The 110402-nt window shown below is 36.8% G+C and overlaps 1 protein-coding gene across 2 annotated transcripts; it reads right to left on the bottom strand.

Annotated features, from left to right (window-relative positions):
* Window positions 1-10523: 10523 nt before the first annotated feature.
* On the bottom strand, window positions 10524-109516 carry ZDHHC14 (zDHHC palmitoyltransferase 14; the record flags this gene model as incomplete). 2 transcript variants are annotated; one of them, XM_080615200.1, is made up of 9 exons in its annotated part: window positions 109065-109516; window positions 53039-53199; window positions 44238-44396; window positions 32271-32408; window positions 28339-28398; window positions 23741-23832; window positions 21936-22045; window positions 19781-19883; window positions 10524-10925 (listed from the first exon to the last, which is right to left on the bottom strand). In XM_080615200.1, the coding sequence occupies exons 1-9, from the start codon at window positions 109313-109315 to the stop codon at window positions 10524-10526; spliced, it is 1476 nt and encodes a 491-aa protein (XP_080471326.1). In that variant the 5' UTR covers window positions 109316-109516. The 2 variants fall into 2 exon arrangements, with proteins under 2 accessions (XP_080471326.1, XP_080471327.1); XM_080615201.1 differs by having other exon boundaries at window positions 10524-10880.
* Window positions 109517-110402: the final 886 nt, after the last annotated feature.

Below are 110402 nucleotides of genomic sequence, written 5' to 3'. Positions count from 1 at the left end.
CAGCTCCTTGCCTGGGGGAGAACTGCAGCTGATTGCATTGTCCATTAGAAAAAGATTTACCATTGAACATAATGAAATAAAACACTGCCTAAATCTGTGAGGACAGAAAAAACACCTCCGACCTATACCACTGTCTTGGGACAGCACCTGGCTCAGCAGAGCACCTTGGTGAGACATCAAACCTGGGTATTTGTTTTATTGTTGATCTGGGTTATACATTACCTGATATAACAGACACAGAGTGTTAAAAAGCTATGTTTAAAAAATACCAGACTTTCTACATACAAGAACAGTACCCTGTTCCTTTTATCTCTTACCTTGTTCAGAAATATACAGCTCATTTAACTACAAAAGTGTACATATACCAAGAATAATGTTACACCAACACAGTATTTGCCATTTATGTACCCCTGAGAAGATAAAAATTAAATAAATACAAATCTTTTAGAGTAAGGCTTTTAAGATTTTGTCCTCTGAGCTGTATTTTTCGATTGGAAGTTCCATGTCTTATCTAAACTTACCAGCATTTAAACACAAATACTCCAAATTCTGATTTCATACACAGACACACATATGCTTATTTCTAAATTACTTGCAAATTGTAAAATTAATCTTAATAACTAATAATATTACACTGCATGTTCCTTACTGCATGTTAGTACTCAAACATTTTAGTTACATAAAACTGCCTAATTATAACCCTGAAGAACGATGTGAAAAGCCCTTTTTTTCTGAGTGCTACTATTCTGTAAACCGTAACAGGTCAGCAAGCAAGAACTAGCACCTGGCTCCTACTTACCAGTCCACTTCAGAGCAATGGTCAGACCCAGCTACCAGTTAGCATGGGCTGTGCAGATGAGCAGCACACAAGACTGCAGCTGGGAACAGATAATTTTCTGGTGCCTCTTCAAGTCCTGCAGGTTACCACCAAACCACAGAGCAGGAATACAAAAGTCATTAGTCTTGGGTATGGTTGAGTTCCTGGGTGGGGAAAGGGAGAAAATTGCTTTTTGTATCAGAGATAAGCCCTCCTTTTTGTCTTTTTTCTTTTTCTTTTTTTTTTTTCTTTCTATGAGAAATAAATAAAAGCCAGCTTCAGAAAAAGCACAAGAGAAATTTTTTTGTTGTGAGACTGATTACTTACAGTGTGTTCCAGTACAGAATTCTTGGTATGAGCAATATCAAGAATACAAAATATTTATAATGCAGGTGTTCAAGCACTGATAATATGAATAGCATGCTGGGTCAACAGCTAATGTCTAGAGTGAGGCAAAATGCTAACAAGTTGTAATTTTCAGGCCTGTACACATGCTTAGATTGCAGACAAATATCATGAATCATATAGTAGGCTTCATGCAGCATCCCCACTTTCATTTTCCTCATAACATATATGCAATGCTTCTGTCACTGTACGGATGCTATTAACAACTTGTTCCTTTGTATCTTGGCGGAAAGACACTGAAGACTTTGAGGCTATGTCTTTAAGCTTCTATTGCTTTATATTCTCACTAATACTAGTAACCACAGACAAGTATCAGTTTGTATGAATGTGATATTGCTCATATGAGACTACGTAACATCTAATACATACTTCTATTTTATCTAACGCAATCTGATGTTCTTTCCTTACAGTCAGTGAGAGAAAAGCATATCTTTAAGACATTTTATGTATGTATTCTAATCAGTGCTGTGCTCTTAAATTACTCTTGGAAAAATATGTTAATAAAATCCTGCAGGATACTATTGTTGTTACAGCCAGTGGAAACGTGTAGGAAAAAGAAATGCAACCATCAGTCTCAAACCATTAATTCATTCCTCAGGCATCAGAATCACTAATTATTACATGTTAAGAATGTAGGATCAGAGCAACTGACTATTGAGCAGATAGGAGAGGAACAAAATCTGCTGTAATTCAGGAACAACAGAAATAATACATTCTTTAAACTCATCAAATAGATCTGCATAAATTAAAACAAAGCCTTACCAGCAGAAACCATCTCTTTATAATAATTCATGTTAAGGCTCATGAACTAATGGGACTGATATGTACAAGAACTCAAGCCCTAAGACTTCCAGAAAGCAGGCTGTCAGAGTGGGCAGTTTACAGATGGACTGGGCACATTGTTAATGCCTTCCTCATGTAAGAGTTATTATTTTTTTGGTTGTAATATAAGAAAACGTCCTGTAAATTCACAAAAGCTGAGTTTGACAGACACTGCGTATTTTGATACTTTTTTTTTTTTTAAGGAAGAGCACACCTTCAGTGTTATGAACCAGAGGACAATACAAGTTTGTTAGGATAGATTTCCCTATGGCTACATCTATTTTCACAGGTAGTGAGCTTGATATGCATAGATTTCTGTAGCAAGATATTTGGTGCTGACAAATCAAAACTTGATGTCCACACTCTGTCTTTTAAGGACAGAAGCTTTGGAGTAGCTCTAGTTGGGCCCTGTTAGCATTTGGATTGCATATGTATTCGGCTGGAACCTATCTTCTGGTTTATTTTGTATTTAAAAGAAGTCTAGTTTGTATTACAAGACTGCTCCATAATACAAGCTGAAATGCTAAGCAGAGGTAACAGGAAAATTAATTTCAGAGTGTTTTAAAATACTAATGTGGATATATATGGAACCAAAGGCCAGAAGACATTCAGACCCAGGCATGTAGTCAGAGTTCTGGATATAAGCCTTGTTCATGTATGCCTTTCCCATAACATATTTTATTCTGTCAACACTAATTTTTAATAATATCTTCTTTTCAGCCTGGTTTCCTATGCAAGTGCATGGTCAGCATGTGTTTCTGCCTCCACACCCCTAAATAAGAATGTATTTCAATCAAATTACGTAGAAAGGTCTTGAAAGTAAAAAAATCTTGTGCTTTTCACGAAAAGGAGCAACTGAGACACTCCTGTTCCTGTGTGCCTCCCATGCCCTCCAGGAAAACTCCCTGGTGGCTCAATGACAGCCTTAGTTTCAAGAGCATCCCACATGAAAGAGCAGTAGGAAGCTGGGCTTGTTTTGTTGCAGGCTGGAGGTTTCTCAGGAGCCGCAGAGGGAAGGGAAGTGGCACACCAGGGTGCTGGTAATCACAGAAGAGTGGGGTGACCAAGGGGGTAAAGTCTGAGTCGGATGCATCTGCCTGCCAGACTGGAGGATCCTGAACTCATTTGCCCCAGCATTTTCTGAGGAGATGAGGAAACAGGAGGATGGAATAGAAAGGTTGCCCTAAAATGGAAAACAGGAAGTTTCTCTGCTTCTCTTTGATATCAGAATCTGTAATCTAGAGCAAGTCATCTCATACCAACTGCACCAGTTCTATTACTATTGTGCAGTAAAGTCTTGTGACACAAGTACTAAAAAATAGTGTGGGTTTGGTTTTTTTTTTCCCCCCAATTTGTGTAAACTGCTTTTAGCATTCCTGACTCATTCTATCAGAGGTTTGACTATTAAATAATTAAAAAAAAAAAAAAAAAGGTATGATGTATTACAGAATATTGGTTTAGGGATGGAAGAGGATTTTAATATTTGGTATAGGAGAAAAAAATATGCCAGAGTAAAACAATATTAGAAACAGCTTCTACTCATGTAATTATGGAATAAATCATTTAGCCTTGTTTTCTTCTGCAAATGTAACTATAATAAAAAATAGACATTGTGAATATGAAAACTGTCAGTCTGCACTGTGTATTCTTTAAGTATTTCAATAGAGATGAAAAGCCATATAGCTAATAAAATAATACTAAGTAGATAAAGCTGCCATTGATTTAAAGATTAAACACCATTTGTGTTCCAAAAGGGTTTTCAATTGAAGTTTTCATAATCTGTGGAAACTCTTCAGAACCTTGTTTTTCACTTCAATTCAGGATGGAAACTAAATACATAAAAATGCATGCTAGAAACTTAGCCAGTTGGTCAGCACTGCTGAGCATGCTTTTAATTTTCTGTGACCTACCTAGAAGGAAGCCTCACACTTTGTGAAAAGATAGAAAAAAGAAAAAAAACCAAGCCCACTCTGCTGTGGTTTTGGCCAGGAACTCCACCCTTCCTATTCCAGCCAACAGCCACAATCAGCTGCCACACTACAAGAAGGCATTTAGCCCGGCCGATGAATTAAAAAGCCAGTAACAAATTTTATTTTTACTGCAACAAAAGCGTGGTTCACCTGTAAACTACATGTGCTGGTTTGGGCTGGGGCAGAGTTAATTTTTTCCGCTGGTATGGGGCTGCTTTGGATTTGTGCCAAGAACAGTGTCGATAACACAGGGATGTTTTAGTTATTGCTGAACAGTGCTTGCACACAGTCAAGGCCTTTTCTGCTTGCCACCCCTAGTGACAAACTGTGGGAACCCTTTGTGCCCTACTGCTTACTCTTCTGACAGTGTAGGAGGCTCAGGAAATGAGTCTTAGAACTTTAACACTTTGCTACCAAAAACCTCATGCTTAGGGAACATTTATGCAACAGGAGTCAGCTACCTGTACCCTTCACACAAACACTGCTTTAACTACAGTGCCACCACCTCGCCTGAACTTTCCATCATTCTGTGAAGTGCATTCCCTAACAAGTACAACACCCAAATTGTTCACTTTATCTTCCCCCTCCCAACTGGCGGTCCCCAGTGCAGCCAGATCCCCATAGCTTGCTATGGGCAGACTATACAGCATGACACCAAAGTGTCACACAATTCTTTTGAGCCTCCTAAATTCATAGCCTTTTCTCAATTGTACATGCTTTCAAGAAGAGCTCAAGAAAGGCTCCAAGCATTCTCACACCACAGACCACTCAGCCAATTTGACTAAGGCAGTCCCTCTGCATCCTTTCTGTAACTACACCTTAATGCGTGCAGGTTAAGTCCCAGCAGCTGTTACCAGCTTCAGGTTTGGGAAGATTTAAATTACAGAGGGGTTAAAATTAGCCTTGTTTTTCCAAGTTTTCAGAAGAGGCAATGTAGCTGAAGTTGAGAAAGACATAAAATACATCAAGGTAACACCAACATTAATGTCTTATTGTCAGTGGAACTGACTTCAGTACATACTGCAAAGTAAATGTATCTCTGTGGGATAGATCTTTTTGCTTTGTAAATTACAAAGTTTATGTAGCCTGTAGTCTTAGTACCTATTTGCACACTAGTCACAGAAGCTCCGGCTGAATTGCACGCTTCATGACCAACTGGTGAGAATACACCTTAGGAAAACACTCTTAGTTAAAGATGAGCAAATTTAATGAAGGTATCACCAAGAAACACAGAACCATACTACACCATTAACTTTCTCAGTGCAATAGCATTGAGGTATGGAAATACAGAATGCTAAAACAATGATCAGTATAGAAATGCAAAATGCTAAAGCAATTACCATTCTTAGCATGGTCATTATCTTAAGCTTCCCATCAAGTTCAAACGGACCAAAATTTCACATTTTTTAATATTTACAGATGTATTTTCAAAACAGAAGTAGGAAAAGATATTAGAGGAGAGGAGCTTGAGGGCAGATCAACTCCTCCCACTTTTCTTATCATCTTCTTACAGTTGCTTTCTCTCAAAGCTTGACCTTATTTTAGTTTTTTCCAGAATGATTTTTAAGAAATTTCTCACAAATACCAGTTTGTTTCTTCTTTTAATCTTGCTTGACTAACAGCTGTCCTCTTTCCTCTCTTCCCATGTGGCTTTTTTGCTTATACCCCCTCCCTCTCCTTCCACAGCTTACAGGTAATTCCTCTTTTCCTCCATGTCACCTGCTAATCTTCTCTCTCCTGGTTTCACTCAGTCTTCTCCCTTTCATCTTATTATTCTTGTCCTCTTTGATCTACCTCAGAAACAAACTCCTATTTAATCTTTTGATAACATGGGAAAGTTGTTCTCCTCCTCACCCTGCACTGTCTGTGGTGACCTTTCAAATTCTTCAGTTGAATGTTAGAAGATAGCTGCCTTCTGATGATAGAACCATATTACTCCATCAGCTCAGAATTAATCTAGATTTGCGCAGGTTTAAACAGCTCACTTAATCCCACGTGTCCTTTGTAAGTTCAGGCAGTGCACTCAGCCAGATGTCTTCACAGGCAGATGATCAAACCCAGGAAGCCCTGACCCAGATGGATCCCAAAAACTAGGACAGTTCTAGTTTAAGTGAGCTATAAGCAATTGTCTAAAACACATTCCATTCATATTTTGGGCCTAAGAGTATCTGAAAGTGTGCTGAAATATACTACCTTGTTTCACTTCAGCCATTAAAATCACTTGGCAGCAACTGATTTTAAAACAAAGTCAGGCTGGCCCATGGCCCGGCACACCATGTTCATCTTCAGGGTACCACTGCTGGTAAGAGGAAAGGAAAACCAACCAACCAACCAACCAACAAAAAAATCCCCAAACAACAAAACCCTGTGATGACAGTTCCCACATATAATTTAAAACAGAAGAGAATCAAAGTAAAGCCTAGATCCTTCAATAACATTGCTGAGTTGTTCCTCAAGCTGTACTGAATTTGGAAATTAAAAGAAGCTCCATTTGGTTAGTTCTGCAGAGATGTTTCTTTGTTTAGTATTTTGAACATTGGCAATAATTTACTTACTGTGAAGCACTATACTCACTGCATAGATTTAAACAAATACAAAATCTGCAGTATCACAAGTTGGTCACCTCCCTTGTAACACATACTCGTAACTCACAGGTCTTTGGGTTTATGAGGCTGGTTTGCTTCCTCTAGGATCATTCACTGGGATCAACTGCAAAACAGCTAATCTTCCATCCAGAGATTATTTTTAATGAATGCATTAACTATTTTATGCAGAAATACATCTACCTATATCATCAGTTAACATGAACAGATTAAAAGTTGATAGAGGATGCACTGTAATACAAAAATAGAGTAATATTGACATTTATTACATTACTGTTTAACTGATATGAATATAACCCCCCCTTTTAAAACAGAAAAGTCTTTGAGAAGTCACAAGAATAAAGAGCCCTTAAAAACATTTTATGAAGCACTGTATTTCATTCTACATAGAACACTATATGGAAACCTAGAAGAGAAAAATGTTATTTAAAAAACCACAGCAGAATATTTTTTTTTTCCAGTAAACTAACCAGTTTTCACACATTCAAAGATTTTAGATTTTTAAGAGAATACCTCTTTTCTGAAAGTATCAACTTTCACTTCAATTCTGTATTTATAAATCAGACAAACATAGAAAGAGCTATTTAGTATTAATATTCTAATTGTCAAAAGGAAAAAACCAGAAAAACCCCTGTGCAGCATTCACTAGGATTATAATTTTGGATCCCTAGTGTGCATACTCTGTAATCAAAGTTCAAACAAAGTAAAATAAAATAATCAAACCTGTAGAGCAGGTGATGAAGAGTTACTTTGCTGACTCATTCCAGATGCACATACAATTTCCAATGAAGGGAGCACCCACTATGGAAGGCAGCAGTGAGAGAGGTGAGGGGAATGGACCAAAAACCTTGTTAGAGGCACCTCTTCGATCAACCTTCTGCTAAATTACTGCCTGCTGTCAATCAAAGACTGGAATTACCACACCAGATGGCTTAATAAGTTCTGAAATCTTCCAGCAGATGTCCTCACAAGGCAGTCACCATTTAAAAACCAGACAGATGGGCGGGGAAACAGACTTAAAATAAGGGTGATATAAATATACAAACAAATTCACAGTATTTAATTTCTTCTCAAATGGAAAACTTAAAAACATAGGCAGCATGTTAAAAAACATAAGGCTCACATTTGAAAAACTAAAGGAAGAAAAAAGTCACCTGAACAAGTACACAACTATCACATCTGTTTGAAGCAGCACATCTGTTTCCAATTTGTTAAGTAATTCTCACATCTTACTAATAAACAAAATAGAAGGTTCAAGAAATGATGGTGAAAAGCATATAGGCACAAGGAAAGTATCATAAAGACTCTAATCCTGTCCTTCTCCCTTCTGTTTCATGTTAAAACTGACACTAATTCTACTGAACGCACAGAGCTGAAGTGCAGCTTTCCGCACTACTCCCCAGTGGAAATGACATACAAATGTTGTCACGAAGTTGATATTCTTGGAAGCACAAAATCTCTTGGGTATTTCCGGAAGACTTAAAATGAACAACTTGTTGAAATAGTGATCCTCATCATTACTGCTACAACTGGAAAGGTTTGATACTACAGTTGACTTGCCATTCTATGTAGTGAGTAATGCATCCACAGTTAACTACCTATAAACACCTGTGAGATAATGATTCCATCAAGTACTGGTCTACAAACTTAAAGCACTTTACTTCAGCCTATGAGACCAGTATCTCCAGCCCTCAACTGTCATTTGCTTTAATGCAGATGTAAATGGCCTCACAAATGAGAAGACACATCAGGGAAATATGAATTCAAGAAGATAAGCATCACCGACTCTTCAAGAGCAGAGAATTAAGTGCTGATACTTGGGGCTTACTGGGAAACCAGCCAATTGGGACACGTCAGTCACTACAGTTTTACTATTGGAAAGAATTCGATACTGCCCTAGCTTCAGGAAAATGCTGGCTGGGTGGCTCCAACAGCTGGGCCAGACTCGCCTGCCAGAGCTTCTTTGGTGGACCCATTACTGCACTTACAGACAGAAAGCGTTGCTATGTTAACCACGCTGAATTAGGTCAATGCTAGCATCATCAATTATAGAAATAGATTGCTTATGAAATCTTAGAGGAGCAGGGGTTTTGTCAGTATCTTTTCTGAAGCTTCAATAGCATGGGTGACTGATTTTCTGCAGGCTGATTGCCCTCAATTTCAACAATGAAAGTAAAACCAAGAGACTTTTTAGCTTGGTGTCAGCGAATGACCATGGTGAATAACACAGAACTGTTACATTGCTTAAATGGTGAATGCTTTCACGTAGTAAAAGCATCAGATAAAGCACATTCTGCATATAGTTTGTCCTGAGAAAAGAGAATCTAGTTTCCAGATCCCAAAAACCATGGTAAATAATACAGTATTAAAGCTATTAAACTTTCTCAGTTTAAGTAAGGTTCTCTTCAGCTGTCACAAAAAGTAATTACAAAAATATCGTTAATCTTTCTGTTGTGCTTTAATTGAAAACAAAACAAAACAAACAAAAAGCACAGGAATTCTATGAAACCAAGATTTCTATTTAAAATATTAAAGGAAAAATATTTTTCAATTAATTAAATACTGTGCTTTAACAAAATATTGTGCTTTAATTAAACAAAACAGCACAGAAAAGCACAGAATAATTCTATGAAATCAAGATTTCAATTTAAAATAAAGGACAAATACAAATGAAGGATGATGGCTGGGGGCGTCTACAGTCTATTGTTAGCCATTTAAGATTACTTCACTGTCCAGACAGCTGTCTGTCTGTATCTTGAATCTTAAGCCCCTCACTTTAACCATACGATAAGGAACATAAAATTACAGTCCAAGCAGTGGCTACCTCTACTGCTTCTAAATAAAGACTTATGGGAACAAATACACATCTCAAACAAAACCATAAGCGATGCTGAAACAATCCTAATCGTAACCAGCTCTTCCTTCATAGCTCTGGTTTCATTATGTAAACATATTCCAGACAAATTTTACAAATTATGTCAACAAGTCATTACATTCCCCTCTTTTCCCAGGAAAACTGTGCAAGGATAACTGTACACATGTCCAAGAAATAGAGGATGTCATTTTATTGGAGGTCCACAGGTAATTGTATCACATTAGAGAGTGGAAGAATCCCGTGGTATGGCACAACACAATACCTCACTCTAAACACTTAAACAGAAGGTTAAATGATATGCAACATGATCAAATCAGTAATTCTCCATCTTCTAGGCACCACTGATTAATTTAAAATAAACTTTAATAAACTGAAAAAAAAAAAAATCATGTAGTCCATTAATTCCTTTGTTGCACTGTCTTTAAGTGAAACAGCACTTAAAAGTCACAAATAAAAAAAGCAGCACTTTCTCTTAATACCAACACCACTGTAACACATACTGTAGCGTGGCATGCATATCCATATCTGCAGTCTTTTTTTTTTTTCTTTTATTAACAAATGGAATGGTAATTTTCTATCTCAAATATTAGTAGCATAACATGTAAGTGCAGATCATTCTGGCCACAAGTGTGGTAAGCCTTAACAAGTGTGTATTACAAGAGCATAGAACACAGAGCATGACACTTACATCCAAGAATCTCTCTCTTTTATACTGTATATGGTTTTTGTTACAGGCTGACTTCCAACTTGCTGTACCCAAGCTTCAGGAAACAAGATTATTGACCACTTCTGGTTTTGTTTAAAAATAAAACGCAGCCACCATCATAGCACAACCATTAACCACCTGATCAAAAAAAAAAATGCCATAGCTCCACTGAAAAAATAACTTGTCTTTTTAGTACACTCCATTAGGCAATAAAGTTTCCATTGTAGGCATGTTATGAAGTCTTACAGTGGTACTGCAGAGTCATTCCTGTTAAGTAGATATTTATATACCCACCAAGAAACGGTGCAATATTCAGAAAAGCTGTTCAAACTGAGCTAAGCTTCACGAGACCACGTACTGAGTCTTCATGCAATGAATCCTGGCTGGCTAGACTCAGGACGTGCATTGTATGGCTGTGTGCAATAGGACTTCCACTTGGCAGCATCCCAGGGGGTGATGGAGCTTCTTCAGGAGTGAGAAACTGATGACCTTCATGTTCCTCTTTTAATGGTATCATGTCTGTCAAACCTGTATCTGATGTGAGATTTGGCATAGAAGATGGTGGTGTTGGTTGCCCTAGAGTTAGAGTTGCACAAGGCCCACTGATAGAAGTCTTCCCTGGTAAAGGTAGCTCCTCACTAGTTATGCTTGGCTCACTCTGTAGGAGGGGGGTGGCAGCAGCCTGCAAAACGAATTTAGTGCTCTGAATGCACTGATCTTGGTCACACTGTAGAATGGAAGAGTGTCAAAATCATATAAGGCAAACACAAAAGAGAAAAAGGGAGAATACGGACAAAAAGGTATGGAAAAGAATGGGATATGAAGAGAAGAAAAAAAGAAAGCCATTAGTATCATTCCATGGTTAGCCACCCAAAAATCCCATTGCATGCTGCCCAGGAAAAAAATAAAATAAAATAAAAGCATGCATAACTGAGCCAGTGCTTTGGGTTACTATCACAGTAAATGATGATAAACATTTACGTGTTCACTTAAGGGTTTTGGTAATCCTGAAAATAGCATTCTGTGAGTACTGTAATTCAAATGCTTTGCATATTCTTGTTCTAAGCCATTTGGAAAATCTAGTTGCATAGACCATGTGTAACTAACTGCATCGGGCACCTCAAAACCTCTCCAATTCCAAGTGAGCTGAATCACTTCCACACTACTCATTTTATCCTAAAGTAGACAGCAGTCCAGAGGGGTACCTAAAGGCATAATCAAAGCATCTTTCCAAGTTCATAAACAGTAGGCAAGTTATCTTTTCATAACTGGTCTTCACATGTAGGAAGTAAGGTGCTATGGAAGTTTTTCAGGAGAATCCCTTTGATGCAGGCAGTTTTATATAGATATAGCTAACAATACAGCCTCTATGAGCAAAAATTCCGCCCCTTCCAATTTAATGCATTATATATACACTCTAGAGAATATACCATACTATACTCAATACTCAGGAGGATGTGTAAGAAATTTGGCAGCACTGCAGATGCATTAATTTGATATCAACTTTAATGATTTTTAAGCTGTTTCTTGACAATGTGAAGAATCAAGGTACAAGCCACAAGTTTTCTGGCAAGCACTTTCACAATAACAAGCCAAATTCAGCATTATATAAAACTGATTAGGCTCAATGAGTATTACCAGGAACACTTTTGGCTCTACATCATTCCTAAGAACTGTTTATACAAAATCATAATTAATTCATTGAGATGACACGACAGGCAGGTGTTTCAATGATGTCCAGCTAGCTAAGTAGTACACCTACCACCAGATTCAGTTTCTTTAACACAAACTAGCATGATTTTTGAAAACTTTCAAGGACAATATATATTTAATTCATAGCCTGATCAGCTATAACATCTGCAGATTTTCAAAATCCTGTTAGATTCACTTGCCATACTGTTCTGCTGTGCAAGAGAAACACTACAGTTAATGAACACACCTATAAATTCAGTGCAGCAAAGAAAATTTGGAAGCAAACAAGCAGAACAAAAAAATACATCCAGAGGTAAGATATGCCTATTCACGGTTGTTATTTCAAGGATTCGGTTAAGCAGCATGTTCTGCTTTTCAACTTATTTAGTCTATATCAAATTACTGAAAGATGTTACAAATCCAACACCTGTTCAATATATTCTGAATCATTACCATTGCTACTAACATTACAGCAATTCCCCCAAAAGCCCATTTGAGTTTAACAAGCCACTGTGATATACTCTATTCAAACTCACGGAAAGACTTTTGCTTACTTTACTGCATGATGAAAACCATCACTCTGACATTTTTAGGTTCTCCCATTCCACCACTGAATAGCTTAATGATGGATTCACACACATTACATGTAGAAAGCATGCAAGCAGACTACTTGGTCACAGTAGACAGACAGCATTTTAAACATGTCTCAGCATTTTAGGACTCCTGGACCAAAGACTTTGACAGGCAGAAGTCCGATCCTTACTCAATTACATATTTTCCAACACTTATGTTTTCAGTAAGATAAATGTACTGATATCCTGTTACATAAATTGAATTCATATATGTTGCAAGCCATTTTCCCCCCACAAAAAAACGTATAGCCCCAGACAAAAAATTTGGCAAGTGGTCTCATATCATTTCAGAGGGATTACTCACAGGCTTAAAGTCAAAACCTTGCATAAGTACCTTACTAAGAAGAAAACTGTCAGCATTTTTTAAAGTCAAGCTTTCAATTAGTAATTCAGTGTGAATAACCCTTTCTTGATTAATATGCTGTTATTCACGCCTGCTTATTTCAATTAAATTACAACCCTTCAACCAGCCTTACTATGCAGACCTAAAAAAATCTTTTAACTGAGTTTTCAAAATTCAAAAAGACCAACAAAACTCATCTTCTCTGAAATGCAGGAGCCAAAGAGAATGTTACATAACAAAGAAACGCCTAAACCCACCAGGGTACATTGAAAACAAATAGCGTTAACATCTGACTTGTTGCTTTAGTGAAGCTTCAACACTGATCTTCCATGAGGAAATCATTAATGTGATCCAAGCGATACAAGTACATAGCTTTAAATTACCGGAAGGTAATCTATTTGAACTCATTCTATAGCCTGAATTAATTTTCTTCTTACCAGACTCAAGTATATTTCAACTGAATCAACATTAAAAAGACAAAGTAGCCTCATAAAGCTCCATTGAATAGAGTGTTATAAAACTGTTTCAGGCACTGCATATCTCCTCTTCATTTTCCATGCACTTGTCACTTCCTTAAAGCCTCTCCTCTTATTTGGATATATTTCAGGTTTTCTCTTTTTTTGTTCTATTTAACAGTGATCAACATGAAGTATCTTAGGAAAATACAGGCTGTAAACAGCTTTTGAAAGTGAAATAGACTGGGGTTTGTACTAGAAAAGGCAGATGTGTTCAATGAAGCTCTCAAAACAATCTGACAAAACGACACATACTATACAGCTAAACTACTCTTCAGTCTAACAGCCAACACAAAATTAAACAAGAAAAATAAAATTCGTTTATAGGGTTGGCATGGTGGTTTTCCCTTGATTCTATATTCCGCTGTTAACTAAATGAAATTTATTAATCACGTGAATTATTCCATGCCAGCATTTCAAATTAAGTAAAAAAGCCAACGACTGTAACAAAAAGGAAGCCAAGCACTGAAATCTAAATAGCTAAAAATCTAGAATAGAAATTATTCCAACAGTACATTCTTACTTCAGATCTATTGATTTTATTTTCCACTTAAAATTTCCACTGTTTCAGAGGAACAGCAGATTCTGAAGGTAAAACAGGTTTAATAAGTTCTGCAAGTAAAGAAATTCAATTATTTATTTGCATAGAAATTTAAGCCATCTCTGCATTTATTTTCACATCAAACGCACAAATCAGAACAAATCAGACAAAACCTAAAATTCTGTGTTTATTTCACAAATAATAAATACAAACAACTAAGGAAACAATATTTTTCAATTTTTTTCTGAAGAAAATCTGTTTGTTTTTTTTTCCTAAGCTACACAAAACATACATGTTAACATAGCTGTTGTACATGGCAATATATTTTTCACATTTCTAATGCCAGAGATTATTTACTTTGAATTTTAAATTAACTTTGTTAAATTTTTTCTCAACTCTAGTAACATTTAAAGAATCATCCTCAGAAGACAGAGAAAAGCAGTTGAACCATCTCAGCAGCTCTGAACAAAGTACAAAACAAGAAGTTTGAAGGAGACTGTCAGCCCTGAATGACAGTGCTACAAAGTAACAGAAAGGATGCTCGAAAACCACACTAGATGCATACAAGAGACAGCTAAAGAGTGGAGGGATGGAGCTGTATAACTTTCCCAACAGCTGTAGGATTTCACATTCGAAATCACGGCATTGAAAATACTGTGCAACAACTGAGCCACAAAACCCACCAAGTCAATGGCTCCACTACCAAGTGGTACAGCACACCAGGAGTAGATCTATGAGGTGAAACATTTCTGAAGCCAAACGGGAAATTATACCTGTTCCAAGGATTCTACTTTTACTAGACTAGCTCCTGTGTGTTCTTATGTTTGTGAATGCTTAGAGCATGTTGGGTGCATTCCAGGAGCCCATCTTCTGACAGAAATCTAGTTCATGTGCTCCAATACCGCTCTGCAATGTGAGCAAATAAGCAGCAAATATACACAGTCGAAAGAACTGCTTCTAAAACATACCTCAATCCAAAGCAAAACTCTGAAGTTTGTTTACTGCATTTTATTTGTGTCCATTTTAACTGTGAAGCAAAATGTTTTAATGAAAAACCTCTACCAATGTTGACTGTAGTAATGTTGAGCTGGTAAGAGCACTAAGTTTTGTTTCAGGCAATGATAAACTGCATTTGTGAAGTACGGCAGCAAATACACAAGGAAACACACTCAGAAAACCCCCAGCAAAGTGGGGCTCCTATGGTTGTTGACCCTTTTACTGTAATGATAGAAATATTTACTCCTAATAATGAGAATAGGAAAAGCAAAGGAAAAAGTATACTAGGACGGTCAGAGTTTATGTTCTCTGGATCAACTGGATTCCTGTTTCCAGATCAGTGCTAGAAATACTGGTATGAACATTGGGAAGAGGGCTTCTTTGCACCCCTTGCTGGTAATGAATGTTGTGCATGCTATTACAGTTCCTACAATTTTCAGTGATACTTATAAGTAAGAAACACACACTCTAACTAAAGAATTTACATCCAGGGAATTTGTCACACAAGGAACTACTTAAGCATTGGGGAAGAGATGCCTAGAAATGCAGGAGCACAAGCAAATTTCTTAAAATATCAAAGAAATAAACCTGTCCTGACACAGAGAAAGATAGAAGCAAAATCTGCTATTTTATAAGGCATTAGAGAATTCCATAGTCCATCATAGTAAAAATAAACCAAACAAATTCCTCCAAAAAAAGTGCATGGAGTGAGATTCTGCGTTTCTTCATAATGGATTACTAAAGAATAAAATACCCTTTACCAAAACCCAAGAATCAATGCAGGCTTTTAAGAGAAAGCTAAGTACTACGAAGTGTAGATCCAGGTAATGGCAGCTGATGAGTTTATAGTGAAATAAAGAACTTTTTTTCTGAATGCAAAGAATATAAGACTCAAAATGAAAGAAAAAAAAAAGAAAAAAAAAGAGAAAATTATGATTTCATAATGGGCAAAAAACTGTGTTTCATGTGAAAAAAATTCTTAAGAATGAGAACAGAGATACACAGGCAATCAAACTAACGAAGAGCTTATAAAAATAATAAAATGCAATAGGGAAATACTTTAGAAATATCGGGTCTACAGATCATATGCTCCAAGTGACCATGCTTAACATGTGCACGTGGATATTAAGAAACTGGCTAATGAATTTACCGTATTAATTTCAAACGTATTGGAAAAGAGATTAAAACCACAGGGGATAAAGAAAGTTGTATGTGCTTCTAGCCTTCAAAAAAGTAAATAACAACTTCAGCTTTTCATAAAATCAGGGAGATACTAAGGAAAGAACAGGCGAAAAAGCTCTGTTATAACGATTTAGAAAAAAAAAAAAATCATAGTATGGGTCTATGAAACACTGGTTACAGCAACAACCCTGACTTTCTGAGACTGTGAAAGAATGAGTCACTAGCATGAGTAAAGTAGCTCCTCTATGAAATAGTCAAAGTCTTAAAGGCAAAATTACCACATAACATGCTAAATACAAAAGCAGTGTCCCGTAAATGGTATTCTGAATAATAGATAATGTATTGCACTGAAAAAAGTATCTGGAAAGTTTAAAGTTGGCCTGATATTTACTTTGACCTTAAATGCAAAAATGATACTATGCTATATGATGTATTAAAATAAATGAAAGCAGAATATAATACTAAGCAACCCAGAGAGATTTTAAGAATGATGAGAGGCTAGTTGGGTGAGACACAAGAACTCTCCTTAGAACACCAGTCACTAAGTAAAAGATTTGAGGGAAGGGAAAGGACAAAGGGAGATGAAGGAACAGGAATAGGAGAAGACAAGTGTGAGAGAAGATGCTCATTAAAATCTTCCTTTAATATTAATGGGCAGGAGAGATTTTAGTATGCTATATGCAATAAGCAGTATAGCATCTAGACATTAAAATTCAATGTAGACATAAAATGATGTAATGCATTCTGGAATAAAATTCAAGAGACACAACATCCTGGAACACACTTCAGATTTCTAGTAATTTATTTCCTGTACTCAAAGCATAAAACTTGCTAAAACAGTGTAATTATCTCTGATGACATGCAAATAGCTAAACCTCTGCCATTTAAAAAATATTTATCAACTAAGACCACTATCTGCACATGCTTTTAAGTCAAGGAATTTCACTTTGGCTATCTTATCTGAAATCATAATAACACAACCTGCAGCAGCAGATACATCCCCTTCAAACTTGGCAGTTCTTTGTTGTCTACCTGCCTCAGCTGCAAATACGTGTTTTTAACTTTATGCCTCTGCCTTTTTCTCAAGAGGTATGCAACCTTCCAGGAGGAAAGACTGAATCATATTCCATTTTTTGCCTAATCTTTATCAATGAGGACACAAGATAGAAAGGAAACCTTTTCTTCCACAAAGACTTTCCCTCTACTTTTTTGCTTCCACTGGAGTCTTGGGCTTGAGATGACCTATTATTTAAACTGTCAATCACCAAAGGAAATTTTCATGTTTGCATCTGAAGTTCTTGCAGGATTCTCTTGAATCCCTTTTGCTGAGATTCATCCTCTAAAAAAACCACCACCAATCAAAAATCAAACAGTGGAATGCTGCGTGCCTTGTTTTACTTCTGCCATAAAGTGTACTTTACTGCCTTTCACTTAAGAACTTTCTGTGGTCCTTTGTATGGGAGAGCAAGCGAATGGCTGGTGTTCCCAGCACTCCAGTTCCCAAACTTCTTCAGAAAATTCTAAGATTGTGGACTGGGAAGAAAGCTGAGAGAAACAGATACTGCAAAGCCTGGAAGAAGTACTAGGGCACACTTCATGTGAAAAAGGTTTAAATAGAATTATGAGATTGTACTTAATTATTTCTGCCTAACTCAGAACAGAAAATCTGGTAACTGAACAGAATGGTGGAAAACATCTAAGCTAGCAGTAAGATGAATTAATTTTGGTAGGAAAAAAGAAAGTCTGTTATGGATGAGATTGAGGCCTTAACTGTGAAATAGAGATATCAGTTTTGTTTGCTGCTTTATGTGATAGGAGACAGAGTAACCTGAAAAGCAGAGAATCTACTAAGAAGAACAAAAACACTGACCTTAAAGCACAGAAAAAGGGAAACATGAAACAAGAGCAAATCAGAGGCAAAGTTATGTCCCACTGCATTGTTGCCAGCAGGAAATGAATTTATTTCTTATGCTTCAAACAACTCAGGAAAAACTGCAAGACTTTGAACAGCAAAGACTGGGAAACTAAGCTGGTCTTTAACAGTTTGCAACAAAACACAAGGGAGAAATTCTGATGCTGATAGCCAGCTGCTACTAGAAGCCAATTGGTCTTGGATACAGACCAGGATTAATACCCTGAGAAAAACAGCATCACAGTCTTAAAGATATTCCTATATATTGAACATGATGTATTACATTTTTCAAGCTTTTCCTGAGAGATCATTTTCAGGAATTAAGTAAAGTAATACTGTAACAGATTTCTCCATTTCTAGAGACAAATTTGGAGAATTTTGTATTAAACTGGCACAAGATTTTCTCATTAATAGCTAGTAATAATGATAGTGTCTTCTTACAATGCAAGTGTAATTCATAAAATGCTACAGTAATTTAACGCCAGGGACTTACTGTGGTTAACAATCTGCACAAATAAGAAGCCTTGACTGAATCAGAAACTTTGGCTAATACCTGCATGTCCTCAAGCTATTTCTAAGGTTCACTTCCTTTCCCCTCCTTCCCTCCCCTTTCCTCTTTTCCAAGTTGTATCTTTTGGGTTTTTTGTGTTAAGTTTCAATGGAGCATTACTTTTCTGCTCAACTACACCTTTCAGAAGATTCAGAGTCAATACTGTGTCTCTAACACATTTTCTCACTAAGACTAACAAATCTTCTATTTAGTTCTCAAAATAAAAACTAAAACCAGCTTAGAAACTACAGCAAAATTTTTATACCAGTTTATCAGTGACACTAAATCTAATCTGTCTGGGAAGAGTGTTTTCTTCTTTTGTTCAAAAGAAAGGCTAAATTATCTCATAAGGCCTTGTGGCTGCCTGTTTTTTGGCAGAGCGACGGCATCCATAACTCATGGTTTCTTTGACAAAGTCTTAGAACCCACATAATATGAAAATATGTGACAACAATTGAAAAATAGGCGCATATGTAAGATGCTTTCCTTTGGAAAAAGATCTCTTTCCAGTTACTCTCTTCTCCTTGGCACTGGGAATGCTATTTTCCATTATGATAGCCAATGGTACCAGCAAAAAAAAAACCAAACAAAAAAACCAGAAAAAAATCCCCCCAAAACCCAAACCAACTGGAAAAAAAAAAAAAAAAAGACTATTGGCACAGTTTCAAAGATGTTTAAAAACTTCTATTGTTATAATCCAGTTTCCGTTTTTTGTTCATTGGAAGTTCAGTGTCCTCCTGCTCTTTCTTCAAGATACTTCTCCCTAGAAACTCCTTTGTTCACCTTTGCTTTTTAAAATGCAGTAGTCTATGCAAAACCACAGTGTACAAGCAAAGAGGAAATAGGGTTTAAAGAAAGTGCCATATAAAACAAGAAGTAGCTGAAAAATGATGAACCAGAGCAAGTCCATGACACTTGAATATTCCAGTTAAAAACACAGCAGGTGTCAACAGTACAAGTCAAATGCCAGTACCGTCAATAAATCAACAGTGTAGAAAAGCCTCTCTTTTTTAAGAATCCATGAGCCATAACTATTACACTGCATGAAACATATATTAAAAAGAACCTTGATTTTTTTTCTTTACTGTTAATAAACAAGTCATTCCACCCAGACAGTCAGCTGTATCCAGTTAGTTATTACTTGATTAGTTCACATGAAAGTGGAGAAGGAAAACATTCACAGGAATCTTGATGAACAACACTATGGGATGATTCCTACCATGTTGCTCTGAGATTGTGTGGCCCCATACATAGTAATGCCATTTGATGGTCCTGCTAATTGTGGTGTATCTGGCTGTATAAATCCTCTTCTGTCAATTAAGCTACGGAATAATCATAAAAAGTGTTAGAGATACTTCTGATCAATAACTACCTTGTCTTGATAAAAAGGCAGGAAAACTTTCTATCATAAAACAGACATTAATATCCCACCAATACCTTCAAATGCACCCTTTTACTCAACTGAAGTACAAGCCTTCATTTCTACTCACCAGCAAGGTAATTGTTTCCTTGTAATACTACTACCACATAGTCATACCCACTGCTACTTTTCTGGATTTTTATCACAGACAAAAGATTTAGAAGCTTAGCAGCAGATACCACAAAACCCAAAAATTCTAAACCATGAGTGTGAAAACAAATTAAAAAACTCATTGGTGCACTTTGAGTCAGTATCTGTTTCCAAGGTTCTTTTGTTATCAGTTTCCACATCTCTAAATTAAAGCTACATAATTACAAAATTCAGAAAGAAAGGAAAAGGGGAAAGGGAAAAAGGAACAGGAAAAGGGGAAAGGGAAAAAGGAACAGGAAAAGGGGAAAGGGAAAAAGGAACAGGAAAAGGGGAAAGGGAAAAAGGAACAGGAAAAGGGGAAAGGGAAAAAGGAAAAGGAAAAGAGGAAAAGGAAAAAGGAAAAGAGGAAAGAGGAAAAGGAAAAGAGGAAAGAGGAAAAGGAAAAGGGGAAAGGGAAAAAGGAAAAGGGGAAAGGGAAAAAGGAAAAGGGGAGGGAAAAAGGAAAAGGGGAAAGGGAAAAAGGAAAAAGGGAAAGGGAAAAAGGAAAAAAAAAAAAGGAAAAGGGAGAGAGGAACTTTTATTTGAACAGCTTACTTGCCAGATGTTTCATGACAGCTACTTAACACTGTTTATAGTGCTCCACTATTTTTACTAAAGTGATGCACTCATAGAATTTCTTATTTCCAACTAAGAAAATGTTTGTGGAGAAATTAATAAGTAAAAATCTACATCAGATTATTAAAAAAACATAAACAGAATGGAATAATCTGACCTAACTAAATTTTTTTCTAAAATGACACATATAATTGTACTTTCAATTTGAGAACTCTAAACCTCATTCAGGTTCTGCTTCCTCATAAAAAACTGAATGTGCAGACCTAAGTACTATACTCTACATGTGTATTAGCTCATATCATTTCCAAAACCTTGTTTATGCTTCAATTCATTCCAAGTTTCAGGTGTTTTTTTGTTGGGTTTAATTTTATTTTTTTTTTTAGTTGCATCTAGCTTTCAATTATAGTTCCATACTTTCAATCATAGGCCAGAATGTTTTTTTCCTGTGACCTGAGCAATGTTACTTCCCATCTAGAAAACTATAAATTTCACAGGATATAAATTGTAACTGGAGGGTTTATAGTTCCAGTTACTAACACATAACGATAGGAATGCCTTAAAATGCCTGAGAGCTAAAGTCAGAACAGAACTGGTTTTATTTGCTGATTTATGTATCAAAATTCACTAAGGGTCAAGATGGCTTCAATTCTGAAAGATAAGAACAGGATGCATAGAAATACCTAAAGCATTTCCCCTCTCAAAAACCAATGAGGTTTTCACCACTTGGAGACTGGTTTAAGCTTTCCTCATGAACATCTGCTAAACAGGTTTTTATTTACATTCAAAGCACTTAGGAATCCACCTGAGATTACAGTCTGCCATGTGGACAGCACTCCTTCAAAAATCAGATGCTCTCATATCAGAAAACTGCTGTCCATGCTGACAAGTATGGATCAAATTAAGATTTAAAATTACTTGTTGAGGACATGTGAAATGCATCTGAATTTGCTAGCATACATTTAAAAATGAGGAACAATGTTTAACGAAAGTGAGAAAAGCCTGGATTATTTATAGATCCTTTCTTAATCTTAAATATATTTTACAGGGTCTGATCACTAGCTTAGTTTAACCACAATTCATCACCTTATCTCTTTACTACTGAAGAAAAACTTACTTAAAGCTTCTAATGGACAGTGAAACAAAACTTCTTTTTTTTTTTTTTAATAAACTCAAGCAATCAGAAAGATTTTTTTTTTCATCAATAATCACATGGCTTCATTTATACTAACAATACTTGTGATGTTCTTACCTTGGAGAGAGGGGCCCACAGAGTGCAGCACAGCAATTTGTAAAGATGTTGCCATAACTATATGGATTATAGTTTTCTTTACCTCTTTTATTTGACCATGATCCTTTAATCTGAAGAGATATGAACAAGATGGATCACATATAATACAATAAAGAAAATAGCTGAGACAAATTTAGGGCTACCAAAGCAGCAATATGCTACTTACATCAGAGTCAGACCAGATAAAACCCATGATCACACTTTACAAACAGCTTAGAGCTTTGGGCTGTAACAAAAAGCTGGACCCTAAAATCTTACAAGCAAGCACATGCTTTATGTCCATAGATTTAGACAACCCAAAATCTCAAAGGATCAATAAATTCAGGAATTTCAGTATCTAAACATAATGGTCTAAGCTCAATTTAACAAACATTACGGCATATTCCACAGAAGAGGCTCAACTGCAACATACTATTAAAGCCAGCAATAGAGCACTTCTTTCCCATACTGTCGGGTAAGTTCTCAAGCTATGCAATATCACAAAACATTATCTTCCCTAAAGTTCACAAATGGCTTTAAAATATTATGAAGCAACTGCAGTCATTACTACCTTTTAGCGCATATTACATTTCATTTTAGCCATCTTGCTTTTCTATTTGTGAGATACTTGAAAGGATTGAGTAAAATGTCTTACTTTAATCAACTGGAAATGTATGCTTTAAATGAAATTACTGAACAGTTTCCTTGAAATTCAGACAGCTTAGATTGCTGCAGTTCCCTCCTATCTGACCTTCAACAGTCCAAAAGACTCATCTACCTGAGGGGAAGAGAGACAGTGGAAGTACACTAGGTCCACCTAGGGAGATAATGTTGGCCTAAACCTAACAACTGAGGAATACCAGAGTATCTCATCTGTCTTACTAACAAGGCACTTCTTCAAAGACAGGCTACTTGCTCAGATACTCGATGCTGAGGCACAATTCATTCTGAGCATGCTTGGTAGTTGACTGGTATTTACTGTAAAATAATTTTAGCCATGACCTTAAATAAAACCAAAACATGTTTGATGGTACAATGGAAAATTACAGGAAAATAGTGTTAAGCCTGCAGTAATTTGTTAGATTACTTCCTAAATTCCAACAAGCTTTCTATACCATCAGCCACCTAACTTTTTATTTTCTCCTTTCATTCGTTTTGCATTTCTCCTTTCAGCAAGGGAAGGACACATGAAGCCTCCACACAATTACTCCACACCAAAACAATGGAAACCTATGTGCAAAAATTGAATGACTGTAGAAATGAGAAAGTTGACCTTTAAATTAATGACATACTCCCTGCCAGAAGTTTTAGACCTCAGACTGGCAGAGAAATTTCAAATGAAAAATGAAGAATGAAAATTTTGTTTTGAGAATTCAACTCACGTTGCCATTTTTATAGTAAGCAATTTTTGAGGCAAAGACTATTTAGGACTCCCAGTGAAAAAGAGATACTGAAAATTATTTAGTAATTTCCTACTGTACAGAATATACTTGGGTTTTTTGTCTCCTCTCTTCTATTTTCTTATTCCTTCTCTATATTTTCCTATTTCAAGACACAGGTCCTGTGGATATAAATCACAGTAGATATGCTATGTAACCAGCACATCTTCAAGAAATATAGTCCAAAAGATGTCTTCTGCTATTTTGAATCAAGCATGACCAGGTTTCTTCTTTCTTTCCTACTGAGAGATTCACAGTATTATGCATGCAAATGTGACTTCTCTAAGAATAACACAGAAAATCCTCCTCATTACTATTTAGAAACATGTATGTAGAAACGTATCTTACATCTTCATTTGTTGTTTGATTGGAGCTGATCAAATACGTATGAAAACCTGAGAGGCCAACAATGGACCATACTGAGAAAAAACACACCACAGCTTCCAGCACAGTAATTGAAAGTCAAGGAAATACATACAAATGAAAAAAAAAAAAAGAATAAAAAAATCAAGTAACAAGTAGTTACAATCACATAATTCAGGATTGTCAACTTACAGCACACAAGTCCCTTTAGGGTACTTCAGTGGGGTCAGCAAAAATTATTTGCAGTAGGCTTTAGTGTACAGGCTACTGATAGGCATCTACCCAATCAAATATTTAAGAATCTGCATATGGAAAAAGCCTAGAAACTACTGATGAGTGGTTCTGATCTTTACTGCTGAAAATCAAGTTTTCATGTTCACCCTGTAAAAGTCATCACACTTAATATTAAGAGGTAAATTGATATGTTACAGTAATTAACAGTTCTGATGGGGTGAGGGGAAGATCAAACACTAGACAGGTAACCCAAGGCTAGCTGAATAGCAAAGACTGAAGCCACGACTGCAAGTTCTAGATCTGTGCTCATACTACATACAGAAACAACAACAACTGAGCAAACTGCATCTCTGTCATAACTGCTAGCCTCTTCTTGTCTCTCTTCTGTTACTGAAGTTAAGATGCTGATAGTGATCCTAACTCTAGCATCAAATTGCACTAGTCCAAGTAAAATATAAAGTCCACCTGCTCTCTGGGTGTGGGGTTGAATCCTCAAAACTCAGCAGCATTTGCCCCAAACTTATGCTAAAAAGGAAGACTATCAACTCCCAAGTCACTGTGCTGCTATTAAACAGTATCTAAGGAATTACAAGAAATCTTTCTGAAGGAGGCATCAGCCCAAATTGTAAGAAAATAACAAAAAAATGACAGAAGAACACTTGAAGGGGAACAGCAGCAGTCAAAACTTGGTTTGGCACAGCCACAAGTCACTCTGCTGGCATCTACCTAACTCAGACATAGCACCCTCCCTCTCAAATGCCGTTTGCAGACAGACAGCAAACTGCCAGTATGGGGTGCAACTTATGGGGACCCACACCTGAGACACGTATATGTGTCCTCATGGGGTGCCTTCTCCTCATGGGGTGCCTTCTCAGCTGCAAGTTGTAGGGAGCAGGAAGGTACACATACAGCAAGAGGGTAAACATACGCCTCCAAGAAAGTAGCGAAGGCATGCGCATGCACATGCACATATGTGAGCATGACTAGAACTGTGTTCTCACTCCTATAAACTGCATTACCCAAATGCCACAAAGTAACTAGGCTTTAAAAGTGAGATTGGTATACTAAGAAAGTCAGTGTTGCATTGTTATTACAATTTACAGCATTCCTTTAACTCTAAAGGAGTCATCATCTCAGCAATAACACAAGTTGCTTCTAAACTTCAAATAATCAAGCATAAAGAGCGACTTTCTATAGAAGGCTCCCTGCCATAGCTTTTTATTTGCAAGTATTTTTATTTCCACCCAAATAGCCATGGACTGAAGACTACATCAGCTTTCAGAATGTTATTTTCTACAACAGTTCAACAGTAATTTTTTTTAAGGGAACATGAGTCAACAGCAGAAAAGGTTTTGGTTCCTAGAAAAATAGATACAATAAATCAGTAGGAACAAGACAATGGGAAAAGAATAGGATAAAAATAATCCACATATTAACCATGTATCAACACTTAGTGAAGTCAGTTTCCAAGACAACATCAACTCAAAATATTCCAGAACAAGGACACAGCCTTAAAACATATAAAACCAGTCTAATCACTAAGCCTAACAACAGAAGAGAAATATGACAGCTTCTCACCACTACAGAGACACAGACTGGTCGGATAAAAATTTTTGAGATAAATAATCCCAGTATCAATTAACAGTGAAGTTTTATATTGCAGGTATTCTCACCTACTGAATTAAGAAACACCTGAGCTGTCTGTATAACTTCCCTTAGCACCTACTTCACTCAAAATGGTTTAAAAGCGAGAAAATAGCCATGTGCATTCTAAGCAAATCTGCTCCAAAAGCAACAGGCAGATCAACGTGAATTGCTGAGCAGCATGTTCACTAGTCTCTCCCTTTTATATCCTCCTCAAACTATGGAGAGTCATAGTCAAACTAACACAAGACAGAAACTCAGTCTCAGTTGACTGTGCAACGGCCACAGCTAAAGCAAAGAGAGTAAGAGAAAATGAATAAAGCAATAGACTGTTGTTAGCAGAGGGTTCAGAAAGGTGTAAAAGAAGGCAATAGCCCAAACCATTATGCACAATAGAAACAGGGCTTTGATAGGGTACAGGTATTAAAGATGGCTGTAGATAAGCACAGTTGGGTAGAGTCTGTACACCAAGACTAAGAGGAAGAATCACGGGCCGGAAAAGGGGAACCTGAGGGAGAAGAGCTCCCTACAACCTCATCAGATGACTGAGCACTAACAGGCTATTCCTTACCATGATTACACTCAAGAGGGTCCTGAGAAGCAAGTTTCTCCTTCCACACTGTAATCCCTACTGACAAAAAAGGGGAACTCCTTTCAGTTAAAGACCTCTTTCATTTCCCCATTGAAAAGGACTTCTTTTAGACATTTCTTTTAGTTCTCCACAAAAAGATCTCTAGAACAGCATGGGTGGTTTATGCTAGATTACCATACATTTCATTAATTAAAAACCAAACACAAAAAAGCAATATACTCTCAACATAAAGTATAACTTACTAGCATAATACGGAATAATGCTCCCTTGGTATCCCACACAGTGTTGTTAGCAAGATAGAAATGGCAATGTTCTCTGGGCCTGAATTGACTGGCTTGCTCCAAAGCAGCATTCCTAATACTACTTGACATTTTATCTTTTTACTGTTATGAATTGTAACCAAGCTATTAAATTGTCCAACATATCACTATCAAACCCGGCTGTTTCAACAAGATGCACTACTCAGCCTTTCAAAGCAGCACATCACTGAATACAAATTACAAATAAGCAGCCCATTGTTCCTGTACAAGAATCCTCAATTACCTTTTGATTTAAGGAAAATTGAAAGCTATTCTCACTTTGAAAGTAGTTTGAAAGAATTATCTTTTATAGGAATTGGCTACAATTGTTTTAATTGGAAGTTACTATGCTATTTAGAGCAGTTTGGTTTTGCTTTGTAAAATTCCTTCTATGAAAAAGACCCTAAACAACAGCTTTGTTTAACAAGGGAATTTACAGCTCAGTGACTCAACCTGACGAACACATATACACACAAAACTGTATTTTCAGAATTTGGAGAATATGATACTTGGAAAAACTAGCTGGAAAGTGAGGTCTGCCTTTATGCACAACTACAAGTGACAGAGTAAGAGATGTTGTTACTCTTCTGTGGAAAACAGCAGACTTTGAGGCACATGGAAAATAATTCTTTTAATGTATCTTTGTGAAAGGTGCAAACTGTTTACTCAGACACAAACTATTCAAAACATAGAAGGAGTGGGAAGGTTATAGTCTGTACAAAAATGTAAGGAAGACACTAAACAGTTCTATCAGCTTCCAGTTTAGCCATTATACTAGCTGCTTTTGGACAAAAGGAGCCTTTTCCATCCTCACTGAGTAGAAAATGTACAGAAAGCTCCTGTAAAGTGATAAAAAGAACATGGAATATTTACAGAATAGAACCACAGAATGATTTGGGTTGGAAGGGACCTCTAAAAGTCATCTAGTTCCAACCACCCTGCCATGGGCAGGGACACCTTCCACTAGACCAGGTTGCTCAAAGCCCCATCCAGCCTGGCCTTCAACACTTCCAAGGATGAGGCAGCCATAACTTCTCTGGGCAGCCTGTGCCAGTGCCTCACTATCCTCAATGTAAAAAACTTTCTTTGTTATAGCCAACATAAATCTACTTTTTCAGTTTAAAATCATTGCCCCTTGTCCTGTCACTACAGGCCCTGATAAAAGGTCTCTCTCCACCTTTTCTTATGAGCCTCATTTATATATTGAAAGACCACAATAAGACTCCCCAGAGTCTTCTCTTTCCCAGGCTGAAAAACAAGAGTAGTCCCTGCGTATATGCATGTGCATACCATTATGTAACTTAACAGAAGCTGATACTTGAAAATGACTTCTGTAAAAAACAGTAAACTGACATAAGAATACTTCCAGAAATTGATCTCTTCAGGGACAGTTTATGGTTTCAGTCGTTCTACAATCTACTTTTTCCATCCTGAAAAGAATCAGCCATTTTGGACAGTTTCTGCTGCAAAAGCAGAGTATTTATTGACTATTCTAAATGAAACCACAGCATGATATATATACTGTGAGATATATTTACAAAGTCCATCACAAACATATGGAGCGTATTTCCATCACAAATGGCAACTACAGACCTTTGTCAAAAGTACCACTCTACAAAAGATAAAGAATAGAGAACACCCCAGGCTATAGTCTCTTTCCTACCTCCAACATGTGGCAAGAAATCTTGCTTTGCAAGAAGTGATGAAATCACTAACTGATAAAAGTCCCAAATGCCCATACCCAACAAAGCAAGAAAACAAGCAAAAACACATCTCAGGTGTTATTTTGCAATAAGATCTAAAATTTGTTCCACTGAAAGGATATCTTGCAGGACTGTCCTTCAAGGCATTGAGGAACCCTGTTTGTTGAGAACCTGTAGAAACAGAATCCAAAATTACCAGCTGAGTAAGAAATTGGACTACAGGCTGTTTTTGACATAGATAACACAAGTTATATATGAAGATAACCAAATAATCATAGAATAGATTTACTAATATGAATCTGAGAATATGCTGCTCAGCAGTAACAACATCAGACAAAAACTTGGGTAAGTTATCAGGGTAACATCTGCAGGGTATTTTCTCAGTCATACCACAAATTGATAAATGCATGCGTTCCCATGAAAAAGATTTCTGATTATCCCTGTTCTTTTCAGACCTAATATGGAAACAAAAGATTATAAGCTACTTTTTTATTTTGAAATACTATTTTTCAAAGTGCTTTTTAGACTTGTAAAATTTATTCTATAAACCCAGATTGTCAACTTTCCCTCCCCTGTTCTGGGAGCAGACAAATTTTGTAAACTATAATCCTGCTCCTACTCCACCTGCACAGGTTTTTCTAGTAAGTGCTTGCTGCCTCTGGGCAAGTAAGAGAAAAGAGTAGCTGAAAAAAGCTCAAGAGCAGCATGATCTGAACTAGAGATGCAGAAGCATTCACTTGGATTCCAGAACCATGAGATATTAATCAAAAAGGATAATTTGACAATTTGTCAATTGCAACAAGTTACTTTGTAGAAACTGACTCCATGTCATACAGCTATAGCCACATAGTTTGCATTTTACTGTATAACTTAGATGATTAAAATGCATCAGGCCAAAAGTCTTTCCCTCAACAAAAAGCTTCCCCTTAGCAAAATTAACCTGAAGATTTGTATGAGGAGAGAAGAATTTTGTCTTTAAAACAAAAAAAGAAAAACATGTATGTGTGTGTGCACACACATATATATTCCCTAGGCCTGCGTGGCCAATTTTACTGTTTGCCATTACAAAGGGAAAGTTACTTACCTTGTATTTCTGAGCCTTTTCAGACTCTCATAACTGATTCTTAGCCTCAAGGCACAAGACTAATGGAACTTCCTCTACCTTCTTACAATTTTTTACAATCCTTAATGGCAATGGCAGCAGGTAGGTTTGATTTCTATTCCCTACTGCTGGTCACACCCCTCCAAGCAGTTCCCAATACATCAGAAGGGGATGGCTCCTCACTGCAACGAACAGTTGAAATACTGATGCCTCAAACAGAGCTGAGTGACTGTGAAGACAGACACCACTACTGTAAATGTCTTCAGCTTGCAGAGATGGAATAAAATCTTGCAAGACAATACCTTTAAAGTATCTGATTTATATATTCATTTTATTATCTTCAATGATAATATGTACACATATTTTTAATCCTGGAAAGTGAAGATGTTCAATGAATGCCTCAGGCAGCCACACAAAACAAAAAGATCTATCTCCCATCTAGTCACCACTTAGGCCCAACAAAAATTATAAAAAAGCCAGGTTGCAAGATGTATTAAAACCAGATTTCCTATGTAATCAAGAAGGTCACAGAAGGAGCTTCCCTATTAGGGAATGAACCAAACAGATTTATTTTTAATTTTTTGTATTTTAACATCAATACCTACAAGCTGCTATAAATATCCCTCAGTCCTTTCCTAAACAACTATTGTCAGAAGACAAGTGTTACTAAGGGTCTTTGAAAAACCTAAAACCAAGATTTTATTAAGCCTTCAGGATTTCCTCTAGAACCAAGAATTTTGCCAGGACTTCTGCATATATGCATGGATGACTTTGAAACAGCAGTAAGATCATAGTCCCAGGATTTAAAACTGAGATTTTATTCAGACATGCTAACAGAAAGCAATCTATGCCAAGGGCAAAGGTTCAGGCTAAAGACCTGAGAATCCTGCTTACTGGTTAGCATCAGCTGAAGAACTGCTCGGCTGCAAAACAGAACAAAAATGCTTGAGTGGTAATTACTAGAAAGGTAGATAGGAGGACTTCTAGAAGCATGGTAGGTGCAGAGAGACTGGAGTGACCAATATGATAAGAAAACCTTACATGTAAAGAATTCTTTTTTGGATATAGTCAAGATTATAGTAGATAAATTTGAAAGCCGGGCTTGAAGCTCAAATGTAGTAAATAAACATTGAGGAACTAATCACAATTCATACCTGCTCCCATGCCTTTGAGGACCAACCAATCTATAGAACTAAAGAGGTTTCTCCTGTCTCATCCAAGGTAGATTAACCTCCACAGCAAGAATATTTTACAGCTGACAGACAATTCAGCATTTAACATTTACCATACGTTATCTGTAACACAGACATAATGCTGAAGTGCTTCTCAGCCACACAGAAGCACAATTAATTTCTCTGATCTTTGTCTAATTCATATTTAGAACTAGGTATGGACACTGTAAAGTTAAAATCCACTGGATAAATGCACTTGACATGCAGAACACAAAATCCTGGCATAATATTGGTAATTCATATGCTGAAAGCTACAGAAAAAAGCACTGTAGTCTTTATGAAATAGAGGTAGGTTAGCTTCAAAAGTAGCTTTACACTGTCAGACTGATAATGTTTCCAACTACTGAATTCTAGCAAAGTAAGATGCCAGAAAAAACCCCCATTCTTCCTTCTTCAATGTTAAAGGTATGTATATATATATTCAAGTATGCCCAAATAAATGTCGAGAATTTCAGTATTAATGGAAAGTGTTCTCTTTCCAAAAATTACTTTTCCCTTTTTAAACAATATGTACATCTTATCTCTGCTCTTTCAACTGGTATTAGAAATGCTGTACCTGACAGTGAGAACAACTTGTTCCAGACTCCCTCAGAATTAGGCACCCATACTTCTAGCCTATGTGCTGTGTCTCTGAGCTACAGGAGAGCCACCCAGTGCTTTGTATCCTCCTTTTGTGAAGCACAAATAAAAGCAGGAGTTCTGCTTTTCAAAATACAAATTTCCTCTGCACAGTCTAAGCAGTGTAGGAAATTGAGCACTATCCAGCTTATTTTTCAGTAAAACATTTTCTAAATATTGCTGTTATCAAGTTTGCTTTATAAACGTGTTATAAACTGAAATTATTACTTCTATCAGGTTTCCATTATAATACAGAATACAAAGAAATAAAAAGATCACATTTCCAAAATGATTCAAGAAATACTCTTCAAAGCAATATCCTATGTAATTAATGAAAAGATAGAACACTTAAGCTTAGTAGAGACTCCCGCAATATACAAAAGGTCTTCAAAGACAAGTTTTATAATCTCCACCATAAATTAGATCATAGTCATCATATAGGAGCTAACAAAATTGTTAGACCTGTGGAAAAAATTAGACAGTACCCACAAGAGTCTTGACCTCAAATCCAAAACAGAATACAAATAAAAAACAATCTTAAACTTATGAATATTTATCTTCCTATAGCTTATTCATTTCTTTATGAATTTGTTGTTCTCAGAATGTCTATGCAAATGAAAGCAACTTGTGTTGAAAATAGGGTAGAGAAAGATGTAAAACTAAACAGCAAACAACAAAATGTGTAAAATAGCTCCAATCTATTTCTTAGTAATTTTCATGTTTGTTCTGATGGCAAGTGACCCGTGCTTACATTTTAAAAAGCACACAAAAATTCTTTGAGAAAATACTACTATCTGTATCCTTAGACATACAGTATGTGTGCTGCTTTTCCATTCAGTCACCCATAAATGGACAAACAAAATTAAGAAAATTAACACTATATTAAGATACAGCCAGCACCAGATCAATGACTTCTATGACCAGGGTCTGCTACAGACTGGAAATGGGACTTACTGGGGATTGTGAAGCTTCAGAGAAAAGGCAAATAAATAAATAAAGAAATAAACCCTGAATGATCAAAAGATTAACTTAAAAATAAAAAACTCAAGCAAATGGCTACATACGTAATCTGATTTCACCAGCATACTTACGAAGGATGACGTGGGTGATAACGAATGCAAATATAAAGACTGTCAGAAAGGACAGAGATAAAATAAACATATAAAAAAATCTGTAGTTTCTTTTCCCCACACAGTTGCCTACCCAGGGACAGTGGTGATCAAACCGTTCTGAAATGAGAGGCAGAAGAAAAAAAAAACGGAAAACGATTAATAAAATGCTGTTTATTTGGAAAAAGCTTTCTGAATACTATATTAAAACTCATGACTTAAATGGCATTTGCAAATTAGCCACAGAGAAATTCTTATTTAGAAAGTAAAAAACAGAAAAAGAATAAAAAAAGGAGTATTTTAAGGAAAACCTTACAGCTTTCAAAGAAATCAAAGCATGGCTGAGGTGAGCTCCTCTTAAACTAACAACATTATTGTGATAAATAGTGCAGACGAATAAGCATGTATTTATCCACTGTCATATTCAGCAGTACAACTACACTGTATTTTATTTTTTCAAAATAGGTCTGGTTTTTCTTCTTCCAGTGACTCTTCTACTCAAACCTGGAGGTTTTAATGTTGATTTATTTATATCTGTCACGATCACACTTCTGACTTATGTCTACTATCATCTCATCCATCCATTATAGTATATGAAATATTTATACCCTCCCACTTCATTTTATTGCTTCACTCAAAATATTGTCCATTCCAGACCACCTATTTTTCCTCTTAAGATGTGACACTGCCACACAGAACTATTATAAATAGCAAAATAATTCACATAAACTATTTATTTATCAAATGTTAAAATTCAGGCAGTCTTGTACAATTTGCTTATGCTTCTTTTGGTTTTGGGGTTGGTTATTTCCTTAAATAATCTATTCAGTCTTGCAGGAATTTTCTGTAAACCATATGGTATAAGAAATGGTAGACATCATCTCAATGCTCTGTTACCCTTTGTGCTAAAGCCTCCCACTTTTTAGTAAATCAAACCCTTTCCTTTTATTTGCCTGAGAGATTAACTCATTCATGAGACAGGAAAAGGTCAGGGTGGGTCAGAAATGAGTGTTCCCAACACAGGGGAAATGCCCAAGCACTGGAAAGCAGCAGAGGGAACAGATCACTCTGCTCCCCCGGCAGCCTGGACTCCTCCTCCCCATCCATTCCTGTATGCCGGGAAATGGAAACAAACAGGTATTTCCTAACTTTTAATTGGAGAGATTACACTGACAGAACAACAGAATTTTGAATTTTTCAATCAAATACAGGATCATCAGACAGATAGATGCTCTCATGCTGACTCTGATCCTTGTCTAAATCCTGTTTTGTTTTCTGTGACTTTTATGCCTCCGCTGACGTATGATATCGAACTATACATAAATCCACAGTAAAGGTGAAGTCCTTAAGCCCTATGTTTAAAAGGCACATCTGTCCAAGCACAGAAGTTTATTTTAGCTGTAGTTTTAGGTTAAAGACCTACATTACAGCTTTTCCTTGAAGGATGTATTTAGTATTATCTTCATTTAAAAAAGTCAAAACAACATGCACAACAGATTTCTGAGTTCACCAGACTTTCAGGGATTTTTAAAGTGGCTTTGCATGACAGCTGTTTGCACCACATGTTTCTGCCCTAAATCTGTTTCAAATTCCAGTGGGGGTATACAAGGTGAAGTTACTGAACTTTCTTAGGATAAGGCTTCAGAAATATATTGATTCAATGAGCACTGCTAAGAATACCAAGAACCAAACACTCTGCTATTTAAAACACCAGGCAATACTACCTGTATTCAGTGCAATACAGTTGTATTCCAAAATTAAGTTGACATCACATTTGAACAATGCTTATTTTTAGATTTATGCTTCTGAATGAGTTCTTACGTTCTGATAAACACTACACTTTATTTAATGGACACCTAATACAACATATGAGCGAATAATGACACCAAGAAAAATACTGTTACAGAGCCTTTTAAAGAGCACAATCCTAAATTACTGCTTCAGAAAAAAAAAATATGACATGGCTTTGGATAATGAACTCTGTATATACACATTCATTATATTCTATGCTGACATTGTGAGAATCAACAAGTTATACTGACATAAAGCTCAGTCTCCAGCCATGAAACTAGATACCTTAGACATCTATTTGATGGATTCAGATAAATGCAAATAGAAACACACATACACACAAACCCCTGTCTATAAACATACATACTTTGATATATGCATATACATTCCTTACTAAAGGCTGACTTTATATTCGTAACCTACTTGCCACTCCTCTCCAATTTCTGCCTTCTAAATTCCATGTTGAATTGAAAGGCTCTCCTTTCTCAATATATACCTTGCCAATCATTGTGAAGCTAAGTAGCTACCTAAGATGTTTGTAAAGCAGAAATGGACAGAAAAGGGTGATATGAAATACACTGCTGCAGTGTTAAATCTGAATCAACTCTAATGAAAAAGAAGTACTAAAGGGTTTGCATGGTTGTAGTGAATTAATAAACTTGGACTCATTTTTCTCAGTCATAAAATAGAAAGGGATGTGACATTTATGTTATATGCCTCAAAAGCATATTAAAGAGCAAGAGATTAATCTACTCAAAAGAGCATAAATATGTAAATGCAAGTTAAAGATAATAGCCTTACAGCTTGTGACCTGCTGTGCTTGTTAATGCAAGAGAAAACAGCCAATTCTGACAAAATGAACAGACAACTAAGCAGAAACTTCTAATGCTGTTAAGAAATACAAACTCTCTTAAATCTAGAGCTGTTTCTTCTTTCTTACAATAGACATGGTTTAATAAGTATTAATGAACAAATAATATATTAACTTAGAGTTCACCTCCAGCACTCCAGATGCCTGCAAATTGAACCACCAATGGTTTGAAAAAGGAAGCTCTGCCTGACATCTCTACTTGGCTTGGACAATGCTGGCAGCAAAATTAAGATTTACCTTCACTGACAAATGAAAAACCTCTGATGTGGAGAAAACCTGGCAATTACAGCCCTCCAAAATTTAAAATGCAGAGCAAATACAAATGCAGCTGATTGTTGTGAAGACTGTTACGAGGTGATGACTGCAGTTCTTGTTCAAATTCATAGGGTATAGTTAATGTATTGCTGAAATTAATCATACATTCATGACAAAGTTAATGTAAAAATATCAGAGGCAAATGAAGAGAATTAAAACATTGGTAATACAAACTATTGATAATAAAAAATGGATTAGAACTCTCATTCAGGGAGGAAGCAAGCTGCAAGGGCTGAAATGTTTGCCTATGGAAGCATCCCATGGATAGAAAAGTAGCAATAGATCATCTCCTGCACTCAATTTTAAGCAAAAGCAGCAAGGTATTTGTATTGCTAATGTATTTGCCTTCAGGATGTGGTATGACATGACAGCTATACCTATGTAATCAAGAACTACAGCTAAAATAATGGCCCTGCTTCTCCCCTTTTAGCAGTCCTGTGAACCAATCTCTTGCCTCTGTGTTTATGGCTCTCCATCCTTACACCAAGCCTGCTGTTCATTTTACCCTATGGGTAGCTGGTTGACAGAGCCAGATGGACTTAAAACTATGGTTAATTTTCTGTTGCCTAGCTCCCCGACCACCTCATCACAGTATCAAACACCAAAGCTGGCCCAAACACTGCCAGAAAAGAGATTAAATGATCCTTTCAGACACAGTTAAGTGTTAATTAGCTAAACTGTAACACCAACTTTACTACAAGTTAACACTTATCAGGACTGCAGGAAAAATCCAGTTTTGATTACTTTTTCAGGGTCTGAGAACAAAAGCTGAAGCATACAAAAAGAATCAGAAAATGTACAACCAGTTTTAAAGCAAAGTATCATGAAAACAGGAGGTGGGTAAATGGAGATTTAAAATGCTGTTTGTAATGACCACAGAAAACCAAAGAGGTAAGAAACCTCAAGAGCTGTTAGTAAACCTGCACCAGTGACTTTATTTTACTAGTCTTTCCCAAGTGATCAGCAACTTCAAATTTGGGTAATAGCTCCTGAGGATAGCCAGCAACCCCATAACCAAATCCAAAGGGTGAGGCTTCAGCAGATAACTGAGCCAATCTAAGAACTTAGTATCAGTGAAAGAGATGATGACATGCTGCCTTCCCTGCCACTTCATCCCATTTCCTTCTTTAACTGTCTAAGCTGCTGATGAATCAGTCAGGTCAGTTCCCTGAACTAGCAGAAAAGAAAAGAACATTTTTGTTCCTTGCTTAGTGAGAAAACCTGACATAGCAATGGCTGTGTGTTACTAAGGGCTGTGTGAATAGGAACAAAGGAGAGAATCACACAGGTGGGGAAAAAAAAGAGGATAAAGTTCAAGCAGCAAACTGTCAGCATGACTCACTGGTCTCATTAACACTTACCTAATAATATATGCCAAGTGGATGACAGAACAGCATACCAGTTACATCATACCTGAGACATTTCTCAGTTTTTACCTTCCCAAAAATATCTACATTTGAAAAATTAAGAAACATTAACTGCTGGATAGCTCAGATTGAAAAAGAACATTTCCCATTTTAATAAGCCAAGTTCTTCTATATGGAGCGTTTACAGTATTTGCGTCAGAAGCCAAACCAAAGCATGTTCCTTTCTGCCCAGAACGAAAGAGTCAAATCTTCACTTTTCCACAGCACAGCATGTAGACTCTTAAATCCTTAAATGTTCAGCTTCCATTTTTTCAATCACTACTCTCCAGGAAACCACAGACAAAATGACCCCAATGCTTCCTTTATTCTTTCAAAAATTTTAGTAAAAGCTTTATAATTCACAGGGAACAAAAAAGCATTTTTACATGGAATATTTTAGGCCAGCCTGGCCCTTCAGCTTACAGCTTCTCTCACCTGTTCACACTGTGATCTCAGAAACATTTGTTATTATTTATGAACTGCTTCCTTCTTCCTTTGCTCCACTGGATCACTGCACACCAACGTACATTTTTCTAAAGCATAATGTCAATGCAGGTCTCAAAGACAAACAGTGTATTGGTGCAAAAATATCTAGGTCAAACTACTTGCAGACTCCAATGAGCACAGGTTAGAATTCACTTGCTAATTTTTCCATCCCACTGAAGTAAAGCATTGTAGGGTAAAGAAAGACACAAACCTAAGGCATTCAATGACTGTTACCACCTTTACTGAACACATGCAAACATGCATCCCAGGACTGGAAAGACTGAAGAGCCCGCTATTCAAATCTTGTGTCAGTCAAAAGAAAAATCACATTACAGCTCAACCAACTGGCCCAACATTACTCAAAATTACTTTTGTTAGTAGCAGTACAACATAGGACTACAGAGTCCATTGTCATGGATGCACACTGAACAATTATGTAGAGATACCAACACATCTGCACGGATTTGTAATGATGACAATTACAGCTTTTTGTAGGACTATGATGTCATGATATGATGACATCTATTCAGGCTTCTTGATTTGACATTTTGTATGACAAATAGTACTTTCAGAATCTGGATGCTCTTAAAATGTTTAGGCAAACAAATGAGATTTTTAAAGTCCATATAAGGAACACGTTTTATTACAAAAAATACTTCTTTTCGTCTAAGATACAACAGTCCAATCCAACAGCCTGCTGAGTCATGCACGCATGCACAAAAGCCATTACAACTATAGCATCAAGTCCCTTACAGTCACTTCAGAATGTCTAATAATTTAACTTAATTAGCAAAAAATCTGATATTCATGGCAAACTTCACAAACCCTCTCCTCAGCTCAGTTGTTCAGCTCCAATTCATGGCAAACTCCACAAAACCTATCCTTAGCTCAGATGTTCAGCTCCAATTCACAGCAAATTTCACAAAACCTATCCTTAGCTCAGATGTACAGCTCCACTGACTAAAGTCATCACTACTCAGAAAATTATTTATTTAATCATATTTAAAAAAGCCACTGATAGGACTTGCCACCAATTGCCAACAGCAGTCAAATGCATGGATCAGTTTAACTTAGACATTCACCTGTGTGACAGTCATTCCCCTGAAAATGCCTTTGCTGCTACTTTTGCAAAATGAAATTGGAGTAGAAACTTATATGAAAAAGAGACTGAGTAACAAAAGACTGATTGCAAGTTACATTTATATTCATGCTGATGTTATTTTAGAACATCTGCTATAGACAATGAACAATGGACCCTTTAAATCGCCACACTTCAGTACTTGCGTACTCTGATCCCAAATCAAAACACCCAAAGAAAATCAAATCGTACAGAAAGAGCCTTCTAGCCTCAAATTTACTTTTGGGAAATACTCACCAAAGGTTTACTCCAGGTTACATTCTGGTCACTACGCTAATTTACAAGGTGATGTAAACTGAAATAGAGATGTAACAGTGGGAAAGATGGGCCTATATTAATGAAATGGATTAATAATGTGTATGGAGATCTACAACAAAAGGTCAATCAGAAACACAAACACAAGGGCTACTCAACAAATATTTCACTCTTAAAATCATTTCAATACTGTCCCAGACAGCTAAGATATTTGGGTGGGGCTTATTCAAGCAAATCAGTTGCAATGTCAGCTTTTTCCATGCTCATCAGCTTAAATAGTAGCAGGCTAACGTTAATCACAAAAAGAAAATAAACATGCTTAATGTTTGAAATAAAAATAGCAATTGATTTATCAGGAGAACATCCATCCATTGCCCTAGGATAGCTCACAGTAATTAAACTGTATTGTCACATAGCCTACTTCACTGCTATCTCCAATAATAAATGTCGACTAATTAGCAACAAATCCCTTTGCATGCACATTAATGGTGACATTTTCAAAGGCAACAGCAGCAGTTTAGAATGACTGTTCTTTGAAAGGTACAAAGAGTGCACAGCAAAGGACCTCACTGCTTAACAATCTCTAGTTAAATACCTATTCTTGTCAATACTTTCACACATTGGGAACCAAATAAGTGCCAGACACACAGCCAACCATGGAAGAAGAGAGTTAGAAATCCCAACTTGTCTCTAGGAAACGCATAGTATCCTTACCAGGTATCAGCATCCACAAAGTTTATGGAGTTGTTCCTCTTTTCTACATGAAAGCACACAGTTTTATTCACACTTCTGTATCTGTCTTTGAATTCCTAACTATCTATCTGTCAAATTGGTATTGCACCAAATGTAAGTATTTTTTGTCGTAGGTTCCTAATTCTTCTTGGTAACTACTGTCTGACATCTGTGGCTTACAACATCATTTACGTAGTTGGGTATTATGATCATCTCTGCTTTTTTTTCATATGCAGACCACTATATAAAAGCTGCAATCTCTCTATGAAGTAACCTATTATACTATTGTATTTTTTAAAGAGACTTTCTACCATATTTACCACTGCTTTGGCTTAGACTTAAAAACTCTCTGACAAACATGGCATGCTCCCTGAATTTCTAACATACATCTAGTATACAGATGGCACAATCATAAACAAATATCAGTTCTGTAAGTGCTGCTGCATACTCCTTTCAGCAGCTTCTTGGGTGCCCAAAAAGGTAGCACAAATAGAAAGAGCCAAAGCCATTTCTCACATGTAAAAACTTGGGAAAAAATATACAAAAGAAGAAGAAAAAAAGGACATAGCAGCCAACTTTGTGGTTTTAACTCTTCAGCTAAAGAGTTACTTCTGCACATCCCGAACCAACGTTTAACAGGTTCATAAATCAGGCCCCAAAATGAAGTGAAAATTGTACTCTCCTCATTCCAGGAAATGTAAGGAAAGAAGTAGGCAAAGGTCATGAAAAAGAACTGAAAGCAAGAGGGGAGATAATAAGGTAATGAAAGAAGAGTGCTAGCATATTGTATTTTCAAAACAATAAATTAATGTAGTCCAGTCAATACAAAACCCAAAAGACAATACCTACAGTTGCCTGGTAGAAGTGCTTTACAGAAGCAATGATTTAACCAGAAAAGGGGTGTCTATTGGCTTCCAATATAGACTATTTTCTGTCAAAATTTCTGCCAAAAACTTGACACTTAGTCTCATGTTTTGGATCTACAGAAAAGCAACCAGACTTACAAGTGAAAGGAATCCTATCTCCTACAGAAACCAAAAACGTTGATATAAAATGCCAGTATGGTATGTGTGCCTCAGCACTACTGGCATTATGGTTCCCCATCTAAAGAAGTTTGTATTAAGTACAAAAGAAGGCCAACTAGGATCTATCAAGGGCTATTAAAAAACAAAACAAAAAAAAAAAGGGATGTCCCCTCAGGGTTCAAGAAGGCATATGCTGTAAATAAGAATATTCAATAGAAAGCATCCTTGAGTGCTTGCCCTCTTCTCCCATTCTTCACCAGGGATCCTCTCTGGCCATGGTGGGAAACGGGCTACTACACAAACTGAAACTTTGGTCTAACTTAGTATGCCATTCTTGTGTTCATTGGTGATCCAGAAAATTCAAACTAAACGTTTAAAGGTTGTGATATCCAACTTCAAAAATCTGAGCTTTGAATCCTCTGGAAAAAAGTCATGTGTTGAAAGAAACATAGTGGAACTGGAGAAGAGAAGCTACTTTCATCCATCAGTCACATATAAATTTACGACATACAGATATTGAAAGAAATAAAATGGCCATATTCTTTTAGATTATTATAAATGGATCTCTTCTTCCATCATATTGGACTTTTGCCTTAGTCTGTATCAGTTACTTCACTTGATAAGCAAAACTGTGGCATGTGAATACCAGGAATGCTTTAGATAGATTATTGGACTAAGCTGGTTTACTGCTTGTTAAGTATTATTCACTGTTTCTCGTTAGTCATTTGGTACTATATTTAAACAGATTGCTTGGAAATAGTCAGATGCTTTTATTATAGAAATTAAACTAAAAAAGACAAAAGTTATTTATTAAAACCAGACCAAAAAAAAAAAAAAAAAAGAAGAAGAAAATTACAGCCTTAGTGTTGAAATGACCATAAATAGATAAATAAATAAATTTAAAAGGAATTTGGTCATTTCAGAACCAAAGCCAACAAATGGCTTCTTACTAGCATCACACAGTGCAATCAAAACCTCTTTATAAAACCCCGCAATAACTAGCCTGAGCTCAGAATTTGCCTGCTGTTGTTATTCTTTCCTTTATCTCTTGTGTTTATGTGTACATTATTTTAAATTCAGTTATAATTTTTAAGCAACATAATGGTACACTGAAAACCCTTGAAGGGCTAATTTCCAACTGCCAATCACTAAGGCAGTTAAAAGCAAGCATGTCAGGAATACACCCAAAGTATCTGTCTCAGGGAACACTTACTTGATCAAACATGCAACAAATGCAAAAAAATGCAACAAACTATATTTGTACAAAAATATATATTTTTCTGGATACTATTATGAACATATTGTAAAGCTAAAGGAGTTTGAAGTATTATTATGGGTAGAATTCAAATTAGTTCAGTGCGGTTTGTTTGTTTCTTTAAACAAAAAGATGTTTCTTCATGTTTTTATCTAAATATACATGACATTTATTAAAAAATAATGAGGAAATGAAAATTAGAAACAAGATAAGTAACAGATATGCCTACCGGACAACTAGAACGTTAGGATTAATTCACGAAGGAATATACCAACAATGAATAATTTTTGTACTCACATATTTAAAATGTTGCTAAGGATTCCTTACAGAATGAAAAGCATCAATAGAAAATATGGAACAAAAGAACCTCTCTTTAACACTGCATTCATTTGCCCAGTACCATAAAACACCTTTAGGAAAAGATAGCATACTGTTTTTGATAAATAGTGAGTGCTAGTTTGAAGAAAGATTCCATTCCTGTATCATACATGTCTCTGTACATAGTTTACAACTCTAGCAAAAGCTTCCAGAACTATGTGGTAGAAAGGAACGCAGTCATATTGGTAGTGAGTTGCAATATTAAGTTACTTATGTATCTGTATGTGTGTGAAGTAGGAATATTTTTGCGTTGGTTTAGTTACACCAGTAAGGAACCAGCAAATGACAGTGGCACAAGAACACCCACTGCTATTATAAGATTTATTCTCAAACTAAAATTAAATAAAAGCATCATCATATAGACAATCCTAACTTAAGAGTGGTGGTAAACTATGTAACACATTTTAATTAAGTGTATGCTCTGTTACTTTTCCACAAGTATGTGAGCAAAATTATTGTCTTGACATCTATTTTCCACAGAAAATTAGCTGCAGGTACTTGTAGCTTTCACTTCTTTCCTTCAAAAGACCAGAATAGTTACATGACAAATATCTGTACTGAATCAGGAAACAGAAATACTATCCAATGCACCCCGACCATAATTTCCATTGCAGAATGAGGTGAGGAGAAAAACCACAGCAAATTCATTCCAATAAATGAATGGAATTTTTTTTTAACACAAATAACTTCAAATTACAAAATGTGCAAGAGGATATTACAATGATCATAGCTATTTTTTGAGCAGAAAAGCCTAATCTTGGATACAATTATCACTCTTATGAGTCATTTGCTCAGACCTTTTTGATCTACATTCATAATAATTCACATCTGTTGCTTCAGGCACAGACATAATCAGAAAGCAAGGATCGAGTTGTTTTCCTGCCATCATTAATTTTATGTTTCATGGAGTATGTTTTCCAAATTTAGTATGACAAGGACATCATCAGATTACAGAATAACCTGTAACAAAATTCTTCATACCAATTTATTAAAAAACAATTTATTAAATAAGCTTCAGGATGTGTGTGTGTGAGTTGCTCTTATTTATGCACTCTCGGTAAAGACAACAGCCTTCAATTTTTATTTTACTGCACTGGTCAACAACTTCATTTTCATATTATCAGGTTTGCTGAGCAATACAACACTTTTATGTCCAGGCTACATATCTGATAAAATATTTTTCTGAAAATGTGTCAACTGCAATTCATAAACATCCCTATTTGCCAAGCTCAACAGCTTTTACAACACTTACTCAGTTTTAACACATCAGAAAAAATTATTTACTGAAGGAACCATCTAAAGATACCAATCAACTGTATAGGGCCAAAAGGCTAAGCTTCTCACTCTGCTGTAAGTGTACTCCCTAAATGAATATCATCTAAACATGAAACTGTAATTCTCCCAATGACTGCTTTATATCTAAAAATAAAGCTGCTGAATGCTGCAATTACATTTCTCAGCTGGAGACATCTTTCTACATTATTTTCTTGAATGTATAAGATCCAGGCTCAACAGTGTGCTAATCAGCTGCACTGAACTCTAAATGTGATCTAATTAACTAGAAGCTACTCAGATTTGATTGGTGGGGTTTTTTTGGTTTGCTTTTAAATCCAAGCATATCTTAATCACCTTGTCTGCCCTCCGAAGAAGAGAGTAATGAAAAAAGACAAGATGTTCAGAGGAAAAAATCCAACCTATCATTACAAAATATCCTTAGGTCTTGACAACATCTACTTACTCTCAAAATAGCATGTTTGCCCAGCTATTTCTTATGGATTCTGACTTTCAGATTTCTAGTCTTAAAACTGTTCACAGGTAAGAATCACCTACCGTGTGTATTCTGGTCACAATGCAAGCTCTAACCATTTGAACTATGCTACATAGTTAGCCTATAATGAAGTGAAAAAAACATTTCCTTGCCCTCAGTGTAGTTTGGTGAAGGAAACAACTCTAGAGACTCCCATAAAGCTTTGTTCACTGCACTGGAAAGTTCACCGTACACACTATGCCTCTCTATTTGAACTGGGTGTGTTCTTTGTCTGGCAGAGTAGGTTAGGAAAGATGTATGCACCAGAAGATATTCTTCCTTAGATTAGCAACAACCATCTGTTAGGCCAAATCTCCCAACTCCTCTAAAACTCTTAACATTTAACAGAGCTTATAGGAAAGAAGGATGAACACAGCAAGTGACCTCTTGAGTAATCTTGTCACTAACTCTTTCTCTCTCATATCAAAAGTACTCATAACAATATATAAGCTACTAAATTGAACATATGCCATATCTTTTTTTTACTCACCTACGCAGTTATCACAAAGGCTGCAATGTGAGGCACGAGGTGGGCGGAAAATCTTGCAAGTAAAACAATATTTTAATTTCACTGTCTGTCCATTGATGATCACTTCTTTTGTTCTGGGAGGGGGGCGATATCCTCCTGAACTGGAGCCATTTGCAATATCTAAACATGGAAATAGAACGCATTACATTTTTCACATGAGCTTTGGTGTATGCACAGAACTGTCTTTGATGGCAACCTATAGTAAGTTTCAAATTGACATCAAAACACTTAAAACAACTTTGTTTCCCATTTGTATTCTTCTAAAATAACATGTAGCAAAAAGACAGTAAATTACAAATAGCATCCATAGCCAATCAATTTGAATTAAAGAAATCACCCAACCCAATTCTCAAATGCTGACATCAATCTTGATCACAAAACTCTTGTACTTTCACACCCCCAATAGTTCATGGAGAATACATTAAAAACTATGACTACTGTAGCAGGATGGTAAAACTTGGACAAATTAGGATTTCAATTAATTTTTTCAGAATTCCTATAATAACAAAAAGACTCTCTAGAAGTGATGCAGAAATTCTACAACCTAATATAGAATCTGCACATTTACTTAAGCAACAGCAGATCTGCCATTAGACCTTGGCGTTTGGTAGAAATAAGATCAGTCATCACTTTGAGATCTTTTAAATGCTGTGATAAAATGAAGCACATCCAGAATAGTATTTCACAGCTCTTGCTGTTTCAAAGTTTGAAAATCTAACTCCCAGTGTTACTTTTACACATCTTGAAGCTTGTTGCATAAAAATAGTTTCCAACTACCTCATTTGGTGCAAGTGGTGGGGTTCTGAGCTTTGTTTGCTTACTTTTGCTTTATTTTAGAATATCAGCACTCATTTTATCCAGCAACTAAAGGACTGGTTAGGCTGAATCACTGAAGTTCAATTTTGTCCTTTAAATGTGTGCAAGCTGAGCTATACTCTGAAAGCTGAACATATAAAAGTGGTACCTTTTTCCCAGTTTGTTGTGTAATGACAATCAAATCAAACCACAGAAGTGGAAAAAAAAAACCAAAAAACAACCTAAATTATTACTCTTGGACAGGCTGAGCAGCAAGAACAATGGGGAAGTAAAATGAATTATTTTCCAGTATATGAATGAAACTACATTTTGAAGTCACAGTCACCTGTACAACTGTGTATCAAGTTGTCCCCCTCACTTTCATGTTGGACAAATGTGGAGCTGTAATGACAGGTTACTGAAAGATTCATGACTTGCATTTGAGCTCAAATTGTTGGAAGTATCACTCACAGCTTCTGACAGGTCTGCAGACACATTTACACAGCCTACAAACAACACATTTTCCAAGGGGGCAACTAGAAAGCCTCCTACCTCGTAAGGTATTCAAATCAGCGGTAACATAGTTGTGCTGGCAAAGGTGTCATTAAATGATTTGCTAGATTTGGCAGCAAATCGAGCTTAAGAAATTCCCATTTGCAACATGCTTACCACTTCATAAATATGCATCAATAAAACTATTTGTGGGACACCACTGTAAACATGATCACTGAAACTTCTGAAGTCACTGGACTGCAGAAAACTCTTGAGAAGAGGGTGGGAAGGAGAGGAGCAATAGCTGAGAATGGTGGAATCAGGGTTTGAAGTTCCTGAATGTCTCTTATGAGAACAAAATAGTGAATACTGAAGAAACAGCAGCTTAGAAGTAGCCTACTAGACCCTGGTAAGCTACAGGCATTTGCTTGTGTTGTATCTAAACTACCTTCTGCAATGTTCCTGCAATGCTGAAAAAGGTCCTATGGTCTGCAAGCGGAAGCAGAGATTACTGTATGGCTCCCATAACAACCCATATTACTGATTTTGACCTCAAGGCCAATACTACTTGACAGTACTTTCAATTAAGTATTGCGTTACAAGCTACTAGTGTATTAACATGCTGAAGCACAACTAGACAAAATTGTTTCATGTGCAACATGGGCATTATCTTGAGTTTGCTTTTTTGCTGTTTTTTAGTTATGTTATTTAAAAAAACCTCATTGATTTAACGATTGTGATTTTAAAGCACTCCAGCAGGTGCAAGAATTTGATGAGGTTAACAGAAATAATTTCTTCAAGTTATAGTAAAAACTGTATTTTTTTATTTACTTGCATAACAGTTTATTTGTCCTCATGACACATCAGTTTGAGTTGGGTAATTTTTGATTTTTGAATTCTAATTCAGCACTAAGCTGAAAAGATGTTCTTTGAAGGGCACAGCACAACTGTGCTTACACTATTTAAAGCTTTACAGAGACATGTATGATTCCTAAATCCAGAAAACAGGGAAGAATCTCTCATCATCCAGAGATTACATTTAGAAAAGCCTCCCTGTTTGCAGTGAAAACTTATTTTCTGTAAAACAAATTATCACAGGCTGCATGAAATGCTGAAATAAATAACTTGTACTAGTACAGATCTACAAAAGACAATATGTTTTAGGGAAGAAAACCACCATAGTAATATTTTGTTATTAAAAATCCTATATAGCTGATATTAGTCACTACCACTGAAAAAGATAAATGTATTTCAATACACTGTACTTGGGTGATAACATCCCCAGTAGGCTTCTTAGCCCTTCCATAAATTCATGGGCCTTACAAACACACTGTTAGGCCCATTTCTGACAATAGCCTGATCGAAATAGACTTAAATTGCAAACAAAAATGTAGTTCATTAGCACCAATTAGCTATTTATCAAAAAAAGCATTTAGCACATGAATGTATAACATTCATTAATAAACCAATGATGACCAATTGATACTCACACTCAAATTACGTGCATAATTGTAAAAAATGCACACAAAGCCTGAATTTTCTACACATGTAGCTTTCTATACTACTAAAATTGTTGAATCATTGAATTTCCTAAAATAACAGTAATATTTCACATATTCTTTTACAAAATCTTATTATTCCTGAGTATGTATATGATCATTAAAACAAAACTACTTAAACCAGTCAAGGTGAATTGTTTAGAAGATAAAAGCTCTTTTTCCTAATGAATCATTTATGCATCCAAAATGCACAATGACTAAAACCAGTATTTTCCCACTTTTTAAGACGTTCAAAAAGTGCACTGCGTTTATTTTATTCTAAAATAGGCTCTGGCAAATTCTCAAAGGCAACTTCCCTCTCCTCTGGCAGAAAAGGGAAACTACTGGCCAGCCCATTATACTTACAACATCGGTTTTCTAAGAGGATTTCCTTCCGAACCGTTGCAGGGAAGTTCAAGTTCACAGGGAGACAGCAAATCCTAGCTCTCTGAGGAAAATTAATCTCAAAATCCGAGGTTGAAAGCTAATGAAAGTGAAATTAATGACAACAGCCTTGCTGACTTTCCATAGAGTCAAACTTTCACCCACAATCCTACATTGCATGATCAAACCTGAAATCCCAGTCTTTATGCTTATTAATTTTTTTTTTTTTTTTTTTTTTTTTTAACAAAGCAACAGGGCAAGGTCAAATGTGCTTGGATTTACTCAGATTTATCTAACCTAAATGTGCTAAACACGTCCTGATGTTTCAGTGATTTTTTCATTAGCCTTCACTTGGACTGCTCATACTTGGGTTCTAACGCAGTTAAATCTTTTAATATATGCACTCTCTTTAAGGCACATTAAGATTAACCTTTATAGAATCACCTTCCCCAAATGAACCTCCATTTAATCACTACTTTCTACACCTTTCTCTTCTAATCCATTATTGATGTAGTAACGCAAGTTACTTTACAAAAATTTAAAAATTTCCCACTAATGGGATTGCCTTCCATCCTCTCTGCTCTGACACATTTTATAACTTCTCTAGCAGTGTTAGATGTTCATGCACTAGATGGGGCTCCAGCATTTTCATTACCCTACTACAAAACCCCCAAACACACAATCCATATTCTTGCAGGACCAAGGTACCTGAACTGCTATAAGAAAGTCACCCCAAGTACTTAATGGAGATACAGCACAGTCTAGTAACCTTTCAATGTGACAACAAACTCCACTTAGATTTCTCAAATTATTACATTGAAAATAAATGGGAGGTGCTATTTAGATGAGACTCGGAGGGTGGCATTTTGCGTAGGTATCACCAGGATTCTTCCACTCAATCAAGCACTTGGTTTTTGTGAAAATTTTCCTAAGATACCAATTTCTGGTGTTCAGATGCTTAAGCAAGATGATTCAACCCCTTCTGAACTCAAGATGAATTATAAACATTTTAACACCTTTATCATATTAGACAAATTTGAAGAAGGAGCTGAAACCTAACACATGCTGTAGCTTTGAGCTCAGCATGCAACTTTTTCTGCACAAGCTTTGTTAGAAGAAAGATGGGCAGCGTGTTGGTATTGTCACAGCTTAGCTACCCTTGTTAAGAGCTATACAGTTAACTTCCGTATTTCTTTACTGCAGAGCACAGATAAACCTGTTTATGAAAAGGTTATGAACACTCCATCACTGCAGAGAAACCACAGATGACACGTTACAGCAGAATTGGGTTTATTGGAGACTGCCGCAGTCAAACACTGCAAGGAATCAAGAGTCAAGGAATCTGACTCTACCTCCTACCACCTCCACAAGAAAGAGATGGCACCTGCCCAACCCAGAGAAAGGAAAAACTTTGAGTAAATCCATCACAAAAACACAAGGTGAGTAAATAGCAGCATAGAAGGAAGAATCAGAAAAAGAGGAAGGAGTGACAGCCAACAAAAGATACAACCAAGCAGGATCCAGGTAAGAGCCATGGAGGCAGCGCTTGAACAGAAGTACAGGAAAGACAGGGCAGAATGCAGGATGTATGTACCTAGCATGCAATGCAAATAAGAGGCAGAAAAGAGCCCAGAATGGACTGTAAACACCAGAAAGCACAGGATTCTCCAGAAATACGAACCAAAACCCAAACAACTTTCCAGAACAAACTGTAGCAACTTCTTGTGTCAAGGCCACAATAACCAGAAGTACATTCTTACAGTGCTGCCTTCTGCCTTGCCTGTCTAGGTTATTACCCAAAGAACAACTTCACTGCTCCTTTTGATTATTTGTGTGTGTGTGTGTGTGTGTCTTTATAACCTCTGGATTATGAAAATAATGTATCTAAGCCACTTTCTATGCCAATCAGCAAGTGTTCAAAATACCTCATCCTTCAAATGGAGCCAAGAACACAGACAGTTAATTTATAGCCTGTTTATACATCTGCCATTCTATAAGAATAGAGAATTAAACTGCACGTCTTAAACTCTAGAGACTATTACACCACATTCATTTCAAAAACATAGATACAACTAAATACTGCATATATGAGTACTGGATTTAAAAAGTGAGGGATTTGTTTGCTGTGGTTAAATCGGGGAAAATCCTTTACTAAAGGTGTATTTAAAACATGATTTACAGAACACTCAAGATTTCACCAAGTAGTTGGATACAGTGGTGAAAAAATTGTCATAGCAAGATAACTAAACCTAATAACTACTCTTCTTGTAATATCATTTAGCAGACCGTCATCACTATCATCTTTATATATAATTACTGAAAGGGTAAATTCCCATTAGAAAGACCATCTGTTTTACATAAAAAGAATAAGTTATCCTAGTTTTTGTTCTGAAAATTCTTCCCCCCAACTGCACTGCCATTATTACTGGTAGATAATCAACAAGTAAATTTCAGTAGCAGCTTCAGTGATGGATTTTAATTTCATTTTCTGCCTAAGAGACTCAATAAATTCAAAGAAATGAACACAGAATTTGAAAAGTACTTACAGAGATGATAGGGAACATAGGACAGAACCGAGACGGATACTACTAATCTTGTCACCATCTTAACCTCCTCTCTGTCCCTTTTCAAATGCAGGTGCGAAAGCCTTCCAGTATTTAGGAAGATTTTATTTAATTAATTTTCAAACAGTTTAAGGAATTGGAACTATGATTTTCCTGTGGCTGATCTTTCAGTAACCAGTGGCACAATTTGAAACATCATATCTACCCTTCTATCTAAACTGATGACCCTTATTTTCCACTCAGCAAACTTTTTAGTGAGGTAAGCAACAAGTATATCCTTTACTTTAACCACAGCTAAGATAACTTCCCTCAAATACATTTTTCTTCATACACAGTTATGCTTCAGATTTTCTTTACAATTATCCCACATTATAGTAGGAATAAATTATTCTCTCAATCATTAATACTTATCTCATTACAGAGAAAAAGAAACAAAACAGATTACCAGCAATAAAAATCCTGAAGATTTTTCTGTAAATCCTACTTCTAACCAACTTCAAAATCCTATCCTTAGCCAAAAATGGGTTTAAAGAAATCTGTTAATATAATAAGTGAAAGAAAGATGGTTGGTCAACAGGATTGGACACAAATCTCTTCTCTTCTCCTAGTTCTGGTTTAAATATGCTTCATGAGTGTGACTTCCACACAGTGCCCTCCTATGGTGGTCCAGCCCTTTCCTAATGAGAACTTCTGATTAGGTACAGCAGTGACCCACACAGTGCTGTTTTTCAGAAAAGGCAGAAGACCAACTAACACAAATGGGTTGGTTCTATGCATATAAGTAAGATGGTTTGTGTGCTGTTCTGTAGAAGTGATTATTTAAAAACAAGCTTGGTACTCATTAAACAATTGTTAAGCTTTCATTTTTAAACTACTTTAAAATGCTAAATTGAGAAAGATTAAATTTAACTAAAACATACAACACTATTTTCTTAATTTAAACTTTCTAAAGTATCACTTATGTTTTATTTTATCTAGAAAGCACTGCTTCCTTTATTGTTTTAAGTAATGCATACCACATACGATAAAGACCTAATTTTCCACTTTGGAAACAGATTACATTCTGTTCTTTATGATTAGGACAGCAGAGACCAAGTTGATGACTGGCAAATTAAGACTACTTGTGCTTCACAACAATAGGAGAAAAAAATAGGTGCACTGGGACTGCTGGAGTGAAATAGCTAGGAGAGGTCATGATGTCAGGCTTATGAAATGTAAAGGAATTGTAAAATATGAATGTAAAATATAAAAAAATGTAAAGAATGTAAGCAATCTAAGTTCTTCAAGTAAGTCTTATGAAAGGTTACTCAATTAAAACGATAGTCTTATGATTTCAAATCTCTAACAAATATATTTACCTTCCAATCATAAGTCATTTTACTGGCATCTCCAGTACTGAAATAGGCAAAAAATGTCCACTGCTCCCTAAATATTGCATTAATAAAATTGAAAAAAACCTCAATTTAAAAAACCAGAATTCTGGCGAGCTGCCACAGTAACTACAAAAGCAATAAAACAGTTAAATGGGAATCTCTATTTTGAAATTGCTCTCTCTGGAAAACTCTTATATTTTAAACTATTATTTATCTACAAATTGGAACACAACTTTATGATATAAAGGAGCATTCCTTTTTGGCAACACGAAGGAATATACCTGTCTGAATTCCATCCTCCTCCCACACGTCATTCTTACAGAAAGAATAGCTGCAATCTCTTGACAGCTATGTAATAAGAGGTCATACTGCTGTTAACATTTTGCTATTTTGACATGAATTCTTGTATCATTCCCACTTACTTGGGCATCGTTCACAGTGTGATTTTGGTGTGTACGAACTACATTTGCTTTTTGAGGAAACTAAACTAGAACTTCTGCTTCATGGATACACCATAATATGGTGTTAGTCTAAACCAATGACTTTGCCCCTAAGACATTTTCACTAGTGCTCTGTGGAGGACATATAATCTAGAGAACCAGAAAAAACCTAGTCTGAAGTTAACTGCTCAAATTCACACTCTATAAATACAGAAGCACCTACAACAACAGCTTTTGCTCTTACTGCATTAAATTATTTGTCACAGTAAACAAGACCTAAGATTGTACTATAGTAGTATTAAATATCAAGGACACTGCTGGTATTTCTCCTGTGACTGCATAAACCTGTTATCTGTCTTTTCAATTATATGAGTGAGTGTTCCTCTGAAATTGCTTCGGAAATGGGATTTCTATTAATTCTCATATTAAAGCAGATGTAGTAACCTTTAGCAAGCTTTAGTAGCTTGCATAAAAATAAGCAAAAACCTCCACTGTTTATGAAGCAGTTCTGCAAACTCATCCTGTGTTTTCTTATCCAGGTAGCACACTTCAGCTATTCAGCATGTCTGTAGCTGTAGAAATCCCACAATCAGAATTTAGTTAACAATTCCCTTGATAAGTGGGGCTGATTAAAATCTAGTTCACCCTCCTTTAATTGTGCTTTACTCAAATAAAAATAGTAACATTTTATTACTTTTACTGAAGAAAAATCTTCCCAAGACTGCATCAACTTACAAGACTATATATTAACACAGAGACTTATCTGACTCTTTCACATTATGAATAACAGCATAATTAAATGCAGATAAACTCTGAGGGTACATCACATTAAAAGAGGCACAACTGTAAAACTTTTGCAATATAAGCTGTCTTGCCAAAAACACTTTAGGAAGTATTCTCTTGTGCACTACAGAGACTTCTACCAGACTTGCTGAAAAGTATTTACAGTAATAACCATGATTGTCCAAGGCCAGGATTTTGTTTACTATATTTGTTGGTGAAGAACTGATCAACCATCTTTCCACAGGAATCACTGCAATGTCATCAGACATTACAACTCCAGAACAGTGGGCAAGATGGGAGTAACGCCTCCCATGAGCAGAGCAGCACACTGCCTTCACACAGTACATGCACTCTCGGGAGGAAAGCGAAGAGACAACAGACCTTCAGTGTTACCTATTTGTCTTTCTAGATCTGCTGCTTCATCTGGTGTTGCACGTGGGAGGACACCAGGATCACTGAAACTAGTGCGCAGCAGGGTCCCCATCACGAAAAAGAAAAGAATCCCACCAATTGCAGGTATAGCAGGTGTAATCTTCTCTGACAAATATGGGCAACTGGAAAAAGAAAAAAGATTAAACATAATCAATAACACAGTGCAACTTGCTCTCTGATTCCCATTATAAATGCATGTGAGGAATTCACTTTCTTCTACTGATACACGACTTGTCTCAAAATGTTTACTGAAGCTGAAATTTCTATTTAGGTATTCATGACACTTCTGAAATTTCTTAAAATCTGTTTAATATAATAAAGGTCCAAATAGCATAATAATGATCTCAATAAATAGAATATTCATAGGAAAATATTTATTACAGCATATTATAGCTCATGTATTTGTTAATCTACTACCCAATTACATAAAGTAAACTGGGGTGAGGGGAAAAGCAAAATAACCTGAGGATATTCAGCAATAAAAAGCAATGTAATTAAGTCTACAAAATGAATTTATCATCCATCACAAAGATGGTGCTCAAGAACTTGCAGCTGTAACACATTCCTTTAATAGCCTTGGTATACATAAATATTATAACATCACTGCTAATTATTTCTTAATCAGATTTTAGTAACTTGGTGTGCTTGTTAACTAATATACAAAGATGACTGCAAAAGACAATGCAGCACATCTGGAAACAAACAATCCAGGGGGGTCTAGGGCAACATCAACAGCCCTTTCCCAGCACAAAAGGCTCTGTGGTTATCAGATTTACAATATACATGCTGGGCTTAAGATTGGATCACACTTTTAGCAAATCTTCCATGTAACAAAATCAAAATGGACAGAAGCACTGGAATCTACACAACACAAAAAAATATGTATCTCTTTATAGCTGTGCAAAAAGAAGGGATACGAACACTTGGACATTACACAGTGTATCACTCTTGTCAATCTGAGTCACACAATAAGCACTGCAGGATCATCTTAGAAAATACACAGGCTGAAGACTAACTATCTTTATAGCTCTTACATTAAGTAGAGGTGGCCAAAACACAGAGATGGTTTCATTCTTTTCTGATGTGTGTCAAAAGTCCTAAAATAAGACTAAAACCAACATAAGCTGAAAACCAACAATTCTAGGCCTTAGGGCTTCATCTGCAGCTTCCAGGTATCAATCAAGTTTAATTAACATCGTCTTCCCTGTTTCTGCTGACTGCCTTCAATGATGATTCAGATGTGCAAGCTTTTGCACTGCAAGTCAGTTAACCTCACTGGAATGTTCACTCTGAGCAAGTGATGACAATGTCAGCTTCATCATCCATCGCTTCTGCTAACAGGATGGGGAGAGAATGGAAACACTTTTCATACCAGCTACTATGTACCAAGCTTTTATCTCGCTGCATAATTCTGTTAAATGTACTTGGCTGTTTCATTGAACACCACGGGTTTCACAGACGCAGTGAGTCCAAGCATGTTACCCAGAGCATCATACCAATGCTGAGTGGAATTCTTCTTTCATCCTACATGAATATTGATATTACAGGTGTAACAAGTTATGAAAGATTAAAAAGACAGCTGGGTATAAAAAAATACAACAGTAAGGGGCAAGAGAATCTGTAGTTTCATACAATGAATAAACTCTTTAAATACTAGGAAATGTACTTCAAATGCACACTTTCAGAAAATATGTTTCAAAGACCTAGATTTATGAAATCAGTGCTAACTAAAGGAAGCAGTAGCAAGACAGCTGGTAGACATAAGCCTTGCTCCCTTCATGTCAGAAAAGTCAGTGAGAATGAGCAATCAAAAAGAAGCTTTCATACCACATAAACGTCCTACTGCTCAATTTATTTCTTGCCACAAAGGATTACTGAAATCAAAACTACCATAATATGCTCAGAGAGGAGTACAAATAGGCTGCAAGAACATATTTTTAAAAGGATTAGAGGGAACATGTACATTAATGAACACTAAATATAGCACAGTTCTGCTATTCTATTACATTATTCATTACACATACCGAAGAAACTGCAACTGTGATGAAGTCTGTTGACCAAACGAGCTGTATGAGTGCAAAAGGGACCATGAGATAATCTCAGGGCAGCACAGTAGGTGCAACACAGTTTAGACAGGTGCTAACACAAAAACTGCAATGGCATCTGCCTACACAAATTCTCAGTGATACTGAGAGAATGGAAACTGAAGGGCCATCACACCAGTGACACGTTTTAACTGTAATTTTACAGGGAATTGGTAGAAGGAACAAATTCCTGTGCTGAAAAAACTGAGAAAGCCTTGCACTGCTGTAAAGTGATGACTTCACTAGAGTAAAAAAGCATGAAAATGCCTCTGCCTTGCTGAACCAAGTCCATCTGTAGAAAAAAAAACCAACCACCCAAACACTCTCAAAGCCTGTACACTGTTCACCAAAGGCAAGTGTAAGGTAATCTGCTTCACCTAAAACTGTTTTCAGCACTTAACAACCTGTATTTTAACAACTTTGACTTGCAGTAATGTAGAAAACACTGAAGATGTCATTTTTTTGCAATAATAACCAACTAATGTTCCACCAATTAAGAAATTATTTCAAGCTGAGAAACCAGTCCTTACTGAGATTCAGATCGTAAGCCTAGGCAGGACTATTCAATCTAGTCTGATTTATGTATGAACAGACCATGTAACACTGCACAGACCTGCAGAGTTCAATGATCTCCATCCTTTAGAAAGGCCCAATCATTTTTTCAAAATTCTATCAATTAAATTAATAATTACAAAACCCCCAGACACTGCACAGGACTTTTTATTTTTCATTCATGTCTGTGGGGAAAAAAAAAAGGGGGGGGAGGGAAAAAAAAAAATCTTAGTATCTCCTGAGTTACTAAAAAGTCCGCTTAAAATGGCTTCAAATTAAAAATGTGGATTTTAGCCCAAAATTGTCAACACATCTGTAGAAATACCACTGCATATTTATATAATTTATATTTTCACACTTACACAACAAATGTGTTTACACTGCTACATTAAGTCAATGTTAATATTATTTTAAACAACTTTAGAGTTGCTCCTTTTAGAATTGTCAAATACTGAACACAGAAAAATATTATTGCCAATATTTGCTCAAATTCCTTAATTAATTTGCTTCAATTCAGTTTTCATCCCTTCACGCATCAGCTTTCCTCAGATGTTACATGAAATATATTTTTCTGGATGGCACTTTCAGTGGGTTTTTAATGTAAATATTAGCAGGTATTTCCTGACAGCAAATTTCAGAACTTTCATACAGAGGGACCCCCATGAAGAAGACAGCCCATCCACAGCAGGGAGCTCCAGAACAATCTCTGTCCTACTACAGAGCAAGTAGTGACAAATATTTTTAAATTAGCACTTGGTAACTACTAAACGTGAATTGACATCCTCATTTTTACATCTTAACACACAGTAAAGCAAATTATCTTACTCAGTATCTGTAATGATAGCAAGTACTGACTAGGTCCATCCCAGAAAACAGTTTTTAGAAGTATTAATTGACCATAGATCCCACTAGAAATTGTTATTGTGGAAATAGCTTCTTCAGAGAACAATGTTTGGATTTGCACACAGCAATAAGTAACACAACTTGAAGTTTTGAATTAATATAGGGGTTTTATACAAATCAGCCCTGCTTTTTGCTTGGCTTCTCAGCTGTGTTTTTGAAGCATCATGTGAAAGTCTGCATGAGCGTAGGAGGGAAATAAGTTCTAGTCTGTCACAGCTAGATAAAAATAACAACACACTGGCATTTAAGAGATAATTATCAAGTATCATCCCTAGGAATGAAGGATGCAGGAGAACAACAAAAGTAATTCTTACCACCCAGCAGCCCTCTGAACTGTGTAACCATGCTCCCTGTGGCTAGTGAGATCAACAGAAAAATACACATAGTAACTGTACTGAAGAGAACACACAGAGCACACACAGTCAGAATCCTACAACTTTCAACCCCTTCATTAGAAAAGAGGAAGGGAAAAAAGAAGCCTCCTCAAGGCCTTTCCTGGAAAGATGAAGGCTTTCTCAAACAGTTCACTGACAGTTGTTGTTATTCATTGATGGGAGATACAATAACTGACAAACCTATCCAGTGAGGACAATGGAGATTTGGAGAGAATCTAACCTGGAGAGAGGCTAACCCTTTAGTTACAAAAAAACATTACTAACAAATACAACCACTTACTTAAGAGTATAAAAAAAAGACAGGGTTTTACACTTGCGAGAAATTCAAGATCTCACTTAATATTTGCTAAGATGACAGGCAGAAAGCAATAAAAGTACAGATTTTATACAAAGATGTAGCAGCCATCACACTTAATTACACTAATTAAAACAAACCCAAACCAACAAGAAAACCTCTCCCCTAACTAGCTTGGCTGTCAAGGTCGATAATAGGATACTATATGTCAAGCTTTTCATCAGCATGAAACACTTTGCAGCAGATATTTTAAGACCGTACTTTACAAGTACATTTTTTGTATATTGTACTCTATGTAAGTACAGCTGAATCAAGTAACAAGGGAAAAAATATTGTTCATTTCCCTACATCATCAATTTAATTTATGTTTCTGCAAGTATTGCCTATTTGAAACACCAGTAGCTACTGGTGCACAGGTGGTGTCCAACGCTAAGAGTGCATGCACTGCAAACCCTGGATGAGGTTCTACATGTTACAAGTCAACACCCGAACGAGACTCTGCAACTTCCTTAAACTAAACGAAAGGGTTTGTTGTTTGTCCTTCCACTCTTATCTACAGCTCCTCTCAGCTTCCCCTTCCTCTCAACTCCACTACATCACTACTTCAAGTCATTTGGTCCCAAACTTCTGCCCTTACACCAACAAAAATGTTCATCAGGTTCTTCCGTGAGCCAAATTAGTCTACTAAAATGTATGATGACACAATTTTGTTGACTTCTCTTTCTGCCTTTTCAACAAATCAAATACGCACTTGGAAAGGAGCAGCGGTATTAGCACAAAGCAAGAGAGAGAGAACCACAGACAAAACCAGAGGGAGAGGAAACATGGAACAGAGGGAGGAGACCTCCACTTGAGCAGCTGTCAGTAGGGCTTTCATTCAGACCACTGCCTCTTGTGAAACCACATTCTAACCTTGATCTCTTTCAATTTAGAGATGGCAGCAGAATGTGCATACAAAAAGATTAAAACAAATCAAGACTCTGGGCTAGAAGAAGAAAAATGGCTTATAATTTACTTTTCTAATGACAACTTACCAGCTTAAAGAAAGCATTTAAAAACAGGCATATAGACCACAACACAGTGGAAGATGCAAGGATGGGCAAAATGTGAGGGGCAGCAAGAACCTTGGAGGCTGCTGCCTGACAAAGACTGCAGGAAGATAAACGGGACAAAGAGAAGGATCAGAGTGAAATAAATTTCACTGTTGTAGAGTTTGGAGGCTTGCCTCTTTTTACTTGTTTTATAACAGAATCTCAACTGAAGAACACTATATTTTATACTGCTATTCGGAAAAATGTTAGCGAAGTATAAGGAGGTATAAAAGGAATCACAGAAGCATTTTTATAGACTGCACCGTGGATTCTCACATAGATGCAGGCTTCAACCTGCTACAGATGACTTCAAAAGTATCGCATGTAGGATATTAAAACACAGTTTTAATACACTCAGAATTGCAAAAAGAATGGTGTAAGTTTTCCAACTGTATAGCTACTGCAGAAATCAGTGCCACAGGAATTTAAACTCTAGAAGAAAAATAGTATCAGAGAATGTTTGAATGTATTGGTTCTTCAGACAGCATTTTCCACTTCCACTCCCATATCCCAGCATCCTAGAACTGACTCTGAGAAGACCTTTATTTAAAGTTAGGGTGAAGAAACTCTTAAGAAAGGTCTGACACAAGAAAAAAGTTACAACAATAAACAACTTGCAGTTCATCAACCACCTGATGGCTAATTTTTCACAAGCATGCTGTTGGCACACAAAAATTGTGCTGTAAATATACATTAGTCCAAGTAATGTTATATGAAATGCTTAACAAGATTAGGTAGGAAAATTTGCATTAGTTTCCTACATCTGCCTGGTTCTTTTGTACAGCCTTTAAAACTCCTATTAAAATTTTCAATAAAATTAAGGGAACCACAGACTAATTTCAATGGGATTTGAAATTTCCTTTAAAAAAAAAAAAAAAAAAGTCATTATTCTTGTGTGTATTTTGAACTATTTTTTTAACATCATACACTCCCACATTTCAGAATGGTCAGTTTCAAGAACTTACTTGATAAAATACAAAAATCACTCTTCTAATACCTTGCTTAATTTCAAATCTAGAAGATGTGGAATGCTGCAAACACATGAAGACTACGGAAAACACAACAGCTAATAAATAAAAGGCAGAATGACAGCAGGAATGGAAAAAAATAGGCAGGATATTACCTCCTCCTCAGTGTAATAATCTAAAATATTATGCCTTCATCATAAATGCAGATTTATTGAATGGTTTCAGCATTTAACCTTGCTTGAATGCTTTAAAAGTTTATCTGATATGTTATCATGCCATATACATATTTATTTCTGTATTTGTTATACTGCTTGAGAATAACTCCACTTAAAATTAAGTCTAGTTAAAAATAATTTTTAAGTGGGAACACATACAGAATAACAGTAATTATATTGTGTACATAAGTATCCCAGCCTCTACCAGCACTTAGAAATTATTCCTTGAAACAAAGAAGATTAATATGACAAAATCACGCAGATTACAGAACAGCATGTTCTTTAAGCTTAAAAAATAAAGTACTTCAGAAGCTCTCAAACCTAGTACAAAGTAAAATCAGCTTAATGTTACCTTGAACAGCAAAAGCTCAACATCTGATCTTCAAAGTTTCATGTGAAAACCTGACACAATTTGGTCTTTAAAGACAATGTCAAAACACATAAGCAACCACCAAAAATGAAAGACTGCAGGGACCTCTCTCTGCCCTGCTCAAACCAGCAAGTGTTCAATGGAACTCCTTGCAGCGCTGACTCCATTAAATTGTAGTGCATTACCATTGAAATCAGATTTACACCTGCTGCATTTGGATGTAGGAGTGTAGATGAAGCTAAGCAAGCAGTGTTAACTGTGAAACTGTATAAAATAACCACAAATTCCCTCCCACAAGTAAAGCTCTTAAGGGCTTCATGTAGCAGATATGCAACAATCAAAGTAATAGCCTTGTGTGAACCTCCCAATTTTTACTGCAACATGAATTAACTCTAATGATCCACTGTCAAACTTCAAGGTTGGGATAAATAAAATACGTTATGTGAAAAGAAACCATCTGCAGAACAGATGTGGTTACTAAAGTCCTACAAGGACAACTAAATTTTGCCTTGTTATACAGAGAATGAACTTTTGTCTTACAAAATACAATTTATAAAACTTTGACTGCATTGCCTGTTGGACAGAAATTTCCAAGCATGGTAGTAAGAAAAGGGGGAATACCTATACATCAAGAGCCTGAGTCTTACCAAATTTTCTTTCTGAAAAGCCAATGCAAGTATGACTTGCATCCTCAAAAGACAAACTCACAACAGGCATGGCTTCCAACCACGCAGCAAATTGAAGGCTTGTTTTATTGCAATTTCTGTTCACTAATTATCACTTGAAAAGCTAAAAATATATTTGTACTTTAATTCTCTGGTTTTGAACACAGTGCAAGGTCCGGGTTCCATAGTAAAAGACTACAGATTAATGAATTTCACTTAAATGAATAAACTCACAATTTCTTCTAATCAGCTCATATCGAACATTTTCCTGTTCTGTTTCATATTACTTCCTTATTATTTCTTATTATTTCCTGTTATGTGATTTTATAACTAAACTACCAGGTTAATCCCAACTACTTATAAACAGAAATGAAAACTGGGACAAAACAAGCGGAAATGCCTTATGCCACAAACAAGTCCCTGAAGGAGTACAAGCTTCTAGGTGATTTTCCACAGGATTCTCCGGAAATTGAAACGTATGCAAGTATGCTGCTGGCAGATAGCAGACTCCGAGCTTTCAGTGAGCCATATTTTGTGTTAGCCCTGCAAAATTCGCAAGGCAAAGAGCTAGATGTAAAAGCCTAGCTTTTCCTAAAGGACAAAGGCCTGTGAAAGCAATCAATCTCTTCCCCTGGCCACACTCTACTGTCACTTCCCTCATATAAGCACAAGTGAGCTGGCTAACACTGAGTTAAAACAAAGGAATTGCTCTCAACTTGTTCCCTTTTCTGAAAGAGAATATTAATTCTCAGTTTCCTGACTAACTTTACTCACCGTATGATGTAATGAGTGCCAGTGAACAGGTAGAGGGCTGGATGAAGCTCAACTGTCACCTCCAGAAGCATTCAACTGCTATGTGGACTTAGCCATAAAATGAAATCCCACACATAGTCGTAAGAGCTTAGGAATAGTATATATATAGATATAATAGTATATATAGATTTATATTTTCTTTACTGTGTGTTTTTCCCTCCCTAATTCTCCATATTGCAAGTCTTTAGCATAAAACACACAAATTAACTTTAATCTAAAACACAGGGGAAATAGTACTAAAACCATCATTTCTCAGTGGAACCCACTACAATACAAGCCTTTGCTTTTTCACTGAAAACCAGAGCTAATCTTTACAGATGCAGCAGTTTCTGGGGTTCCTTTACTTACAAGAAGTGGAAAACTGATGATCCTGCCCACACGACAGCTCAAAAGTGTACATCACATTGTTATAAATGTAACAACTGGGAACATAAAGCAAGCATAAAACCAAGAATTTAACCTCCTCTTCTCCAAAAGAAGCAGAGCTGAGCACTTGCAATTCAGCAACTTGATCACCCTTCTCAAAGACCAGAGGCCTGTCTTCAGTGACTTCCCAGTTGCACCTGAAATTGCATACTTTGTTTTTTCTTACTGCCTCCTAACAGTATCATGGGAATTCTCTTGTCCCAGAATAAGCATTCATTGGACAAACAGACTGACATACTGCAGGCTACTTTAGATTGAAAAAATACCCCAACAACTACTTGGCACACATCATGCCAAAGCAGTGCCAGCAATCTGTATCTAAAAATGAGTCAGTTTTTATCTACACAAATTGCAAGATCAGCTTGGGGCAAATCTTTAATTTCATAGAGAAAAGTAAAGCACACAGTGCTTCATCCACACGGACAGCACTACCACTACAAATATTTTGGTTGCCAATGGAATTTAAACAACTAAGAACAGCCTTTCACTGTTTTGCATTAGAACTGAGATTTGGGTGCAAGTCATGTAAATCCAGGCATTAAAAGTTTAAAAAATACCCTAGACTGAAAATTACTTCTGAATCACCGGAATTAGCAATATCATAGCATTTAATTATCTTTAGGGGGGTGTACAGAAAAGATTGTGCTGTTTGAACATTGACAGACTTTTGCCTGAATTCCACCCACCCTCTCTTTTTATTTTAAAGGAAGACATCTAAAATGCTCTGTATACACTTCTATGTTAAATACTTATGAAACCCAGATAAGCAATGCAAATTGGAAACAGTGGATTTATCATATTATGCTTTTCTCTGTAGTTCCATGAATGCATCACACATAAGTGCTTTCCTCCTGAGAAAGGCCACTGACTGAAATTACTAATTCCATATTCCCATCCTGAACACTTGCACAATTCACCAAAAGTTATTTCTATCATGCATCAATTCTAAAATTTAAATAATTTGTTTAAATAAGGGAAACATTCCAGCATATTTCCTCTTAAGCCAACTACATTAAGAAATATGTATTACAGAAAAATACAATTAAACAGAAGTTATAACACGTTATTTTGAAAATTAAAATCTAAGGATGAAAACCATCCATATTAACAGTTAAAAGTTGAGAGTACCACAGAAGGTTCTGTAGCGAGCTCAACAGCAAAAAAAAAAATTCCACATTTAAGAGAATTAAGTTCTTCATACAAATGTCAATCACTTAAAATCCAGTTACACTTACCTGCTGTACAGTAACTAAATATTTTGACTGCTAATGCACAAACCAGACCTGAATGGAAGGTGAACAAAGAAATGCCCAGCTGTTACACTGTCTCTTAAAAAACATTTTATTTAAAATTCCTACTCAGTTTTAAATTTTTCATACACAAATTTTGCTTTCTCCCATTTCATTAGAATTTTCAAGCCTTTCCCCAGTTGTGTTCTTACTGCAATTTTGTTCAGTAATTACCACAAACCTCAAATTTTAATATAAATTGAGCCAAGATTTCAGGTAGGGGAGAATAATGAACACTGGGAATTACTGTACACCTCTTCAAAAGTATAATTTATTTCTTCAATTTAGCATCTGTCTATTTTTGTCAGACTGCCAAAGCCTTTTAAAAAAGTGTCATGAGAAGGCGAAGCAAAGCCGGGTGAGGTCTTTATTACAGCCATTGCAACTGTAAATTTCAAACATTTTTCTTCTAAGAGTTTTTTACGCAACCTGTTATGGCCTATATTATATGACTCCAAGCCCCATTGAAAGATCATTTCCTTTGCTACTATTTATATGGACATCTAGTAGATGTTTTTGCAAGTGGAATAACGTGATCTCTCTCCCTAAGGCAAGCCAGACGTGAAAATCAGAGCAAAGCTCAGTTACTTCATTGTTCCCAGAATATACTCTAAGGAATTGCAACACAAGATTTGCAGTCCATCTTTCCATTGTCAAATATGTTCTGCTGTCCTCCTCCCAGTTTCAGATGCCGACATGTAAACAATTCTCCCAGACACACTCAACCATGCAAACACTGCTTTGACTATTGGTCTGCACTTGGGCAGTTTTGCACAACAGAAAATTAGCAGGCCATGAAGTTAAACACAAATTGAAATATTTTGAATACATGAAACAATTGCATAGAAACTAAAATAAAGCCAGAATTCCATCAATAAACACAACACCACTACAGGACCACAGTCCTACAAAAAAAACCACCAAAAAGCACGAACAAAACAGCATAACATGCTACGTTCTATATCTCTGTAGTGCATCACCTCTAAATGTAAACTGGTGATGTGTAACCTATTTCATCCAGTCCTTCAAGCACTGATATCACAAGCCCCACTTTTTGCCTTGGCGTTCTGCCTTTGATCAGGTTTGCTGCTGCCTTTGGCCAGTCCCTCCCAGGTTTCTCAGGCTCTCTCCTGCCTGCACTCTGATCACCAGGGAACAGAGACTGTCCAGGCCCTCCTGCCTGCTCCAAACACACTCCCTGTTTTACAGCACCAGAGGTGAGCTGTGGCCTTTACGACACCCTGTGAGTGTCCTGATTTATCTGAGGATATTGGCAACTAAACTTACACTGAAACCACAAGGCAACAGGCACATACCCTAACCAGAAGGAAGATCTAGAACTCAGTAATGTTCTGCAGCCTTTATTATTTTCTTCTAGCATGTCCTCTGATTTAAGTCCATTCTCCATGGAGAAGCTTTCCTTTCAGTTTTGCAGAACATACCACATTCAAAGAGAGGAGCTACATGTAACTGGGAGAGCGCTGGTATGCTATTTCAGATAGTTGCGCTAAATGAAAGGATAAATACCCAATGTGTTCTTCCTTTTCTTTGCCCTTATCAACATGACAACAAAGTTCAGATGTCAGGTATGTGCTTCATTATTCAGTATTTTTCCTTTATAAAGGTGCAATGTAATGGGGTTTTCTAGCACTTTATACCTACATGTGTTCAGAAAGGAGAGACCTTGATGCATCTTGCTCCTACTTACAAACATGAAGCTAATGCTCACAATGAATAAGTGAAAAGGCAAAGTGCATGAAAGACGTATGCAACATTGCAGTAGAGTGATTTCTATCTACAAATAAAAGACAGACCAGGAGCACAAGATTCTGTTTCTTCACAAGTACAGAAAAATCCTGTTCTTCTCAAAGCATAGGGGATTACTCTGCTTTACAACTGAAGTACAGAATTCTTTATTCCAATACTCAGCTATGTTTGAAGGGGGTTGGGGAGAAAGCAATGAAGAATGGACAGTATGAAAGCAATCTTAAATCAAAATACAGCTTTAAATCTAATTTCAGGTCCATTGAACTTTACATTACAAGCTTAAATAATATTATGTGCACTTACTCCTTCAAGAGCAATTATTTTCCCCTCTTGCATTCCAAAACAAAACTTCATTTTTCACATTCATTAAACTGTAACTTATTGCCTAGTGTTTCATTAGCCTGAAGAACATCAAGCTCTCAGAGGTTCACTGGTATGAAGAACACACCAAATAATTCATCATATCACTGTAAATAAGTTCACAAATTGAAGTTGAAAAGCACTGCCAGGCAACTGAACTTATTGATGAACTAAGTATTCAATTCATGCTTGTTTATTTTTTAAAGCCCTTATTAAAACTAATAAACCAAATAATTGTCACTACTGGACCACTCCCATTCTTTTCTTATGTTTGACATTTTGTCAGATACATTTCTGTTCTGTCCAGAGAGTCAAAGCTTCTTACTCGCACACAGAAGATTCTAACAAGATTTTGCTGATAGGATGAAAAAAGGTCTGAAGGTTAGATGGTTTATAAAGAACTGATATGATCCTAATCCACACTCTATAATCTACTTTCACATGTATGTTAATTAAAATCCTAACATTGCATTTTGTCCTAGATTGCAAATAAACATTAATATCCTTTATGTCCTAAATACATACTAACCACCTATTAACTTGTTTAAAACATGCAGAAAATACTATGGCTGAAGGGAAATGGAAGTAAAAATGCAAGAGTAGAGAGTGCAGTTTCTCTGTTCAGAAAAGCTACAAATCTCAAAATAGCTGCATTCATTCCCCCAAAAGATTTGTAATGCATCTATCTTTGAATTGAAATTCATAGCCATGAATGCATGTGAGTCCTCTTATTGGTGTCCAACTCCTCTCAGACATTGAGAAATATTAAGATAAGAAGGTCTATGAAATTTCAGTCTGTTATAGCAGTGAACAGCCATTAAAACTTAACAGTCCACATCTGTGAACCATGGGTTCCAGGCTTGTGTTTCAGGCACAGTGGAGGTCTATAAACATAATTATCTGTGTTCTTACTGTTACTTTTTAAGGAGGAGATTCCTTTAAGCCCAGTTCCCACTGTTACAGTTGACAGCATCAGTGCATAAACAATAATATTCATAGAAAAAACATGAAACTACATTAAAACCTACAATAGAGCAATAAATGAAACAATATTAAAATAGAAGAGTCAAAAGTGACAAAAAGGATTTGCTTTGTTATTTTATTTATACTATTTCTTCACTGACTGCTCAATATCCAGAACAAAGGACTTAAGTTCTTTCCTCTTTATCCTTACTGTTCTCCTTGAAGAGCTAGCACACTCCTCCTGTCCAAAGCCTCTCAAGGTTTTTCTCATATGGTACTGGAGAGCTAAATTAAACCTTGAATCTATAAATACAATTTAAACATTCATAATTTGAAGGAGTGTTTCCCCTTTACTAAAGACTGAAGTGAAAAAAAAAATATAAATCTCTATGCTGAGGAAGTCAGCAAGAGTAAGTTAAAGTATAAACAAAAGCCCTGGCAGCATTTCTGGCCAGAAGTGGCCTATGACAATTAAACTGGTGCAAGAAAGTGTCTAGAGTAAAAAAAAAAAATTGAAAATATTTTGGAAATACATGGCATAACCCTCCCAGTTAAACCCCCCAGTTGTTACTACAACCCTACATTGCAATCATCTCTATTTTGTATATAACACCACAGCACTCATGCTAAAATTAGCTAAAACTATATATTATTTCACAAGAACAAAGCAACATTCCTTATTTTTTGACCTACTCTGCACTCAGATGCTTGTAGCTTAGCCAGCCGTCTGCAGCTGCTTCGACACCATGCCAATGCCTCCACTTCCTCAGCCTGTCTACGCTTAGGAAAGAATCTCTGGAGACCTAGAGAGTATTGCACAAACAATACTGCGTCTTCCAACTGTTGCTAAATACAAAATCCATTTTTGTTTCTTTTGTCCTTCTTGAAGGACAGTGAATGTGTGCTTCAGACTATTTTTGGTCAATGAAATAATATTTTATTTTCTCTCAAAAAAGGAATGGATCAGTCTAAAAGAAGCCCGTTACAACAGAGGTCAGAAACAGCTCAGAGCATAGGACAGGAGACCAGGAATCAGTAAAGTTGTCTTCCTGGATCAGCCAGGAATCTGTTGCGTGACCTTGAGCAAAGGCAATTCACCTCTTTATTATTCCTCTGCTTTTTGGAGCGTATACCTATCCAGGACACAAACAAGACAGAACAATTATGTGCCAAACTCTGTACGACTGTAAAAATCCCCCCCAGTTATACACTTTTATTTGGGGCTTTTTTGCTGCCAGTGAACACTAATGATAGTCTTGGATGCTCTACTGTACAAAAACATTGTCTATACAGCAAGCAAATCAGCTGGAATCTCTAGGCAATGCTGAAATACAAATAATTACTAACAGGATAGACAGCTTGGCTTACACAATACAATAGGAAAAAAAAAAAAAGGGAACTACTTAAAATAGTAACTCCATATGGTACTATGCTGATTATTAGTTGTCTGATTAAAAAACTACTGCAATTACAAAAAATTAAAATATACCAAAGCAGAGGTATTTCAGCCTCTCCTAAAGAGAATGTTTGTCCATTATACATTTAAATCTTGTTTTCTAAAGTTACAACTTTCAGTTTTAGGTAAGAACTCAACTGGTTTTTAAAATCAGTAGGAACCTGGTGTTGACAGATATGTTAGCAACAGTTTCTTTCCAAATACAGTCAAGCACGTCTGTCAAATTTTAGACAATAACTCTGAGGAAATGACTTTAAAGTCCTGGGTAAAAAATGTTTCTTGAGATACCTGAATTCCTTTTTTTTCTGTGAGTGATATTGAGAAACATGCGTGCTCCAAGAAAATATCTTCATTTAAAAAAAAAAAAAAAAGCCTTAGACTTCCTGAATTCCAGCATCTGAGCCTCGAAGCAGTCAGGTATTAACTATTGGCCACTGTGAGGACTAACAGTAGTTCATACAGGCCAAAGTGATTTCCCCACCAACATCCTGAGAGTGAGTAACTTTTTGTTGACAGCGCCAACTGAAGCTCCTCTTCCTATCAGACATCCCAGTCATTTCCACTCCTGCCTTGTGCTGACATAAATGTTCCAGGTAATGAGGAAACAGACCAGACTAACACCCTTCTCAGGAAAAAATGAAGAGCAGAAAACATGCTAGAGAGAGAAGTGAGATGATGGTCTGGTTGTTTTGAAAACTGTTGAGTTTTCATTGTTACAGTACTTAAAGGGTGGCTGCAAAGACTATGAAGACTCCCTTTTTACAAGCAGTCACATGGAAAAGATGAGGGGTAACCGGCACAAGTTACTCCTGGGGAGATTCCTACTGGACACAAAGTTTTTCACTATGAGAACAATCAATCACTGGAATACTCTCCCCAGGGAAGTGGTGGATTCCCCAACACTAGACACTTTTAAGATTCGCTGTACAGGGTGCCGGAACATCTAGTCTAGGTTTGTCTAGGAAGGTTGCACCAGATGATCCTTGAGACCCCTTCCAATTCTATGATTCATTGTTTAGATTTGTGTCATTTTAGATTATTAATAAATAGTTGATCACCAGCTGTCAAAGATCCAAAATCATCTTCATTTAAACTGTAAACACAGCTACAAGAGAGAAGAAGTCTGAAATATTTTTAGGGAAAATCAGACACCTCCGTTTAATTTGAGACACACCATAGGACTGACTCCAGCCTGACAGCATAAATAGCACTGTGCAGTAACATTGTAAGTTAAATCTGTAATCTAAATTCTACATAAAACCTGCAAGAAATCAAATAATTTAATGAAAAACTTTAAAAGAAAGCCACAGACATTTACACACAATATGACGAGGCATTACTAAGCAGCACTTGCTGCCCATTTGAATTGAGATGACTGATTAAAAAAACAGTCCAAAGCACCTGAAAATACCTAGCCCTTTGAATGTTTTACTGTTGAACTCCACAAAATTTTACATACAAAATGTTTTCAAAAAGAAACTCAATTCCATTCAGTCTCTTCAAAACATAATTATTTAAGTCTAAATAGGTCAGGTAATTTGCAGAGGTATGTGAACTACATTTACAAACCAAATTCTACCATTACCATCATAATAACAAAGGAAGTTTTACTTTGCCCCTTGCTTTCTTTTGTTGATTTTGTTATACAGCAGTCCTCTGATTCCTAGATAATGAAAAAATGTTGGTGTCATATGGGAGTTGTTGATAGTTAATATAAAATTTGTTTAATCTGGAATCTCCTCTTGTATCAAGCAAAAATATTTGCTCCAAGATGAATTTATCTAGTAGAACTGAAATCTTGGAGCAAAATGACAGTTAAATTGGAATTGACAGTTGGAACTGATACGTATTCTCCATACTACAGTATATGATTATTATTGATACTTCAATAACTAGATGATTTCTAGGCCTCAGTAAATTAAAAATAATACTATGATTCCATAGGTAAAAAAAAATAATAATAATAAAAAAAATTCCTACATTGTCAAACTTCCCTTAGTTTTTGCTTTCTTTCTTTAAACCTTGACTACAGACATTTTGCACCTTCAATCTGCAAGAAAAGCACATCTCCGAGTCAGTCACTCTGGCATTTACTATCAGAAGTCTTTACTTAAGAGACTGGACAAATCTGTATTTGTTCCCAATGCCTGTATGAGCTGATTAAATCAACTCCACCAAACATGGAATGAATCACATGATCCTAATCCAGAAGCCAAACACTCAGTATCATCTTTAAGATGACACAAACACGTCTGAATCAGAAAAGGATTAATGCTGCAGCACTGGAGAGAGCTACAGAGTAAGCAGTGAAGCTTACTGACCATCTGAGGAGGGAAGCACCAAAATGCCTTCCTCCAAACCTAATTGTTAGATAATAGCTTTCCTTAGTTCAGAATCCTTTCCTGTGAACTGATCATTTCCCATTGCCAATGTTCAAGAGTCCTGGGTGCTGCCCTTCTACCATATCAGCCACAACACATAGGTAGCAACCATAACACCAGCGCCTTGTGTTCATGGTGGAATGCATCTTCTGGAACACAGCAACAATACAGCTGTTCAGGGAAGCATCCCCAGAATCAATTTTTACAAATAAAAATGCAACCAATCTTTTTACTTCCTAGTTAGGCAACAAGCCTGCCTCAGCACTTGACAAAAACTTCAGTGCTCCAACACAGCAGAGACTGGCCATGGGACTGCTCAACAGAGAAACATCTATAGGCTACTACACCTGAGAGAGTCATTATACAGGAGGATGTCTTAACTCTGCAGTTTCAGTGATCTCAATTTGGCAAGAAAAAACTATATTCCAGTGTTATAAACCTATAATCAAGAGAAAAGAATCTTCTTTTTGGAAAAGGCATTTTTGATGCAGCACTGAATGCTTCATTTTTTCTTCCTTTCAGCAATGCTGCTTTGTCCAACAAAAGCAAATTCTGAGTGACAGAAAAGTACATTTCCCTCTCTGCCCTGCAGCTCACTCTGTGACTGTGCAATCAATAGTGAAGTCTGAAATGGGGAAAAAAACCCAACCAAAACTCGACAGTGCAGTGAATGATGAATGCCATACAAAAATGTATGTCCTTGTATGGCCTCAAGCTTCAGAAAAAGGAAAGAAGGATCCCTAAAGAAATGCAAACATTCAAGAGACAGGCAATCCTTTGTTACAAAGATTCTTTTTTCTTTTAAGTATCTCTGGTAACTATCTGCACACCACCACTACCATTTTGTAAGTCACATGTTATGAGTAAATTGGGTGAACACAATGAAAATGACCAGCAAGGTCCATCTTGTTGATAAAGTGTACAAAAATCTGCTTCATAAACCCCCCTCTCTCAGACTGTGACTTACAGATGTTATAGAGGTGACACTCAGACTAGCTCTGTATATTATTTCAACTTTAGTAACAGTCCTTCTAGCACTTATTTTTTGCTTGATCTAACAAAGTAGAATGGAAGGACACTGTCAACTGCACTTTGGATTTTAATCAGGTCTCACCCACACTCAGAGTTGCATCATCTTAATTCAAGGCAGGATTTTAAGCAAGTTAAAGTGGCTTTATACCCTATAGGTAAATCACCCAATCTAATTTATGTGCAGTAATTCTGCACACCAAAGCAAAAATGTCTAACAGAGCCATTAGGTAGGAAATGTGGAAACTCCCTGTGTATACAAGCTTAAACTTAAACCTGTTTTTGGATGAAGTCAGTACCCTAGAAATTTTGGATCCTTGCACTCTGAGAGAGTCATAAGAATTTTTTGTTTCTGCACCCAAGTGAAGTTGGATACACAGACACAGCAGAGGATTAAAGAATTCTCCAGCTACAAGGACAGCAGAGATGCAGGTCTGATATGAATCTGAGCTTTAGTTACTGCAGTAGTTCGTGAAAGAACTGAACCTGAACTGGTTCTTCAGGTAAGGCCAGAGAGCAACAACAGACATTTTCACCTGTATATATGAAGCCTGGAAGACACAATGTGAAAAATTAGAAATACTGGTTCAGGACCTTATATTTAGCATGTTAAAGAGACTACAAAAAAAGAATAGTGGAATATCCATGTCAAAGCTGAAGGGCAGATGGTATGCAGGAAAGTAAAAAAAAGTAAAGCCAGTTATATATTGAAGTGCATTAGTAACATCTTACCAACTAGAAATACAAGATTCCTTGGATAAAGTAGAATTAGCTCTGATCTTTTAGGGAAATGATTGTTTAAAAGGGTTATATTTACAGTACTAGTAAGGGGTTGGAATCATAGAATCATAGACTAGTTAGGGTTCAAAAGGACCTTAAGATCATCTAGTTCCAACCCCCCTGCCATGGGCAGGGACACCCCACACTAAACCATGTCACCCAAGGCCTCATCTAACCTGCCCTTGAACACCGCCAAGGATGGAGCATTCACAACCTCCCTGGGCAACCCATTCCAGTGCCTCACCACCCTCTCAGTAAGTAATTGGGATGGGAAATGAAAAGAGGTTAATAGAACAAAAATTTCATCATCTTGGAAACAGTATCTTCACAAATAGACCAAAAAACCCCCAACAGTCTATATTCCTTATAGACGAAGACTCTTCAGTCAAAAAAGCACTGCTGTAAGAAAGAAGCAATGTTAACTAAAACCTGGTTTTGGGGTAGTAGGAAGGACTTTACAGAGGAATAGGTCATAGGAAATAAACTGGTATTAAGGTGAATTAACTTTTTAAATATTGATGTTAGATGAAAGGATAAATGAGTCAGTAATTGGGTATTTCCTCACCCCTCCCTCCACCCCAACTCAGCAGGACAAAGATAGGAGTACCAGAAAACACAAGAACCTGGATCTGAAGGAGACTTTGTCATTTCTTAAGTCAAAAAAGCACAAAAATCATCTGCCTGTGGTTGGGGGCACAGACAGAAACAGGCGCTCAAAATGAACTATGCAAATAAACACCTTAAGAAAATCACCAGGACTGAACAGACAGCCAACAGAAATGCTGAGGGAAGACATACTAAAACATTTACACCCTGAAAGTCAAGAATTGTTTGTGTAAGAAGAGAACTACTCGAACATTTGAATTAGGAAATAGTGACAAAATCATACTTTTTGTTCCACTTTTTAATCAGGGAAAACAAGCAAACAACACCCCTGCCCCCCAAACAGAAACCAAACCAAACCAAAAAAAACACCCCAAACTCCAAAAAACAAACCCCCAAGAACCAGGAAAAGAAGTGCACATTTGTGCCATATAGAATCAAAGATAATGTAAGGTGAGTATCCAAAAGGATGTTTTGCCTCTGTCTCCAAGAAACAATAGATGAGCAAAATCAGAGGCATGGAGAGAAGGGTAACAAGACTGATGAGAAATGCAAATGCCAAAACCTTATGTGAAAGAAACCCATACAGCATGCCATGCTCCACTGTGGGGATGATAATCCAGAAAACTAAAAAAAGCAGCATATTAAAGTAGAAATTAAGTAGGAAGATTTTCTTAATAAGACTATGAAATAAGTTATATGTTAACATATGACTAGCAAGCAGCAAATAACTGCACTTGTGAAAACAATTCAGACAAATATAGAATGCTGCATTTGCCTTAAGTGCCATTAAAAAAGCTTTAGAATGCATTTTGAAAGAAAGAACTGGAGAAATGGAAAGTAAGCAAACTATAAAGTTTTACTCAATATCTGCCTTTGATGAACCGAAAAAAGATGAAGTAAATGCAGTCCACCTCATCTACCTGGACTTCAGCAAAGAAAATTTGAAAACAGAACTTCAGTTTATCTGAATCTTTCACTTTTCATATTTAATGTTTCCTTTAACACTATTTTATAATAAAGATTTCACATAGTTGGAAAGGATTTGCACTAGACAGTCTGAGTATTAAACCTTAGAATGGTATTTGTATGACTCTGAAACCAGAAAAAGAAAGCTAACAGTTTTATCCATCTAATTAAGAAATCCTATTGTATTATTTCAGTCACAGGCTCACCACATTATAACAGCTGGAATGTCTAATATGTACCTTCTAAGAACTGAATCTTTTGCCTCGGGAGACATGAAATCCTTTCAAAAATGCAGCCCATTTCCCAAAATCTGGAGAAAGAAGATTCTGAAGCCATTACCTGAGTTATGGCTTCAGACAAACATTCACTGTAACAGAACTAGAACTAAAAAGTAGATACGAACTTATAGAAGCATATGCTGGGGTACTTTTGGTATATTTCATTATCTTGTGTCTGTGTTTGTTTTCAGGTGTGTGTGTGTTTGCCAGTCTTTGTAACTGTTCACATCTTTGAGCAAGCAAGCTAGCATAATACCATGGCCATATGCCACCCTGGAGATAATGGTGTTATTGTCATTCTTTACTTAACAGAAAAGCGCTATTCACATTTTTTAAATTGCTGAGAGTTCATGAAGTTCAGCCTCAGATACAGAGATATCAAAATGCAAGTGATGTATCTGAGGAAGCAGGAATACATCCCTCATTTCAAGTAACCCAGTCAGTTAAAACTGTTTTCCTTCATTGCTGAAAGACAGTCAGACCACCCAGCTAACATCTAACAAAAGATGAACCGCTTGTCTTTGAGAGAACCTTTCAGTTCAGAACTTCATGAACACTGAGCATAAACAGACAGCAACAATATCATTGAGATAATAGTTGTTAACTGCAGAAATTCAAAATTCAAGGCTACAAGCCAAGAGACTCTTGTTTTTATTTCTATCCACAAGATTTTAGATATTCAGATGCTCAATAACCCAGCTGTGGATACAGAACAAGGACTTAGAGCTGAAACAAAGACTGCCAATTACTCAGAATGGTACTAGCAAGTGTGTAATGCACCCACAGCAGCATGACAATGAAAGTTTCAACTCCCACCATTATTCTTTCCACATTTACTCAGGTGAACTAACGATCCTTAAGTAAATGTGCAAAATCAATTACACTGAAGTGACAAAGGTATTAAGTCAGATTCTTTCACCATAAAAACTACCACACAAATTCCTGCTTCTTGTCCTACCCAGATTTACAGTTCACATTCACCTGACCTTGTTCAAAATCCCACATTCTTTGCAGAAACCTGCACAGTAGCCTTTTTCTGCTCAGGCTTGTCAAAAATCTCTACCTCACCTAAATCACAAGAGCTCACAAGGGCAGAATGAGCTATTAAAATTAAATAACAGAGTTTATCTGTCAGAGGAGAATAGAATGAAAGTGAGATATTTCTGCAGAGCATAAGCCACTACTTTCGCCAACACAATCACATTTTGACCATAGATGTTTTGGCAATTTATTTTTTTAATACATAAGTCAAAAGCCAATGTAAAGTGCTGTCCTTCTATTTCACGGTCTGCCTCAATGATTTCTGTCTCAAATTAGTACACTCCTTAAAAGCTGATTACTGATCCTAGATTACTGCTACACTAAAAAACCCTAATTTATTAAAAGTACTGTTATGAAGCAAAGTTGATTTAAACAGTCACATAAATTAGCATCACTGGAAACAGCTATTTAAATCTAATTTTATGCAGAAGCAAAAAGTAGATAGATAAAAATATTTTCTCAGATTACTAAGTGATACATAATACATATGCACGATATAAACCAAGCCATACACAAGACACACAAAATAACAAACCAAGCTATAGACTATAGAATGTGATGGATCCTGTAAATTACCCCCAAACCAACAATTACAAAAGTCAGTGTCACTGGCATATAGTAAATAAAATTACATAGGGAAGTCTAGACTTGATTACAGTTATTTAGAGTTACCCTTTTTTTTTTTGCTAAAAGATAAGAATATATTCTTGTGAATTCCTGAAAACCTGGAAGAAAACTCACATATATTCAATAGTAATATTCTTGGTAATAATTAACTTGTATAAAAATAGTAACATTTTCTCTGTAAGAAACTCTCAATAATAATAGTAAAGCTGCACACTTACATACTTTTAGCCAAAAGAACTACCCTCTTCTAAATTGTTTAATTTATAGGAAGCTGATACTAATCCCCAGATTAACAGAGGCACATGATTAAAAAAAAAAAGATCAACCAGGAGCAGAGGCAGAAAATTGTTAACATTTTGTACTAAAAGCTTCACAAGAAAGGATTTCTGCAGCTTGTCAGAAACTCATTCAGAGGATTTAGAAGTTACAATAAGCATACTGATAAGGTATGCAAAATATGAAAGCTATTAAGTCCAACTCCAGTAAAACCAATCTTAAATCATTGAAATGTGCAAGTGGGAAGATATGTGTTTAAAAGGTGAGGTCTAAAATCTGTAAGTCCTAAAGAAATAAAAAGCCTATGATAGGGCCAGAGGTCAAGGTCAATCTTTTGCAAAGCAGCTTTGGTAGGGGAAACTAGCAATATAGTTTGAAATGAGCAAAATTAGAACTTGAGTGTAGGGTGTATTTGGAAAATTACTGCTTTGTAGTATGAAAAAAGCATGGTGATTACAAAGGTAGGACTCCATGCAATGGAAGGAATCAATCAGTCCTGCTCTGCCCACACACCCTGCAGCTGTACAGTCCCATTGCTTACCCTGTGTCACCCTGTGCAGTTCAATCACCCAGCAAAGGGCTGGGGAAGGGCAATTTCTGCTGCATTAGCAAACTGGAGAAAATCAGGGACTAGTCCATGAAGCAGCAGAACTGCAGCATAGGATTAAAAAGTACCATACAGACAGCTGTGGGAGTGGATTAGAAAGAAGATCTCTCTCTTCTGGTAGCAGTAAATCTAACAGCAGGCTGCGTCAGCTGAAGAAACTGCTCACTTACTCTTTCAAACATCTTAGATTTCCCCCAAACCTAATTGCTTTACTATTCTTTTCATACCTATTTTCATATTTAACCTTTGCCAAAGCTTTGCAAGGGGTTTTACAGACACTTATTTTCATAGTCTCTCACTAAGCATGAAAGTTGACAGCCAACACAAAACACAAAGAGCATTTAAGAAGGTTTGTTGTTTTTTTTTCTGGTACTCCACTTACTGTCTTACTCTTATGTGAAGAAATACAGCTATAATAGCAGTCACTGTTTTAAAACAGCAAGCCATTAAGTAATCATTTCTCAGTATTTCATTTTGCTTCCTCAAAACCACTTCAAAACATCACTTTTACTCATGGCATTGCTAGATACAACTAGTAAGAACTTAGAAAAAATGTTTATTATAAATAACCCTAATTTTACTTTCAATAATACATTACATCACACTACAACCAAAACAATCAGAAACCCTGGCAATCACATACCAGATACATTAATAGTGGTCACCAAATACAGCACAACACGCTAACCTAAATATCATCCAATCTTGAAGAATGTCTTCAGGGCAGAAGTGGTAAGATCAGTCTTCTATTAAAGCTTCCAGAGGTGATGGCCAAGATTACAGGACTTCCAACTGTGATTAAATAACTGAATTATGTATAAGAAGTGATAAGCATCTTGATTGCTCGCTGTAACAGCCCAGCCGCCTTGGCAAAATACGGAATGAAAACAGATGTTTTGCACAAAACCTCATTCCCTTATGCAAAACATGAATTAAAACCATCTCTAAACTCTTCTAAAATAGCTGCATGTGTAAATCTCATAAGCTCCAAGGAATTTGCTAGACAACTTTATGCCTTCAAATGTCTTGTACGAAATCCATATTTTTTCAGATCGTAAGCACATATGCATATGTATACACATGCACAATTACTCATATGCATACATGTTTATATAGACAAGTGTATACATCCACACATGTGTATTCTGCCCCTCATTGTCCCAAGAAACTTCAAAGTGTTTCTAAGGTCACTATAACTATGGAGTAATCCAAATATAATTCAAAGTTTCATCGTTGAAGAACAAAGAAAGATGACATAAGCATTAGGTAGTGAAGGAGAATTAGAAACATTAGAATAATTTCTGTAGTTGTTTTCTCTCACCAGAACCAACTATTCCAAATCTGCAAATGGTTTAAAATCAACAAGTCTGTTGCATAGTTGCGCTGATACAAGTAAGAGGAAGTAAAACTGACAGTGCAACTCCACAAGTCATAAAAGCCGTATTATTCTTTGGCGCAAAAGAATCCATTAAAAATAAAATGTTCTACCAATTCCATCTTTTTTATTAAAAAAAAGTAACATGAATTTTAGAATTGAACTATTAAAAAGACAAAAAGTATAAAAATAAATTCTGATTGGTGAATTTAAACCCATTTTTAGTTTGTAATAGGAGTGATGCATCCCAGAACAAACCTTTTGATTTCTTTCACAGTTTTTGGAAACACCACCAGGTTGTGAAGTAATTTTTTTTCCTTGGCTAAAAATGAATGCACTGTGAATCATCAAGAAAACCATTACACAGCACTTCCTGGGCTCTGTTAATTCCTTTCAGCCCAAGAACTGCAGTTTTCATCCTTTCTGAAGCCACCTTCAGCAGAGTCAAGGCACTTCAAAACATCATTACAATTAAAGCCACCTTCTATGTATACTTACACAGCATTAACATATGACTGTAAATTCACAACTCCTCTAACAAAGCAATTCTCCAGATAAGGCTTTGCTAAATTTGTGCCAGTCTTTTACTACAAAGTATCGGATATCAAAAACAAAGCACTATACAGGAAGAACAGGACTGCCAGGCTGCACTGCAGACTATGAAAGCAAAAAGGGAAAAATGGCACAAAGTATCACATGGAAGATGTGATTCAGACAGATGAAATGGTTGCCCAAACAGGCATAATTTAAAACCTTACTGCAATATTAGGTAACTCTATATATACACATAAAAAAACAAACTCCAAACAAAACCCAACGTGTTAATCCCTATACAAAAGTGAAATTTTTCTTCATTGTAACCTTTATTCTCAAAATAACTAAAATTTTAACTCGTAAAACCAATGCCTTTCCTGAAGGCTTCACATTTTTGCATGAACTATTTTAAACACCTCCAAACATGGATGAGAGAATGTTTTAAAAGCCTTGTCACATTCTGGTTCTTTTCCAACTGTGAAAACTGTAAGGAAAGACCCTAAGATGTTCCTGAATTGCCTCTGCTTTCTGCCTACCTTGTTACATCAGCCATCAACAAGGTCTTATGCAAAAAGCTAATTAAAAAAACTTGCAGGAGGAGACCTACACAGTGCTGATCTGGAATTTGTTAGAGGTTTATTTATGGCAGTGTTGCCTATTGCAATCAACTTTCCTATTTACTTTCCTAAAGGATTTATATTGGACTACCAATTATCTAGCAAGAGTTCCTTTATCTGACACTGCACACATAATACTCTATGGACCTGTAATACAACGGTGATGCAAAGAAAAATAAGGAAGTGGGAAAAATACAGCGAATTTCTGCAAGCAGCTTTTTTCTGTGAAGTGAATCTTGTCCACAACACTTCAAATTGAAGACAGTTTGCTCCAATTATGCCGTATCTTTTTCTGCATGAAAATGTCACATACCTCAATTTTAAAGAAATTAAAGTTACTCCTGCTACTGTTATTTTAGAAATAAGATTTATAGTCTCTGCTATTACTTGCATTAATACTGATCACAGAGAGTAGTTCAACTCTCAGGGGAGTGGAGGAACGACTGAACAAAAAGTGAATACTATTCATTCCTCCTACTAAACTTTTTGAAAGTAAACTTTTCCAAGGGCAGTTCATACCTACAATGAGCAACTGAGTATTTGGCATCCTGACATACTTAACCCAGAAAAAAAAAAAAAAAAATCTCTGAAATCTATTTCCTGTCTTACCTGCAGTCATATAATGTTAACAGTTTTAAGAGTCAGAACTGGGGAAAAAAGATACTAGGAAAACCATTTTGACATAGAACATGCGTTTAGAAATTAGGACAATTATAGTCCATGAGAAAACTAAGCAGAGGTAGAAAATATCTGGAGCTACAAAAGGGAAGTATTTTAGGATGATATGTCTGCCTAGTGAATGGAAAAAATATTAACAGACAGGCTGATGAATATCTCGCTATTCTGATACGTTAGGTATGTAGAGCCTTCTCAGAGAGCACAGCATGTTACAGCAGAGCTTCTGTATGAGAGCTCCATTTTAAATCTTCCCAACTCAAAAATCTCCTGCTGGGAAAAACTGATCTGAAGAACTTAATTAACAGCAAGTTTAATATAAGGTCTCTGAAGTATACTGTTGGTTTTCATACAGAGTAGTAAAATCAAAATAAGACAGACATAAGCATCAAAGGGAATGAACTCTCCTTGTCACACACAAAATATATGCCTGTTACCTCCCCCTTTCTTCCCACAGAGTGGAAGGGAGGGGTATGTGAAAACATACAGCTCTGCTGAACAGAACATCCATCACACAGAGCTGACCCACCCCACTGCAGGACGGTATCAGATACAGTACGGGTTCTCTCCTAAGTGCTCAAGTTTCTTTTTGGATGCCAAAGGAGTTATTTCTGGAATTATGAAAATTTTACAAATCTCTTCCCATGACCTTTTTGACATTCAAACTTTGATGAATAGCTCCCACACTAGATTGCTCATTCTGAGAAGGAAATTTCATGTTCCTTTTCCTTAGTGGCAGACAAATTATGGATTGTTCACAGCAATGATTAAACACAGTTTACAAATACACTGGCATACCAGCCATTTGTTCTTAATTCAAAACCGCCTGACTTTTTTCTGGCATGACCCTTTTCAACTCAACAATGGGCCTTGTCAAAATAAACTTTTAGAAGCTGTTCTGTACCATATCTCACTCGTGTCATAGGTTCCTGTTCCTAGAATTACACAGTTACGAACACAGGCCCAGAGAAAAATCATGTTGCAAAAATCAATCACTCCAAAGTCAGCAAATGTCAAAGACATTGCCAGAAACAATGGGCAAGACACCTTGGAGCCTTGATTTGACCTTGCCCTATGTGCACTCATTATGGCCACGTTTTTAGTTACAGGATCACATCCTACCTCACTCCACAAGGCTGTTCCCTGATTCAGTTAAAAAGAAGAATCAACACACGTTTACTAAGCAAATACTCAATATTTTGTCCTCAGCATTTGAAATATACCTTGAGGGCTTCTATACTGAGCACTACTCAAGTCTTTCTACAAAGGCAGACCCCTCAGTTTCCTGCTGTGGTATTCCCTAGGACTCATCATATCAACCGAGTGAGCCTAAGCACTCTCCTCAAAACACATCCCTAAAATCTACGAAGTGTTACCCCAAGATATGAGGTAGAAGAATCCCAGCAAAGAAAGGCAAAAAATGTTCAAGACTTGTGGGTGCCAAACTGAAACACCCAGTAACGTATTTTTCAGACTATGCAGCCTTGCACAGTATTTGCATTACATGTAAAAGTCGTATTTTACTTAACAGAAAATTACCATAAATTCAATTGCATTTGAGAGCTCACAGCACTTTTCCAAGTCAAATTCCAGGTTCTTAAATTGAACCAAAATAAAATACAAGTAATGACTACCTACAGAAATTCTCATTTTAAGTGAATCATCAGAAGGAACCTGGGTAAGGAACATCGTCCAGCTCTCAGCACAGCACTGAGCTATATAATTAAATTCTAAAACAAAGTCAATGATACAGCTGGTAGTCCCAAGCTTCTCAAATATACACTTGGATGAAAAATATAGGTCACCATACTAAAAATAAAAGGATTACATATGAAGGGCTGAAATTTTTTTACAGCAGGAGGGGCGACATGCACGACACAACCAAAACCAAACCACACAACACAGAAAATGCTAGTCATGTATACCAAAATATACATCCTGAAAGCAATTTTGCACCTCAAAGCAATAGCATGCCAAACAGCAACCTGATGAAGGAGAATGGAAAATAACACCATATTTGAAGGTCTATTAATACTATGTGGGGCAGATTCCAATAACCCAAAACCTGATGGAAAAGAACAATCTCAATAGGAAGCTGAAAAGTAATTAGGGATTTTGGCCAATGCAATGCTTTTTCAGTGCACACACAGTGTGGGAAATGACAAGTACTATGGACACGTACACCTAAGACAAAAACTGAAATATAAAAATACTACTTTTGCAGAATGCTGTCAAAAAAACTTCAGTTAGAAGCGTTCTAGATGCAATTAGCACATCCTCAAAGATAAACACCAGTCAAAAGTTATTTAAAATCACACGGCAAATGTTCTTGTAATCTAGTCCTGATATTGCTTAATGGAAGCTCTGTGCTGCAAATGGTTCCAGAGGTAAAGTTAATTAATAAAAAGCTAAAATAATAATGTTGTTATTAATTAATTTTCAGAATTTCATAAAAAAATTGCATTTTATAAAAATAAAATGCAAAAAAATAAAGTAAAACTTTTATGATAATCCTCAAATTGTGCTTTTTGTATCACACCTACACATCGTATGCAGATGTACGCCAAAAGGCATAGCAGAATTCTCCAAAACAAGAACATATTAAATGTAATTAAGACTGAGAGTATGGACCTATGTATGCACCACATGTACATACAGATTTTTATTACAGATATGCAACTGTAAAACATGTTACCAACATGGGAAGTCAGGATCAATTTTAAGTCAATGTCACAATGAAGAAATACTTTTATTTCCTTAAAAGAGAGAAGTGAAGTAACCACCAGAACAGAAGTATCACGAAAAGTAGTGTCTTCTCTATATCTACTAATATCTTTAAATGAAGATTTCCTTCCAGCAAACACACTTTAGCCAAGCACAAACTGCATTTCGGTCAGGTAAGTCAAAAGCTTCATTATCATAGAATCATAGAATAATTAGGGTTGGAAAGGACCTTAAGATCATCTAGTTCCAACCCCCCTGCCATAGGCAGGGACACCTCACACTAAACCATGTCACCCAAGGCTCTGTCCAACCTGCCCTTGAACACCGCCAGGGATGGAGCATTCACAACCTCCCTGGGCAACCCATTCCAGTGCCTCACCACCCTCTCAGTAAAGAATTTCTTCCTTATATCCAATCTAAACTTACCCTGTATTATCACAAGAACTAGATGAAAGAACAACCAGCAGTATGTAAAGGATGGCAGATTAGATGATTTAATGGTCCCTTCTGGCCACGTGCAATATCAACAACTGTGTCAAAGGAAACCATGCAATAAACACATCATTATAATCAATTAAATCATTCCCACACTCACTAACCTAAGACTCTCTCAAAATCCTCTTTGCCAGGGGGAAAGACCACCTTTAGAGATGTTATCCACAAGGCAGAATAGCAAGAATAATCCCCTATGCATCCTCCTTCCTTATTCGTTATATTCACCACAATTTGCTATGTACTTCATCTTAGCCTCCCTCACACACACCGCTCTTTAAATAAATTAAAGATGACCAGGTTTGGGTTTTTTGTAATTACTTACTCAGTTACAGTATTTTCTGTCAGCAAACAACTTAATCTAACATCAGACCAGTGATACTTACCAAAGCAGTAACTGCATCTCATAACTTCTAAAGCGAAGTCAAGTTACCCTTAAAGAACAAAATAGCACAGAACCTTTGCAGTGAACATAAAAACTGAATTCAAATCTATATCATCGTTACGAAAGACATTTATTCTTTGTGGTATTCTCTGGGATACACAGTATTATATCAATATCTCTCACAAAAGAAACTTACACTTCTAAAGAATAAAGTGATCACTTTAAAGAGAAGTTTTCATTAGACCTAAAAAGCATTTGAAGTACTTGTGGTCAGGTTCAGAAATGTATTTAAGATGTCTCTCTGAATTTCTACCAACTCTAGCACGAAGCTAGCTATCTAAATACCTCTGTGGACCAGAGTCTACTTGTACACTAACACTACAAATCAATTGTATTATGAGAAGGTTATAATAGTTTGGTTTTGTTGCTATATAAAAAAAGGAAATAATAGTAGCACAATTTTAGAAATTATTTCTTTCAGATAAAGATCTTATTAATACATCCCAACCAGGAGCTTACATATCTGAAGTTACCAGAAGGATAGTCAACTATGCTAAAAATACGTACAAGCATCCTGTTTAGGCCAAGTGGATGACATGCATTTGATGAAAACAAACTTGCCAATTCCTCTGTCCTCTACAGAACTCAATACCATTAAACCCAAGCAGCAGGGAAAAACAGCAACAAAAATTTGTATGATATAGCTTAGCTACTGTTTAAATCAAATTTTAACTACATTTTGCATGCAAGTTCAAAGAGCTCTTGTGGTCCCCTCAAACCAAAAATGCGGCAGTTGGGAGGCATGTGTCTCAGTCAAACACACATGAAAGCACACGCTGCAGATAAAGCATCGCCTGTCTCTGTACAACTCCTATACGAGGAAAATAAAAATAAAACCAGTTAACAAACTCCAAGAAAACACTCTGTGCCAGTCAGCTGCAATAGTTACTGTCTCCGGCTACAGATCCGGTCTTTGCAACTGCCACAGAATTCCTTAGCCAAACAGGATGGGCAATTACAGAGTTCTCTCACACATTTTATAATAATTTAGAGTATATACAAGACAACATCCAAAAGCATACATAGATCTTTTTGAGAAAGAGGCAGGTATTAACCATTACGTATGTCCTACTGCTGAGATTTTAGCCAATTGCCTCAAAGTATCTCAGTTATTATCTTGCTAGTTAAATAAAAAAAAAAAATAAATTGAGGAACAAAGGCGTGATGAATAAATAAACCCATTGCATTTGACATCTCATTTTCATACAGGAAAAACATATCACTCTTTCACTTGGATTACATTTCTTTGTTTACAGTCTGCACTTCTAAGATTTTGTGCACATTCTCCTTCCACTCACGCTGGGCCACAGGCCTAAATTGAGGAAATATAACATTTGGGCTCTTCACTTTTCAAAACTCTTTTTTAAAGTTTCAATGCATTATTTACCTTCATAGAAAAAAATTAAATAAAGAGAAATTCAGGAAAACATGCAAAAGCACATTACTTCCATTTTACAGTAAGTATTATTTGTGTATTTTCATCTCAATTGGGAACAATCTGGTACAGTATGTATATATTCACAAAAATCACTCAAAACGCTTTGGTGGCCACTCTACCACACAAGAAACATGAAGAAGAACTAATTTTATAGACGATGCAGGGGAAAAAAGCTTCACTACTTTCCCCTTATAAAGACCCACTTGTTGAACAAAAATGCCTAAAAATACTTGGATTCTAGGCCCAAGAGAAAAATGTATCTTGGGACGCGTAGCAAAATGAAGTCTTATTTTGCTCCACTGCTTTCTTGACAGCACAACAGTTTCTCATATGCAAACCTCAGTTTTTCAAAGTTTTTTTTCCCCTACAGAAAAAAGGGGCAGCAAAAGGTTACAAAGTAACCTCCTTAAACACCAGCGTACATCTTCAGCAATCAATACAAAGTAACTCTCAATAGTCATCATGTGTTTCCATCTGTACATTTTAATACTAAAAAGCATAAATATCTTAAGAAGCCACCTTGAGAATATGTCAGTTCTGGTATCTATATTCATTCTTTAGTCAGGAGGGGAACTGTTTGCGTGGTTAAGGCACTACCATCCTGCTGAAAAGTAGCAGTTTTCATACTTCGGCTAGAAGTCACAAGTACTATTTACAAAAACCCATTAACATTTGTTTGTTGTGTTCAACAGTCAGCCAAAGGGTACAGTTTATGAAAGACAGAGGAAAAAAATAGATCCTAATTTGTCTAGATGCTTTGCTTTTAATCTCAAAAGGGAAAAACATAATAGGAAATGCTGTCAATTCCTATGAGAAAGCCTTCAACTTTTAAATCACTAGCAATATCACAATTGCATTTTTTCCTCTAGCTACTGCAAATCTTTCAAATATTATGCTTGTTACATCCTGCAACTGGTCTTGTTATCAAAACTGAAGGAGTAAGTGTAACTTAAGAAAACAGCTCACTGTCTGAACAACGAACACAGCTTTCAAAAATGAGGTTAAACTGTATCTCCAGGCAGCTGCCAATAAAAAAGGCAGAGCACATAATCCTACCCCAAAATGGTATGAATACTTAAATCTGCATACAAAATACATCATACTTCCTATTTAAGTTGAAGAGTTACAAACCATTAGAAGGCCATCATTGCATTTGTTTGGATTTTACCATTCTCAGACAGGATCTTACTAAAAAAAGAAACTGTTTCGTGTGGGCAAACATCTGCTTATACAAATACTGCACTAAATGAACTCTGAAAATTATTATCATCCATCTGGACCACTACTTAACTAATAAGACTTTGCCTAATCTCTTCTACAAATATTTTCATTAAAATATACAGTAAGTGATATTATTCCTTTCAGTAGGTGAAAGACAAAAGTTACCATCTTTGCTTAAAACAAACAAACAAAAAACCACAACACCGCACCCAAAAAAATGCCCAAACCAAACCAAAACAAACACCTTCTTGGAAGAAACGCTTCTTCAGAGTATGTGTGTTATAAGCACACACCCAAAACCATAATTTGGATTAATTTTTACTTTGACAAGAGTTGTTCACATCTCTGCTAACCAACAAAAACATTTGCTTTCCCATGCAAGCAGCTACCCAAGAGCAGATTTGAATAATTACAGTATTCAGAAGAACCCTTGGATTTGGACTCCTACTCTCTGAAAAACAACACTAAAAGTTGCTGCGTTTACAAAAACTGAAAAAAAAAAAAAAAATAAAATCACAACTGCTCCACAAAATTGCTTTATCCACTCCTTGATCTTTAACTAGACTTGCTTTAACATCCTTCAGTCTCCTGATTATGCACTACTGATTAACTCAGGACAGGACTCCACAACCACATGTCAGGTTCTACAGACAGCAGTCAAATAAAATAGTCCAAAATTAGTTTTCTTTCGTGTTCCAAGGTGTAACCCTTACAGTCAAACTCTCAAAACCACAGCATCATCTATAAACATTTCTACAAATATAGCGAATGTCATCTATAAAGGTCTTATTTCCTGTAGACCTTTCAATGAGTCTGCTGAAAGCATTTCACAAACCCTTCTTCCTCTATGAATGTCTAAATCCCAGCAGGTTATTGGCAGGCCACCAAAAGTAAATCACTGTGCAAACAACAAGACGCTAGGGGCTATATGTACAAAGCTCTCAAGCAACTGAGTATTTCTCCCTGCATACACACAAGACCAAAACCTCCTGCTGTTATTGCCATCACAGATGAGAAAACACAAATTGAAGAAGTGCATTTATGACATCGGATGTCCAGTGGCATTGAGTGATGGCCAATACACCAAAAATTTGTAGGAAATAGATTTACTGCTACTACTGATCAAAGAGGAAGTGGGAAAATGAGATAGTGCTTTGTTTTAGTCACATCAAGCCTGAGTTGACAGTTAAGATATTCATTCAAAAGTATCACAGCAAGACGCTGAGACATCACCAGAGGTCAAGATCTGCATGAGCAGATGTATCTGAATTGCCAACACGAAGACAACAGTGGCCTTTATGTAATTCTGTGTCTTCCATGACTGTATTTACTTCTAGTTGTCTCTGACTCATTAAGATACCTTGGTTGTTCTGTCCAGGTTTAGAAAGGAACTGTTCTTGTAATCCTTCCCTCCCTTTTCTTTGTATTATCTCAAAAATTGGAAACAGCATGGACAGTGCATTCAGAAGCTGCTGACAAGGTAGACAAAACAGTTCTGAGATTTTTATTTTATTTTTTTAGTGGACTCTTCTTAGAAACTTTTTAAAAGAGCCATGGCAGAAATGGAAGAATAACTTATGCTGCTTATATTGTAAACAGTTTGCATGAAAACAATCAATCAGAAGCCAACCTAGTTTTACACTGACAACAAAGTTAGATATTGGACATTTGCAAAGGAGATTTTACAGTTGATTTAATATAATCCTCATTATCTGAGAGAAAGGAAGGCTCAGATCTATTTAAACAATATCCATACAACATAATCTCACTCAGCCAGCCAAGATCCAAAGTACAACATCTCCTCAAACCCCACCTACAACACAGACAAGACATGATAACATTCCATACTGCAAAAGATATCCAAAGCAGAGTTTGATTCAGATTTCCAGAACACTCTGCAGAGATCCATTCTGTTTAATTTCAAAGTCTTCCCATCTTCCACTCTTAAATGCATACAAGAAAACAGAGTTATATAAGGGAAATCCTTGATTGGACCACCTTACATTTTGCCACATGATACTGGCAACAAATTAGTAGACAACAAAAGCCCCAAGAAAACATAGAAGAAAGTTTTACTTTGTACTTGCATTTATTAACATGGGAAAAGCAGAGAAAGAAAATCCATGGTCTCTGCAGCAGTGTTTTTATTATGCCAGAAAAATTCTCAGAAGTATTTAATTTGCACTTTTCAGTTATTTCGAGAGGACTATGCTACAGATGAATATCAGAAAAAATCTGCATTTAAAAAAAAGTAATAATCTTTGGTAACATACAGAAGTGTAGGATAATGCAAAACATTTAAAGTTAGAAAAGATCTACACAGGATTTCAAAAGAAGGCAAGAAAAGGCAGATGGAATGAATTAATGAACTTCCTCATCAAATTTTTCTGCCTTGAATATGCCAGCGATTACTCAGTGTAAACCTAATCAAAAACTTAAAAGTTGCAATGATAAATTAAAAAAGCCAACCATCACATATTGTTAGTTTCAGAACCTTCTGTTTTACATCAAAGGACTCATTCTCTTCTCACAAAATTCTATAATTGAAATATATCCATGAGTATTATCGTATCTTTCAGTGGGAATGAAACTGGCCTGTTAATCAAGTGATGCTATACTGTCCCTTTCATAAGAATATAGGAACTATAAGTTAGTTGTGTTGTTGGGTTATTTTTTCAATCAGTGCTTCAGAAACACAAAACAGTCTAGTGCTACTCACTCTCCAGCATCAAACTATGTGCTGTTGGTAAATCTCACACACAAAATCCAAGTATGTTGAGGGCTGTCAAAGCACGAAGATAAAATAGGTACTCTGTGACAATATTTTTGATCTAAACCGACAGACATAATTCTTTCATTATGAAATGATACAGAAGGAGCCTATTTTCCAATGAATTTTACCAATCACACTAGACACACCTAGAATAGGGACTAAATGTAACATAAATCAATGCAAAAACACAGTTGACAAAAAAGAATAAACAAAGCTGACTTGAAGTGTACCATAAGAATGTAAATCACATGCCTGTCAGAGCTGTAATCGTTATTTAAATCTCACAGTACAAAAAAAGAATAGGTTTTTACAAACAACTGCCTACTGGTTTAAAGGCACTGAGATACCTAACAGAGAGGTCTCTAACACAGGCTGGAGAATTATGGCACTATCCCTTCCATTTGCTAATTCTCAAATATGTCCAAGTGGTAACTACAGTATTGAATGGAATTATATTTGTCAGAAAAAACGATAAACTTCTGTGAGGACCCAGCTGAAGGTGGTCACGGTAACACCAGGCACTAACTGGTTTCTCCAGCACAACACCTAGTACACACACTGCCTCAGTAAAGCTTACAATCAATTGCATCACCAAATCTGAAACCAGAAAACAGGTAACATTATTTTTTGTCTTTATTACAGTATGTCACACTTTAGAGGGAAAAAAAACCCAAATAAAACCAAACAAGAAAACTACTAACCAAAGGGAAAACAAAGCAAAACAGGACAAAGATTAAATTAGTTGCAAAGCCCCAGTGTCAGAAGCCATGTTAGGCTCAAAGTTAACCCATTTTGAGCTCTCATACATTTAAGAGAGTGCCTCAAAAGCAGTATTTTGAGTAGACACATGATGAAGTTGTGGAGGAGAAGAATATATATATTTGAACATACAATCTACAGATAATTAGAGTCTTTGTCCCTACTCAGGCAAAAGCACAATTAGTGTGAAAGCACAGAGTGGGAATATGATACCAGGCAGTTATGATCCACTCCTATCCCACAGATTTTTAACATTCAACTATGAAAGCTTTACAATTTGAAGCTTCTGTTCCCCACAATTCCCATATAGTCCCTTTAACATTAAATGTTAGCCTTTTTGCATAACATAAAACATCACAGCCACAAATAGAAGCAAATAAAGACTAAAATAACTTGGTATCCACTTATCCAAAGAGACCTCTTCTCCCCGCTTTGTAATGCTTCACTACAGCTGGGGTCACAGGGAGACATGGGAGCTGACTCCAGCTGAGAAGGTAACTAACATGATGCTCTTCATAAAGGATAAAAACTCACAGTCAAGTCCAACCTGTACAAACTAGCTTGTTCACAATATATTTTGAAGCTAAGCACAGCTTTCTCCTTCACTAACAAAGAAATACATAAAAAGTATGGCTGAGTGGCAAGCAGGCAAGATTCCACATGTTGGTAAACAACTTACAAATTAACTCTAATAAAATGGAGCAGGTCAGCTGTTCACTTATTAGCTGCTGAAGAGACTGTCAACAGTAGTAACAGAGAGAACACCTAGCTACAGCAAACAAATCAGATCTCAAAGATGTGCAAAACAACAGGTCCAGAGGTGGTTGTTATCTATCCAAATTACTTACTAGAACACTCAAATCAAACATAGTAATTACAGCCATGCCACAAGTGTTCTCTCACCATCACATTGCTCCCACACCAGCTTAAGAGGTTATTTCCCATAAACGCTCTGACAACTTGTCCCAGATAAACTGAAAGAATCAAACTCCCCTCCACTTGCCATTGTGGATCAGTCTGTTGTCCTTCCAGTCAATTCAGGATCATTCTGGCAATTTGTTAATGCTTTCACCACCTGTCTTTGACTATCTCGAAGTTTCCTTGTTAAATTGAGGTTTTCATTGCTCATTCTAATTCCAAGGTAACACTGGACAAGTAAACCTCCTTAGACATGTTAAAAAAAGTCGTAAGTACTAATTTATTAGACTTCAGAAGTTTAGTAATGCGAACAGTAAGAATGGATTCCAGAAGCACTTATTTTATGTAGGCCAAAACAAACATTCATGTTTTCACACACTATTAATTTTTAGTATCTCTCTCACCAGTTCTGCTGAAACTCACTGGATGGTCATAAATTCATGTATTTACTCAATGTATCACATGAAAGTGCTTTGAAAGTTCTGCAAGTTTTGCATCCTACCCTTGATTTTAGTTCAATATATTTAAAATGCCATGCCATGCTATTTCTAATAAGGTGACTGTATAAGCTTCTCCAGTGGCATTAGATGTCTACAGGCAATGGCCCTTTCCATGTTTACGTAGCAAAGAGAGTAAGTGTACACACTACAGTTCCAGGGCTTCCTAGAAACTATACACTATCTGAGAAAATAGGTAGGCAGAAGCTAAACATCCCTCCTGATATACTTGGTCCCATCTACTTCTAGCCATCCAAGCAGCTGTGAAGACCATCAAGTTGTTTCCATCTGCCACTTTCTTCAAAGGGGAATAATGGGGCACAACTCTTCCCTATTGCAATGAGACAAAAAAAAAAAAAAGAAAAAAAGGGGGGGGGGGGAAATGATGCCCAGATCTATAGTACTATTTGCTCCCAAAGAGCCTTCAGGCTTTGCAAGACATGGACTCATGAATGTCCTTAGCAGGTAATAAGCAAATTCTATGTGTACTAGTGGAGCACGATTTTTCCTGCTAAGAAGAAAATACATTTATAACAAGTTGATTAACATGAACACAGGAAAAGAGCATGCTTTACAATAAAATTATTTTTTTTGGTATGCAGAAGGACTGCAAAGAACCATCTGGTCAATTTGGTAACCTACTGAATTTTTCATGTCATACTTCATTACCTACCTTTCCTAAGACATCAGTGAGTATTTAGGTTGATTTCTTCCCACATTAATAGTCCACTATGATAACTAAGCTCTAGATTGTAAGTTCCTTTTAAAACTCTTTTATATGAACCACCAATAACCCTCCCCTTTTCGAAAGCTCAAAAGTCCTTTCTAATATCACTTCTATGTAGCAAGTTACAAACGGATTACGTAACTAAGAAGTAACTGTCCTAATCATGTATCTGCTCCATACACAGTACACTCCTTCCTCTCCCCACCATCAACAGAGTTGCATTATTAATAAAGACAAGAAAAAGAATGGTTTCAGCTAAAATCCTTCTAATATCTCATACATATATTCCTGAATAAAGGTAGTGGAACCAAGAGAAGATCAGCTCTACATGAACCATTTCAGATAAAACTGTCTAGACTGCTTTGCAAAAAACTTCTAACAATGTCAATTCCACAATCGTCCTAGGAAATGTATTTCAGTCCTTATCCATCCTTGTGTTTGGAAAGGGTTCTTTTTCCCTCATGTCTACTAACCTCTAACCTGAATACTTCCTGCTGCAGCTTAAGAGTCAGAAATTCCTGCCACATCCCAAACAATGTGGAGAAGTATTTATTATCATCCTACATACCCAAAGGCAATCACCATAACTCACTCAGCACCATCCTCTCTGGGTAAAAGAAATCCCAGCCTTTTTTAAGGTACCTGGGGTGGTGAGAGGGAAGGAGAAGGAAGAAACAGAAGAAAATGCCGGTTTTACCAATAGGTTCCCTAACTTTCAGAGATATAAAAGGCAAGAAGTTCAGAAAATTGAAATAAAATTAAAACCAAGACATTTTTCAATTTAACAACCTAATTTACCTATTGTTAAGAAAGCAATGCCCAAGAGAAGACAGCATCTTTCATTATATTGCCCTTACACGTCACCCCAAGCACAATCAGGAATTTACAGATGGAGACCAGTTCTTCAGTAAAAGCAACAGAAAACCCCACATGTTCAAGTAATTGAACACATGCCAGTTTTGATCTACAGGAACAGTTTACAGTGACAATAACAGCATTTAACAATTTTTTGTACACATCGTAAGCATTGCCTGTGATCTCTTCCAAACATATTAAGATTTCACTTCATAGAAATTGTCATTCAATCTGAAAAGATTAATCTGGTCTCTGCATGAATTCTTAACACCATGTTTGTCATAGTTTAGTGCCCCTGAGAAAGAAGCCCACTCACACCCAACAGACTGTTCTTTACAGAAATTTTTATTGTTCTTTTGCACAACACAGAGCACACACAATTTGTTGAATTGCTATCCTGCATCTAACCAAGCAACGCTGCAAGGAGAAATGCACTATCCTGAGGAGTTTCATTTGACTAGGCTACTCTGACTGCTGTAGTACAAACTGAAAACAAGAGTTGCTGAAGAACACTTTAAAGCATAAGCATATGAAGGGGAAAAAAAAAATGTCTGAAGATTGGGAAGATACCATCTTAAAAAGACACAGTGTTATCCAGATGATATTTTTGGCTTAATAAACAAGATCTTAGAGCTGATCTTCAATTTGTAGTATAAATTGTGCTACAAACCCCATCTCTAGAACATAACTAGATTTCAGATACTTCTTGGGAAAGGATGTAGCATGTGTGTCCCCAGCAGAAAAGGAAAAAAAAGAAAAAGAGAGCAAGCATATCACTGGGACTGACACACCTGTCAGTGGTCATTTTCTCCTTTGGAAAGACTCCACGATGTATCAAACTTTTCTTACAGGTATACCTTTATTAAACTGGTGACACAGTTGGGTTCACAAACCAAATACGAGATCAAAAGAAACAAACACCGAAGACTGGGTTCAAAGCTCTCCTATATCAAAGTCACAAATAGCACTCGATTTTAACTGATGTCTTACCATAAGAATAAGACAGTCCCTTTAAAACTCTGCTTTCATCAAATGGAAAAAAAGGTTGGTTTGTGGATGATTTTTTGTTTAAAGAAAATTACAGTGGAATCTGCCAGCACAAGAGTAGATTGCATTTGGCTACCTTAAGGGGACATCCTCCTCATTCATTTCCACAGCTGCTGAAATCCCCCCAGTGTCCTGAGGGTCCCAGCTTTAAATGAGGGCAGCCAATGGCTGAAGGGTCAGTACTAATGAAATGCATTTGCTCCCAGTGCTCAGAAGGATGGCTGGACATAGTGACCTTCAAAACAGGGTTCAGCTTTTTTCCCAGGCATTGTGCAAGAAAAACAAACTTGAGATGGCAGGGAGCCTTGATAACTAGTTGAGCAAGCAGCCAGTGCCAATCCTAGTGCAAAAACACTACTCCAAGCCATAGTGTAATAATGTAATCATAAATCACAACAAACAGCAGAGCAAAAGTAGTTTCACTTCTCTGATCTACCAGCCATTTAGTATTAACTAGTTTTTGTGCCTGCTTTTCAACACAGCTGAGGAAAGTCTGTATAGAGCAGAAATTATCACCCTGCATGTCTGTCACACACATGCACAGATCTCTGGTCCTTTTATTATGACCACACACAGTTAAACAGTACTTTGAGTTATTTATACTTTTTTTATGTGTACTAGACCAATGCTGTCTCTGAAGAACCAAACTGATTTCCCTCAGTTTCCTCCACTGGTAAATGAACTTTAGTCCACTTTAGTCAACACAGCTATCAGAAAGTGGGGTCATCTTACAAACTGAAAACAAATTTAGAACTATAACACATGACCAAAGCTAAAGCAGCACTAAGTTTCCTGCACCTTCAAAATAAAAAATATTAAATGTTTAATGCTAACATACAGAAAGCAAAAACGAAAACTGACTGTCAGAATACAAAAACACAAGCAATTGCAAAAGGAAAAAGTAGGTTCTGAGGCACTACAACAGAAAAATTAAAATTGGTCAATATAGGGCTGGTATGCCTCATTACCAAACTATCTGCAGGACCTTACCTTGTGAGAAGTAGTGCCTTAAGCGTTAGAAGATTGGTTTTTTTTAAATGTAAAGAAAGCCCATGTAAAATGGTCACAAAATGAAAACTGTCTGCATTAAATACTATTATGCCATGGACTCTGCCAACCCAAATTTGCTGCGAATTTCCATTTCACTGAAACCCAGGCAATTTCACTGGTCACTTTTCTATTCCACAAGTTTGACTATTCACATGTACTTAAATCCAATAGCTTCCCTTTTACAACTCGTTTAGAACTTTAACTGAAAAGCAAAATGAGTATTTAGGGTTACAATGCAGGTTTTTTCTTATAGTAATTCCTATACAAGCAACATTTAGACCTACACAATCAAGTATTCTGTACCATGTTAAAGACAGATTATGCATCAAGCCACCTTGGTTTATACAGCAAAGCAGGAGCCTCCCCGTGCACAAGTATTTCCATCATGGCCTGGGCTGTCCAATTCTGCTCATTCCTGGTTGTACTTTGTCACCTGCAAAGACCATCTCTGAACCTTCGCCAGTTCCTCCCAGTCACCCACACTATGAGCACTGTGAAAGATAAATGCTTCCCTCCTCAACTAGAGGCACATGGAAAAACAAAAACAACTTTAGATGACTGTATAAGTTCAATCTGATACCCTTCTGCCAAGCTCTCCTTTCCCTGTCATACACCTTATAGCAGAGCTTTTAGTTTCCAGACCCCTCCAACCCACCAAGGAGCCCTGTTTTACTTAAAGCTGTAGGTGGGACTGTACTGGAGATGAACTGGGGTTTAAGTGAAGATGACTTCTGTAACACACGAAAGTGGAGGCTGTAGAAACTGAAAGATGTGGGGTGAATGAAGCCATTTCATTGTTCTTCGTTTATGCTGCCTGTAGCCACAGATGAAAGCATCCACACACAGCAGAGCTTAGCTCCTAAAAACAGTTTTGTGACCAAACTCAGGAGTAGGCTGACATTGCTCAAAACTTTAATTTCAGTGAGGGTTCTGCCAAGCCCTCAGAGAGGCATGCCCAGCACAGGCACAGGTTTCAGAGATTTCACATCATAAACATCAAGTTCCTAGCACACACAGAAGACTCAAACTTGGGCAGATATCAACACTTTTATGAAGACAAGACAACATACATCTTTGAGAGACTGTCACGCCTGCAGACTCCTGCCTACATATAACATTCAGAATAACCCACTATGTCTCCCATATGTAACCCGCAAGTGTGCCTCCTGGGTCTTTCCCTCATCATCACGGCACTGAAAGTAAAAAAAGAACAACTTTATCCAGAGCCACAGAGCCTTCCCATCATCAAAGATTAGCATAAGAAAAATTAGGAACAGTAAGGAAAGGGAAAAGTATTTCACGACTGAAAACACACAAAAATATTTTGAAACCTTACAGCACTACTGGTGTTACTGTCCTTAACAGTTCTCTTTTCTGGCCTGCTCTTATAACAAATACATAAATTACCAAACTCCAAAAGGAGTCTAATAACAAAGTTTATGCACCATGCTGTCATTCCCAGAGTTCTGAATTCTGTGCTGATGAACTAGAACTGCCAGTGTATCTCCTTGAGCCACTTCAACATCTCATATCTCTACACAACTATTTTTCATATGTTAATTTTTCACTTTCAGCCTCTGAAGTGAGAAAGATGTTGGTAGGACACAACACGTACAAGCAACTTGGGGGTTGGAACTAAATGATCTCAAGGTCCTTTCCAACTTTAACTATTCCATGATTCTATGAACTTCGATTGCGGTCCAACTCTGTCTACAGTACTGCATACACTAATAATGGAAAAAACCAGCCTGTGTATCAGAAGTTATTACTAGCTTGCTTATAGGTACTAACCAAATATGGACAGAGTGCACCTGTCCCTTTTTTTTCCAGAAGGAAATGCTACAGCAGATAAGTGAGTTCCTCCCCACTCCTTATCACCCTGCCCCAACTCTTCTGCTTGCATTGAACAATCTTCCAAAATTGTCAGTCTTTTTATCATTGGGACTAGGAAGGCACGCACAGCTGGATGTACTCACTCTGGATGAATAACAAAACTATGCAACTACACTTGATCTGTAGGGATCAACTTCAGTGACAAGTGGTACGCTCCCTAAATCTTTGACCTCTATTTTGCAGTCAGAAAGAATAGTTGTAATAAAGCTCAAATTAAAAGCTTATTTCAGTGACATTGTTATTTCAGTAATAGTGAATTGCCTTTGCAACAAGTGTCACTTCTTTTGTATTGAACTAAGAAGCAACAAACCTATGTTCTCACAAATGCCATTTCTTTGTTGCAACAGAAAGGGTTAGTGCCAAAAACTGCTTAAAAAAAAAAAAAAGTTTCAGAACAGAAAATAAACTTACTTTTGCCAAGAACAGTCAACCACTGGCTAATACTGCACCTCCAGACTTCAACTGTTGGTTAAAGTTTTCTAGAATTCAATACCAGAAAGGTATGTGCATTGGGAAGGGCATGTTTACCTTTCAATCGAGCTGGATGTCAGCCCACAATAATTTCACTTACTGGGATCCTAGCATATCAGACTGTTATGATTTTCACATTCACAGCCAGTTGCCTGTTTCCCACTACTTTCGAGTATGAGCTGAGTAAAAAAGCAAAATTATTTTATCCAACCCAATCTCTATATGCTTTCCTCTGAAATGTCCTTCTGCCCCCAGCACACTTCTTTTGGTATACTCAAGTACTGGAAATGAGATTCCAGTTTCCAGGGAACAGCATTAAAAAAACCCCACAATGCACAGCACATCCTGATCCTAAAAGGATCTAGAGTTCATTACATTACGGGGGGGAAAAAACCCCAACATATTTTACTCTGAAGAGGAACACTCACATCAGTGATGAGAGGTCTCAGAGCCTCCACAGCTCAAGGTAAACAGAAGAGAGCTTTCTGAGCTTAGTATCTTGTAAAAGAAGAATTATTAACCTTTCAAGGTCTTACAGTAAATTAGATTAATCTCTGTCAGATTCCAGTCCACAACTTCTTCCCAGTCTTCTGCTCTATAGACAATTCCTTCTGCTCTGATTAGCTTTAGGTGTCTTATTTAACGAAATAATTTTAAAGGCCAATTCTTTTATCACACTGTGAATAGAGACATCCACTCCAACTTCTTCTAGCATGCAGGCTGTTCAATTTTCCATTTACTGCTTTATGATTCTTCCCAATGCTGAAACTTTCAACTTTTACCATACTAACCAGCAAAACAAAACACCACCCAAGTGGGCAGCTGAACAGGACTGTGAAGAAACAGGCAATTTCCATGGGCTGTTTGCTATCTCAGCTGAAGTGTGGGAGAAATGGCAAGGACTGAGAATACTCATTTCCTTGTTCAGTTCAGCGTATTTTGAGCTAACTCAGCTGTTTTTATACAAACCAAGGTGAAGAAGTATTCATATGCCCTGTATTAGAATACATTGGCTCTGCAATCTGGATATGGGGAACACAGACTACATAGGCAAGGATGCAGGAAGAATTGCTTCAGTTACTGCCCTTGTGTTGTGTCACAGAATTGGGTATAATGTCTCTATTAAAAAAGCAAACAAACAAACAAACAAAAAAACCCAAACAGAAAAACTGTAAGACACAAACAACTAAGGAGTACTTAATAATGTGTTATTTGGAAGATGCTGCAGTTCAAGTTCTGTAAACTACAGTCCAGTTACTTTCAAAATAAAATATGGTTAAGAAGTCAGAACTCTGAAGACTCTCATTAAGCAACTAAACAGTAATTTGAGTAAGCCTAAAGATGTTATGTCTGTGCCCTCACAGATGCCAAACAATGAACCAAGACTATGTAACACCAAGTTTCCTCAAGTTGGGATATAATTTCAAATCACAGCTATGCCGACCTGACAAACTCCTCCCTTTCACATCCTCCCTTGCACTATTAATGACATTTTTCTGGATTTTCAGGAATTCACCTCAGGGATCTAAAGCAACAAAAAGTTTTTCTCTGTGTAGGCAGAAGGGCAGGACTAGCTTTCAGCAGGAAGGGAACTCCCTGAAGTGGTTCACCGCTAGGTGGAAAAAACAGAGAGCCAGATAAAACAAGCACCGTTTGAGGCCTGGGAGAAGGGAAGAGGTGGGTCCATTCTTTTCAGCAACCTACAACCATTAGATTGGTCTCACTGCAACTAGGCCTGATAAACAGAAAGGAAACTGAGATGTTCCTATGAAATACTCTAAGTTCTGTTTGAATTCATGAGCAGTAATAATCAAACCTCTGTCACCTCAGAAAAAAAACAGGCAGGTCTACAGGCATGAAGTTCACTCTGAAAAATGGTGCTTTGAATAGGCAGTATAGGGAAATGCCCCTTTGGCTTCCACCAGCCTGAGAGAAACTCCGCAGTGATAGCTACTACAGGATGTAAAGATTCAGATAGATTTTACTGAAATAAAATATGCTCCACTTCATTTAAGCTTTCTCCTCTTATTTTATTTCCAAATTGTAATCCAGAACTGGAATTATTTACTTGTTTATTTGTTTGTTTAGCAAATCAATGTTTAATAAAATGCTGCTGCTTACGTGATAAGAAAATACTAACTATAGTTCAGCAAAAACCAGATGAATAGTAGAGGGCAAAGCTTGCTTAGGAACAGCAGATAAGTGAAAGAAAGCAGAAAAAGAACCTCCAATAAATGTTGGAAAATGCACTTTGTACTGAGAAAGCCATATTCAAGGTGAGAAAAGGCGAGGGGACAGAAAGAACAGTTATGTCTATTTCACTTGCAAATTTTGAAGTTCTGTTGGACTGAGACTTTAGGTTCTGATTCCAAGACTACGTAAAACTGAAGTTCTTGTGAAATGGGTGATGTAATAAATGGGGTTATTAAAACAATCTCACTAGATATACCTTTTGCTATCTTATGGGAAGAAGTTGTCAGGTTTTCACATGTGACAGAATGGCTGAGGTAGAATGGGACCTCTGGAGATCGAGTCCAAAGCTAGCTCAAAGCAGAGTCAGTTAAAGGAGACTCCTCAGGTCTACATCTGGCTGGTTTTCAGAATGCCTGTAGCCTCTCTGGGCAACCTGTGCCAGTGTTCAATCATCCTCACAGCAAAAAACCCCAAACCAAATAGGCAAACAGACAAAACCAAGACAAACAATCAAACAAAAAACCACCCCAGGTTCTTTCTGATATTTAAATGGTGTTTCATTTTGTGCTCATTGCCTCCAGGGCTCCTTTTTTTTTCTTTTTTGACTCATCCTCCCCAGTCAGCTACTTCTTTAATAAGATGCCACCTGAGCCTTCTCTTCTCCAGGCCAGTTCACTGAGGCAAATCAGTGAACTGGCCTGTACACTCCAATTTTCTTTATCACACCATGCAACACATTTCATGTACCAGTCTATTCAGACTAATGACAAAGTTTACTCGGATATTTCCACATCCGATGCCTGTCCAGCCCTCAATCCAACAAATCATGTTGAACAATAAAAGTATCTCAAAAGTTGCACTTTTTCACTATATAAAAGCATTATGAGCTCTAAAGAAACCACACTCACAAGAAGGGAAGTCTCTTAAAGAGTTGCAATACTGATGAGAGAAAAGTCAACGCTATTCTAGCTTTTACTTTTCCTCTTAGTGCTTTTAACAGCCTCAAATAGTTCCAAGTTAGGAAAAACTATAACTTCCACATTCTAATTCAACACTAGAAAGCCCTTTTGCCAATGAAACAGTATTCACTAAGGAACAGACATTGTGCCACAAAAACCCACACCATGAGCATAAACAAGCATACAGCAAAACTTAAGTACTGGTCTGACAACTTGCTTCTCTACCCTGAAACATGGCATTTGTAACCAATGGGATATCTAACAAGTGCGCTGAACATGTAAGACCAGGATTCCAATTTCCAGATGTCCAGACAGTTTGAAAAAAAAAAAGCACACAAAATTGATCACAATCAGAAACAAAAGGTTTGGATTACTACTTCCAATCCCTGCCAATGTTGTTTAATCTAACTTTTAGTAATATACTTAGTGTTTATGCTAAAATAGTAACAAATTCCAGCATAACTGTTCCTTGCTCTTAAGAACTAATAGATACGTATAAGAAACGTATGCTAAACCCCACAAACTTATTTCATACATTCACTCAGTGAAGACAACGTGACAGTGTTACCCTGCACTTACACTGTAATATGAAATTCATAAACTGCAAATTTTATGTACATTTTAACTTCCGAGTTTGGGTTCTCAGCTTTCAATTTAATTCTCAGTATTCTATTCAATCTCTGTTTCATAAAACATTTTTTTAACAGTATGAGTAAAAGTTGAAGAAGAAATTGAACCTACTGCATATTCACCGCAATAAATGCATGCTGCTGGTAAGCAACTACTTTATTGCAGTAAGCAACTTAAGGGGATGGCAGGAGGGGAAAACCATAAAACAAAACCAGCTGTGTTCTCATTAGCCAAGCACATTATGTAAGACATCACTAGCCACCATCCCACAATAATGTGAATAGACCCAACGGATGCTGATGAAAAGGAAGTGATCAGTGATACAGATGCTGAATTATCATATAGCACCACAGCACACTGTCAACTTAGCAGTTAAAGTTCTGGAATGCAATTGGGCAAGATCTCCACTAATGCACACTGCAGAAAGCCCATGGTCAGGCTTCACAAATGCAAAGCCCGCCTCGCCTAGTAACTGAAGTATGAACAGAAGTTTGACTATGAACACATACAACAGGGTAAGGGATGGGGCGAGTGTTACACAAAACTAAAATTCCGAAAGAGTTCAGCCTCTTCCCCTAAGTACATTTTATGTTACTAACATTCAATACTTCTGCAATGTGAAAAATCTGAACAGAATTTTGTTTCTGGCTATTAAACACAGGCTTCATCTTGATTTCTTGATTTTAGTGTGTCTCTTTGGTTTGTAAAATGTTTAACCACTTCACAGCTTTTGTATGAAGTTCTGACAAAAAAAAAAAAAAAGGGCTGTGATTATATGAAGTGTAATAAACTTTGGTAGTTCCAGCTGACTTCAGGGGATTTTTCCCCTTTTCCATCAGCTCTGCCAAATGAAAGACAAGAAGCACTGACATGTACAAACCTTTATTGGCAGCCTGGAACTTAAGTGATCGTTAGCTACTACAGCCTCACTTAGAAGGACTGCCAATCAGGTGAGCAAAAATTTCCTAGATAAAGTTGTTATAACATTTTAAGCAATTTTTCAAGATGTTCCAGTATTTTAAGCCAGTGAAGTTTTTGGCTGGGCTATTTTGAAACAATCACGCAGCTTATAAAGTTAAAAATATTCTCAGCTTTCTCCTCCTGTTTCTTCACCTTCCCATTAATTAGTTCACATTTGAATGTTACAACTATCAGTTTAATGCTGCAATAAATGGAGAGGCCATTTCCATTAGAAGTTTTGTCTTCTTGTTCTTAGCTACCTGAAAGGTATAACTTCACTGTTAAAAAAGAATTTCTGTATTTAATGCCCAGTTCAAATTCCAGCATTCCAGTTTCTACAGAAACTACAAATAAGCCCACATATTTGTAATAAAATACTTCTTTTCAGACCCATGCTTGTCCTCTCCCCGCTCAAAAAAAAAAAAAAAAAAAAAAAAAAAAAAGGCAAATGAACAGAACAGTTTGGTTCAAGTTCTGTACAGACTATTTCCCCTTTTCATTCCAAAGCAAGATAGTTTCTCAGTCATCCAGATCCACTGATAACACTGTTTTGTGTTTTGTACGAAATCCCATTTACAAACTAATAATACAATGCAGCTATGACGTAAATCACGTATCAACAAAGGTATTTTTTGCACTATTAGTCCAAAGTTGAACACAAGTAAAAAGAATGCTTTACACAAACTTAAACATGTAACATGATTCCTGAGAACATATCTGAAAAAAACCCTGAACATCTCCCTTTCAAACAAGTTATGAAAACTTCTGCAGGGTGACGTGAGAAGAGTCCCAGAGACAGTCACATGACAATGACCAGAACTAATAGAAATTAGTTTTTGAATAGTGTAAATCTAGTTAATGTAACTCCCTTGCACTAGTCTCCAGGAGATACATCTTATACCTTGAGCACACATCCATTCAGTCAAAGGGGCATGAGTACCTACTCAGGGAAAGACAAAAGAAAACAGGCAGACTATACAGATTATATCAACAATAGAAACCACAAACCTTTAAGTGATAAATTAAGATTTCATCAAACAAGTGTCATAAAATTACAAGTCTAACGTCATGTTCTGAAGAATGAAGATTTAAATAAGTATTATTCATCAGCATTTGTAAATATTTGAAGACATTTATATACATAATAAAACTTTGAAAATTTCTTTTTTCCCCACTCTGGAAAGGATACCAAATATCGCAGGTGAGAATCTACACCTATCTACAGGAACCATGCTGAGCTATGATGAACATAGAAAACCATCATCCGGCAGGCTGTGATGAAATTTCCTCTCTTTCTCCAAGGGGTCAGAATGACATCAAGCAAAGAACAGTACAAACATTCACATTTAACTCTGAAGATGTGCATGTATCGATGGTCCAAAGCTACACAGGGATTTCCTCCAGGTCCTGAGAGGTCATAGTATCTGAGAAGCCAACATCACTTCTTGCACTATTACACTCCGTTTTCATTGCCCTCACCTCTGAAGAAAAAAAAAAAAAAAAAAAAGTGGAAATACAAGCAGAACTATAGGGGAGAAAGGAGGAAATCAAAAGACAAAAAATCGTGTTCAAAACTTGTCTTCTCCATGAAACAGCAGATAAAGGCCATCAACTAAGTTGAATTAAAGAACCCAACCAAACAAACAAAAAACCAAAACAAAACAACACTGGGAAAAAAGCTGATTAACATTTATTTTAGAAAACAAGTGAAGTGTTACAAAACCATAAAAAGCCTCTGTAGTTTCAGGAGAACTAAAAAAGGTGTGACTTCCAAAAGCAAAAGAGGTTATCCTCACAGAATTTCACCCTGAAAAACTGAAGCACTCAGTCTTTGCCCATTTCCACATAAATAGACCTAGCCTTGAAAAGTAGAGATGCATGACCTAATATCAAATGTTATTGGTACATCTCTGGGTGAAATTATTTCAATTTGTATCATGCAATTCATTCAAAGCAGGTTTAAAAGTTTAAACTGAGGTACCTGCTCAGTGAAGTGCTACTTTAAGTTAGGGTAGTACAAAACTATACCCTTTTGTCCAGGGAGAAACTTCAGCAGACATGCACAGATCACTGGGAAACTTAAAAGAGATGGATTAAGTACATTTTTTTGTGACCGAGGAAAGTCCCTTATCAAAGGAGAAAAATATTAGATATACCTTGTACCTGAAAGAGATTAGATTCTGCAGCTAACATTTTCAGGGTAATTAAAGTGCAAAGAATAAACAACATCTGGTTGGAATGCATGCCATCCCTTAGGAATTTACCATGTTACTTGGTACATCTATGTAAATTCAATACAAAAAGTAAACCCTGAAAATTAGAATTGCTGCCTTCCATGTCTTTTTCACTAAACTGTCAGAGATGTATAATATGGCAAAATGAGAAACAGAAATACTGCTTTGGTTTAATGTTAATGACAGGGTTTTATTAAACAAAGAAAACTGGGGGTTAGGGGGAAACACCTATTCTTCTGTGCACTTGCCTACACCACTTGCACTATTAGGCAACTACTGCCTTTAATGTAGAAAAGGACGCGGTTCTCTTGTTAAATGATCATTCCAGTTTATACGCCACAATTTTTGCTTTGAAATCCATTTTGACGTCTTCAGCACAAAATGTTTCTAGCAGCCTTTAATACCTGAAGTCACATTGGTAGCACTTCCTGCTAAGGAACATATTGTTTAAGGACATCAAAAGATGCAACTAAGCTACTTGTCCTAAGAGCAAAGGAAGAAAGATAAAGGAGGTTTATCAGATTAAGAACATTCCACCTAATTGGCATAGGACCTCACATTAAGAATCCACCTCTTTCAAGAGCACGGAACATTCGCCGTAAGATGGTGATGGTTGTTGATACCACAGTGAAGATGCTCAGCTTATTGACATAAGTGTTTACACATAGAGGTTTGTCACAGTGAGCAGCAAGTTACACCACTTTGCCATAGTGCATGCTATAGAAGTTCAATATTGAACAATCTACACTGCACCCAATAGTGTGACTCATAAATGTCCTCCAGTCACACTGGTTTTCAGGGTGGGAGGCATGGAGCAGGTTGCCAGTGACTGCAAGAGCAGATAGAAAGCAGTGATTTGTATGCACATGCACATGAACAGTCTCAGTTTAAATAATTTTCGAGCATCCCTTTTTGAAAGATAGTGCAATTACACAAAAATTAAGTGTTAACCAGTTCAAAAAAAACCCCAAAACCCAAACCCTCCAGTTTGTTGAATCAGTGCAAGTGTCAAATGGTATCAGAAGTGATAGGGCTCTGACTCACATTTACAGAGGAAAAAAGCTGCACTGCATCAGCCCTTCCAGCATCCCACCATCTGTTCCAACCTTCTTCCAGAACCATTCACCCTGCAACTGAGTTGATACAAGAAAACATGACTGTGCCTGAATCAATTCAGTTCAGTTGGCATCTTCACCTAAACCCACCTTTAATGGGTAGTTTAATTTGCCTGCCTGACCTGAAGCAGCTCAGGTGCAGACATGTTCTCTCCTGCTACCTGCACCATGAGGTCCAAGAAAAAGGGAGCTGGCACACAGAAGCAGCATTAACTCACAATAGTAATGCAGCCAAACCCATCTACCACCGCTCTGGAACCTGTGAAGCTTGTGCATTCATCTAAGATTTGCCATTTAACAACAAGATGTTTGTTTTACATATCCTGCTGTGATAAATATGTCATTCAGCCTCCATTTTGCTTTACTGTAACCTACAAAAATAGTACTCCAAATGACCATGGGCATAAAGGGTTCTTTTCTCTTTTGACTATGCATACCCAGCTGCATAAAAGCAGTATGAAGTGCCTTAGTTTTGCCTCTATTGCACCAATAAAGGACTTAACTTATGTAAATACAGTGGTTGAACTGGCTAAGTACAGCAGTGAGATCTGCCCTTCAGTTATGGATGTTGTCTTTGCTCTGGGGGAAGGAATTTGTTTTCCAGGCTTTCATGCAGCTACTTTTACATGAGCACTGAACAGTTTAAAATATATATATGTCTGTGTAATGGGGCAAGGCAAAGGAAAAAAGGGAAGTGCAACACAAAGCCAGATTTGCAAGAAAAAAAGAAAAAAGGCTAAATATCATACGGTTAGATTTAGGAAATATATTTCCAAAATAAAACAACATACCCAAATTTTAAAGACAACTTAAGTAACTTGCGGTGCCTCATCTTGAGCATTTTGAAATAGGCATTTTTAAGAATACCTCAAGCACAGCATCCTTCTTGGGACCCAGAAGTTCTTGCAATAATTCATGTTACATTTAATAGATAAGTTACAGAAATAAAACTGTTTCTTATTTCCATTCTCTACCTTTGGAAGGGCAGGGAGGCAGGAATTATAAATATTTTACCTGCTTGAAAGCTCCTAGTTCGTTGTTATTTTTCTTTTAAGCAAATTCTGGCTTACCTCTTTGAAAATGAAAAAGAACAGTGAAATGACAAAAGGGAGAAATGGTGATGTATTTGGAGTATATGAGAGCTAAAAGTCAACAGAGAGAAAGGAATAAAACCAACCAACGGTACATACTGGAAAAAGTAGGCAGGAAAAAGCACAGAAGCATAAATACAAAAGATTGCAAAGGCATGGTTCAATGTCAAAAGCTACACAGGTCGAGATGTATGACATATGTTTGCTTTTGGAGAGGTAGGATTTTTTGATTCAGAGAGATGTATTTCTCCCCTGGACAGGATTCCACAGCACGTGAGATACAGCTCTGGATGAACGGGTGTCAACAGTAAAATAAAAGGAGGAGGGTGAGGGGGAAATCACGTTGGAAGAACGAACAAAGCCAAAAAGGTAAAGGACAACTGTTTATGTTAGCACGATGCTTCCCCAGGAATTAGCTGTCAAAGTCCTATCTTTCCTACACCCCCACTTCACAGGCTGCAACCGGGGAATGACTTGGAACATGATGAGTACCTATTTTCCAGTTTCCAAAACCAAAGGAATAAAATCATTTATTTCAACTGTAGCAAAAAGACCAAACAATTGCAAGAACATACAGGGTGTCTTTCCTCTTCAATAACAGTTTGACCTTCCAGTTCAGACACTCGGAGCACATGCCCATTTAAAAATGAGTTTGACCCACCTGTACACAAAGGACTGAAACACATTTCTGTCATTCTGGTGGTTAATGAGGAGCACCATAACCAAGTCAGCCAAATAATGGAAATGACACTAACTCCTCGAGTTGCCATCAACCAATCAATAAGTTGTAACTTTAGATTATTACTTAGAAACTGCTTCAAAATAACACGTTTTAGTCAGAGATTACCTCTTTTCATTGTAAAACCAACAACCTTCGGCAGTTCAAACATCACAAACGCACTCAACACCATTCTCATAGTCTAAGGGTTTGGTTTTTTAATTAGCCTCCAGAGGATGAGTAATAATTTTCCAGTGTGAGTGCTTCTTAAAAAACAAAGTCTACCTTATTATTATCAAAATGAATTATCATTGCCACCCTCTACTTTGATTTTCCTTAAAAGGAGAGTGCAAGTGATACAAGAATGACTCAAGACCAGTACACACATACACACACACAGAATTTATATAGTTATATAAAGCCAAAGATTTTTCCTGCTTCAAGACTGCCAGTTAGAATAAGCACCAATTATATATAAAAAAGTGCTACGGCTTGACTAAAGATGTCGTCCATCACTCCAAATAAGCTCAAAGACATGACAGAAGCTGTAGTGTTCAACTTTGGTAAGAACACATAACTCACAGTAGTAATGAAATTGGAAGGTGATGAACTGCTAGAAGCTCATCCTGCTTTAGCAGTTCTGAATCATGCAGCTGCAGAGAATATTTCTCTCTGAAGCAACCAAGTGTTAAGACATATAAATAAGCTATAAATTGTAGCTTAATAAATAAGTTTCACAATCATGATTATAAAACATTACAGTTTTGATCCCACATTTACACTCTGGTATTTGCAGGCAGTCCAGCACTTCCCTTCAGAGGCTCTGCTGAAGGTGATGAGGCAGCACAGAGATGCAGATATCAGCCCACACACAAAACCTTTCCAAAATTAAGCCTAATCATGACACACAGAATAGAGTAGCACGCAGTCCTGATCCAATACTATCAGGTTACACCTTTAATACCCCTTTAAAAGCAGGAAAGTAAACACATTTGCAGTATATGGATATCATATTGACTGTTATTTCAGCTACTCAAAGCATATTCAAGCAGCTTTGTAATGTCTGCATAAGATTTACAATTAAAACATCACTCTAATCTGAAGCACATGGAAGACAATTCATTTGCTGAAGTCACAGATATAATTAGCAACTGGTCACCTGCTGAGCATTTTTACCTTCTTTACTACTACCAGTATGTTAACACGGTCTGCATTTAACTGGTACAATTTAGGGTTTGTTAACATCACTGTCATCTTCCTGAAAGACACCAAGTAATGAATGACCTTTGTCATTCAACTGTATCACTCATCAAAGTGAACAGAATTTCTGAGAGCAGCACTGAAGCTTACTTATACATAATAGTTTCTAGTCAAGAAAATAGTAAAAGCTGTAATATGTAATTTGAAGATTTTTTTCCTGCCACAAGCCAAGCTACTATAGTTTAGAACAGGTAAGACAGCATTAACACTTTAAAAATAATTCAATTATTACTATAGCCAGTGTTTAAGCAGTGTGAGCATCTGGAAACTCTGTGCTTTAAAAAAAGTAAGTCGAACCATATTGTTCATATCATTTGCCTAATTCTTTCTTGCCATACATATTTCATTTAACCATTCCAATATAAGTGCAAAAATCAGTATATCTGATGTGCTGTCACCGTATGTCCACTTTACATAAATGAAAAGGACTCCTGAAGATTCAGAGCAACAGAGAAAAAAGCCCTAGGAGGACATCAAAAGCTTGCTTAAAGAAAAACCCAAACTTCTAAAACATGTATAGCTTAAACTAAGACCCAGCTCACAAGTTATCATCACAAACAGAAAGTAATGCTGTTACCTAGTGGTGGAAAGCTAGGTACATGCAAAATTGCACATGCTAGGTATATCCTCTCCTTTTTGGTTTTCGTTTTTTATTGGGTTTTGTTTTTCATTCTAAGTTAAAACCATGCCTAACCCATGAACTGATGAAAGATACCACTTTTCTTGCATTTTCTGTTACAAAAGGTCAGTATTTTGCACCTGCCAGTTTTGACTCTCAGCAGAAAAACTAACAGACAAGAAGCTACATCACTTCCTGACCATCCCAAACCCGCTGTTTTATACTCTTCTTGCAACATCAGCAAGAGCTGGAAACCTGTGGCATGAAGGCCCTACAACCTTAAACACAAACATCAGTTTTCCACAGTGTGATAACCAAAACTGGATCCTATGCCCCCAGCATCTTATCAGATAATATTTTCAATTATATAAACCAACATTAGCTGAATTCAGTCAGCATTCTCCATGATATCTGAATAAACATGATTAGTTGCAGCCAGAAAACAGGTAACTAGAGAAAGATAAGGAAGATACAAAGACTTCAATGTTACTTACTCAAATGCAAAGAAGAGTCCACTGGTGACCAAGATGAGAACAAGAGTCAGATAGAAGACTCCAGTCTGTCGAGCCATCATGATCCTCCCATTGCAGAAGAATTTGTTTCTTCCAGGAAAAACCTCCCATTTTCTCTTGGGAACTGATTTCTTTTTCTTATGGGGAGACTCCATGGGAGATGAAGAGCTGTGTGTGCTGATTTGACTGTATTCACAGTCTTTCATGGGCCCACTACTACCTCCAGGAGTCATCAAGGGAGAGTAAAATGTGGGGAGAACCCCACCAAAAATATATACAATATATAAACGTGTGCAAACAGTCTTCCGACCAAGACAGCCCTCTCCACCAGCCCCAGTTAATTAAAAAAAGCAAATAAAAAGACGAAAAAATAGTCTCTACCAGGCTAGCAATAGGTGTATCATGCAAACACCACTTAACTCCTCCGAAACCAAAGCTGTCACATCAGAAACGCTTGAGAGGGATCCTTCCTTCGGCTTCCTCCATCAGTTACAAAACCATCATGTAAGACAATCCGTTTTAAAACAACTTATCACAAAACAAGAAAAAGGAAATTTAAAAAAAAGGGGGGGGGGGATTATAAAGCAGTTAGTCTGTCCAAAAAAATTAGTTTGTTTTATTTTTTTTTTTTTTCAAGTTTATTTTCAAAGGGGAAGATTGTTCTTTCCTTCCCACGCGCACCCTGAGAGAGCTCTCCGAGGGTCAGAAGGTTGGTCAAGGCAAGGTTTAGCAATCGAGTCTAGCATTCATAGAGATTTGTTATAATCCTCCTTCGCGCAGCAGATTTCACTGCTAAAAATGACCATTCCTAAAACGTTCCCTCAAGAGACGCGGGGAACAGATCAGTAAGGAGGAGGAAAAAACGAAAAAAGGGAGGGGGGAAAGGAGCCAGGCTGCAACTCCAGCTTCCGAGACACTTCAAGCGCTCTTCTCCCTGCAGCCGCAGTTAGTTCAGCGCGAAGCGGCCGCCGCTCGGCGCAGAGCCGGGGTCGCGGGTCTCCCCGCCGCGGGCCCTCCTCCCTGTCACTGCTCCGCCGCAGGGGAGTTTCCCGAGCCCGAGGCAGCGCGCGGCAGAGCCGGTCCCCGACAGACACCAGCGCCCGCAGAGCAGGTCCTCATCCTCTGCCCCCTCCCCGCGGAGCCGCTCCCCCGCCTCACGCTCCGCGCCCCGCGCTTAACCCCCGCCTCCCCTACACAACAGGTCCCCGCCGCCGCCTCATGCTCCCCAGCGCCTCAGCCCCGCGGGGCGGGCGGCCGTGCGGAAGGGACGTTGGGGAAAGGAGAGGGAGGCTTCACTGCCAGTGGGAGATTTCTGCCGGG

The sequence above is a fragment of the Psittacula echo genome (genome assembly GCF_963264785.1).
Source record: "Psittacula echo genome assembly, chromosome: 4".
Taxonomy (NCBI): domain Eukaryota; kingdom Metazoa; phylum Chordata; class Aves; order Psittaciformes; family Psittacidae; genus Psittacula; species Psittacula echo.
The sequence above is the reverse complement of the archived record's forward strand: the minus strand, read 5'-3'. Positions and strand labels throughout refer to the sequence as shown.